This window comes from Coffea arabica, chromosome 3c (assembly GCF_036785885.1).
Source record: "Coffea arabica cultivar ET-39 chromosome 3c, Coffea Arabica ET-39 HiFi, whole genome shotgun sequence".
Classification (NCBI taxonomy): Eukaryota; Viridiplantae; Streptophyta; class Magnoliopsida; order Gentianales; family Rubiaceae; genus Coffea; species Coffea arabica.
This window is the reverse complement of record NC_092314.1, coordinates 3,222,580-3,345,473: the sequence shown is the minus strand read 5'-3', so window position 1 is coordinate 3,345,473 and position 122,894 is coordinate 3,222,580. Positions and strand designations below refer to the sequence as shown.

Genomic DNA, 122,894 nt, shown 5'->3' with positions numbered 1-122,894 from the left:
TAAATTTTTCTACTCTCTTTCTACCTCTTAAATCCCACACCTCTCCTGCAGGAATTTTTTTTTTTTTTAAACATGAATTTGTTCATATTGTGAGTTTATACATATAATGAACTCGTTCATCCACTTAATTTATACATACATGGAATTCGACAAAAATCACAACTTCTCAATCATGCAGATGAACATGCATTTGCTTCAAAAATTATTGAAAAACTCTAACATGTAGTTGAAAGATTGTACTTCTCTGTCAAGAATTTTTGGATATTAACAGAAAAAAAGTGGACGATCGGTCACCTTTATTGGCTTTGCAAACCCTACATGGGTCTCAGGTTCCAATAAGCCCGTATGAAATGCTTGTAACGGAAACAAAAGGCAACTTTAAAAACACACACCCCTACACACGAAAGGTGCCCTCTCGTCCGGAGCAAACTAGCTCAAAATGGAAGGAAAATAATGGCTAGGAAACAGCAGATTTTTGTGAGATGGAATTTGATCTTGGGCTTTGAGATACTTCGACCAGGACCATATCAGTCCTTTGTCTTTCCGCACATCCAAATTTGTCACTTCACTAAGCAGTTAGGTCAATCTGCATTATGTCTATATTTTTATTGGTTCAGAAAAGATGTTGGAAAGGATATAAGGAAAGAGAATTGTTATGGACCTATGGCTGTCTAAACAACACATGATCACGACAGCAGAGAGCCATTTCTTTGCTTTTGTTGACTGAACAAGGGTGCAAAAAAAGGTTCCTGCAAGACCAGTTTGCATCAATTATTTAAGACATAATGCTCAAAGTTAACGATATTTGGCAAGAAAAAGAATGTTCTGATTTATTTTGTCACACAATATAAATCTTGAAGTTCGAGAAATAGAGGCAAGAAGAAGTAACTGTAGCTTTTGACTAGGTGCATACCTTATGTTGTTAGCGAAGAAAGTTTGCCAGAAAATATATAATGGAAAAAAATGGAAAACCTTGTTTGGATTATGAATTTTGGTTAAAAAAAAATTGTTGGCTTAACATATTTCTCAATCAACTTTTTTTATTTTACATATATTATATTGCAATGATATTTTTTTTACAAAAAATTTTAAAAACTTGTAATCCAAACAGGATCACATCTAATTATACTAGGATTTTGCCAAAAAAAAACTAAATCATCTTTTTTTTTCCCGTTATTTTAATTTAAAGGGAGAAGGAGTCTAAAGAAACTAGATCAAATGAATGCTCTAGGACTTCTTTTGAATTTTTATTATTGCGCGTGAAGTTCAAATTTCCAATGTATAATCTAAATAGGAATTGAGTCCCTTTTAGTGGCCATTGAATCAAAGCTCAATAGTTAACTGGACCACCTATTTGCACAAGTTCAGCTCGTTTTGCTGGACAAATCCGGGATATGGGTTTGTGCCCTGTTTTGAGGACACTTTCGTTGGGCCAAGTATTACGCATGGACATGTTTTTTGTTTCATTTTGGGCGCAGGGCAAGGACAACAAGCCCGTTACGAGTTCCCTATCTTAACTTTATTATTATCGCTGCCAGTAATTGTAATGGAAAAATCATTTAAAATATTTATCACATTTCGTAAAACAAATTTTTTCATCTTTTACTTTTAAAATGTTATGTTTACATTTTTTATAAATTTAAGTTAGCAAAATTTGGTGTCTCAATTTAAGTTTCGGACTATTTTTTAGGTTAAAATAATCACGTGACCTACATGTAGTCATTTTATATACATAAATGTCACATACCACTATTTTAGTGGAAACAATAAATATGGATTGGGTTAGACCTCACATTTTTAATGAAAAGAGTGGATATGGTTCGGATTAGATTCTACTTTCGTAGGGGAAAAAGTGAATTAGATCGAATCATTTATTTAACTACAAATGGAATCTAATCTTCTTATTTTTTTTTAAAAAAAAGATCATGTGTGAATCATGCGATCAATTTAGAGTAAATAGTACTTGAAAAAGTAAGTTGGGACCAAATTTTACCTACTTCCATTTTGTAAGGGACGTGAATTTATTGTTTTAAAAGCGGAGGATAAAAAATTCATTTTGCGAAATATGAGCTGAATTAGAATTTGAACTTGAATATCTATATGAATTAATGAATCAAATAGAAGCAACATCATAATATATGAATAGCACCTAAATCGATTTGGCGTTCACCTAAACATCAACTATTTGATTCAATTTGGCTCGTTAAAGGCTCTATTTGCAAGTGAAAAACAGGGCAATTTATCAATGTCCAGTACGATGCAAAACTTAGAACACAACCTGGGCATCTTTTCAATTGCCTGAGTTTTTTAAAATCGGTCCTAAAGTAGCATAACGCAGAGTCCAGAAATGCCTGTTTCACAAAATCGAAACAAGTCCAGAAATGCCTGATTACTAGCAATATGGTACCATTGCACTTGCTTAAGAGGATATATTCCTAGAGCAAAAAAATATCCTGTATTTCCAGCTTCATAACTTCAATTTTCCAGGTAGTATTAAAGTCCGGATATGAGATGGCATCTACTGGTCTCTGATTACTGATTGTTTTGTAACAAAACACCAGTACTTCTACCCCAAACTTCAGTTAAGACACCTGATTTATTTCATGAAGTATCTTCTTCTTAGAACTTTTGCCACTTGACTCGATGGACTACAAGCATTCTCGAGTTATTCGCCAAGTTCTGACCGCAGGTTCTATGACAAAGTCATATACTTGGCCTAACAGTAGAGATATCCCATACATGCAGGAAGCAGCCATGACTGGTCCAGGACTAGCATTCAATAATACGATCCCAAAGCAAAGCGACTCAAGAGGACTGGACTGAACGAAAGCTAGTCAGCAAGCCCCATAAAATAAAGTGCTTTCATTTTCGTTTTTTCCTCACCAAAAACATTGAAGAGAAGGTTACAATCACCTAGATTTGCTCATCTTGATGCCAAACTCTCGTCACTATCTAACCATGCCTAACCAAAATCCAAAACACATGCAACCTGAATTTGCTACTTTCCCATCTCTGTGTGTGTGTGTGGGCGCGCGTGTTTTTTTTTTTTTTGGGTAAGCCATCCGTGCTTATTCTTCTTGTTTTACACATTAGTTTTTCTTGATTCTGAGTCATGCAGTTTGTATATATTCAGTGCTTATCTCCATCAATGGATTTAAGTTAGACACTTGCAGAAGAAAGATAAAATCACCATGTTTCTTGCACTTCCACGCAACAGATATCGCCTTATAATATTAAGGTATACCGCACAAGCACTTGGAAATATGGCTCGTAGTTTCTTCCCGTTCCAATGATTTCATCTAAGGTTATCTTCTTTAAGAAACGTGATAATGTCTACAGACAATTATTTGTGCGTGAGATAAGGGGAGAAAAGAGAGTGCAGCAGAATCTTTTATGTCCTTCACTTTCTGATGTTTTGTTTCCAATAAAGGTGAAACTTTATGTAGCGCTCTCGTTAGATTGTTGTCACATTGATATGCTGGTAAAAAGTCAACCAACATTAGGCATTTTCAATACACAGAGGAGATGGCTATGTAGATCTGTGAAATTAATTAGGCAAGACTTCTGAACTTTGAAAGACCAAAAGATTATACTATACTCGAGAATTTTGCTCGCAAGCTAGGACTGGGAATAAACCTTGGATTATCAGGTAAAATTCTGTTGATGATCTTGCTGAAGCATTGACCTCTTTCAACATCAATCTATTCATTATTCTTTATCACCATAGTCTACAGAATACAGACACCACAATCTTCCATAAAAGCAAAATGTTTTGCTGCTACTGCCAACTTTCTGTGGTTTTTGTGCTATCTCAGTCCTTTCACTTGGTCTTCTTTCATTTATGGATTAATATCACCTAATTATCAGCAGAAGCTCTGCTGAAACTTCATGTTGAAAGGGCCCCTGGGATAAGTTCCAGATTCCAACGATCGTATGCAACAGTACCTCCCACATCTGGAAGAAGAATATGGTTCACATGGTCTGTTTGTTATTCAACTTTCACGCTCCCATCTCGAGCTGTATTAGTACATCACCAACCTTCAATTATTGACCATAGTGGTGCCTTGTATGATTGCTACTTTTCCTTGTAAAACCTTTTTTTTTCTTCTAGTTTTTTCTTGGCGGATACAATGTACAGGAAAACTACTGGTTAATATAAGGGGCTCTGACATAGTCAGTTGTCAATTATTTCATTTGGCAAAATATACAGGCCAAAAAGTGAATCGATAATATCATGGTTCAAAGTCGTGGTTGCAGTTGCGGCATGGACCGTTCTATGTTGATTTTAACATATCGGTTACGGTTTCGAAAGATGCAAAGTTTTTAAAATATTTAATATTTTAAAAATTGTAAAAAAAAAAGATAAATAAAAATAATAAAAATTTGAGTTGACTCGAGATGATTCGGAATAACTCGAAGTGATTCGATTATTTCTATCCGTCTCAGAAACGTTTCAACGATCCATTATCTAAAAGTCATCTTGTCCCGGTATCGAAATGAAAAATCCCCTTCTGGTGACGATTCGGCCGAATCTTTGAACCATGATCATATGAAATACGGCATTTGATTGTGGATTACCCTGAGGAATGGACGGCCTAGTGGCAAAGAGCTACATGCATGGTTGCAGATATTTCGTGTTACCACCTTGTACACCTAAAATGTAAGGTACCATATATGGCATTGTGCATATCTAGACTATATACTTGCAGCTTGCAACTCAAATGACAGGGATCTGGTTATAAATTCGGTCAAACTCCATGCAACATTCTTCTCATCGAACAAGTGAAGCAATTCGCAAAAGCAAAAAACCAAAAAGACATGGAAAATGGCCTTATCTTGTCTTGTTTTTGAGGTGATTAACATTCGTTTCTTTCAATCACACGATTGTGGTGGTGTTGCCACCCCATGCTTGAATTAGGAATCTGGAAATGACCTCGACATTTCTCTTACCAGATGTTTCCACCCTGAGTACTACCCTCACCACATAAGCTGACATTGCTTTGGACATTTGCTTGATTCATATGATTTTGTCACAGTTAACATAACTCAAAATTTGTGGTCTATTAGACATGTAAGCATCTGTGGGGTTTCCTCATTCTTGCACCAATATTTTCTTTGGGAGGAGGACAAATTAATACCGTTCTTTAATTAGTAGTGATCGGTTTGCCTCGTAGTGCAGTCCATCGTCATCTAAGAGTGATCAGAATCGTTATCCAAATTATTACAGCAGCATCCAGTAAATAACTCCGTTAAACACTCTCAAGTACAATTACCCCGCGTGACAGCCATCGAACGCGAATTAGAAACCATTCTTGTGCAAAGTTTACCCCATCATTCTAGAGTTCTTTTTCCTTTTTATCTTGGAGCAATCATTCCAGAGTTGTTTTCGCAGAAAGTAATGTGGAATATGGCGATCTCTTTCCTTCATCCAATTATGGTATGGAAGAAAAAGGGATATTCCTCACTTCTTTATAAAAGTGAGAGTACTAACGATTGGATAATCTCTCCACCTCAAGAATTTGACCACCAATATCACAAGTTCATTAATGCTCGCATGAAACACATTTCACAGCCATTGATTAGTTCAAAATAACTCCAACTCGAGTAACATATATATAAGAATAAATCTTATATACACAGACAGACAGACAGTGTATACACTATTACCGTTTGATTCATGACGCGTGCAAAAGTTGAATTTCAAATTCAAATTTTGCATAGTTGTCATCAAAGATTAATCCAACTTATAAACCGTATTTTTGATCGGTATAAATTTCTTTTAATTAAGCAAAGCAAACTTGAAAACTGGAAAGGAAAATATGTATTGTTGACTTGGAAATATCATGTGGTTAATTTATCGTTCTAAAATTCGGTAATTTTTATAGAAGAATGTGTGGAATTTACTTTTTCTGGAACAAAAAAGGAAAAAAAAAAAAGAATTTTAATGCAAACTAAACTCGTTTGATCCCTCCACAGAATATCCAATGTTGTTAGGCTTTGCTTGGTACATGTCAACTTCAAAATGGTGAACAGCAGAATGGCCAAAAGTTGCTACAAGTGATGCCCCTTTTGCCTTTAAAAGGCCAAATGGCCATAATAATGCTAATTAAATATTAATTGTTAAAGTTACAAAAAAGTGCGAATCCTCTTATTTGGCAAATCTTCATAAAAGCTTTCTATCACATATTCCCTAGTCCTCCATTCACCACGTGTCCTGTTCCAGCCTTTTTTCACTCATTCCACGTTAAAAAAAAAGCCGTTTGCCTTTGCCCCCTAAACATAATATTTGCATCTTATTTTGTCGGAAAATTATTGACCTCTCAAACTAGTTAATGAACATTGGAGTCAGCAAATTGCATATGCAGTGAAAATTAGCAATTGGTATTGAAGAAAGGAAAACAAGATCATCACCGTCACACGGTCTGTGACTTCTGGGAAGTTACGGACACCTTATGGTAATTGCTGAAAAGACCACTTCATTCTTAGTGTCTTGAACAATATATGGGTCCTCTTCAATTCTCCTTATAAGAATGGCACTTAATTAATTCCTTTATCCACTATTAGTATTTAAACTATATTGATACCATATTATAAGTACGTCATCGACAGAAATTTAAAAAATTAAGAAAAAAACTTACAATGAGCAGGTTTTGATACTTTTTTGTATGGGTTTTTGTCTAAATTGTTTCAAAGATAATCACAATCTTGATTTGCTTTTTGTATTTCTTGCACTGGATTCGTGTTTAAATTTCTTGAACGACAGGATCGGCTCTGTTTGGATTGTAAATTATTTGTTAAAATTTATTTGCTTACATCGTCATTACAATTTCCAATACACATTTTTATCTTCTCAATTACCTTTTTATTTCACATATATCACATCACAAAAAGTACTACAGTAATCGCAAGTTTTTTTGACCGAATGAATCAGCAGGAAGTTTGTATAAAAGGTTGCTGTGGTTTTGTCGTTGTTTTGTTTTATATGTTGGAAGATGAATAGCCGTCAATAGCTAGTTTTAAGTTAATACTAATGATGGACTTTTTTACAAATTATAAAATTTTAGAAGGCTCTTATGAAAATATTTTAAAAAAAAAAGTAGCATTATCGATTATAGCAGCAGGCGTCTATAACTCTAAATTGGAGAGAGTTATAGATGTCTGTGATAGTGCTACCATTTCATATAGACTATGTGAGCTAGCAGGAATGTTGTTCCTTTATTGTGACTGATTCCATCAAGTATCTAAGTATGCTACAGTCACTTGCAGCAACGTGAGACGCAAGAACAATTGTGTATTTTCTCGAGCTTGGGCAGCCGGGGGTATTTTCTCGAGGATCGGTGGGCCCGCTCTCCTCGGGGTTAAGGAACTAGTCGGGTGTAGACCCGGATACCTTTAACTGAAAGAAAAAAAAAAAAAAACAATTATGTATTTGACCCCCAATCTTCCCTAACCTGCCCACCTCGGCCAATGCTACTTTGAAGTTGACCTTTTAGGCATGAAGATTTTCAAATAGATTCTTAAGAAAATTAGGATATGTCCTTTCAAGATCTTTCTCAAATTAAATATAGTCCTCCCAAGTTTAACATCACCCCGTAACAGAGTGCGAGACCTGACCTGCTAATTAACCATTGCCGTTCAAAAAGAGGACCTGCCATACCCAAAGCCGTTGACCATGTGGCACGTTTCCCGTCAATACACTCGGTCCCGCCGTCCACCACCGCGCGGTCCCATCCCACCAACAAGAATCGATCAAGACAAGAAGCCCACAAACACTCCCTCCATCCCTTGTATAGTAACTGACATGCTATGATCACTGCTATATAGCCTATATATACTGCCGTCCAGGAGACCACATCCAGCCACCTCCTCTCTTAGCTACAATTGTATGCTCATTTATTTCAAGAACTCCCGAATTCAGGATATCGATCAGTGTAGGGCTACTTTCTTCACTACAAAAACTGAAAAAGCCAAGTCACATTACTAAGATCCTTGCGCAGCTTCTGTGTTTTTGGTATATAAAGCCACCGTCAGCTAGGAATAGTTGTTGCACCATTAATGACAACTGCCCGTTACATTTCTTAGCTTTAATTCTTATGTGCCTTACTTGACTTGGACCCTCGACTTACACCTTCTCAAAATCTAAGTTAGGAAGAAAAACCATAGATTTTGTGCAATTTAATACAATGGGAAATGCTGATTTTGAATCCCAGCATCGTGTTCGTGTGGAATCACCTCCGTCAAAACCCTTTTTTCAGAATTTAGGAATGTCGGTGAAAGAGACGCTTTTCCCTGATGATCCTTTTAGGCAATTCAAGGGCCAGCCATTTTCAAAGAAATGTGTTCTCGGGTTACAGTATTTCGTCCCAATTCTTAAGTGGGCTCCTGGTTACACTTTTGATTTCTTCAAGGCTGATTTCATAGCTGGAATTACTATCGCTAGCCTCGCGATTCCTCAAGGAATAAGCTATGCGAGATTAGCAAATATTCCTCCAATTATGGGACTATGTAAGTTTTTCCTACTACATGCATGATTAACTAACATGCGTGAGACCTTCAAATTATTTCTTCTTTTGTTTTAGTAGCTACAGGAAAATAATACATACATTTTACAGGATAAGAGAGAATAATATTTGACTGTCGTTAATTTTTTTGGTATGCAGATTCAAGCTTTGTGCCACCGCTGATTTATGCCATGCTGGGAAGTTCAAGAGATTTGGCCATTGGAGCTATAGCTGTTCCATCACTTCTCATAGCTGCCATGCTAGGAAAAGAAGTCCATCCTGCTGAGGACTCCAAGCTCTATGTGCAGCTGGTTCTGACAGCAACTTTCTTTGCTGGAGTTTTTGAAGCTTCTCTAGGCCTGTTAAGGTCGGTTTCACCAAACTTTTTTATCTACTGATTAACAGAGCATTCAATCCTCTAGTACTGAAATTTTTTGGCTAACAAACTCCAAAAGAAATTAAAAAGAGTAAAAAGCCCGTCGTTAATTAAAGTACCTACTTGCTTTGTTTAGAGAAGCATCCTGATTTGTTTAAGCATTTATATATTGTCTTGTCTATAAGGCTTGGATTCATTGTGGACTTCCTATCCCATGCAACAATTGTGGGATTTATGGGAGGAGCAGCTACAGTTGTGTGTTTGCAGCAGTTGAAGGGAATTCTTGGGCTGGTTCATTTCACACATGAAACTGATATCACGGACGTCATGAAGTCCATCTTTAGCCAAACGCACCAGGTTCAATTCCCTTCTACTTCTTTATTAGATTATTAAATTGTTGTGCTGATTTAATATTGCTAATGGTGGTGTTTGTTATAGTGGAAATGGCAAAGCGGGATCCTGGGATGCTCTTTCCTCTTTTTCCTCTTCATCGCAAGATACTTCGTAAGTTCATAAAATTTCCATTTTGTTACTATTTCTATTGCGTTGAAATGGACAGGGAAATTAAGAATTTCTGTCATTAGACTCATGTCATTTTGTATGTTTTGCGGGTGAGGAGCAGAGCAAAAAGAAGCCAGCATTCTTTTGGGCAAATGCTATGGCACCTCTAATTTCTGTTATTTTGGGAAGTGTTCTGGTGTACTTCACCCATGCTGAAAATCATGGAGTACAAGTGGTAATCTCCCTATCTCCTTGAGAAGCTTTAGCATAATCATGCAAGTTATATTTTTATTTAAAAATAGTTTTAATACAAAATCTAAATTAGACTGAGTCTACTTCTAAGTATAATATTTTCCTCTTTTTTTTTTTGGAAAAATCGTTTGAAACGTTTCTCACATTTTACCAAAGGAATTTTTCATTTTTAGAATTTTAATTTTACGTCCTTTATAAATTCAAATAAATAAAATTTGGTGACAACCTACATTTTCGACCACTTTTTAGCTTGGAATTACTATATAACCCACATGCAATCAATTTTATGTCCAAAAAAGTCAAATTCTACTTTTTTTTTTGTGACAAAAATAAATATGAATTTAGTCCGATTTCACTTTTTTAGGAAAAAAATAAATATATTTTGGGACAAATTCTATTTTTGTAGGGGCAATAATGAATACAGATTGAGTTATTTATTTAGTTACAGATGGGATCTAATCTTTTTGCTCCTAAAAGAATAAGCATGTGTGGATCAATGACAAATTTAGGGTAAAAAGTCGTAAAAAACGTACGTTATGGCCAAATTTTACTCACTTAATTTTTTAAAGGATAAAAAGTTAGCATTTTAAATACGAAGGACAAAAAAAATTATTTAACAAATTATAAGTTACATTTTGAACAAATTTTTTTTTTTTTTGACATATGTAGTCTGCTTCTCAAGCGAGCACATGTATGCTTGTTTATGGTCATTTGCCAGACAAAGTTGATTCATGCATGTATAGTTGTACAGTTGTAGCACGACGTAATGACATATATATGTCCACCACCACATGCACAGCACTAGCTAGGACGAGCTCGTGAACAAAGGTTGCTAGGTAATCCCAAGGTTTTGATGATGTTTCTGAGCTGTTGTTGTTTCTGTTGGCATCTTGTAGATTGGGCACTTGAAGAAAGGGTTGAATCCACCATCTTTTTCAGAATTGTCATTTGATTCTCCATACCTCATGACAGTCATAAAGACTGGAATCATCACTGGTGTCATCGCTCTAGCTGTAAGTATTAAGTAATGAATTTAAAGCCTCCCATTTACCCAAAAAAAAAACTTTTTAAAAGATAAATTAATACTTTAAATATAAAATTCATCAATTGCACAATTAAATTTGCAACTGATCAAGGCAACAAAATATAGTCTATGTTAGCAATTTATTCTGACCTAAATGACAAAGCCGATCGTGACCCAACAACTATTTCATGCAATCACCAAAGGATGATATTGGCCTGCAGGAAGGAATAGCAGTTGGAAGAAGCTTTGCCGCATTCAAGAACTATCATATAGATGGAAACAAAGAGATGTTGGCTTTCGGATTGATGAACATTGCTGGCTCTTGCACCTCTTGCTACCTTACCGCAGGTACTTTTATAACAACAAGGCCCCCATTTAGGCCAGTGGCAATGAGTGCACTAAGCATGTTGTCCTACTAGGTACTAGTGAAAAAGATTATATTAAGACTCTTAAAGTTAAAAATGATTTGATTTCAGTTTCAAACGTAGAAACATGTGTTGCATATTAACTATATGCTAGTTCATGTCTCATTGTATAATAAGCCAACAAGTTTTTCTCATTGAACTTTTGGATTTGGAGACTCGAAGAATTCGTACAAATGTTACTATCTAATACAAGCATAGTTCAAAGTTGCGGTCACGGTTGCAGTTGTGGCCCGGACCGTTCTACATCGGTCTCAGCATATCGATCACGGTTTCGACAAGACGCAAATTTTGAAATATTTAATATTCTAAAAATTGTGAATAATATTCAAAAATATGCTAAACAAAAACAATAAAAAATTAGCAAAAGAAATTTTGAGAGCTGACTTGGGCTGATTCGGTCGAAATTATCTGTATCGGAGACTTCTCGGCCAATTTCTTGACGTGTTAAAGTATCCTGAAGTTATCTCGTCCCGATATCGTATTGGAAAAATCCGTTCCAGTGACGACTCGGCCGAGTTGTCTCGGTTTCGGCCGGAACCATGAATACAAGTTTCTTTTTTCCCCACTTTTTCTTTCTTATTTTTCACTTTCAAGTGGATTCTGATCTATTTTATTGTTTTCCAGGACCATTTTCAAGGACGGCAGTGAATTTCAATGCAGGCTGCAAAACTGCAGTGTCCAATATTGTGATGGCAACTGCAGTGATGATAACATTGTTGTTCCTCACGCCATTGTTCCACTACACTCCTCTAGTGGTTCTTTCCGCCATAATAATTGCGGCCATGCTCGGCCTCATAGACTATGAATCTGCCATCCACCTCTGGAAGATTGACAAATTCGACTTCACTGTCTGCCTCAGTGCATACGTTGGCGTGGTTTTTGGCAGTGTCGAAATCGGCCTAGTTATTGCTGTGTGTAACATAATCTCTTCACTAATCTTCTGCTGACTTGTACTAAAATCTGAGCTAGTTTTCGCCGACAAATCTGTCTCTCTAATCTGTCGAAGATCATGCATGATTTAGGTGGCACTGTCCCTTCTGCGGGTACTTTTGTTCGTCGCAAGGCCGAGGACTGTTGTTCTCGGAAACATTCCGAACAGTATGGCTTACAGAAGCATTGATCAATATCCCGGAGCTATCAATGTTCCTGGAATGTTAATCCTGCGTATCGACTCTCCCATATACTTTGCCAATGCAAGTTACTTGAGAGAAAGGTAACTCAAGTAACCTCGACTCAACTTGGAAGTCATCAGCTCTACTAATTGCTTGTAAACTTGGAAAGATATTTATTTTCATGGTCGTGTTCTTAAATTAGGATCTCAAGATGGATCGAGGAGGAGGAAGATAGGCTAAAATGCTCAAAAGATGTTGAACTACAGCACGTGATATTGGATATGAGTGGTAAGCAAGAAAAATTGAATCTTTCGAAAAATCACACCTTTACAGATCCTAAAATGTGATTTTCCTGGCTACCAGCTGTCGGAACGATTGATACAAGTGGAATTGGTATGCTAGAAGAAGTCAAGAAAAACATGGACAGAAGGTGTCTGCAGGTACAAACACTCATCATCTATTTTACTGCATAAAATTTTCTATTCCCCGCTGTGGATGATTTATATGCTGATTGTGATTGATAATTTTGTACTTTTCTTAATTTAGCTTGTATTAGCCAATCCTGGAAGTGAGGTTATGAAGAAGCTGGATAGGTCCAAGCTTATTGCCACAGTTGGTCGAGAATGGATCTTTCTAACAGTTGCAGAAGCAGTATGCGCTTGCACCTTCATGCTTCACTCTTTCAAGCAGAAAGCTAAGGCAACTGACGGTGAAGGATCAGATAACACTGTTTGATTAATGCCCTAAATAGGGGCTTAGGAAAGGCAGGCCATAAACTAAATGATGGCGTGATGCAAGGACTCAAATTTCTTGAAGTCAGGATAGGGTTCAATTCTTGAGAATAGTACAAGAAATTATTAAGCAAGGCTAATGATGCACATCAGGCCTTTTAATCTTCTGTTTGTGACCCATTAAAAAAAATGAATGAAGCATAGAGCTAGAACCCATCTGTACAACGTGTGCTCAAAATTCAAGCACAAGGATGGCAGAACCCATTAACAAATCCGAGATCTTAACACAAGCAATTAGAACAAAAAGGCGGTTAGATCATAGGACTCTTAAACTAACCACCAAGCATTCAGCATTTGGAAGAGTGAGGAACAGCAAGGTTGAAAACATGAGCAGCAAAATTGCAACATGAGGTGAACAGATGAATGCCAATAAATAACTTGCTGCCAATAAGTAACAATGCTATAAAAAGTTTATACATGCCACAGTTTTGAACCAAACCATGCTATAAATTTGTGTATACAAATTTTGGCTATATAATCACTACTTTCTGAATCTAATAGCCAAAAGCATAAAACAAAGAAAGTACTATGTCATCCCAAGACGTCCTAATCCAATTTGAAAAGAACAATACACGACATTGTAAAAACTTCAAAAGCAAAATTACAAAGCAGAAAAAGCTCAAATACAAGCCTGAAAGATGTTGACTAGCTGAACAGGAGACAGCAATATCGACAATGCACCCAAATGCAAGGATATGCACGACTGATCAATGTGATATCCAGCACGGACCTTTCCTGTGCCTCGAAGTTATGGACACTCTGTTTTGGCAATAAATCATTTTTTTCCCAGAGATGTCGTTCCAAAGAGAAGAAATCGCGGCTACATTAATTACACTTCCTTGAACAGACGAGGAAGAACCTCATGTACGCTAATGTCCAAAGCGACCGGATCCCTAAAGAGAAGAAATATTAATACTTCTTATGTGTTCAATAGAATAGCAGTCATGATTTCTGTTGGTGGGGGCAGTATGCATGTGCAGCTTAAACCTCCAGTTTTGAGCTGACGTTTCAAAGATAAATCTTGCTTAAGGTGAATGTTATTCATATGCTTGCATGCATATGCATGTATTGAGAGAGAGAGAGAACCTGCAAAAAGTCTGCCCCTTCTCAGTGGAACTAGGAAGAAACCATAACTTGCGAATGGAAGGAGTTTCAAATTGAACAAAGAAGCCATCAGTTTGTCCATGCTTCCATTTCCTAGATCCTTGTCCTTTCCAGACCTGAAACAAACAAATTTATGAATAGGTAGATCACCAAGATATCATAGACAGTGGTTTAACTGGAAGTGAAATATGAAAATTAGACATAGAAATCAGATTCACAATTTGAAAATGTGAAAAATTCTTGGGAGAACAAAAATCTTGTCTTCTGCATTCTTTCAGCAGTCCTCATGCATGCTGAAATCCAAAGGATAAACTGATCTTGTTCTACATTTTACTGCTCGTGCAGAACAAAAATAGAATGCACTAAAGAAAACACCTTAACATGATGAAAGTGGAATTATCTGACAGCAAACCTTTTTGTTTTAAGTTGGAAAAAAATAAAAAAGCCAGAATCTGCTGAATCCTTTGAAACCGATTCATATTTGCACATGTCCATTATACTCATTGTTTTAGCAAGGACTACAGTTAGTCCAGCAGTTGAAAAATGAAACATGTAAGGTTTCAGAGGCAGGCACCCTTCTGCTGTCAATGATCATAGAGGACCCATCCACAAAAGCCTTTCCACCACCCCCCCCCCCCAAAAAAAAGGTGCTGCGATATGTTAAAGATTTCCTGATTTTACCTCCATATGGACCAAGATATATAAATATAAAGGACTTGGCATTTATGACTGCATACATGATATTTCTGTGCGCCCACCCCCTCCCCCCCCCCCCATCCCACAAAAAGAAAGAAAAAGGAGAAAGGTTTTAAGTATACAACATATGCCAGAAATAAACTAACTATTTAGAGATTCATTTCCAGACACTTAACTACATCTAATCCTCAGAGTCTTTCTGAAACTGAAACATGTCACCTGTCAATACCATTCAACCACAAAATAAAGCACAAAGGATAGAGGTCAACCATACCTGTGGGTAAGATATAATACTCTTAGGTGTTACTAAGCAAGCTGCTCGAGAGAAAGAATCTTCAGCATATTGTCTAAGAAATGAAAAACAACTGCTGTGTGTATGGGGTGATTCAAATGCCTGGCATCATTAACATATACAGGATTCAAACTGGTCAAAATAATATACGGGCAAAAATGAGAATCACTACTAAGACTTTGGGAACAGGGAAAAAAAAGAATGAGAAACAGCTTATGTGGCTGTATTACCTTATCAATGTTAACGACGGGCGCATACTTCTGAGTGTCTGTTTTATCCTTGTCAAGAAGAAAATAAACTCTAGCATCAACCTTACAACTTTCATGCCATGATTTTACAGCCATCTCCATTGTTTCAACAAGGAAAGAGAAAATCTCTCCAGAAATCTCTTCAGCTCCATATTTTCCAGACTGCATAAAGACAGAGTAATTTAATTTCCATTACAAATCACTGCAGCAACCATTCAGTTTTAAATACTTTATATGAGAAAATTTATGTAAATCACTAATAGTAAGACAAGCAATTTGAGAAATAAAATTAATTAAACAGATCAACCAAACAGCTGTAAGCAGAACAAGTAAAGCAAACAAATTCTCTAACAATTATAAACTTTAGACAGATATACACAGACTTTGCCTCTTTGCTGAAAATCCACTCACCAGTTCAGATTTCAATGCATCCAGATGCTTTGCCATATCAACATTTGATCTCATGCTTTCCACTTCTTGAGCCCGCTTTTTTTCTTTCTCCAACTGTGAAAGCCTCTTGATTTTTCTTGACACCTCTGAACTCTGCGGATTGTACTTCAATGCCATCTCAAATGCCGACAAGGCCTATATCAATTAAAGTAAAATTATCTGCACATGAGTGTTTGTCTCAAAATGCTACAGGGAATAAAAGGGAGAAAATCTACACATACATCATCATATCTTTCCATTGCCTCTAAGACACATCCTTTCCTGAAGTAACCCTGCATTTTAAAATGCAATGTCATCTGACTCCCAAGCATTAACATCTTGAAAAACGATATATATGTAAAAGAGCATACTTTTTCCCAATCAGGTTTTAATGTGATAGTTGTCTCAGCATCAGCAAGAGCTTTATTGAGCTTGACCAAATGCAAGAATGCAGCAGCACGGTTGCTGGCAAGAAGGACAATAGGATGATCAAAATGAGGACCAAAAAGTTAAATTCTATTGTATTTAATGTACTGAAAATAGAAAAGAAGGGTTCAAGAACATAACCACTGCCACTACTCTACCCATGGAGACATGTGCCAGAGAAGCAGTATTGCAAAGTAACAGCTATTAGACTTCAAATTTTGCTTATCATGCCACAACCACAACCATAAGCATGAGGCTTCCACCATAGTTTTGACATTTTTTTGTTAAAGAAGAAAAATGCATAACTTTTTTCACATCCTAGATATAAATTCTAAACTGTTAAATCATATATCATGTATCCCACCTAATGGAAACATTCTCCATAGATATATACTTCTCATTCCTTTTCACTTAGATAGTTTTAGCAGCAGTTTGATTTGCTGGGCTCTCATCCATGATTCTATGATCTTTTACAGGACAGCCAACACCAATCCATTGAGTACCCTTAGCATTCATGGGCAAAGTTTTCAAACACATGTAAAAAATATGTCAGACGACAAAAGAATTAATACTAGTTATTTTGCATCATGTTTCCAACACAATCTAACACACTTTCTGTTGCTTCCAGGAAGCATGCATTCATGTTTCCAACACTACATCTCGCAGCTTGAAAAGAACAAAAACTTTTGTTAATTGCATTGCTACAACTAAAAAGCTTAAAACAATGCTCAATCCTCCACTTGGCTAGTTCATCAAAATAGCGAATCCAATAAAACTTCAAGTTTGTATAATGCACAAACAAACATCCGACCAACAACAGATTCTAGCTAACATGGTCCTGACGTTCAGAATTTCCCATAAACTTCAGCAACAAAAAATTTTTGCTCTCCATATTGGATTCAACTAATCAAAACTTCAATGAAGAATTCTAATCCACTGCATTCGTATAAACTCCACCAAAAAACAATCTTTTAGGCACTTAACCTGAACTCAAATCAACCCAACAATAAAGATTCCTCCTTTCTATGCCTAGGTCTCTACGCCTCCCCCCCAAAAAAAAATCTTAATTTCTCTTAGCAACCAAATATAAAACAAAAATTGAATCTTTTTTCCCTACATGTAGAAGCAAATCCCAAATGGGTTTCTCAGCATTCTTAATTTATCACAAAGTACACAAACTTGGAACTAATCAAACAGTAAAAACAAGAATTAAAAAAAAAACAATGATAAGTCCCATTTTTTAGAACTTAAGTTTCCAAGAATTGTTACTACTTCCAGAAAGAATTACGTACAATTAAGATGAAAATACCTATAAAGGGTTGCATTATTGGGGTCTTGCTTAATGGCCTGAGTGTAAAGAGCAGCTGCTTTGAGATAATTCCCAGATTTGAAAAATTCATTGCCTTGATCTTTCAGGGATTGCTCCATTTTTGCTTCTGATTCTCCCATTTTTCCTATCTGAATTTTATTAAGTATTTATTGTTGTGGGTTTATGAGGGGTTTTGGGCTATTGTGTAGGGTTTCTTTAATTTTGCTTGTCTGGGTTTGCAGCAATGCATCAGCATGATGAATCTGGTATTAGCATGACGGTGTCGGGTTAACGGGCGGACTTCCTGGATGGGGCCCATGCGGTACCTGTCTCTTGCTCCAGTTGGTTTTCGCTACGATGAACGTATAACGATACTGAACTAATACCTTCTCCAATTAGGCAAATTTACTGTCTGATGAGCAAACTTGGAATTTGGAGGTCGAACGAAGCTAATACTCCAATTTAATTCAATTTAAAATTGTTCTCTGAAATTACTTAAACCAAAATGAAACAAGATTTCACCTTGATAAGTTTAATTTTGGATATCTACATTGTAGATACACGTAGTCAAGCAGCCCAACTAAATTCGAGTTCAACTTGAGTTGGATGAATCAAATAGTTGATACTCGAATATGACTCAGTTCAGTAAATGTTTATTAAAATTTGATTCGCTAATTAATCAAATTAAATATTAATGAGATTTTGTGTTAGACTAAATTTTAAACTTGGCTCCAAAACTGACTCGTTCAACATAAAATTTGAATATATGTAAGAAATCTAAACTACTTAATCATAACTCAAACTCGACTCGATAAAAATTCATTTTAAATTTGCATGACAAACACATAAAATGATAACTCTTTTAACACAATATCAAGTTCGTTAAAATCAATTAACAAGTTTAAACGCTACAATGTTCGACTTTATTAACTTCATTTGAATTCCTAATTTGAAAATTATTCTAACTTTTAACCTGACGAAAAAAGAAAGAGAGAAACTTAAACACTACTATCACCTTGATTAGATTAATTTACAATCAAGGAATATTAGAGCTAGCATTAATGCATCAAAATTGAAATTTTTGCGTTCAATTATTATCTTTTAGAATTTTCTGTATATTATTGTTTCCGTAACAGTCGCAACTTAATTTAAATATTTTAGTAGATAAATTGTTCAGTTTGTCTTACTATCATTGCATTCAGACTTAATTACCACTTAATTAAGCACTCTTACTTCCTCTTATTATACATGAAAAGGGTAAAGTTCAATACTAAGATAAAGGTAAAGATCTTTAAACTTGAAGTACATTAAAACCTAAGGGTTAAAGGTTTTTGTCTTAAATTGAAGGTTCGACCTTTCATTCCTCATTCCTCTTTCTCGCTTGTTTTTCAATTTCAGTCTTTCTTGCCGCGACTAGAGAGGGGGAGGGTTGCCAGAAGGAAGAAGTAGAAGGAGAAAAAAGAGAAAGGAGGGAGTGGATGGTGATAACGGTAAAGGAGATGAAGGGGCGGTGGCGGATAGAAGAAGAAAGAGTTTTTCCATTTATTTTTTTATTTTTTGTTGTGTATTTGAAATTGTGTGTGTTTGAAGTGCTTTTAGAATATACATTGTAAACTTTGAAAACAAAAACTAGTTTTCCAAATACTCTTCAATCCAAGTTGAACCTCGATATTTCTTGTCAAACAAAACAAAAAGTATTGCAGTAGTAAAAAGAGATGAAAGCCAATTACACTACAACGGAAACCTCTGGATCAGGGGTGGGCAAAATTATCCGCTAATCCGAAAACCCATCATATTCGATCCGATCCGAAAATTAGGATATCCGGTTTTTATTATTTAATCGGGTCAAACGAGGGTCGGGTACCCGCCAACATGCGGGGCGAGTTAGGGTCACATAATTAAAAACTCGCGGGTACCCGGTCCGCCCCGCATATATATATATATATTATTTTTATTTTTATACACACACTATAAAATAATAAGAACTAAATAAGTAATTTTATTGAATAAATTGCATTACAAATATGAGACACTATAGTTTATTTACAAGATTAATTTGTAGAGGTCATGATCTTATATTTTATAGAAAAAAGTTTAATTAATGTGGAACATATATATTAAAAATTGTGCTACTTATTTCAAACTTTTATTGATTTCGAATTCTTTTAATTTTTTTCCTTTATCTTATATTTTCTTCACATGCTTGTTTCTTGGTGGAAAACCTTTTTTAGAAAAAAACATTTCTTAAATCTTAGATGAATATTTAAAATATAAAATTAAATTGGTATAAATCATTTTTTTAAATTAAATGATAAATGGAGCGGGGCGGGTACCCGTTGACCCGACCCTATCTCAGTGGGTACCCGATTATAAGGTACCCGCTAGTATGCGGGGTGGGTAAGGGTAAAAAAATGGGTGATTCGCAAGGTGCGGGTCGGATCAGCCAAATGGTGAATGGGACAGGTACCCGACCCGTGCCTACCCCTACTCTAGATTGTAAACGAATCGAATCGCTCGCGGGTCAAAACTCGAGTCGAACTTGATCAATATTGAGTTCGAATTGGCCAAATCGAACTCGAACTCAAGATCGAGTTCAAAAATATTAAACTCATTAGTTTGAGAGTTCGAGTATATATATATATATATATTTATTTATTATTCTTAATATTTTAATATTTATTAAGAAAAAATATTATTTGACTAGCTCAAGACAAGACTCAACTCGACTCATTTGTAACCTTACTCTAGATTAAAAAAAAAAAAAAGGAAATTAGGCTACAGGAAACACCCAGAGAAAAATCAAGAAATGTAAGCATGACGGGCCTACAAAAGATACCGTAAGTGTTGATTTGGGTCAGAGAGGCCCAATCATGAAGGGCTAAACAAATTTCATATATGACACGGTTTCTTACTCTTCTTTGTTAAATTATGGCCCTCTTGCCTCTTGGTCGAGTTCTAGCGGACGCAGTACTTCATCTTCTGTTAATTCGATTCAGCATCGCGTTTTGTAGGGGTAAAACCATGAGAACCACATCTTACCATATTTCTGGTATAATAGAATAGTTTTGGTAAAAATGTGTTTGGCTTAATTAGTAGGAAATTTTGATTTATATCTAAATTGAATTTCTTATTTAATTCTGTATTAGTAATTTTCGGAGGATATATTTTTCCTATTTCGGAAAATAATTTGGGTAGATCAATGAATTCAATCCGTTCCAAGCTTTAACTCTTTTTTATTTTTCCATGTTTGAAAGACAGAAAGGGCTGTCTTCCTTCCTTTTATGGTTGGCTGCAATAAAACGAACACCAAACCTCAAGTGGATATTTCATACATTATTTAATTATCATTTGGTTTCATAAATTTTTGTAGTACCAACCAGCCAGTATATATATTAGACACTCGACAGAAAAATCATTTTTGATTGTTGTGGCAAGCGATTCAACAAATTTGCATTTGAAAAGTGATAAACTTAGTGAAGTTTTGCATTTTCTAATAGATAGATGAAGCTTAAACAAATCGACTATACAGTCTGCATTGCAAATCCTGGTGGGCTCGGATCAAGATCAAAACATCCTCTGGAAATAGGGATAGATGTTGATTTTAGAGGTTGAGACTGGGAGAAGAGTTCTGTTCAGCAGCTGCCTTTTTCGTTGGTTTCCAGCTAGCTATAACCAATTTGGAATAAAACTCTAAACTCTTACATCATCAGCAGTCGTTCTGGGTCTTTACTTTCTAGCAGCAGGATCTCTGTGGAGGTTCTATCCCACATCGATTATGGGGGGTTTTGGGGGATAGTTTATAAGTCCCATGGATGCCTTCGACTTTTGAAGGTTGTTCGAGAATTTTGATTTATATGCTAAAAGTCTGAGTTCTCTCAGAAATTGACAAAAAAAAAAAAATACATCATCATCAGTCGTTATGTGTTGTAATTTCACAATTATCTCTTCTGCTAAGTTTAAAACAATGTTTATTTTTTATTTTTTACCCTCCCACTCCTCCTCACGCCCTTCCCGTTGTCAACTGCTTTTTTATCTTTTCACTCATCCCCACGTCCAAAGAGACCTCCTCCCGACCGTTGGATCGGTTCCAGTGTTTTAATAATAATAATAATAATAATATCGAAAGTAACTAAAATGACGTAAATTACATTTAATAAAATCTAAAATGCACTTAATTTTTCTGTATAGGATAGAGCACTCCGGAATTGACATTGGAGAACAGCCAGAAATTTGCAACGCCTACCAACCAAAAAATAGAAGCCCAAACAGAAAGGGTCAACATCTAAGGTTGAAAACTAGGAGGAGCTGGTCTTCCTAAAGGTAATGGAATTAATGAAAAAGAAAACTATGAGACAAACTATGATGTGAAATGCCTGTTTTCTTGAAGGGTTTCCAGAAGAACAAATAAATGGAGGTTAACAGGTTGACTTTGATTCCCCCCAAGTACCCATGAAAAAAAAAAAAAAAATCCGAAACAGGAATAAATCAATAAAAATTATACGAATTAGTAAAATAGAAAAATAATCGAGTTTTGTCCTTGGAGATGAAATCAATGCCTCGGAAGCATATTCATTTCTCCTAACCCATTCTATGCATGAAATTGACTGCACACCTAAAAAGATAAATGAAAAGATAACGGGCCATTTCAACTACCAAAAGTACATCTTTAATTTGCTTGAATGAGGGTGGAAAGTGGAATAGTTAAAGCAACAAATTGCTTTGTCCTTTGAGCAGTTAATTTTTGTTTTCAGACTTTTGAAGCCAGTGAATTAAACCTAATCTCAGATTTAATCACAAAAGACTTTTGCATTTCCATGGCGGCGTTTTCAGTTTCTAACTTGCCGCCAATAACTCCTGAAAACGATTTACAAAAATTTCACAACAAATGTATTCCAGTAACATATAGATTGTCGGTCGGTTTCTAGCTTTCTGCGTTGAGCTGGTCTTCTGTATTTGGTAGTAATTAATTGACTTTACAATTTTCAACGCATGAAACTACTATTTCCAGTTTTACCCCTTCAAAATCATTTACCAACGTGCAAACTAGGCTTGCGTATATATGAATTGAATGTAAGAAAATGCTAGTAGTTTATATAATATGTCTTTGTTACAAAATACTTCTTTAACAATTTAGCAAAATTGCGAGATCAATTTGTTGACGTTTTCAAATTGATGCATCTTTTCATTTCTTGGTTGAATTAAATTCCGGCCAACTTGATTGCTTGACCTCATGCAAGTGGGAATTCATTAAACACGTTTGACGTCATAACTAAGCAATTTGAACCCAAAAGAAGAGACTTTTCTTAAAACCAAGCTTGCTTCTTCTAGTAGGCTCAACTGCCTCACCCTGCGACTTTTGCTTCTTGTTCTTTAGTTTAGGCCTTTTCTGGATTGCCATTTTTTTTTTCTCAAAATCTTTTTATGTTTTTTTTTGTAAATATATTTTTTAATCAACTTTTTATCTCATATATATTAAATCAATCAGTGCAATATTTTTCTTTTTTCGAGAACTTTAAAAAATAGCAATCTAAACAGCTGGCTAGAATTCATTTCTCCTTTCCAAGAGGTTAAGGCTAAGACTAGGTCCCCCTCTTGTGTTACATCAGCTCAAAAGTTGAACCTAACTAATTAATTGGGAGTACAGACTAATGTAGCATAGTTAGATAGATCAAAGATTAACATACAAGCATGCAGCTGAGTTTTGCACTCGACATATATAGTTGTACAATAATAAATTAATTGTCTAGCTTGATCAAAAAAAAAAAATTTTTTTTTTTAAAGAAACAAGTTGGAGAAAGGATTGAATTCATGAACTCGTGTCCGGTGATTTATCTACAACTAAATCACCTTGATCACTATACTCTTTTTGTTAATTTTGTCACTAAACCAAGGTTTCAATCTCCGGGTCTTGGCCAAAGTTATTGATGAACATTCACTAAACAAAAGGGTCAAAGCTTCTGCTCTTCTCCTATTGGCCTAGCTTGTGAAGAATGCGAGAGATCGATAAAATATCCTTGTCAAGCAGATACTCCAAGATTTTGTTTTACCTCTCAAATACAATAGAAGTAGAAAATTATTTTCAATTGGCCAGCTGAATAGTTTGCATGTAAAAACTTTTCAAGCGGCCTTTCACAATTTAGATGGTTGTAGTAGGTGCTTCCCCTTTTTTTTTTTTTTTTTTTTTTCCCTCTCTCTTTCTCTCTTTTCTTATACTTTTCCCCTCTTTTCATTGAAGAGGTTTATATAGAGAAGCAGTGAAAGTGCAGACTCTAGCATTTGGTGATTTGGGGTTACTGGTTATGGTCTCCGCCCATGGTTCTTGCAGGTTTAGATTATCAAAACTTTTGGCCATTTTCAGCCCTTCAAACCCCAAAAAGAAAGCGTTTTACCTTGCGGTCCTGATTTAAGCTTGTGAGTTACGTGATTCAATTACTATTCATTAACTTAATCGACATCAAGTGATTATTCTGCCTCAGAAAAGGTTCAATTTCATTGACTTTCAAATGCATGCAAACATGCAATAAGAAATTGGATACTAAGGGTGCATTCAAGTCGAGATCACTACTTGAGCCGAGCTCAAGGTAAAATAACTAAGTTGGAACTTTTAGAAGTCAATTTACCTTACTCAAATTCAAACTCAAGTTTGAGTTAAATTAAATCTAATCGAGTTTAATCGAGGTTAATCGAGCCTATTCGAGTTTAATCAAACTCATGTAATAAAAATTAATATTTTACATATATTTTTAACTACAAGATATTATTGATATTTTACAATAATAAATATAAAAAAATTAAAATATATATTATAAAAAGTTTGATTAAGATTGATGAGTACCAAATATTAGAGCTCGACCTCGACTCGTGAAATCAAACGAGTAGCTCGAACTCGGTCGAAACAAGTTCGAGTCAAGTTACTTGGTTCAGCATCACTTCTATTGGATACTTAGCTAGCTATATACCTCGTACAAATTTAATTAATACTTATATAAGCATCTTATTGTTGGAGGGATGGCTCCTTACACATTCGGTTGTTTCATGTAAACTTGGTACAGCGGAGACAGCCCACCTGAAGTATCAAATTTGTTGGTATTAGTTTAGGAAGATCGCTTCTTCGAGAATACTTTTTCCTACTGCGTATTTGAGTATCTTAAGTTTCGCCAAAACCGTGTTTTTGGTGAGATCAGCAGCTAATCTTCATCAGTCGATTTGAAACGTCAGTTTTTTATTGTCAACTAATTTCGTGAATTATTTTGCGCATATTGCTCATAAGGCATAATTTAAAGAGGTAATTAGGGGGGCTTGCATTAAGATTAACATCCTTCGAAACACCTGACTAATTTGCAAGATTAATTTTGGCTTAACACAAGATCATGCATCTGAAAACTTCTTAGAGACTACAAGGCAAATATAACCAAAAAGTTTGTATAGGCTGGGTGGTGCTATTCGTGCTATCAATAATTATTATTTCAAAAACTGCGTGGAACCTGTCTTTCGTATGACAAAAGTACAAAACGTTAAAAAGAAAAGGCCGACTACAGAAGAAAGACAAAATGCGAAAGAAACTTCAGTGCTGCCTTCCTCTTAAGCCATCCAAGTCAAATTAGGATAACATCTGCCTTCGACCAACAGCCATACAAGTTTAATTAATTCTCTTAAAAAAAAACAGGAAGAAAAAGAGATTCAAGTAAGATAGAGTCAAATCTTCCATATGTTTGATTAAATACAATTAATATTCTCCTTAACCGGTGCACCCATAGGGCATTTAAATACATCAAACCCTTCTTTCCTTGAACATCACTAAACACCTTAAGGCTCCAACACCCCATCAATGGCCTTATGATGATCAAAATGAAGATGAAGCCATACATCAAAATAACCATTTGGGCCTTACTCTCCCTTTTATTCTTCTTCTCAAAACCTTCTCATCAACAATATAATGCCTCTCCTCCACCATTCCCAAATCCAAGACTCTCGAATGCTTACATAGCCTTGCAAGCTTGGAAACATGCAATCACATCAGACCCCAAAGGCTTCACTTCAAACTGGTATGGTCCAAATGTTTGCAGCTACAATGGAGTCTACTGTGCCCCAGCCCTAGATGATCCTCACATCATTACTGTTGCTGGGATTGACCTAAACCATGCTGACTTAGCTGGTTATTTACCTGAAGAGCTAGGCCTCCTCACTGACCTTGCCCTCTTCCACATAAATTCCAACAGATTCTGCGGTGCCGTCCCAAAAAGTTTTATCCATCTCCACCTCCTTTACGAGCTAGACATAAGCAACAATCTTTTCTCTGGTGAGTTTCCTTCAGTTGTACTTTGCCTTCCTTCACTCAAATTCCTTGATATAAGGTACAATCAGTTCCAAGGAAGCATACCATCTGCTCTTTTCGACCTAAAACTCGATGCTTTATTCATAAACAACAATAACTTCCAATCAACTCTGCCTAGAAACATTGGAAACTCAACAGTTTCAGTGCTGGTTTTGGCCAATAACAACCTTCAAGGTTGTTTGCCATCTAGCATAGGCAACATGGCCAACACCCTGAATGAGATTATACTCTTGAACGTTGGTTTAGGCGGTTGTTTGCCCCAAGAACTAGGGCTGTTGAAGGGAGTAACTGTTTTTGATGTGAGCTTTAACAATCTTGTTGGAACATTGCCTGATTCTATTGGGAATATGGTGAGTTTGGAGCAGCTAAATGTAGCACATAATAAGCTCTCTGGCGAGATTCCCGCGAGTATTTGCTCATTGCCGAGGCTGCAAAACTTCACCTACTCGTATAACTACTTCTGCACTGAACCATCCTTGTGCCTCAAGTTGCCTGATAAGGATGATGAGCAGAATTGCATTCCAGGCAGACCAGCACAAAGATCACCTCAGGAATGTCAGGCCTTTTATTCACATCCCGTGGATTGCAGTGCTTTTGGTTGTCAAGCTAGAAGAAGTCCACCTCCGCCAGTGAAGTATCCACCACCACCTCCACCTCCACCTCCACCTCCGCCATTATACTCTCCGCCTCCGCCTCCGCCTCCACTGGTATATCCTTCGCCTCCGCCACCATCTCCACCTCCACCTGAACAACATCCGCCTCCACCACCGCCACCTTCTCAACCACCAGAGGCTTGCACTCCTCCACCACCACCACCTGTTTACTATTACCATTACCCGTGATTGAGTCTGATCACACTATTTCTTTTTCCCCCTTTTTTTTTTTGGGTTGGTTAATTTGGTAATGATCAAGAGTCAATACAAGGTAGCTAGCTAATAGGTGCAAAAATCTATATATATCCAACAGAAAGATTTTCTCTACAATTTTTTAACCATTAGCATTGTATTGAATTGCCATGTACTTGACCCTGACTTGCCTTTATTAATAATTTCTTGAATTTCTTTTCGTGTTGGAAACAAGATGCTCTGGATTTCGTATTTGCATTGGGACATATATTTAGCATGGTGGTTAAGGTTGAGCTGTAAGCACAGTGATTTGGATTTCAGAGATTGTGATTGTAGCTACACTACACGTGTTTGCTTTCACTTATCAAAAGTGAAAAACATCTTTACTACAGACATTATCTACTAGTTTTGGATCACTGCAACAAATTGGACGCATAACGTAATTTCTTTATACCATAAAATTATGCACCTAGTTTTTTTTTTTTGGGGGTGACATAGAAATAGAAGGAATCTAGCTAGAGACAATTGGTTGTAAACATGGCAAAGAATTTTCATTTGAAATTGAATGAAGACACGACGGTAATTATCTAATCTACTCCTATTCTGTATACTGTGTTCATCATAAGCTGTAATTGCACTTGACACTTTGAAATGTTCTTAATTAATGGAATTCTGAACCCTCATACATTGTGTTACAAGCAAATTTGGTTGATGAAAATGATGCAGAAGAGAAAGCAAGTTGGCTTAATCAATCACCGCAATTAAGAAGAATTCAAAAGGGCATGTCCCATCCCATCTAAATATTTTGTTAGTTAGGCATAAATACGCTATAATTATTAGAGATTGGTTTCAATTCATCCTCTGAGTTCATGAAATAGACAAAATACCCCCCTGAAGTGCAATTCCTGTTTGTCATTTAACTGATTTAAAGTGAGTGACCACAAATTTTAATGGTTAGAACTTGGAGGACAGATTTAGCTTTATAAATAATGTTACCAAAAATTTTTGCTCCAGACAGAATTAATCCAAAAAAAAAAGTAAATTAATTACACCAAAAAGTACTTCACACCCAGAATTTTCCACCAATAGGAGGGCAAATTTGATATACTAATTTATCTGTTGGCATCAAAGCTCTAAAATCGTCAAACATTAAAAAATCTTAATGGTGTAATTATTTTTATATAATTGGAAAAGTAGGAATTTATCGTACGCCAAACAAAATTGTGTCTCAGGGGTATTCTTCCTAATTCTAGTCCGTGAATTGAAGCCAATCTCTAATTACAAAGGGAGGCAAGATATCATATATTTAAGCCAAAAAAAAGTGAAATGGACTTCAAAGAGGCCACCGCAAAAGGCACATTACCTATTTCTCCGCCAAATTATTAAAATTGTGTTTCAGGAATATTCCGTCTAGTCCGTGAACATGACCGTCGATTTACGGTTTTAAACTTTTAATGACTAATCCATCATTGTAGCTCATGGGGCCCGCGCAACACGCTAGCAAAAGACTTTGAGACCTTATTTGGCTTGCTATTTTTTTTTATTTTTTATAAAAAAAAATGGTGTAACGATTTGATATATAATATATATACGAGATAAAAATATGATTGAAAATGTGCTCAAAAAAGTGTACAAATTATTTGAAAAAAAATAACTTGTCAAACGATGCCTCAATTTTGCCTTGTTTGGATTGTTATTTTTTGAAGTTCTTATAGATTAATATACTGTAATGTAATGATTGAATGTATATGAAATAAAAAAATAATTTAATTTGTCCAAAAACGTACAAGTTTTTTGGAAAAAAAAATGACTTTTCAAATGAGGCCTTTTCGACTTTAAGATGTAAATTCATACTAGAGTTTCAAAAAAAAAAACACTCGATTAATTCTTTAAAAAAAAAAAAATAGCATGCACTCGATTAAAACATTTCCATAGCCTTGGAGGCCCAGTGAAGCCCAAATGTAAGAGAGCACTAAGAGACAACAACTTTGTCGAAACGCTTGAAAATAAAAAAAAAGATCACCCAACGAGGGTCCAGCATCTAGCCTAACAACTATCGGAAGGAGTCCAAATAATGTAAACAGCCCAATTCATAAAACTTCCATACCTATATAACAAACGCAGTTAAGAAAAGCTAGGGTTTTGTATATTTAGGGTTTCCTCCTGCGTAGCAGTCGTTGAGCTCTCACTCTACTTGTTCTCTGTAGTCGCCGCAGCTCCGGAGCTCCACCATGGCCGTTGGGTACTTTCTCTTCTCTTCTCCACTTATTAATCTGATTATGTAGAAAAATATGTGCTTTTATTCATATATTCATCTTTTAATTGCTGATTTATCCCGCATTTTATGGACTGAATGCAGTAAGAACAAGAGGATTTCCAAGGGGAAGAAGGGAGGAAAGAAGAAAGCGTGAGTTCTTTCTCTCTGTTTTTTTTTGGGTTTCTTGTTTGCCTTCTCATTTTTGGTCCTGGAAATTTAATTAGGAAAAGGTTTTGATATCTGATTTGGAATTTATATGTGGATGTGTAGAGCTGATCCATTTGCAAAGAAGGATTGGTATGATATCAAGGCTCCCTCTGTTTTTTCTGTCCGAAACGTTGGCAAAACCCTTGTGTCCCGTACCCAGGGTACAAAGGTAATCTCAATTTTCACGCAGTGTCTCACTCTTTTCCTCCCTGCGTATGTGTATTAGCGCTCAGAATTCAGTTCTTGTATTGTTCAGATATGTGGCTGTGTAGTCTGCAGATGCATGTGTAATTTTGCTGAGAAAAAAGTGTATTTTTTTTTTTTGTGTTCTTCCTTTTCGAGTATGGGATAATTCTAGACTTCTTTCAATCGGATCAAGTGTATCAAGTTGTCATAAATGAGTAGAAATGTACATTTAGGGTTCATCTGGTCATTGGGGAGATACAAATGTTTTACTTAGGCTGGACTAAAGTTGGCTAAATTAATGCGTAGGTCAATACTTTTTTGGGTGATTTTGGCAGTTCTGGATTTGGTATTAGTAGTGTTTGTAGAGACTCTATTTAAGTTCATTTTCCACTTTTTGTTCCTTGTCTTGTGATTTCAAGTAAGGGGGTTGTTCATGTTACCCTCTGAATGACTGTGCCTTTAACTGTCATGCTCGCCCTACCTTTTTTCCCCTTCTTGTGATTTACTTCGTCAATTGAGTTGGTTGTTCTTGTGTTACCTTCAAGTAATTTTGTGCTACCTTTCAAGCAATGATGCCTTCACGTACCAAACAAGACTCTCAAGTTATTGTCCCGATTGTTTTTTTATGTTCATAATTCTTGCAACAGCTTCTTAATGAACAACATGGACTGCTTGTTAACTGATTTTTTTTTACTGTTTCAGATTGCTTCTGAGGGACTCAAGCATCGTGTGTTTGAGGTATCCCTAGCTGATCTTCAGGGTGATGAGGAGCATGCCTTCAGAAAAATTAGATTGAGAGCTGAGGATGTTCAGGGCAAAAATGTCCTGACAAACTTCTGGGTATGAAGTGTATTATCTATTTTGTATACCTTACTATAATTGCCTGGATTTCTTTTTCATGCTTTGTGATTGGGGTAACATTTCAGGGAATGGATTTTACTACTGATAAGTTGAGGTCCCTTGTGAGGAAATGGCAATCCTTGATTGAGGCTCATGTTGATGTTAAGACAACTGATAACTATAGTCTGAGGTTATTCTGCATTGGCTTTACCAAGAAGCGTTTAAACCAGCAGAAGAGGACTTGTTATGCTCAATCAAGTCAGATCCGGCAGGTAAGTTTGCTATAATCATGTCTTTTCTTTTGCTACTGTCTTCTAAATTTTTCTCATTATCGAACTGTACAGGTTTACTTTAAATGTATGAAAATGCAGCACTTTTATGTTAAAGGAGCAAGAATTGAAAACAAATTTTCTTGTCTGATGTTTAAGTATGTGGCAGCATTAATTGACATAAGGCAGTATTATTCCTGTGTTAGTTCTTGCTGTCTTGTCTTTTTGTTTGCCTACCTCTTTTGGCGAGTGATGTGTTTGCTTTTCCTCTGTTAGATTCGTCGGAAGATGCGTGAAATCATGGTAAACCAGGCACAGTCTTGTGATTTGAAGGATTTGGTCCTGAAGTTTATTCCTGAATTAATTGGCAGAGAGATTGAGAAGGCAACCTCTAGCATTTACCCACTTCAGAATGTGTTTATTAGGAAAGCTAAGATCTTGAAAGCTCCTAAATTTGATCTCGGCAAGTTGATGGAGGTCTGTTCCTTCTATGTATTGTATTGTCATTCTGTATCAAGTAGCAATCTTAGGAAAAATAAACTGCAAATTTGGTGCTTTTCCTTTGACATGAATCCCTGCTCATGCCGGGGACAAATTAGCTGTTGCATTGTGAAGCTTACTTTGTCATAGAAAGGAAAACAGAAGCATGATTTGGAATACTGTTGTGTACCTAAAACTATCTGCCTGTCTTTGTAGGTACATGGTGATTATTCTGAGGATGTTGGTGTGAAGGTGGACAGGCCTGCTGAGGAACCAGTTGCTGAGGCAACTGAAGTTGTTGGGGCTTGAAAATCTTCTCGTGTCTGTTTTTACTGGTCATTTTGGTTCTGTTCTTTTTGGACAAGTATATGTTGTTCAGCCTCATATTTTGTTGTTGGATGAAGGATTAGGAAAGCAATTTTGCCTTGTTAGGTGAGGACATTGATGGTTTTGGCCTTAATTAAATGAAGTTTTGTTTCAATTAATTTCTCTCTCATATGTTATCGAATCGATTGGTGCTGCAAGTTTATTACGAATTAGTCGTTCACGTGCAATATCATGTTGAAGTTTTCTCACCAGCCATCAAACAAGGCCTGATTTCCCCGGGGGAGTGGGGTTTATGAAGGGCCTGACACGGAATGGGTTTCTTTCTTAAACTACAGCCTGCAGTACAAGCTAACAAACAGCATGCGAACTGAATTTCGGTACCGGGGTTGATGCGATAATTATTCGACCAACACTTGTTCATGAAGTATTTTTACCTTTTCAAGTGTCTGAACGTTAAAGGTACTGCTAACAAGTATAAGATGTCTGAAGGAATCGATAGGGGGCGGTACAATGTCATAGAATGTCACGCGTAAACCAATAGCGTTGGGAAACGGTTAGTTCCCAATTTTGCTATGTATTAGTACTTGCTAGTTGCTGCTAGGATAGAGTCCATCTCCAAATCCAATTAGGAGAAAAGATAGAAATTCTATAAACCTGCAGCGTTTGGAAAGTTCCAATTTAAGAGTAGTTTCCATCCAATTTTTCCATACATTAATACTTGATGGTGCTGGGGAGAGCGGATTAAAGCTCTCCTCCTAGGTTGGAGTTCAAATTCGACTTAGTGCAATATACAAAAAGCATAATTCCATTTGGTGCAACATGCAACACGGATAATACTTTTTGTTTTTAAAAAATTCAGGAAGGAGAGTAGGAAAAGGCTTTTCCCTCCCCCATAAAGTAAGAATAGGAGTAGATTAGATAATTACCGTTGTATCATTATACTCCCCTTCCGAAAGTAAGCAGTATTTTGATCAATTTCCACGGAGTATTCTAGTGGAAGTACAAAGAGCTACTATCAAGACAATGAATCATGAGTTTCGTGTACCACAACAAATAGCCTAACGTGGAGCTTAATGAATCTTTTGTATTGTTTAGTTCGCTTCCCCCAACCCCTCTTACCTAGTTGGCTAATTCCTTAAATTATACGTATAAAAAAAAATTATCCGTCAAATGCACGTCTGACTGAGGGGCTTTCTTATTCTATACGGGCCGTGCTGACTCAGCACGGCTGAATCACAAAAAAATCTACCCGGTCAACATCCAATTTGGGCTGAGCATTTGTGTCAGCGGACGTGCTGACTGGGCACGTCCGCACCTGACACAAAACAGGTGCGGACGTGCCCAGTCAGCACGTCTCGCTGCTGACACAAAGGTCTCTCGGACAACATTTAAAAAAAAAAAAAGTTTTAGGCTTTAGGATTTTTAGAGTTAGGGTACTTTAATTTTCAAATTAACCTGATTAAACTAAATTTTAACCATAATCCTAAATATACTTCATTTCATTAATATTTAAAATAAATACATTAACCTAACCTCATGATTCATGTCCCTAGATGCCTTTTCCACATGTATTATTATTAAATCATTATTAAATGCATAATAGTTGTTAATTAACGAACGATTCATGTATTCTAATGAACAGGAATTAATTATTATAATCACTTTGTGATTGTGATTGGCATACATAATAATACAATCAATTCGGATAATTATTTTTTCGAGACAACATTTTTGCATCTATATTTTTACTATATTTTGGATAATTATTTTAACTATATTTTTACCTTGCACGCAGCATATATGATATCTTACAAAAGTCCTACTACGTACATGAATTATTCATCTACATCAATATCAATCCAAAAATTTTTTTATTAATATTTGCAGATTACTTCATTTTTTTATGCAATCCAAAAATTTCTTATGTTTAGTTAATTAATATATTTTATGCATGTAAAAAGCAATAATTTTAATTAGATATTTCTAGTATTTCTATATGAATTATATTACATAGTAATTCGCCAAAAATTATACGATTAAACAATAAGTCATAGTCGACAACACTATATCACTATATACACTAGTTAACTCTTTTTTAACACTTCAATATTGTAAAATTATAAATAAATTATCACACTTTACATTAACTATTAATTAATAAACTATAACAAAATTATCCGTATTGGCTAATTCCTTAAAATATACGTTAAAAAAAATACATTTTTAACTATATTTTAACTATACAATAAGCCGTATTGGCTAATTTTTTTATACGTATATTTTAAGGAATTAGCCAATACGGATAATTTTGTTATAGTTTATTAATTAATAGTTAATGTAAAGTGTGATAATTTATTTATAATTTTACAATATTGAAGTGTTAAAAAAGAGTTAACTAGTGTATATAGTGATATAGTGTTGTCGACTACGACTTATTGTTTAATCGTATAATTTTTGGCGAATTACTATGTAATATAATTCATATAGAAATACTGGAAATATCTAATTAAAATTATTGCTTTTTACATGCATAAAATATATTAATTAACTAAACATAAGAAATTTTTGGATTGTATAAAAAAATGAAGTAATCTGTAAATATTAATAAAAAAATTTTTGGATTGATATTGATGTAGATGAATAATTCATGTACGTAGTAGGACTTTTGTAAGATATCATATATGCTGCGTGCAAGGTAAAAATATAGTTAAAATAATTATCCAAAATATAGTTAAAATATAGTAAAAATATAGATGCAAAAATGTTGTCTCGAAAAAATAATTATCCGAATTGATTGTATTATTATGTATGCCAATCACAATCACAAAGTGATTATAATAATTAATTCCTGTTTATTAGAATACATGAATCGTTCGTTAATTAACAACTATTATGCATTTAATAATGATTTAATAATAATACATGTGGAAAAGGCATCTAGGGACATGAATCATGAGGTTAGGTTAATGTATTTATTTTAAATATTAATGAAATGAAGTATATTTAAGATTATGGTTAAAATTTAGTTTAATCAGGTTAATTTGAAAATTAAAGTACCCTAACTCTAAAAATCCTAAAGCCTAAAACTTTTTTTTTTTTTAAATGTTGTCCGAGAGACCTTTGTGTCAGTGGACGTGCTGGGCACGTCCGCTGACACAAATGCTCAGCCCAAATTGGATGTTGATCGGGTAGATTTTTTTGTGATTCGGCCGTGCTGAGTCAGCACGGCCCGTATAGAATAAGAAAGCCCCTCAGTCAGACGTGCATTTGACGGATAATTTATTTTTATACGTATATTTTAAGGAATTAGCCTACCTAGTTGGATGATGATTTTAGGGGACTTCGTTTCCCTAGGCTCGTAAGTTGTAACGAAATCATTTCTTATTTTTAATGAAATTTCAAAGAAATGAATGTAAATCGTGGATTATTGTCGCGGACTCTGATAGTACAATGATGCCAAATTATCATCAAATAATCACGAACGTACTTTAGAAATTAGAATAGAGTATTGATTATGCATTTATTTGTAGATTTAGTCAAAATCATACCCAACAAAATTTATAAATAATAAGTAAATCAAAGAAAGATCCTTAGAACGTTTGCTAATTTAAAAAAAAAATAGTTTGAATATTTGCGTTATTGCTAGTGAAACCGATTAAATTAAATCCCAACCACCAGTCTTTGGGTTGGTGGCTACCACCAATGCATTAAAGTTTGAACCTTGCCTTCCACCAATTCGCCACATTAAAAACTAAAAAGCGGCTCTACTTAAAAAATTCAAACGGTTGCACTACGCACCCGTCTGATTCGGTGGTAGTTCAGTCTCTTCCGGATTATCCTTGGACCTCTTCAGGTCCTCCCCTCCTTCTAGTGTAGGAATTTATCGTATCAACAAAAGAATACTTAATTGCAGATGGTTACGGTGAAAAGAATACTTAATCAGATGGTTACGGTTGCTTTTAGCTGCATCATCAATTAATATGCATGTCTCCAAGATGACAATACACCATTCAGCTTGTGATTTGGCATGTGCAACAAAGTTGCTAAGATGTTCTAATTAAAGTCTAAACCAGACTAGTTTGTTCAATTAGTTAGTTAACAGTCATTGGCGATCAGTACTCAATCGTTTGGCTATTAAATTTGCTTAAAACTCAGAAGTGTTTCAAAATTGTGGCGACCATGAATCTATTACAGGGTTAATGTGTTGCAGGTTGTGTCTCAAGTGGTGCAAAGCTTATATGTTGTCATCCAAGTCAGTTCACACGTCTTAATGCACGAGTTTCTTTGTTATTAGTTTGCATCTCTACTTTCATATATGTATATATAAGAGTGAGAAAAAAATTGATACAGACTAATGAAAAGTATTTAAGAGCATATTTTTAGAAAATATTTTGGAATATTTAAGAGTAGTAGAGTTTTTAAAATATATTTTGGGATATTTTTTAAATATTAAAAAAAATTTAGACTACCTTTTAGAGTACTTTTAAAAAAAATTTATAATATTTAAAAAATTAGTTTTTGAAAAATTAGTGGATCCAAACAGAAAATATGCTTCCGCAGTGATTTTTTTAGCCTACATAATTGTTCATCCCAGAAAAAGCGATGATGAGACGTTCGATGAAAGCTTTAGAATACAATTTAGAGAAGACGGGTGCAAAGGATAAATTAAAGTATCCGAACTGAACAAAGAAAAATAATTGCCACGATTTACGACTCGGTTCTTGGAATGCATGCTGATCAGAAGGACCTTGCTCTCAGGACCAGAAATGGTACAGATAATCCTCTCTGTGCTCCTAACACGCTGTAGTATATCTTTGGTACAAGGCCGTCTGATTCTCCATGATTTCAGGAATTAAGGAGATCATTCATGCGGCGAAGTTGACCAAATGTGCATCATGCATGGAGAGGCATACAGTGAATCTCAGCAAATTTTCTGATGAATTACATAGCACTAATAGATACAGATAATAGATAGAGTAGAGGGCTGTTATCTGCCAGCATTATTTGAATTAGATCAAATCTAATTCTGCAGTTCCTCTATTCTAAGCAGATCAGATCAGTTTTCTAAAACTGCTTCTAGAAATAGTCCAGTCACATAATTTAAGGACCATTGCAGAGACTGATAAAGGAAAAAGGCAAAACAGTTATTAGCATTACATGCGGCGGATCGAATTACATCTAGGAGTACAAGGGGTTGAAGGCTTAAAACATCCGCAAAGGGGAGACTTCTTTCGCTGTCCACTGTTCTTCCTCCCGCTGTATATGAAGTCCCTGAGAATAATGGTTGTTTTGCTCTTGGAAAATCGGCTTTTCCCTCTGATTTTCTTTTCATCCTCCAGTTTAAGCAAGACGTACTGGAGTTTCTGCACTTCCAATTGCAACCTTCCAATCTTTTCAGACCCTTTGCGTGCCTGCTCGGAGACCACCTTTCTCCTGGCATCTTCATCCTCTTTCAACTCTGCTGAAGACTTTCCACCTGAACAAGAAGGATTCTCTTCAATATTTCTCATCAATTGGCCATTTAAATCCACCAGCTGAATGACCGTCTCCTGGACTTCTTGCAACTGTTCCTTGACTGTTTCCAGATCAACATCTTTAATCTTTTGGCTCTTTTTGTTTGTGTCCAATTTCCTCCTCAAGTTCTGCACCGTCAGATGAAGACTTGTCAACTTCTGTGCATCAGAAGCAAGTCTCTCAAGGATCATCCTGTTGTGGACGTCTTCATTTGAAATGGTAATGTTTGTTAACAACTCGAGTTTATCAACACCCAACTCCTTCTCCACTTCAGAACCAGTAGACGGGCATCCTGCCATCTGCCTTGTACTTTCAAACTGATCATATACTATGTCCCCCTCACTTGCTGCAAAGGCCAAATTTTGGGATACACTTCCAGTGCGATCCGGAATGTGCCACTCAGCAGTTTCCCACAGCTCAAGAACCTTATCGTCTGTTCTCTCTGTGCAAACATTTCCTTTCCTGCGGAATCCATGAAGTGAAGTACTTGAGACATGATCCAGCGGAATATCTTTCATTAAAGCTCCCTTCTTGATTTCAATGCCCTCCCCCTTATCTTCCTGCAACTTGAGATTCCTCCCAGGCACCTTCTTCTTTTCCTTCTTCTTGACTTTTTCCTGACCGAAGCTGAGTCGAGGTTTCAAGTCATTTGTCTCATTCATAACTCTTTCTTGCTTCGCCTGTGTGTTTAAGCTTTCCTGTAAAATAAGGTTCTCCATCTCTTCTACCATTACCTTCTCAACTGCCTTAATCCTACACTGCAGCTTCTGTAAATCTTGAATGCCAACTGGCATGGGTGATTGATGGTCCATTGGTTTATCATGGAAACTTTCATCAGGAAGTACTCCCAATCTGGTACACTGCAAAAAAGTGAATGTAATTAAAAGATTATGTTTCAGCAAAAGTATAATATAAATATTACTCAAAGGAAGTTACAAGATTCTTGAGGGAAACAGAAAAATCCGTTGCAGAACATGTACCATTAGAGTTCCAACTTCCTAGGTCAAAAAAGCTTCGTCTCCACACCCCCCACCCCAAAAACTCCTTTCCAAACCAAAAAAAAAAATTTGCAGTCAAAGACACTTCCAACAAACCCATAGTTCCCCTGTCATTGCTAAGAAAATCAAAAGCATTTCATTTACGTTTACTGAAATTTCCACCTGAAGCAGCCACATTGTAGTGGTAGGCTCCCAAATTAATTTTCCTAACAAGAAGCATATACCTTTTCAGAATCCCTTCCTCCCACCTTGCCCTAAACAAATAACAGCAGGAAAGCGTTCAGTGTCAGTACCTTTGGTTCCAAATGATCAGCTTTAGCGAGCTTTGTCTGATGCAAAACATTATATTCCAGAGATGCCACATCATCTCTCAGAGAAGCTATGACAGGGTCATATGCTGACAACTGTGCAGTTAGTTCGCCTATTGCATTCTCCATGGACCTGATATTTTCCTTCATTTCTTCAATTTCTAGAGTTTTTGAAGTAGAATGATCCTCGAGACTTTCACAAACCTCAGCAAGCTCCTGCACTTTGTTCTCATATAGAGCTCCCCTAATGGATGAGATTTGAAGGTCAAAGTAAAATGCTGCAGCCTCAGCCTCCCAAAGTTCATACTCGTCATTTTTAACTTTCAGCTCTGAGCTCAACTTCTCTTCTCTGAGCCTTTGCTCTTCGCATTTTTCATGCAGTTTACACAGTTCAGATGTCAAGTTCTCATTCACTTCACGGAGGCCTTCAATTTCCTTGCCCTGCATGCTGTTGTCTTCAGATAATTTAAGCAGGTTCTTTTCCAGATTTTCTTTGATGTAAGATGATTCTTGACTCTCAGTCTTCAGTGTGTCCACGGTTTTGCACAATTCCAAATTTAGGCTTTCCGCTGCTTGAAGCTTCTGTTCTGCTTCCAAAATATCAGCTTCTTTCTGACTCAAGACTTCCTTAACACTTACAATTTCCTGCTTCAACTCATCATTTGACTGTCTCACTGTATGCAGTTCCATCTCCAACCTCTGAACTGAATCTCTCAGCAACATATTATTTGTTTCTTCCAACTCCAACTTCCCTCGCAATAGCCTGACCTCCTTATTAAGGCCATCCATAACCCCACTGAGATTTTCCGCATCTTCTGACAGTAATTTTAATTCTAAAGATTTCTCAATTCCATAGCTTTCCAAAACTATAGAAAAGTTTGAAAAAGCCAATGATTCCTGAAGAAGAACATCACTTTCCTGCTCCAACACGCATTTCTCCATCTTAAGTTCTGAAAATTTTCTTGACAGATATCTGTTTTCTTCAAGCACAACAGAGAATCTCTCCTGTAAATTCATGTAGGCATTCACCATTTCACTTTGCTTAACACCAAGATTCTCCAATTCCTCCTCAAGTAACATAACTTGTTTGTTTTGTTCACTTACCTCTGATTTAAACAGCCTGTTCATCTCAAGAAGTCCATGCTTCTCATTTTGAGTGATAAGAAGCTTATCTTTGGTTGCAGCCAGCTCCTGCTCTAAGAATTCCTTCTTTGACTCAATTTCTGTGCCTTCTGCATTCAGCTGCCTTAGTAGAGTGAGAAGAACAGAGTTTTCAACCAATAGCGACAGCTCGCTATTGTTGGACTGCAAGAGAGATTGCTTCATATCCTCAATATTTCCTAAGATGTGATGTACAAAGACTTGCTCATTTTCAACCTTGTCTTCAAAGAGAGTATCTGAACTAGCTCCAAGTGCCTTGAACACACGATATATCCCTAACCTTAGTTTTTCAATTTCATCAAGCAAAAGTTCTGCTTCCACCTGTTGCTCAAGATTTTCACTCTCCAGTTCTGAAATCAGCTTCTCAGCCAATTTGGATGCTTCAACATGTTTCTGACACTCTATCAATAGAGAGTAATTTTTCTGCTCCATATCCTGTACAAATTTTTGCAAGACGAAAATCTCAAATTGGGCTTTTACTGCTTTATCAATTTCATCTTCAAAATCTTTCTTCCTCCACCTACTTTCTTCTTGCAACAAATGAATGTGGTGTTCCAGGCTAACTAACCGAGTCTCACTTTGAAGTGTAGAGCTTGTTCTTTCATGCTTCTCAACACCTAGAGAGATCCTTAGTTCTTCCACTTCAGAGTGCATGGATTCTTTCTCCTTCTCCAGATAAGCACACTTCTCTTCCAATCCTGAGAATCTTTTCTCCAGGTACTCTAGTCGGCGTTCAACATTTGCCAACTGAAGAACAAGGGTACCTCTTTCATTCAGAAGATGGGACTTTTCATCCTTGAGTAATTGGCAGATCTCTTCCAAGCCCTTTGACTTTTCTCTCAAGCCTTCAAGCTCAATTTTTGCACCAGACAGAGAGTTCTCGAGAACAGCATTTTTCTCCAGGATCTTCTGCATATTCTCAGTCAAGCCTTGCAATTGAGATAGAAGAACAGCCTTTTCAGAAATAAGAATGGATTTTTCTCCAAGGAGAAATTGACAAGTCTCTTGCACTTCCCTGACTTTTTCACGTGATGTTTCAAGCTCTCCATTTAGCTCTGACAAGGAGCACTCAAAAAAATCTTTCTTCTTTGTAAGTTCCTCCATGTTCTCCAACTTCTTGGAAAGAGCACCTTTCTCATTGCGCTCCATTTCACAGATTTGTCTCAGGCTTGAGTTTTCATCCTGCAAGTTCCTTACTGAAGACCCAATGCAAGATGGATCTAAACCCACTGCCTGCAATTGGTTCACTAAGGCTTCATATCGATTGTTCAGACCCTTAATTTCCTCTTTCAGAGATGATATTTCTTTCTGAAGGTTATTGCTTTGACCAATTTGTTGTGCAACATTCTCTTCAAGTTTCTCCTTCATCTTTCTCAAGCAAAGGATTTCATTTTGCAGATTCTCGATTGAAATGTCTGAGGACAATTTCTGTTCACTTAAGCTACAGTTTTCATCCTTAACTTGCTCAAGTTCATGTTCCAAATCATGCTTGCGTACCTCCAAGTCTTTCAACATCTGAAGGCTAGTTTTGAGTTCTTGTGCAAGAGCTTTATGCTCTTCTCGAGACTGAAACTGAATAGTCTGCAAACTCTGAAGCATGGCTTCTATCTGGGCATACCGCAGGTGCTCGTCTTGTACACAAACCTGGAGCTTCTCCAACTCCGCTTTCTTCTCGGAAAGCTCTTGATCTTTCCTTGCAATCTTCTTTATCAAGTTTTCTGCCTCTAGACGTAACGAGTGATTTGACAGCTCTAACAGATTGCACTTCTCCTCGGAATGCTTGAGTTTCATAGTGCCTGTCAGCATCTCAGTGTTAAGACGCTTAATATCCTCTTGGGCAGAAGATAATTCATTTTCAAGTTCAGATATTCTCTTTAGGTACTGTTGGTACTTTAGAGCTGAAGATTCCTTCTCTTCATTCAGTTCAGCAAGAGCTTTTTTCAGTCTTTTGACTTCAATATCAGCTTGTTCAGCCTGGTCTTTTAACAGCCTGGCATCCTCCTCTGCCAATGAGATTTTGTTTTCCAAATGAGAAATCTTTTCCAAACAGTCATTGTATTTCCGAAAGCCAGCTTCCTTTTCAGATTCCAATCTTGAAATTTCACAATTCAGATGTTGAGCTTCATTTTCTGCTTTGGTGGCTCTCTTGTTGAGTCGTTCTAGATCCTCTTGAGCATGAGATACCATTCCTTCCAGATTAGAAATCATTTCGATAGACTTCTTGTGCTTCATTAGCGCAGCTTCCTTATCAATTTCTACCCTGCAAAGGGCTTCCTTCAATGTCCGAACTTCAGTTTCTGCCTGGATTGCCTGGTCACTGAACCTTTGGGAGTCTTTCTGTGCATGAAGGAGCGCTGCTTCAAGATTAGTTAACCTCTCCTGACTGAGTTGATACTGAACAAAGACAGAATCCTTTTCAGTTCTCATATCAGCAAGGGCCCACTGCAAACTTTCAACTTCGCTTTCTGCCTTAAGTGCACGTTCAGACTCAGAATGAGCCTTGGCTTTGAGATTCTCGTTCTCACTTGATAATTGCAATACTTCAGCATGGAAACTTTGACTTTCTGCTTCATGGTTCAGAGTGTTGCTCAACCTTCCTTTGGCTGTTTCCTCAGCCCCATCATATAGCTGTTTCAATCCCCTTTTGCTAGTACCAGCACTAGACACCCCAGAATTTGGTTCACTCATCTTGCCAGTCAATGCACGAAGGGGATGTAGGATATCTGGTGTATGAGGCTCCCTCTCATGTTCCAAAGATCTTGAAGGTGATTCTTCATCCAGTACAAAAGGCAATTGATTTGGAAAGGCTTCCGCCATGGTTCGATGAGCATGCCGCAGCTCCCCAGTCAAGTGATCATATCTTTCTGCTAAAGCACGGTATGCTCTGTAGAACTCCTCAACCAATTTCATCAGCTCAGGCCTTTTCTTGTAGTACATTTCAGCCCTTCTTGCAAATGAATCTGCATCTTCTTCGATGAGCTTGATCATTGCTTTTACTTTAGCATCCATGTCTGTTCACAGGAGAGTTTATCCTTGTTAGTACAGATGTAGAATCAGAAAGTGAAAAATTGACATAAAAAACTACAGTGGAAAAAGACCTATGATTTGTGACAAGAAATAGCTATGTAACAGTGCCTTCATTCTTTTTCCTTCTTTTTAAAGAAAGAAAAAAAAGAAAAGAAAAGAAAAGAAAGCTTGCAATTACATATTAAAGCAAAACTAGTTTATCGTGCCTTAGGGTCATTGTTTGTAACAGGCATCATTGTTAGGGTCATTGTTTGTAACAGGTCTTCTCTAACAGGCTTCATTCAATAGTCTTCATTGGCTATGAAGGCTCAATACTCAGAGTTTCCTTTCTTGGGTAGAAAAGTGCACTTAAATGTTTAACCATTTTATCATGATCACGTCACTATCGAGGACAGCTAATTTGAATGCTATTATCACCCTAGTATGCCCCCAGGTGTGAGAAACCTAGGTCCTCTAGGACCATTTTTCACTCCTGTCCAACAAGTTTCAGTCTGATTTAAACAGTTGTCTTCTTTCTCCCAAAGGAAAGTACAAGTTCTGCACTCCAGGATAAGTACAAGACCTGGATGTAGGATTTCTAAGCTATATGTCTTAAACAACCATGAACAAATCCCACATTGATTTATAACTTTATTAGACATAAGTCGTCCACTAAACAAGCACACACTCATTCAGAGGTGCAAGCAGGTGTAGCCTATTCAAGCCTAGATGGATACTACAGCATGTGTGTGTGTATTTAGTAGCAACCTGCAATTGCTGATAAAGTTCTAATAATGTTATCCTGCAGGCTGTTAATTTGAGAAGCAACAGCAAAAGCAATCAGATTCAAGCAATGCTTTCGGTAGTGAACGATGCAAAGTTTTCATTTTTTTCCCGCAGTGCCACAAATGGGAGATCAAACATTGGCACATGGAGTAAAGAAATGCAAATAATACTAACAACAGCCGAAGTTATCACCTTGAAAACATGTTATGCAACTCTTGTAGAATACATTGAGTATCAATGTCAGAAAACTAAGGTCAAGGAATGTATCCACAATCCATCTCTTGGGAATATGTCCGAAAAGACAAAAAAATACTAAGCAGGATGACACAACTTGCGCATTTTATACGGCATGGTTGTTCACGATAAGTTAGACACTAACTTTGAATGTAAAAGAATATGACAGATTGTTAACAATATATACAATTGTCTCAGAACTTTGAAAAATTAAAATCAATCAAAATGTTTCTCTCATCTGCAAGCACAAGTAACATAGCTTACTGACAACGGGCATTAGCCAAATTACATTAAATCTTGCTCAGAGAACAATTCACCTGTAAGATTTTCTTGAAGCCATTTTGAGTTCTTTGGGCTGATGTGGCTGTCCCACCACCAAGAATATAAGCGCCTGGACTCAGAAGAGAGCAAAGTTGCCATGATTCCAGCAACAAGCAACAATGCAATAGGCTTTGACCTTGCAAAAGACAGGTCCTTGTACCAGTAAGCAAAATGGTTCCAGGCCAGTATCAGGTTCAACTGTTGAGACTAGACAGCCTAATCCCAAGGTGCTTGGATAGGTTTATTTTTGCTCACACCTAATCATCACAATCATCAAGGAAACATGAATTGAGAAGTAAGAAGATGTATATTTTGACTAAGCCTTACACTATACATGAGTCATACAACAGGGAAAAAAAAGAGAATCCATACCTGCAATGTAAAAACACGATGAGAGATTAGAAGCAATGATCCTTCACTTTGGTAACCACACTGATAAAAACGAAGAAGTTCTGGACCATTGAAATGAAGAGATACAAATGAAATCAGATCTCATTTACATTTTAGATCAGTGAATAAGAGCAAGGTCAAAATATGTCAAAACTAAGGCTATCAATTTGAAGAAAACATGTCAGTAGATATTTAGACTCCAATTATGGAATGATTCTTGAAATCACAAATATCAACACAGATGGTACAAAATGCCCTTATAAGTATAGAGTGCCAAAACTTAACAGCCCTCATCGGTCCAATTACATGAAGAAGAAGAGATGTCAGATTAACTCTCTGGTACCCAAGTTAAGCTAAAAGCATCCTCAAACATGCATTCTTAGTTACAAAAACTGACAGAAGGAAATCCAACCAAAGATCAGAAACATCCACAATTAGATCAGCTTAGGTAATAGCGCCACATTGCAAGATTAACACAATTCAAGACAACAAAATGAGCACACATGCAGACGGACCATGGCGCCAATTGTTGATTAAACGTTCTTAACCTCTCCATTGACAAAACTGACTAATCAAAATTAAACCTTGTTACAGAACTCTACAACATCAAAACGTAATCACAGAGCAATACAAGAACATTACAAGAAATTTGCACAAAATTTTCCTGTATTGGATGACAACATAAAGCACGAAACTTGAGCTAAATGGCCCCATAAAATCTATTAAAAAAGATTGAATCTTTATGCTGAAAACCAACGTCAGAATCTTACCAGAAACAGCAAAAAAAGTGAAATCTAGTAACAGAATCTTGATCAGCAGCTGTGAATATGAAGAACCCACGAGCTGCTTGTGCTTCTTCTTACCCCATTTTCTTTCTAGCAATCATACATTCTCCAACTCTTCTCTCTCTTCCCTAAAGGGCCATCTTCATTTTATTCCCTGGTTTGGTTGTTGGTACTGTGTCAGTGTGACAAACTGTAAAAGCGTGAAATACTTTTACATGTACCCTCAAACTTTTCACTACATTAAGATACTACTAAATGCCATAGAAAAATACACGCCTGCTACTCTGCAGCATTTATGCGTCTAACATGTGTATATACAGATATACAAACGTATCAAAATCTGAAAGAGATGAGAAATTTGAATATTTTAATGGTAAAAAAGCGTAACGGAAGATTGTAGTTATGATGTCATTAATTGGGATTCTGAAAACGACTATATAATTTTTTAAAACTTTTGTTGTTACTTTGTCGTTACTTTATAGGGTAATGCAATGTGCCACTTACTTCTGACTAAGGGTTCGTTTGGGAGTGAAAGATTTGGATAGAAAAGAAAGGAAAAGAAGAGAAAGTTTACTTTTGCTTCATTTGTTAGTTTCAAGTTGGAAAGAAAAGAAAAGAAATGGAAAGATGAATAGTTAAAAAAAAGCTTCCTCCCAAATCGGAAAGAAATGGGAAGAAAGTTTGGAGAAAGCTTGATATTTTTTTTTAAATGCCTATTTTGTCCTTAAAAAGGTTTTGAACAAATATTTAATGACTTCTATGTCCAAAATCATTCCACTAATTCTCAAAACTCCCAAACAACATAACAATCTCTTCCCTTCTCTTCTCTTCTTTCATAACTTAAGCTTTCCCTTCTTTTCTTTTCTATCCTAAACTCCCAAACTAAGCCTAAGAGTAGAAAGGAAATTGGCTGATTTACCCTTGCTTGGGATTTCAACAATGTTCTTTCTTGGATTCCTAATCTTTTACTGAATTTTTTTTTTTTTAAAACTATTAAGAGAACCTACTTCACTTGTCTGTCTCTAGGTATTCTATTCTATGGATTTAGTCATGGTGAATTTTCTTGATATGATTTGCTTGAGGATATCAAAATCTTGGTAGTCATATAAGGTAAAATTTTCAAGTCATAGTTATCATGTCTATTTGACTTAATAGCTAGTCCACATTCCCAAAATTTAAATTTGATGGTGGGTAGGAGCTCATATTGTCCATTTTGCAAAATGTAGCGGAATATGGAGACCAGCTACCCTTCTACTTACTTCCTGAAAATCTTGGTTTTAATGCCGTGCTGCTCAGAGGGGGAAAAAGGACAGTTTCTTATTGTGGAATTCTTTTCCTAGTTTAAAAGGAGCCTCGCTAAGTTATGAAATGTAGTACTCCTCCGACGCACTTTGATAGTCCTGTTTTCCTTTTTCGTCTGTTCCAAATTGTAGTCCACTTTTCAATTGAAGAATGTAGTTATATTTTAATTTTCTTGAAATACCCTTATTCAATGTAAGTTATTGTTACTATAAACCTACCACATTTAATGAGAGTTTATTCTTTTTTTACTATCAATTCAAATTCCCATAAAGTTGTACTCTAATTAATGTGAGGATATTTTAGAAAAATAGTTACCTAAATTGATTTTTCCAACAAAGTTAACTATTTTTTCTTAAACTGTGTGAAAAAAGAATCAGGACTATCAAAGTGGAACGGAGGGAGTAACATTTAAGCATGTGTAACAGAACATACATGAAGTTGTGGCTCAGGTTATGGTTAGATGGAAAAAAAAAGAGTAAATCTTATATATACTGACAGAGTATATATTATTACTATTTGATTTATAACATGTGTGCAAAAGTTGAATTTCAAAATCAAATTTTACATAGTTATCATTCATCTAACGCTGCTGATCGTATATACACCGTCAGTGTACGAAAGATTAATCTAAGAAAAAAAACATTCCATAACTTTCTTTTTTTTTTCCATAACTTTCTTGATTTTGCCTTCTACTTTATTGTTATTATTATTTTTTACGGTACATGTGTTGTACTATGATTCACCATTAGAAAAAATCAACAGCGTAATGATGCCAGAAAGGGAAAGGCCTCTCGGCGCACTACTAAGTGGGAGAAAGGGGTTATGCTTTATATCCTTTATTTACCATGAGAAAAAAATTATTGAACTTTCACGAAATAAAGTAGATGAAGAATAGCACATGGGTAAGTATAGTTCTTTATATTTGTATGACTGACAAATCTATCTCTATCCTGTCTACTAGTAGAATACATATATATATATACACTACTCTTTGGCATTAAGGAGGTGTATCATGTATCTAGTAGTAGTAGTATTTTGTATGGTTGAAAAGAAACTTTTCATTTCTTTAGTAAAACGTTTGAAAAGATTGCTGCCTTATGAAACCCTTCAATTTCAAGAAGCGTGCGTGACTATTGGCATCATCTCCTCAGCATCTACTGAAATTTCCTCTACATCAAGACCAGTAAGCAAAGAAATGTTTACGGATTTCCCATAGAATTAATTTGCTTTAATATTATCGTGTTAAAGAGCTTTTATGTTTTTTTTTTATCGCAACGATAATATTTGTATAACTTATTCTAACTTAGTCTGAAGGAAGAAGGAGCTGACGAAATTTTTCTATTGGAGAAAGTCACAATTAAGTGATAAGGTGGGAGGCCAAGACTTATATGTCTTGGCGGGGCTCTCTAAAGCCACAATTAAAGAGCTTTTATGTTGCATTATCTCTCTAAAACAAACAACTATGGCTGCACAATATGTTGGCCGCCCCACCAATGACAAGTTCTGAGTTCTGACATTACCAACTTTGGCAGCTTCTTACGGATAGAAATTAAAGGGATTTTGGTTGCTAAACTCTTGTTTATCTTGCAATAATCAGCGCCGAGACTTGCATTACCAAGGATGGGGCTTTTTATTTGCTCTTAGGAAAGATTTAAGGACAAAAAAGGATTTGGCTTTTGGAGTCCTATCATTCATCTCTAAAGTAGTCAACAAAATTCAGCTGATGAAGTTTACAGGGGGTTAGAAAATGTGCAACTGATCCATCACGAAAAATTTTCTTGATCTTAACGTCATCAGCCCTTGAAAATCTTGAACCTCTTTTCTTTAAACTATGCATGAAAGAAGAAGTAATGGCACCAGTAGTAGGACTTAGTAAATGGTCATTGACTTCTTGCCCCTATGGAAGATCACAGTTGTCAGCAATTATTGAGTTATATGGTGGAGGTTGATTGTAATTTGAAGCTCTTGCAATTGCTGTTTATTAAAAGTAGCTGAACTTCAGATTTGTCTCTAGCAAGCAAGCAAGCAAGCATCTCTGTGATGTAAAAGATTTAATAATGACTGCAACTAATAGCCATGTATATACATTATTCATTTTTAGAAGCTTGAATGGGAAAAAAAAATGTCATCATCATATGATGAAGTTTTCTTCTTCTTTTTTTTTTTTTTTCTAACACTTCTTGCTTTCAAATGGTTTTTGGATTGGTGTAAATGCAGCTCATGCAATCAATGTAATTGTATAATGGTTTTTTTTTTTTTTTTTTCTAATTGATCTTCTTTTGCTGATAATGTGTGTGTAGCAGTAGAAAAAACTGAAAGATAACTATAACCAGGAGGAACATTTATTTTGTGGATGGTGACATATGATCATAATCTAATATAGTAATAGGGGCAAATTATTAGAGAATTAAACTTTGGAATCATATTAAAAAACTTTTTTTTTAAATTTGGATCTGGTTTATATCTTAAGACAATATATATTATTAGCACCGGATTCTTGATGTTGTCTCTCGAAGTCCAACCAAAACCAAAGTTGGGAGGGACATAAATCACACAAATGAATTTTGATAAGGAATTTTGAAATGACTAATCAATCGGTGGAAAGGTGGTGGGGTATAGAAATTGGACTTTTCTCCAGACTGACTTCAGTCTTAAATAATTCGGAGAACAATTAAGGAATTTAAGTTTAAAACAAATAATTTTCTTTTGATGATCTGAAGAAGGAATGACTAATCTGCTGAGTGTACGTGCGACTCATGAGTGAGACAAGAAAATTTTCATTCACTCATGAACGTTCTTATAGGATGCATACCATCTAAATTCAGTTGCATAATGTTTCTTTTTTATTTCCAGCTCAGTCTGGAACCAGAATTTAGTAAAAAAGTTATTGAAAAGGTTAGAAGAAGGTGCAAGGAAATCTATTAATCAAAGTATTTTTTTCGATTGTGTACTTCTTGAGTAGCACAAACCATTAGTTTCTTTGCTAAACTTTTTATTTCTTTTCCTGGCTAGAATATAGTATAAATTCATAATGGGCTTAAGGGCCTAAAAATTGCTATTGTGTTTTCTGTGAACACATTTGTCAATCACCTTTTTACCTTACATATATCAAATCGCTGCAGTAATTTTTCTACAAAAAAATCTAGAAAAATGCAATCCAAACAAGATATTTTGCTCGAGTAGGATAAAAATCGTTTTTAGGCTAACTAATTCTCTATGAGATAAGGCATTTTCCAAAAGTTATTTGTTTTCCAAATTAGATTGCAAAAGTGGAGCAATCGTAAAATGAAGCTTGACCAGCAAAAGAAGGATAATGTCAGTATCCTAGGCGATTAAGAAACATATTATATTGTTTGAGAGTTATTTTCCTTTCTGTTGCACTAACCACATATGTTTTTTAACTAATGCTAATTGAGGGAGCTATCTAATCAACCAAAATGGTTAGGTAGGTTTATGTCCTTCAAGATCGATCTAATGTCTTCCATTTCAGCAGAGATTAGAGGGCTAGCCATCCCATCACTTGGGACAATATGTGAAGAAACAAAAGTTTGAGATTATTAAAGAAAATGCCTCTCTAATTTGCATCTATACTGTACATATATTCGATCCAAGAAAATGTCTAGTGTGAAAGAAAAAAAAAACAGACATGTTAGATTAGCATGCGATAAGCTATCTAGCACCTGAATTCTCTCACTCTTGTTCTTGTCAAAAAGAAAAAGGGATCAAATATTGCAGGCAATTAATACAGCTAACAAATAATAATATTTGTAATCTTCTGCTATTTCTGGGACAAGTTATCAATCTGTGAATACTGATTTTTTTTTTTTTTGACCTCAATGTACAAATAGACTACATTAATATTACACATTTTTCTGAGCCTGCATTCATGTGCCAGATAATTTCCAGCCAACTATTTGGTAATTATGGGACCATTAGATTGAAGAGGGGGACTTAATAGTCACATGGTTTTAGGAATTCATGGACCGCAAACCATAAATTCAAGCTGCTCTGCAGAATTACAAAAGAGGCATAGCAACTTATTACAGACAACAACGTAGAATTTAATCATGAGTGTGTTTGGATTGTAAGTTATTTGAGATATTTTTACTGTAGCACTTTTTTAATAATACCAAGAGAGACTTTTTAATAATACCAAGAGAGATGCTATGGATTGATTTTTATTCTTTTTTACCCCCACTAGACTTTGTGTTTCAGCAAGTGCCTAAATCTCTTGCTACATTTATTTTCCAACTAAAAGTTGTATAATCTAGACACACCATGAGGGGTGGCTCCAATATATTTTGTTTGGTTCATAAGCTAATCCGAATGTAGTACAATGTAAGTAGCACATCCAACCTAAATCAGGCCACAAATGATTGGACTTATGAATGAACGATATTAGGATAATACATGTGTTTGTATCATGTTACATCAATCCACAACGGATAAAGACAATTTGGTTCAGCTAAAATTTCCATATTGTTCTTCATCCCTCCAAAGAAACATATTGATGTTACTTGCCACCAATTTGTACCATGCTTTGAATTAACTCTTGCTTGCTTGCTGGCCTTCACCGACAAACTTGCTCTGGTCTCTTCTCTCTTCTCTTTCTCTTTCTCTCTCCGATATTATTAGGGCTATGGAAAAAAAGTAGATGAGGGGCAGTTCAAAAGTCTAAATACCCTTTCTATCATCCACGAAGGCTAACTCATCAAGCATCCTCCATTCCTGCTACCAACTAATATGAACACGAAACCTGAAAAGCATATTAGAGGCCAAAAAAAAAGTAAGGTGATGGGGTCTCACGAAAAAGAAAGAATCCAAATGTTGTTTTTGTTTTCTTGTGCAATGGACAGCAATTGCGCCCATGTTCCCCCACTAAAGATTCTGATGAAAGGTGTAAAACTGTAAACTGGTATGATAATTTAGCTGTCTTTTCGGCTATCAAAGGAAAAAAGAATGATCACCCCCTAGCCCACAGCTTTGCTCTTCCGTGTAAGTTGAAAATTCATGGTCCCCAAGTCCATTTCCATGTTCCCTGCCTGTAGCTCAATGGTCAAATGGTACAACTAGGAAATATGGACAAGAACACAACTATGATTTTGAGTTCCATCCATCACTACAGAAGGTGGAGTTTGGCTGAAATAGTTTAAAGGTCATGGTCTTCTAGCTTAGTCCTAGTTCTTGATTGCCAAAAAAGCAAATAATTATATGATTCTCTTTTGGTTGAAATAGTTGATTATCCTAGGGCGCAACACTTGACACAATCATTCTTTTTATTAGGATCGTGAAATGATGTGCTCAAAAAGATCAGAAGTTCAATTCCTTCTAATAAGCCACGGTGAAATCATTCAATTCTTCTCGTTTTTGCCTTTTGGTAGAAAAAATTTTTTGATTGAATTCGACTTTAATCACCATCAAAAGTCAGAACATGCTCCCGAAATCATACCTTTTTACGAGGACGCGGTCCGTTCTTGCCAATTCTCTATGTTTGCATTACTACATTTTTTATTTCTTGTTCTTGCCAATTCTCTATGTTTGCATAACTACATTTTTTATTTCTTGTGGTTGGATGCAGTCCCATAATTTATGATCCATGTGAAGAAGTTTGGCGTACCAAACTCGCACACAAAAATGAGGGGAAATATAAGATTGTGTATATAGAACTGAATCGGGTTGGAATCTTAATGGGCTAGGCTTCAGTAATTCAAGCTGCCCTTACTCTGACATTAGGACTGGGGCAATTCAGAATGCGCTGGAGTAACACGTACTCGGGCCATACATTAACGGGCCAGGAGTCTAAGTTTGATGGGCAAAACAAAACTAACGCCTCCAAGTTTGGTGATTCTACAGACCCAAGAATAATCCAATTATGACCTTTTACTCTACAACGCCTTAATTTTTTTTTTTTTTTTTGGGTCTGGGTCATATATATATATACTAGGTTGTTTTTCCCGCGCGAGGCGCGGGTGGTGCCTGGGGGTGGTGCCTGGGGGTTGGCCTGTTTTGTTTTAGGTATTAGGAAAATGCTTGTGTGGAAAGATTGGTAGTAAAACATGGGAAAGTTACTTGGGTTAAATTTTCTGAAGTAAAACATGGGAAAATGTTGTTTATTTATGTAGCTAATTGTGAGTTGCAGAAATTATTTTATGTAAAAGATGTCTGTGAAGCTGCAGCTTTTTGTTGTTGTTGTTTTTTTTTTTTTTTGTATGGTTGGAATCTTTGTTCACATGTGTATAGTATTGTTTTGTTTTGAACTGAGCATTGAGTTTTATAAGTTAGTTTGGTCAAACGTAATTTATTAGTGGATGGTAAAAGTTTATTATAAATTTAAGATTAGTGTTTTGCGCAGACGGAACGTAATCGTGTTCAGGTGCGTAATAATGTGCGGGATCATTATCCAGATTTGGTGGAACAAAAATGAGGAAATATATTATAAAATATAAAACAGAAGGAAGTAAAAGGATGAATACCAGCAGCGGCAATGCAAAGGAAGCAAAGCAGTGGGAGATGAAAGCAAATAGAACAAAGCAAATTGACGGAGATCAGGACATATGCGCATGACTAATCTGTATACCATTGTGCTTAATATGGCATTGGGAACAGCAGATTCATGCAAGTGGGGGCATAAAATTTACTTTCCAATGATGACCTCAAGCTAAAATCTTATAATCCACGAGAAAGGCATCTTTAGGGAGGAAAGTGTAAATTGGAGGCTGAAATTACTGTTTATTGATGTAATCCAGCAATCTTGTCAAAGGAATTGACAAAAAAGCCCAATTTCATAACACTCACAGCACCATAAAAAAAAGAATTTATTGAGGGTAAACAAAGGAATAATAAGTAGATCAAGGGCAAAAACATAATATGAAGGTAAAAAATCTCCACTTCTTACACACAAAATTGTCCTGCGTAAGAGGAGGAGAAAATATATAAGCAATACCGGATGGAGGGCAAAATGACGGGTAAGGGCTTGGAAGAGTAGATGAAACTGGCCTTGAACAGTAAGGCAAAAGTACCTCTTATATATTGTAAGGAATACTAGGTTGTTTTTCCCGCGCAAGGCGCGGGTGGTGCCTGGGGGTTGGCCTGTTTTGTTTTAGGTATTAGGAAAATGCTTGTGTGGAAAGATTGGTAATAAAACATGGGAAAGTTACTTGGGTTAAATTTTCTGAAGTAAAACATGGGAAAATGTTGTTTATTTATGTAGCTAATTGTGAGTTGCAGAAATTATTTTATGTAAAAGATGTCTGTGAAGCTGCAGCTTTTTGTTGTTGTTTTTTTTTTTGTATGGTTGGAATTTTTGTTCACATGTGTATAGTATTGTTTTGTTTTGAACTGAGCATTGAGTTTTATAAGTTAGTTTGGTCGAACGTAATTTGTTAGTGGATGGTAAAAGTTTATTACTCCCTCCGTCCCGTTTTATTAGTCTTGATTTTTTTTTTCACACAAATTAAGAAAGTGTAATTAATTTGGTTGGAAACATAAATTTAAATTAATAATTTCCTAAAATACCCTTATGCTAATCACGAAGAGTGCCAATTAATATCAGTTACAACTAATGGGTTAGTATTGAAAAAGCTCAATGTATTCAATGTAGTGGGTTAATATTTAATAACAATGTATTAATAACAAGATATTTAATAAGGGTATTTTAGACAATTTGAAAGATTACTACATTTCTTAATGGGAAAGTGGACTACAATTTGGGACAGACGAAAAAGGAAAACAAAACTATTAAAGTGGGACGGAGGGAGTATAAGTTTAAACTTAGTGTTTTGCGTAGACGGAGCGTAATCGTGTTCAGGTGCGTAATAATGTGCGGGATCATTATCCAGATTTGGTGGAACAAAAATGAGGAAATATAATATAAAATATAAAACAGAAGGAAGTAAAAGGACGAGTACCAGCAGCGGCAATGCAAAGGAAGCAATGCAATGGGAGATGAAAGCAAATAGAACAAAGCAAATTGACGGAGATCAGGACATATGCGCATGACTAATCTGTATACCATTGTGCTTAATATGGGCATTGGGAACAGCAGATTCATGCAAGTGGGGGCATAAAATTTACTTTCCAATGATAACCTCAAGCTAAAATCTTATAATCCACAAGAAAGACATCTTTAAGGAGGAAAGTGTAAATTGGAGGCTGAGATTACTGTTTATTGATGTAACCCAGCAATCTTGTCAAAGGAATTGACAAAAAAAGCCCAATTTTATAACACTCACAGCACCATAAAAAAAAGAATTTATTGAGGGTAAACAAAGGAATAATAAGTAGACCAAGGGCAAAAGCGTAATATGAAGGTAAAAAATCTCCACTTCTTACACACAAAATTGTCCTGCGTAAGAGGAGGAGAAAATATATAAGCAACACCGGATGGAGGGCAAAATGACAGGTAAGGGCTTGGAAGAGCAGATGAAACTGGCCTTGAACAGTAAGGCAAAAGTACCTCTTATATATTGTAAGGATATATATATAATGGTCATCAATGATTCAGTTACTTTTTGGCAAAATCTTGTTTTAGAAAATTTGTGAATTTGTTGTTAAAGATGTAAACTAGACAATGTATTATTAAGGATGGTTCTCCATGTTCGAGGGACTAAAAGCCGAGCTGTTAATACATCTTTCCTTTGGCTTCTTAGCATAATCCAATCTTTTTATTTTTCTGTCTTCTGATATCAGTTCTTTTCTTCATTTCCTCTTTTCAAGCAGAAAATTTTGTAGCTCCAGGACAATAGAAGTTGTCAAACAAGATCAGTGTTACTTCCTTGTAAGCCAAGGTAAGTGTATCAGAACATCAATCACAGGATTAATCCTTGTAGAAAGGGGAAAAGAAACCATCCTTTCTTGATTAAAAGTTGATAACTATTACAACAACCAGACCATTTTACAGCAACAAAAGGGGCAAGCTCGGAGTCAAATGAGCCAAGAAATACTGAAGAATGCCCCTGCCAGGATGCAGAATCAACTTCTGCTGTTTCTTCGATCAGGCCAGGGACATCCGAATAGTCGCGACGAGGAAGAGAAACTCTTTTAACTGTTTGGACTTGCAGACTTGATGCCACTAAAACAGATGAACTAATTGTCAGGGCATTGATCCAAGAAAGAACAATCAATACAGGGAAAGAAGAAAGTTAATCTGTTGAAGATTGTCCAGGTACACAAGCAACAAATGGTGATTGAGATTGTGCATGGCCCCTTGATCCACCACCGACTGCTTGAACCAATGCAAACCACGGAGTTTTAAGCACTTTTAGCTAAGGAAGTCCATTGCAGGCAGCATTCTTAACTGACAGAAATTTCCGGATAGTAATCAAAAGTTTCTGTGGCACTGGTTAGGCATTGAAGTATCGCGGCATCCTTGAGCAACCAATACCTTCTTCTCCGGGGATGCAACAGGGCTTGTTATCCCCAATTTGGTGTCCAACGTACCATAAAAGAGCAGGACACAAGCACCCAAAAGAGGCACCATTTTGAAGCTGTTTACAGATGAACTGGTAGTTTGCCTGTGACTTAGCATGATTTTATTTATTTATTGTGAATTTGTGCAAGCATGAATAGTTTAAATAAAACAATTAACAATGATCCTACATGTTAATTCTTATTAATTTTAGAAAATTGATGTATTTTAAATGTTTAACTATTATAGTATTTTTAAAACTTCTTTGTATAGTTTTGTTATAATATAATAATATTCATCAAATATTATCATGAATGTCAAACAATCGATAAATATTTTTTTTAGATAATTAAAATTTTTATAATGACCATAAAATACCTAGAATGACGTGTTCGTAGTTAATAAAGTACAAAAGATCTAGCAATTTATTTTCTTCATCAACAAATGTTTGGTTTTTGACAACATTAATAAATCTATTGGTGTAATAGTTAATTTTTTCTTACACCGTGTTAATCTATATGGATAAAAAAATTATACAAATTTATCAAAAGAGATTACATTATTACAAGAGAGGGGAACCATAAGAACAAATAATTCAAATTTATTTAAAAAGATAAAGTTGTTAGAAGAGAAAGATACCATAAGAAAAACTAATTATAAAATAGTTGGATACAAATATTATGGATGCTAAGGATGTGTTTCGATTGCCATTTTCCAAAGAAAAATTGTTACGTTGTCCGTGAACACATTTTCCAATCACTTTTTTACTTCACATATATCAAATCACTATAGTAATTTTTTTACAAAAAAAATGCAATCCAAACAAGGCCTAATTATTTAAAAAGATAATGTTGTTAGAAGAGAAAGATACTATCAGAAAAACTAATTATAAAAGTGTGGATACAAATATGGTAAAACCCAAGTGTCCAAATAACTAGTTAATTCTCTTCAATTAAGCTTGTCACGTAAGAGAGAATATGGACAATTAAAATAATTAACACATATACACACACACAAAAACATTATTGATTTTTTCATAATACCTTCTTCTTTTCTTTTTTGTGATTTTAAGAATGTGCATATATAAATTAGGATTACGCATACGGAGGAATCCACCCTTCTTAAATTGTAGCACTCTTCAAAAAATTAAGGATACACATTAAGCAACTGGTTCAGTATAAAGACCATAGAATTTTTCCTAACATGCTGCTTTTTAAACATGTTTTTTTTACACGCAGAAGCCCAAATTCTGAAATAGATAGTCCCAACTATCATGAATCGTTCCTTTTTAAACAAATAAAGGTTCCGTTTGGATTAGCTGTTTTTGAGATTATTTTTCAAAAACAGCACTGTAACATTTCGTTTTAAAAATACAAGTCCGATTGAATTAGTTATTTTTGGAGTTGTTTTTCGAAAACTATATAAAAAATTTTTATTGTAGATGTTTTTTGGATTATTTTTAAACAAAAGAAAAGGAATATTACCCTATAACTACTTGCTAGTGAGACCAAAAGAGTGGCGTTCTTCTTTTTCAATTTTTTGCCTTGGTCATCTTTTCCTACAAGTCACACTGAGAAAATGCAGCAAGGCGCATCGGAATCTAGACAAGCAAACTTACCATCAGCTTCCACCTTCCTACTTATTAGCCATCAGCTTTGTATCAATACTTCCTAAAGCTTATATATCATAATCACGGATTGAAAGTCTCTCTACAAAGGATGATAAACACTATACGGTACACAGTTGTGATTAAAAACAAGACAGATATTTTACAGGGACAAAGGGGGCAAGCTCAGAGTGCAACATGACTGAATATCATGACTAAAAGCTACAATAACTATTTAAAATTTTCCTTTATTCACCCAACAGAATGATATCTCAATGCTTAGGAGTGAGTGAAGGAAATGCAGGAATAGACTGCAAAATCAACTTCCTGCTGCTTCTGCGACCTGGAGACATCTCAAAGTCACAATGAGGTGGAGAAACTCTCTTACTATTAGGAGAAGCCAACTTGATGCCACCAATGGGAGATCCATTGCCTTGAAGAATCTCTGGCAGTTCGTCTTCCTGAACCGTTTGGAAGTGCTTATCAAACTTGGGCTGAGGATGTAAAAGGTTTGGCTTTGCTAGCCCTTGGATAGGATATAAACCCGATGAGGAGCCAATAGAAGGCAATGAAGATCGCGGTGGCTTTTTCTTTGAGGAAAAAGGAAGCTGGACAGATGGTCTAAGCAACAGAGTTGAACAATTATTAATAATACTGATGATTGCTAGAGCTTCCAATCAAAATACAGGATGTGTTTGTTATACCTTCCAAACCGTAAAGGTGTTGCAGGTGGAGCAGATTCAGGGTTCTGCTGCTCTACATCTACCTGGATTGCAGTTTTATGTGGCTTCCTGTCCTTTACAGTCTTCTCCAGCGCATCTGTTTCATCTTCTTCTAATTCAGCTTCTGTGCCTATGTATATAGAGCCTGAAGCAGGAGAGTATAAAACTTCAAACAGTCATTGAAATATACGCATGGAGTAACTAGATCAGACAAAGGGATTGGATAAGCCAGTCCTGCATTATCTCTTCCTTGTTCACAAAGAGGATTAGGGGGCTGGCTTAGATGGAACAGAATTGAAATATATTCAGAAGCTTAAACCAAACTCACCATCCTTTCTACCAAATGCATTCTTACACCCTTCACATCTACAGTTAATAGAGCATCCAACACCACCCTTCAAAGAAACAACCGGATTTTTATCAGAAGCAAGGAAAAATAGGAGGAAGACAGAAAGGTGGGGAAAAGACCTGATAGCATTCACAGTATTTTTTGAGGCAACCAGATTTCTTGCAGTTACACCCTCTCTTATGTCGAGCTGAGGCAGGAGTCTTACTGGAGTCATCCTACAGTGAAAAATTTTCACATATTACTTACTCTCAATCAGGCCAAAAAAGGAAAATGATAAGTCCAGATTCAACTGCCCATCCCAACCTCACCTCAGTCAAAGAATCGGAGCTCCTAATGACTTTGGGGGCAAAAGCAAGGGGGTTTCTGGACTCAATCTGCTTGCGAGTTGCAAGCACAGTATCCTCATGAATAGGCTTATTGAAACATTCCTGACAGGAACATGGCTCCACACAGTAGACACCAGCAGCAAAACATTCACAATAACTGCATGCAGAAGGAATTTTTAAGAACACAAAAAACAGGAGAAGACCTAAAATTCCAGACATTAGCCAACAGGAATTAATTAAAGCACAATGGTAATGAGAATCATAAGAAACGAACTTGCTGAGCACAAAGGATTTACTTACAGTTTCAAGCATTTAGATTTCTTACAATTACATCGCTTACAGCCCTCAGGTTCTCCAGAAACTTCCAATCTACGCCTGAGAATTAGGAAAAGGGTCAGACAGGACTATAGCAGAAAAAGAAACTTCAATATGATGATTAGTGCCGTAAACTAAAATTAGCATACCTCTTCTTCTTTGGACTAATCTGATTGAACTCTTCATTTGCTATTAGGGCAGAAAGCTGGTTAGCATCTTCCGTAAGTGGAGCTGCATTTTCAGTAGGATCCATGTCTGTCTCCGTAGACGTCAATGCCAAAGATTCATTAAATGATTCTTGACCAGCCATTATGGGCTGGAAATTAGCAGTTGAACTAGGTGCAATAACCAGTCTGCCAGCAACTGAGGCGTCCTGCTTCACAACCTTGAATTCCTTGGGAGTGGTTGCAAGTGCATTTAAATGCAAGCCAATTCCAGGTAAAATGCACCTGGATGAATCATTTCCAGACTTGAAAGGAACCAATTGCTTATCTGCGGAGGGTGTGTTTCCATCAGATTGAAGTAAAATGGAAGAAACAGAACCTGAGTTCTCCTCCAGGTGCTTTCTGCGAGCACCCGCCATCTCAAAAACAAGGCAACGTCTTCTCATTCCACGGTACAAATTTGAAACAGGCTACAAGAGAAGAAAAGAAACAAATTGAGAAAAGAAAAAGTAAAACATATTTGCTCCAAAAATTAGAAAATTGGCACTTTAAAGTTAACATAGCCATCCCTGGCAGTGAGTGCTTAGTAAAGAATACGTTATAGCTCAAAGCAAAATAAATCTGCTCAAACTCAATTGGATCTCATCTCAAGTTTCCGCAAAACACAACTGCAACTTGATGGAAGTTTCCAATCCATTTCTTTTGGCTCAGGACAGTATCATCACAAAATCTACTTAATCTACTTAAATCAATCAATCTAAAAGGATCCATAGGTGATATTGTGTGCTAAGATGTATCCAAACCATTTTTACATGCAGACACATTTCTTGAAAGGCAAAGATTTAAAGTGAAGTGCATCTTAGCAGCAAGTATGGGGATGCATTGCTGACCTCAGCATCCATTTTCTGACTGAGGCTCCCTTCCATGCACTCACTGTTCAAAGAAGAACTGGTAATAACTTCTTCAGGCTCAGCAAATTCCATCACACAACTTCCTTCTCCTGGTTGAGTTGAAGGGTTTTCGTTGTCCATTCCCTCGCCTTGGTGTTCAATACAACCAAATGTTTGCATATTCTGAATATTATTTGTGTTGTTGGTATAGAAGGCAGTTGTAGATCGCGGGGATTCATTAAAACTGTCAACGTCCTTTGGTGTATCAAAATTTAGCAGATCAGCAGCATCAGAAATTAGACTCTCCCAATCGCAACCTGTGCCATCTCTACTTTGATTAGTTTGGCCTAATCCCTCAATACTGGATTCATTTGTAAATAAACCTTTTCCAGATACTACTAGAGAAAATGGAACTAATGGTCCAGCATTGGCATCAAATTCAGACAGACCTTTATTGCTAGCAGCGCAACTAGCCTTTGGGCTGGAGATGGGACTCTTGCAATCATAATTTAAAGATCGCACAAATTCAACTGCCAGCTGTGAGCAATCATAAGATGGCTCTATAGATGTCTCTCCAAGAGAATTCCCTGGATCAAAATTTTCCTGCTCCTCAGAGGAGTTATGGGCATATTTTACAATCCCTCCATTCCCATCAATTTTCTTCTCACTGTCAGAAGAAAACTCAGGTCTTGATGGGTCTACAAGTTGATGCCTGAAAGCAAAAATAAATATAGATCAATGGGCAAGGAGGCTTGCCATACTATAAATTGTGGAAAAAAAGTGAAACTGCAGAAACTGATCAAGAAAGATTAATCTCTTACCTTCTAAGGAATCTGGACTCCTTAAGGGAACTGGCATGGGGTGACGTGAAAACAGATGGAAGGGATGAAAAACTGAGTGCATTTAGAGTTTGGGTAATGTGAACAGACTTAACCGGCTGGATAGGAGAAAGATTGTTCAGAAAGCTAAAGACTGGGGACTCCTGCACGATGGATGAAACAGAAAAACTCTCAGATGCAAGACAAGAAAAAGAAAGCACTGGAGACATCACGGGTTCATGGTAAAAACTTGAAACAATGAAGTACAAAGTACGCTAATGAGCCATCAGCATGACAAAAACATATTATTTTCAGCAAGGGAAGATGCAGGGAAAATGAGAAATAAAAATGGAGGGATATTGCATGATTAATAAGAATCCTTAAATTCATACAATTGGCCGCGGATGATTCTAAGCTCAAAATCAATACACATGAAAGTACTGTATCAGTAACACTTTGACATATAGAAAATCCAGTTAATCCACTAGAATAAAAAATATAGTATCAGCATTGCAGTCACCATTTCTGCCCATTCACCTAAAGAATAAAAATCTCCTAGCTAGAAAGACTAAAAGCTGATTCGCAACACCTAGAAGCACACTGCAGACAACTTGTACAAGATAGTAGCACTTTTATAAACACTAGCGTTGAAAGTATCCAAAACAAACTCAGATTACTTGTTCCCCAAATGAACTAACAATCAATTTCTGAGAAGCATGACAAAATTGCAGATAAATGACCAAGATGTTAGACAGCATATTGCAGAGAAACAAGAAAACCAGATTTTCAAAAACTTCCAGGTGACAAAATCAACAAATTACATACCGTTTCCGCATGTAACTTAAGACTACCAAGACTACTTAAAGGTTAGATACCAAAAATCTGACACAGCTATCTAAAAATTCCATATACAAATGATATAGAATAACCAAGTAACAAGAACCGTAGGCACGAGGCGAACTACCACTAACGAGCATTAAAGCAATGACACACAACTCCAATTTACTAACAAAATCACAGTCAGCTAATTCCAGAAGGAAAAAAAAAAGACTAATTACCAAAACCCAGAAGCCAAAAGACTTAAGAAAGAAGATCAAGTAAAATAGTTGAGAAACACTAGAAAATCGCACACTAAGAACTGAAGAAAATCAGAGTAGGGGCAAACAACAGCATCTTCAATCAAATTGAACAAATTCCACCTTAAGTGAAGCATAATCTGAAACAAACAACACTAACATATCAAACCTGTCAAAACCCATTTCTCACCAGTTCAGAAGCTGAAAAAAACAAGATAATGCATTAAAATAAATTAACAGAGCATGAGGTCAACTAACAAAAAGACCAATAAGCTCTAATTCATACATCAAAGCAGCCCAAACCATTTTCCAAAAAACTTTTTCCCTTAGAAATCACAGATCAAATCCCTGACCTCAAATGCCAACCATAACCAAATTATTATCGCCAAAAAAAAAAGACAAAAGTTTACCAATTTAGCAAAAACCCATTTCGCAAAACAATTCTGCTCCCCCATTTCCCCAAAACATTTTTCACTTAAAAAACCTGAAAATCGAATCTCCCATAGCATTACTGACTTACCACTCCCAAAAAGACAATAATTCATGAATTGAGCCAAATACTCATCTCAAAAACACTGCTAATCTCCAAATACCAGAAATCCAGCCCCCCTTTCCAAAATCCACATCTTAAAACCAAAAAAATACAGCTTTATTTTCTTTGCATGATCACCAAAAAAAAAAAAAAAACCCGCATAAAAAACTGACAAAATGCAAATTTAAAGTTAATTGAACTCAAAAATCAAACCTCAAATTTAGAAATTGGTGTATTGATCTGATTCTTGCTCCTCTCTGGAGTATCCATCACTACAACTTCTTTCTTTTTCCCCACTTCTTCTACTTCCTTCCTCTCTCCTTCTTCCCCCATATTGCCTTTCCTCCTGTCACTCTTTATATACAAATTATCTTAAATCTAATCTATTGTCTGCAGCTTCTATCAGATATGTATGGACATCTTACTGCAATTAGTCGCTCTCAAGTAAAACTCACACACAAACACACGCTGGAAAACACACAGTTTCCCTCTTGGAGTGAAGAAAGAGACGAATTTTAAGAAGAAGCGGGAAGGGGCCCTCTCCCCTCTAACCCATCTCCCCTGTTTACTAGACTATTGATTTTCTCGTGCTTGCTGGTAAAAGAGACCGACCCTACCCACCCAACTCACACTACACACAGTCACACAGTATAATAATGCAGAGGCGACGCCACCAGAGAGATAAAAAGAGGGAAAAAAGGGCATTTCAAAAGTAACGTAAACTACTATTGAATTGGATCCGGTAAAAATGAATTAATGCGTAACCTCTGGAAGTATTTGGACCAGGTTTGTCCCTTGGAAATACTCCATTTCCATCTTCGTCCTTTTTCTTTTTCATGTTTTTTAAGGTTGTTTATTCCAGTTGGGATATTTTTTTATTATTGACTTTGTCCAAAGAAGTTATTGGAAATCCATGCTGGATTTGTGCAAAACTGATTTGGTTTTAAATTTCAGTTACGGTTGACCCCCTAAATAAAAATAATTGGTATTAAGTAGGTCAATGATTTTCAATTGTAATTCTTATTGATCTCTAATGCTAGAGACTAGAGTTAATGGGTGTATAAATACCTTGTGGTATTTTAGATTGAATAAAAAATAAGTATAGTACGAAAAGCAATTTGTAGAAATAAATTTTCTTCTTATTTCATTGGTAGCTACTTTTTAGAAATTATATTCAGCAACTTTTTTTTAAATCTTTTTCGTATTTAAAGTAAGTTAATTACACATAAAAAATTTAATGAAATAGTTAGAAAAAACTTAGAGATTCCATGTAAACAACTTATTATTAATTGTCCCGTGTTCAACAATTTGCTAAAAACAATAGAGTTTTAAATATATCTAATTTTATTTATTTGTCAAAAGAAATGAGGAAAAACAAAAAGAAAAAGACTAAGGTTGCGTTTGGATTGCATTTTCCATGGATTTTTCGTTGAAAAAATACTGTAGCGATTTGATGTATGTGAGGTAAAAAGATAATTGAAGAATGTGTTCACGGAAAACAAGACCATTTTTCAGTGAAAAATGGCTATCCAAGCAAGGCCTAAACTCTTATCGTTCGTGTATTTTCTCACACCATCTTCGATCTTAGTTTTGGTCAACATAATGGACCTTTTTTCTTTTTTCATGAGACCTAACGAAGGACTCACTTACTTGTGAAAAAATATTATTGTTATTAGCAGTCAATCCCTTCAAGCTCTATTTAAGTGAAATAAAAAAAATAATATCTCCAAGGATAAATATCTTTGGATTAAACTTTCGCTCAAAAATTTTTTACGAGTACATCTTTTAATCACCATTTTACTTCATGTACATTAAATCATTACAGTACATTTTTCTACTATTTATTATCTGAATTGTGCCCTTTTTTATATATTTTAAAGAATCTTCTACTATTCATTTATTTCTTAGATAGTTCCACAAGAGTTTTTAATTTCTGGGGGCCGGACAGTGATATAACCTTAAATTTCCCCTATTATTGGGAAAATGCGTGACTCGTGAATTGCATTAAATATCAATTGTGACGGAGTAGTGAACACGAGGACACCCACCGTTATTAATACATATATAGTATATCGATCCAGCCCCAAAGCCCAATTTGTTTTGGCGCGCTGCCGATTTCAAACAGCGGGTCGCCGGTCGCCTCGACGCTCCGTTACGTGCCATGGTCCCCAACCGCGCCAGCTAATAGGGGTTTCCCATTTCCGACATTAAATATATGATTATATACTACTACTACTACTATTGCTCCGACGGCACTCACTAGATTGAATTTTGGAGTACACGTCATTGGACCTTAAAATTCTCAGTCCCACCCCAGCTTAGAATATCGGGTTGAGTTTTCACCTTACATTATCAGAGGGGGAAAAATCAAATATTAGCCTTTTTTTTTTTTTCATGAGAAGAAGAGTATGCATATAACTGAAACACTCTTCTTCTTGCATTTCTAGTTTAAAAATAATGCTTCATTTGGACAAGCTGTTTTTGAAGTGTTTTTAAAAAATTTTACTGTAGCAGTATATGTGAAAAACTTCTACTATAAATATTTTTTGAAATCTTTGATATATTGCATGAATGAGATGCTTTTTAAATTATTTTTATTTGTGTATTACTGTAGTATTGTATTTGAAAAAAAAGTTGTTTTTTAAAAAAAAAATAGCCTCATTTCCACTTCAGAATTACCAAGATTGATGTTGAATTTCAAATATGAAGTTCTGTTCACCTTAAAATTTTTTCTTTTTTCTTTTTTGGGGGTCAAAAGAATTCGCAACAATGGAGTTATTTTCTTTAAACATATATTTGTCCTTGTGTGGCTAACAGGACCGAGTTCATCAGCACATGTCCTGTGTTTCTTCTAGTCTTCTGGGTTCTGGTTTCTTCTGCATGTTTTCTACACAGAAGACAAACCTCAAGAATTGAATATAATTAATTTGGCATTTTTCCTGCGTCTTCCATCCCACATTTAGATCCAATCTAAAGGTGGTCCACTGGAATTTCACACTGGACACTAAACATACTACTAGTCAGGTATTTTTTTTTTCACTGTAGTCTTATGTTGACCTGAAGAAACCAAGTCTGAAGGGATCTTTGTACACATGCACATGGTAGTATTTCAACAAGCTCTCCTTCCATTAAAAAGAAAAAAAAAAAAAAAAAAGGGACAAGCTTATGTAAATTAATAAATTTCTTTTACCGTCCTTGTGTAACATATTTTTACTTTTTCACTTTTATCATCATCAGCTCATCAACTTGGGAGTATGTTAATCAGAAACAAACAAGAATATTTCAAGAAACATGGGAAATCTATAGCAATCAGGCGATCTATGATTTTTTATCTTTAGCTTTTCACTTTGTCAAATTAAATCTTGACATATTGGTTGGTGGTTCCCTTCCCTTTTATAACAAGGTGGCCCTCTCCATATAAAGTCCTTCTGTTCTGTCACGTGATGCCTCCATTTCCAACACTACTGAAAGCTCCAAAAGCCAAGCAAGTTTCAGACTTTTACCATAAAACTACCGTCCATCGTTTAGTAGTACCATAACATTCGTACTTTCTCAACCTCCCACATTCTCTGGAACAAGTGCTTACCATGCAAAAGAGCAGAGCACCAACCAAACTAGTAGTGTTTATCATCATAGTGTCAAGGCCATGCGTTGTCTCTGGCACGTGACACCTGGTCTGATCATTAGAAAACTCTTTGATCAGCCTTCAGCGGTAGAAGTACTGACTGTGCTGACCCAAAGTTGAAATGAAAAAGATTACTACTGTTCTTGAAAGCTAGATGATAAACATGCAATTTTATGATAAAATCCAACGAGGGCAGTCTCATTAAGTGTTGATCAATTGTCTTCACTCTTGAAGACTTTTCAGGTTAGAGCTCAGATTCTACCTCTCATGGGAATATTAAATTAAGGCTTGTAGTTGACTAGGTGCATCAGCTACAAGTTTTGGCCGGGATCACGAACTTTAATATAGATTGATGCGATCACCACTTGCCAGGGACAAGAGAATAAGTCAAGTACAAGTTAAAAATTTAATTACTAGTAAGATAATATGGGGTTTGGTCATTGTTAAATCTACTAGTCTAATGTTCACTAGCTCCAAAGCTTGCATGCCCAAACATGGTTGATGGTATTGTATATTCTTGCTCTTTGGCGAAGCAAAGGGAAAAGAGGGTTTTGTCTGACTTTGTTTACATTCATTGGCTTTAGCGCCAATTTGTTTCAACTGAAATACTGCAGATCGAGGACTCAGTAGTGTCATCACCTAATTTTGTCTGTCACCCCAACTGTTACATTTGTCAAGTAGGATTCGTGGACTTTCAACTCTAGTATTTGGTTTTATTTTACATTCCGCTGCAAGATTTGAGTTGAGCCAACGAACCAAGTATAAATACTTCGGAATTAATGTTGTTGACCCGGGTTAGATTAGTCGATCATGCTCTAACAGTTTGTTAGGGTAATCATCAATTAATTGCAGCATCAAAAAACTTGTCCTACAAACATAATATACGTTTGACCTGATCAAATTGTATTGGACGATTTCCAATAATTCGTTAATGAAATTTACTTTTTATACATATTAAAAAAAGGACCATCATAAGTAGTGACACTAGTCTAGTCTATGCTCCTAATCAAGATTAGGATGTCAAAATATTGACGTATTTTTTTCTCAATCAAGCTTAATTAGATGCCAAAGCATTTTCCAATAGTTAATCTCGTAGCATCGTATTCCATTTAAATTTCTTCATCCATATGCTTTTGGGTTATGCTTTTTCTTTCAGTAAAGCTCACTTTGGCTCTCAGATGCAAGAAAATAACATATCAGCCGTACTATACGGTGAATTCAGTGACAATGGCCCCCCCAAAAGGTTTGTGTAGTTGGTGAAAGTTGATCAATTTTCAGGATCCACTAGATGGTCCCATAAACCTAAATGGTTGAACAACTATTTTACAACCTAAATTTGATAAGTTACGCAAGCTTTTACTTTGTTCGTTCTCATTAATTTCATGTGCATATTCATCGATGTGCACACACTTGTTGTCCAACATTGCATGCTTGGTACAGTATTGCTTACTAACACCATGCCTCCTGGGACCAAAGTATAATTGCTGTGGACATATTTAATTGAATTGGATTCAATAAATGGAGAGAATACGGTGCTCTCATTTGATCAATGGCAGACTGCAGTGGATTTTCAAAATCAAAACTGTGTTTTAACGTAAAAAGTTGTTATGATGAATTAAGGAGTGCCTAAGTAACGGCTGGAATAAAATCCTTGCACATTTGAAAGGATGGCTGCATTTCAAGTTTGGATCATCATTCTGCTAAGGAACTTGTAATCGACAAAGGAAATGGAACTTGAGCAAAACTGCTTATCAAACTGGAGAACAGGTTGAGATTATCGTAGACATGCGATGATAGATATTGGTTCCTGCGGTCCTGCCATGCCAAGTGCAATGTGAGGTACTGCTTTAATTTGGTGGTTTGATCTTTGGCACATGAAATTGTCAACGCAGTTGATCACAAAACATGGACAAAATGGTCTTACATATCTGCTGTAAGCGTAGATGTTGACTTGCATTTTCGATCGATGGCATAAAATTTGTAAGGAGATGCATAAAATAGCAATCATATATCAATACAATGATTGGAAAACCATCGATGGTTATAAAGAAAGTTATAGTGTTTGCTAGACCAAAGATGATACAAATTCGAGTTGATATGCATATTTTTATGGTTCAATAGGCACATAAAGTACATAATCTTGGAGTTTTTGGTTGAAGTAATCTACTTCTTAGAACATAATTTCAAAGTAATACTCCTTCAAATTTTATTCTCTTGTTAATCCACTTATTGCCATGCAGGCTCCCATCAAAATAAAAGAATCAATTGTAATTATGTTCTTTTTTATATTATATGGTTTTTTTTTATTATATATTTGGTGCTCTATAGGCAAACTAAGAAAGGAAAACAAATCTATATTAATTAATGCTTTAAAATGATCAATTATCCCTTGAATTGCAATAATTTTGCAAAAAAAAAAAAATTTTATCCTTTCACGAAAACAATAACATCATGTCTACTATTGTGTACTTTTATGGCATAAAATAGCAAACTCATATTACACATATATCTCATCTTTTGACAATGTTGTTTTTGTTTCTTGCCTGTCATTGTTCCTCTCCAACATTACTCTTGATTGTTATATCACAAGTTTCTTTCTTTATTTGTTTGTATATGCAATAACATATATAAATGATGAACTATTGACTTTATACGTTTCAAGAAGTTTGGAAAAATTCAGATAGTATGACACATTAATTAGTAAGTATTTCAATATAATGATCATAATTTGATGTGAACTATAAAAGTTCCATTTTAAAGGAAAAGTGAAATAACAAAAAAAAAATTCTTGCACTTTGGAACCAATTGCAGATAATCTAAGCAAGTCATAATTAGTACTAGATTTAACACCGAGATTAGTTAATAATTGACATTCGAAAGAGTTATTATCGTGCGTTTGAAGAGTGAAAAATCATGAATTAATACAATAGATCTGCAAAGATTTTCAGTTTATCTATATGGCATTTCATCATACAAATGGCAAGAGAATTTTTAGTTATTATGACCATTTAAGAAATTTCCAAATATATTAAGAATTTCCTTGAAGTAGACAATCAATAATAAATAAAGAAGAACTTTTATTCACTTTGGAGATTGTAGACAAGTAGTAAAATTTGAACCAACTACAATAATTGTGGATTCATCTAATGTGAATTAGCAACTAAGCTCCTAATAGGAACTATTAACATTTTAATGGGGACTGTACCTCTCAAAAAAAAAAGAAATGAAATGAAAAGAAAGAAGATAAGAGGAAAAGTTTTGAAATCCACGTGGCAACAAGTAGATTAACAAGGAAATAAATTTGAATCTGCATTAGTTTAGAAATATTTTTTTAAGAAGAAGATTATTGTGGCAATAAACTTGCTTATGCACATCCTCAAATTGCCCCGTCTTAGCATGACAATAAGTACAACCCTTAGGGTCCGTTTGTTTCGGGTGAAAGTGTTTTCCAGGAAAATATTTTCCTAATTTCCCGTATTTGGTTGCACAAAAGTTACTGAAAATATTTTCCTATGTAAAATATTTTCACTCATCTTATGGAAAACAACTTCCCTTCCAAACTTATTGAAGTTGTTTTCCGAAATGCATGCATCCCGCCTGTAGTATGTTCCCAAACTTATTGAAAACATCTTGTAGTATGTTCTTTTTTTTTTTTTTTAGTATAAACAGGAGGACTCGAACCCAAGACCTCTTCCTTACACTCCCTCCCCCGTACCACCCAACCCAACCCAACCCTCCCCCTAATATATTCAAATTAAAAAAAAACCTCATCCTGCTCATCTTATGCTAGTAATTAATTATGTATAATAGGAACATTCTTTTTAGAGAAACTTTCAGCAGTGAGAGTGCAAGATATATGTCACAATAAGCATTGCATGTGATTGATATTTGACACTAAATGGCCAGCAATTTGTTTATTGCTTAAGGAGATATTTTTTATTCATATATACATTTCTCCAAGATTTTTTAAAGTTAAACAATGAGATAAATTTTCTTATTTTGCATGGGAAGAAGTATGTAGTTATAATGTGTAGAAAATAAAGATAGAGATAAAAGTGAAAATATTTCAAAAGTTAAACAAACACCAGAAAAATGAAGTAAGAAAATATTTTCAATAAGCTAACCAAACACCTGAAAATGATGAAAGGGAAATGATTTTCATGGAAAATTACTTCCACGAAAAATATTTTCCCAAGGAAAACATTTTACTTCCAACCAAACAGACCATTAGTGGCTATGGTAATACTAAAAGATATTGACTTCAACTATTCACACCGGACTAAGCACCCATACGGTGTATTTTATTTACCATTTTGATATCAAACAATTTCAACACTATAGCTTGAAAAGTCCCGAACATATAGATATAGTAAACAAAAAGGGGTTAATTCAAATTAAAAAGTCCAAAATAATTCTATGTACGAATTGAATCTCTAAACTTTTGTTAATCTGGCCCTCCAAATTAATAAATCAATAATATATCCACTAAGCTTTATACATTGAATTTTTTAAATATTCCCACTTGAAACTCTAAGCTATGTCATTATAGTCCCTTAATTTACAAATTTTGGTCATCTGACCCTCAATGATAAGAATCGATGAGGGACCAAACTCTTTGGTCTTCAGGCGCTTAGGTGACTGCAGTACAATATCTTCTTGTCGTAAGAAAAATTGATAAAAGTTGAATTTCTCATTAGCATATACACGTATTTTGAGGACTTAATTACAAATAACCAGCTAGAGATTTTTTTTATTTTTATTTTTTAAAAAAAAAGCCTAGTCAATAAGAGGAAAGCCCACTCGCCGGGGATTAACGTCAAAATCGGATTGAGCGGGTATATAACCCGACCCACGACCGCAACCACTAATATTTAAGTAACCAACTCAAAAAACCTGCCACTCCCCACTCTCAAGTCACCAGTCACCATTACTATTATTTCTGTTTTTAGGGTTTATTTATTCACCATTTTTTGAGCTTTTCATTTTTTAAACTCCTTTTGTACCATTAATACTTTTCAGTGCTCGTTCTTGAGTTGTGTGTAGAATGTGGAAACATCGATCTAATTAAAACGGCTAGTTTTAATGCTTTGCCCATAAGAGGTAGCAGTGGATGTATCAGGCTTGATTTCTGAGGCAAACCAACAGCAAAAAGATAGCCCAAATGAATTACAACAATGATGAGTGAGTTCTGTAACAAGTTTCACTTTTTTGCTCTTACCATCCAAATCTTGATTAGTGGACTCATTTTAGTTTCACTGATTTTTTGCTTTTTTTTTTTTTTTTCCTTGGTCAGTCCTTCCAAAGAATCATAAAATTTTGTGGGACAGTGATGACTTTGTAATGGCTTCTTTGGGTTTTATTGTGGAAGTGATGGAAATGTGAGATGGGTTTTGCTTACTTTTGGTCAATCTTTAGTGGCTTCCTTTTGTTCTTGCTTAGTTTTTGATGGTTTGATTGTAGGAAGGGAAGAGGGTGGATTGTGGCTAATGTTTCCTGGGCTCTTATTGCTTTTATGAAATTTATTTTGATTTTCTTTTGTGGGTTTTGTAAGTTATCAAGACTTACAGAGAAAGAGTTTTGTTAATCCTACGTTTTGACTGGAAAAGTGCTACTCTACTTTGATTCATTGCTGAAGTGCATGTCATTGTGATTGTTTTCATTTCTGTTGATTTTGGAATTGGTTGGATTATTTTGTCGTTTACCTTGTTCTAAGTAGATCCACTGCTTTTGAGGGACCCATTTTGTTGTTCATGGTACTCATTTATAATGTGGATCTGAAGTAACAGCACCTATACTGGAGAAATTGTGCATAATATGTCCTCATGTTCCATATTACAGTAGCTTAAGTGGATTCTTCAGATCTTTTTTCCCCCTTATGTAATCACAAATGGATTCTGGCAATAGTGTACAACCTCATGTTCTGTTGATTTTTTAATTTGAGCTCTAAGTTTCGCTTGACTTTTGTTCTGTTGCTAGTCTGTAGTTTTAGTGTGTTAGTACTTAGTAACAATCCTATCCTGTTTGTTTTGATAGATACATGTGGGATTGGCGATGTGATGAGTATTGTCTTGAAGATAACGCTGACCTTGGTAAGTCATGCTTGTTTTTATGTTTTTGGTTCATGTGATACCTGAAAGAAGCATTGTCTTCTAATATTTTGGTTGTTTGAGCAGATATATCAAATTGCCTGTTGAGTGGAGATGGCCAAAATGAACATTTTCCGTATATTTTTAATGATGAAACTACTCCAATTAAAGCATGTGGAGATTTAGCTTACCATGTTAATGTCGACGGTAAGATGACTTTCTCTGCTGGTTTCTACTCTTTTTTTTAATTGCATTTCCTCAGGGCAGAACTATCTGTTGAAGAAAATGTAGTGTTCAGTTAATTTGTAAGTGCACTTTAATTTCACATGGATGGCTCTATTTGAGAGTCTGAGATCAAATTCCCTACAAGAAAGTAATACTGTCAATGTAATTCCTTTCACTTAAAAAATGATTCTGCACATCGTCTCACAGACACCAATTGCAGTGTTGGTTTTGAGCACAATGCAGCACATATTGTATCTAAGTTTGGAGGCTGAATTGCAGAAAACTCAAGCAAGGAATTAAATCAGTGCAAGGAGGCTTCTCTACAAGCAAAAAGGCGACGAACTCTACAGTTTGAGTCTGAAGATCTGGTAGCATCCTTCTGCAATGAGGGTATTTCATCCACGTATTTAAAATCAAAGGTTGGTGCTGGCTTGTTTGTTTCTTGGGCAATATCCATTGAGATCACTGTATTAGGTGACTATTGTTGATCATAATGTTCGTGTCAAACATTATCTACAAATATAAGATTCCCTTTGACATGAATATGGTAGTTCTTAGTTTCTGGTTGATATGTCAATTTATGTTGTAATGTATTTGCTTTGGTTTCCTGTGTAGGAGACAGAGGATTCTGTGGAAGAGGCTATATCTGAAATGTCAAAGTGGGTTTCCGGATTTGCAGGTTAATGCAATTTCATTTTATTTTTAAGATGGATAACCATCAATTATATTTAGGTTATCCTGAGATGATTTTAGTGCTTTTCAGAAGGTACATCTGCATCTGGTGATGACATACTTGATCAGTCATCTGAAGGATGGCTTGCTGATTGCATCAATGATGCTGATATTCAGTTCAGCTCCGAGGATATGTATGTTACTTGTTACTTCTAGCTTTTAAAATAGCACCAGCATTTTAAACCTCTTTTAATGAGAAAATATGTATCTAGACTAATCTCTCTTCTTGGCAACAGTAATTCTTCTGGTGCATCTGATGTCCAGATTGATGTTGCAGGTATATAAACATGTCCTTAGGCGATACCCTTGTGTGTTTTGTCTTCTTGTTCTTCTTTTTCTTTTTCTTTTTCTTTTTATTTTTTTCACGTCCATATTCACAAATCTTTTCTAGCATATTCTTGTATGCTGTATTATGGTTTTAGTTCTTTTGACCCCTTCTTAAACAATAAGCATTCTGTGGTAGAACTTTGCGGCACACCACCTGAATATGAAGTTAATGCTATTCAAGAGCGACCTGTTCGGACCTGTAGAAATGTTGTTTTCAAAGGTTGTTCTCTTTTTCCTTGATTCTTGTCTCTAGTTTTCATGCATATCCCATATGAGGTGGCAATAGCCCTTGATCCTGCTATTCATTCTTCATATAGAGATGCTGCTGTTTTATGTTGAACTAAATCTATCCAACTTTTTGTTAATACTCAGGTAGAAAATCATATATGCGGCCTCCTCCTAAGTTGGCTTCTTCAGTCGTCTACCCATTTGCATTTATTAAACCATGTGGCGTTCATGGTGATGTGACACTAAAGGATATAAACCAAAGGTTACGTGATCCACCATCAAAGCTGAAGCAAAACCAGGAAGACCCTTCTGTTTCTTATCCCACATCAGCCTTCTCTGGGAAACCTGTTGTTGGGAAAACTAAGATAAGGACTGAAGGAGGAAAAGGAAGCATTACAATTATGAGAACAAAAGGTTAATCACATTAAAGCTGGTTTAGCTTTTGTGGGTGTGGTGCTTGTTCCATCACTCTGTGGCAATCTTCATGTCTTATCCTGACATTATCAAATTGTACAAGCTAACTTCTTGGAGTTCATGAAAGAATTGTTTATGCTGGGAAACGGTTTTCATTATAAAGATATCTAGTATGGAGTTCATGCTGGTAGTATGACATTATAGAGGTTTCCTTTTCCATTGGAAACCTCTATTCATATTTTCTAGTCTCAGTCATGTGCAGAGCTTATTCTCGGTGTATCTTCTGTTGCATTAGATCTGGTAATCTTCTAGATCTGTCTCATGTTTTAGTGATTGATTGCATAATTGTGACTAAAGTAATGTTTTCTGGCTCGTGGTTAATCATCCATAGGAACTTGCATGTTTTGAGTCCTTTATGACAGGGAAACAAGTTGGCTGAAGATTGATAGTAACATTTAAGCCGCCAGTTGAGATAAACGTCTGCTACTTTTATAACATTTGAGATCTCATTTGCATGGTACAGTTATCTGCTTTGACTAATGTGGACCAGTGACCATTGCAGCAGTTATATATTTGTAAAATTTAGGATATGTATGTAACTTAGTTATTCTGATAAATATGCAGTATTCCTCATTCTTTGGCAGTATCCAAAATGTCTAGCATCCAAGTTGCTTTTTCTTTGTCTGCCTTGGTTGATGTCGTGCTTTTGAAACTGAGGAGTTATTTTTCCTCTTAACGTTCATTCCTGCAACTTTGTCACTTCTGAGATGGATTTGCATGAACTAATCATGAATAGATATTTGCTGAAATTTTCTGAGAGGATGACTATGGAATTGTCAATAGCGCTGCAAGAATATCATTTCCCATGTGATGCTTGGGAGGTTTTGCTTGTATTTATGTTTACTCTCCAAATACTGCGGCACAAAGTAGCTTCAGGTCCATCTCTTGCAATAGGATAGAGTGCTAGACATGTTTAATCAACAACATTGTCCAAAATTTGGCTTGTTCAGCTGCCCTTTGTTTGATGGATCCAATTAACCTATTGAGAAGTTGGAGGGAACTGAACTACCTCCGAAAATATTTTAACAAATTATGGATGAAAAATACATGCAAGAGTTTCATACCCATTACCTACACCCAAGCTGGTTTCAATGCAGCTTGACCTGAGAGCATTCTCCCTATCTTTTGCATCATTATTGGCTGTGAGAAGTGATGCATACATTTGCCACATGCATAAATAAAACTAATTTTCCCAAAAATAGAGAAAAAATCACTCAACCAACTTTCTTCGAGACTCTTGTGTACACTAAATTAATGCATATGACGAGAATACTTTATAATCGATTTGAGGTGATTCTTATTTCTAGAAACGATTTTGGGTTAGATTGGATATACCTAAGCATTTTCTTTTCCTAGTTCTTGACGGAATCCTTGTTCCTAAGCAGCATCCAAGCCAATGATTCCACGTTATGATATGTTTATTTCACTCTTTAATTAACAAAAAAAAAAATGAAGAATGTAGAATATATATTCTCTCCCTTTATCTTCAGCTATATATTTTTACACTTTTTAATGTGTTCAAACATAGTTATTAAATCTGACCAGACCCGACGGTTCGACCAGTCAATCCGATGATTCGGCCATTGAACTGAACCAGTTCTGTAATCAGATCGTTTCTGCAAGTGACCCATTGACTTTTCAAGGGACCGGCAGTTCAATAGAAAATCCGGGCGATTTTGTGGACAAACTGGTTTTGAGGAAAAAAATTCTTTTCAAACCTTTGCTTAGATTCGAACCCTAAACCATTGTATATGTTAAGATATAATATTTAAATATATTTAGTGATCCATTGGTTCAACCACTCATTCATTGATTGAACCAATAACCCGTTAACCCACCTCTTTCGTCGATCTCCTCTCCGGGCTAAGTTTAATAACTATGGTTCAAATATTTATCCTCAGCTATAACTGATCCCACTGCTTTTGGAGCATTGTGAAATTTTGCTTTAAACATCAAAGGGAAAGAAGAAAAAAGGCAATGTTCCTCCACGAGAATAATCCTAGGGAGATTCTTAGAACGAGAATCCAATATTTTGGATGCACGATTAAAGGGGGTCTCAACTGGAATCTCTCACGATTTGGTACCATTTCCACTATTGCTAGCCCTCCACACGCTGGTGACCACGTATCTCGTTGATGTTGTTGCATCTCAAGTCACAACACAAACTGCTTCCGTGGAATTTGCAGATTAGGTCCTCAATTTATTGTTGGCGTCACTTGCGTTTCAAAACTAGCACATGAAATTCTATATTCTATATTCGGCATATTACCAAATACCAAGCCATATTCTAGTTGAGCTGTTGAGAATGGACAAAAAGCAATTTATTACTGTGTGCTTGCTGATCAAATATTACAATCAAACCAAAGAAGTTTCTTTTTTGCTACCTGAAATTGTATTTTGATGCTGAAAAATATGCTCGAATTGTGCTCTGGAACAGTTTACGTTTTAGTATAAGATTTTCTTTGCTTTATTTGGAAATCTTATTTGTTCTTCATGGATACACACGCAAGATAGAATTGTTCTTCCTATTTTTTGCTAAGAAAATTATTATATTTTGTGCATTTTTCTCTAAGTGACGATTTATAACGAGCCCAATAAATACGTAACTAATCACCTTTGATTTTAATCTCTCAATTAGGTTTGAAAATAATATAGCCTCTAAAATGGAAGATTAGGATAATGCGCCACTTTCGTGTGATTGAAGATTTAACAAGAATAGTATTAAAAGACAAAATATCCAAATATCCCTTATTTAAAAAAAAATTAAAAAACAAGAGAAGTTACTTATCCTTCAAGGCGTTTTTAACTTAACATAATTGTTTGATCTATGGATTACTAAATATTACTAAACCCAATTTGCTATATCGATTACTAAAACTGCATGATAAAGTGATTTTCAAATTTACGAGGGTGGATAAAAAATACCTATCCCTAAAAAATTGAAAAATTGAAATAATGAGATTTCTTGGAAGGGGCAGACACTTTTGACTATTACTAAATCTATTATCCATTTGTTCCCTTACATATAAACATTTTTTCAGTTTAACCTTGCTTCAAACTGACATCTACGTTGATCGCCACTTGGACAGATCGAACAAGAAAAACCAAGAACAACATTAAAATAATACTAACAATTGAAGAAGATTGTGATCGAGCCGTCCTAAGCATTTTCCTATGAAGCCAAGCGACCAAGCCACCAACCGAGGACAAAATAGTCCATCCAGTTGTACCTAGTTGCAGGTAAATTGGTTGTAAGGACATGCACGGAATAGTACATTTGTTCTTTTCCTCTTTTTTTGGCATACTGTTCAGAAAGCCGTCGGTCACACATCAGAAAAAAAAAAAAAAATCTCATTCCAACAGAAAACACCTAAAACCCAAAAAAGAAGAAAAAAGAAAAAGAAAAAGAACGGAGTACCTTTTTCAAAAGCAGCCCCCGCGCTTCTCTCTCTTTCTCTCGTAGAATCCTCTATTCCCTGCTTTCTTCAACTCCACACATATTCACTGATTCATAATCTCCCTTAATATATGCCATACAAACTGATTTCTGAATTTTCTTTTAGTTTCCAAAGGAATAATCAGAACTTGGGCAAGTTTTTCGTGTCTCTCTAGCAGATGGGGCTTTTTTGTTGAAAAGATTTGATTTTTCTTGATGGGTTTTATTTTTTGGTTTCTGGGTTGCCTACATTCTCTTGTTTAAGATTTTGTTTTGGGTTTTTTTTTTCTTTTTTAAAATTTGGATGTGAATATTTATTTATTTGTGTATTTGGTGGGTCATTTTTCGTTTGTCTTTGCAAGTTGTGAACTGGGTCGTTTTCTTTGGTGGTTTACCTTTTCTATTTAATTGTATTTTATTGTTATCATCATGTATGAAAAAGAAATGATGAATGGTGCCGGCAACCTTAGGGTTTTGCATAGCTGAAAGTCAAATTTCTTTTTATCCCTATAGCTTTAGGTAGCGTTGAATTTGTGTAAAGTATTACATTTCAGGTCAATTTTGGAGAAATTATTATATTTATTGAAAAAAGAATTGTTTTTTTGATGGTATAAGAATGTTTTGGCAATTGTAGTCTAAATTTGAAGGAGGGCTTGCCTTTTTTTTTTTTTTTGGCTTACTGCAATATCTTGCTCTACTTCTTGAGTTTCTTCTATTTATTTAGGCTCAATTGATGATGGCGAAAAGAGTTTAGATACATTTTTATCATTCTTTTAGAATATTGGCATAAAAATCTCAACTTTCATTATTTTTGTTGGTTGAATTCATTGATAGTTGTGTGGTTTTTGAGTGATCAATCAAGGCGAGATTATATTTGGTGTTGAGAGTTACTGATTTTGATCTTTAAAAATGGATCTGAAAACAAGCTCTGGTGGTGTGGAGGTCCCAGAAACTGAGAATTTAGAGAATCAGAATGGAAATTTGGATTCCAAATTGAAGGGAACAGGAGGTGTTAGTGAGAAAAATATATCAGCCACCGGGATTGGAAGCATTAGTAGCAAAGATATGATCTTTCGTGCAGATAAAGTTGATCTGAAAAGTTTGGATGTTCAATTGGAGAAGCATCTGAGCCGTGTTTGGTCAAGAAATGTAGAGAACAATCAAAAGCCTAAAGAGGCATGGGAAATTGATCCATCTAAGCTGGAAATAAGATATCTTGTAGCTCAGGGCACTTATGGGACCGTTTATCGTGGTACCTATGATAATCGAGATGTTGCAGGTAAACATTTACTCTATGCATGATTATGGTTTATAATTTAATTTTTATAATTGTCTCGTTGTCGATTATATAAAGCTATAGTTTTTTTTTTTTCTTTTTCTGAGTCATTTAGGACTCTTCTTAATGGGTGTGAGGAGTATGTTATAGTTCTGTTATTTGATCCTTTTCAATGTACACCCGACAAGTTCTTTGTTGAGCACGCGAGTGTGTCTTAGATGTTGATCACTGGGAAATGTGATGATTATTCATCCGATTGCTGTTGATACTTCTCTGAAGTCATTGAAAACTTTGGTTTAATACATTCTGATGACAGATTTTTTAATTTTATCATTTGTGAGGTAATTTGAAGTGCTGAGTTTGGTTTCTGACAATGTTGGACTAATTGTCGCATCTTCTGATGATGATTGGGTCTTTCTGAATTCTGATAGGGATGGAAAGATTTAAAGCAAAAAAGCAAAAAATCTGCATTCTGTGCTTTGCAGTAGTATTAAATCTTGTTTGCCATGGACTTTGAACTCATACTGTGAATTAGAGGTGCTTCTAGTACCATTTGAATCCAGTTGAGAATGATTCTATTTCTTGGACATGTTTCTCATATCAAGCAATCTATAATTATTTGTTACATAGTCAAGCTATTGGACTGGGGAGAGGACGGCATGGCCACTGTCGCTGAAACTGCTGCTTTGAGGGCATCATTTCGGCAGGAGGTTGCTGTCTGGCACAAACTTGACCATCCAAATGTGACAAAAGTACAAACTTGCTTCCTTCATATTATACTTTGTTATTTAAGATCAACGTCCTGAGCTTTAATAAGGATTTGTGATTGACCAATCTAGTAAAAAAAGTTGATTTTGCGCTTCAAATTTTGATGTTCATACTCACTTATATGCAGTTTGTTGGTGCATCAATGGGGACTTCCAATTTGAAGATACCTTCAAAAAACCCTTCTGAAGGTTATACAAACCTTCCATCGAGGGCATGTTGTGTTCTGGTGGAATTTCTCGCTGGAGGAACATTAAAGAATTTCTTATTCAAAAATAGGAAAAAGAAACTTGCCTTTAGAGTCGTGATTCAACTTGCATTGGATCTATCTAGAGGGTGAGTTCCTGTTTGAGGGATATGCCAATGAACTATAGACAGCTCTAACTTAACTTTGTTCAACTTTTCCAGATTGAGCTATCTGCACTCTAAGAAGATTGTACACCGTGATGTCAAAGCTGAAAATATGCTTCTTGATACATATCGAACATTAAAGATTGCGGATTTTGGTGTTGCTCGTGTGGAAGCGCAGAATCCCCAGGACATGACTGGTGAAACTGGAACCCTTGGATACATGGCCCCAGAGGTACTCGTTCTCCCTGTTAAGAAGTTCTGTTTTGAACAAAAACATCAAAGGCAACGATCTTAAAAATACAGATACAAAATCCTTCAAATTTAAGCATCAGACACTTTCATTTTTGCTCCCCATTCTCTATTCATTAGTAAACCCACTTCACTTGTTACTGGGAACAAGCTTACATAACGTTTTCCTCTCTTTACTTCTGTACTTTGCTTGTTTTAGGAAAGCACAAGCTAGTTTACCAGCCCAAGATATTGTCTCTTTTCCTTTTCCCATCTTGCCCCTTCCACTCCACCCATGATATTCCGCTCAGACCAAGGTATTCTTACTAGCAATATGAGCCTGTTGGTTTCTTATTGAGCTCCAGAGGGCACATCAGAATGTATAGTACTTGCAGGTATTACTTAGTGGCGGTAAAACCTTGTATGGGCTGGTAGGAGTGCAACCTACTCTTGTCCCTGGTAATATTGAATGGAATGGTTAGTCCAATGTGCTAAAGAAGTTGGATGTAGACTTAGTTTGTCTACTGCATTCATTTCATTGCATTTTATTCTTCATGTATGTAGGAGCTGATTTACTTGAATCTCTCTCTCTCTTTTTCTTACAAAGACACATGGTTGCATGTCCATGCACTCACAACAAACACATATCCTCTCATACTCACAGACCCGTACCACAGAGCAAGTAATCTGGATAATGTAAATATTGTTTTTATGCTTAAATTATAAAACTAGAAACCAATTTGGATTATACAACTTTATTTTCCAGTTCCTTCAAGATGGGCTTTTGTGTAGGTTCTTGATGGCAAGCCTTATAACAGAAAATGTGATGTCTATAGCTTCGGCATTTGCTTGTGGGAAATTTATTGCTGTGATTTGCCCTATACTGATCTTAGCTTTGCCGAGGTTTCTTCTGCAGTTGTCAGACAGGTATGTTTGACTGAGACCTTCCTTGTGTCATTAATGATCTCGTTGTGCCTGTTTTCCCTTGTTGTCACTTGAGCTGCTAAAAGAAATCCCAATTAGCTACATTGTACAGTCTTCCAGTTGAACATGGAAGTTTTTGAAAATGAGCATCTGCCATCTATTGGAGTTTGAATGTATGTTTCATGTCACCTGATGCTTGAACATGAATGAATGAATATTCATGAAATATTTGGCGTCTGTGGTGACAAATGCTTGAAGCGTTCATCTCAATGGTTTTCTTCCTTCATGTTTTGTTGACTTCAACACAAAGTGACTCGTACCTTTATGTTGTGGCATTTCCAGAACCTGAGGCCTGAAATCCCAAGATGTTGTCCGAGTCCTCTGGCAAACATCATGAAAAGATGCTGGGATGCGAATCCGGAAAAACGACCTGATATGGATGAAGTGGTGAGGATGTTAGAAGGTATTGACACAAGTAGAGGAGGAGGAATGATACCAGAAGACCAGGCGGGTGGGTGTTTCTGCTTTGCTCCAGCTCGGGGACCATAAAATTTCGCACTTTTTTCATAGGAGTCTCTGTAGAATTGGACGACAATTTTATGGTACCATTTTAATTGGGTTGGTCGGGAAGTTTTGGTTCCATTGGGTGTTTCAAATTCAATTCCGTTGTTCATAAATGAAAAACTGCTTAAACGTTGATGGTGATTTGAGTGTAAATTTGATCGGTAGCAAGATTGATTGTTACCTTAGAATCTTATTCTAGGGAATTATCGAACGTGTAACATACTGGATTGGATTCATCAAAGTGAGAACAAAAAAGGCAATCAAGATGCTTGTGAATTGAAGTAGTAATACAAATGGCAGCTAATTAACGAGAACAAAACCCGAAAAGAAAAGAAAAGTAAAAATTTGGTCTTAGCATTCTCGATCAGGTTCTCAGTACACTATAATCTGTTCTCAAATTTCATGACTTCGTCCGAGATTGCAATTTTTGGTGCTATTATAAATCTAACATTTTCAATCAAGTTCTTCTGACCCACGGATGCTTACAACCCCCCCCCCCCCCCCCCCCCCCCCCCCCCCCCCACCCCTCTTGTTCATTCATTTGAGTTGAGGCACAGCCAGCCATAAAAATTGGCACAGAAACTTGGACGGAATCGTAGTCGTAGGACAAATAAATACCCATATAACGAATTTGAACCTAAACGGTTTTCATAATCAACAAAAAGAAATCAAAAGACTTCTCCCAGATAAGTGCTGGATGGATCAAGATAAGGTTGATTATATAATGTCCAACCCACTATCTTTGAACTATTGAAAAACCAATTCATCATCTTCGTCTTGCACTCAAACCATCATATCATATTAATTGGTCCCTTTCTCCGCAATGCAAACGGGTTCTTGTGATTGAAATTTGAAAACGAACGATCAGATGGAACAAGCAAAGGTTTGGGGCTGCTGTGTGTGTTCATAATTGCGCACGAAGAAGACAGCATAACACGGACGCGGACATGATGTGATAAGTTATTAAAAAGACTAACAATCAAATGAATCCCAATCTTAAATGTTTTTTTTTCCTACCTGTGCACTCAATCAGTTTGTGGCAGACCGGAATTGATGACATTTTTTTGGCAGTTTGTCATTCTGAGTTTGTGGGTGATAATTACTAATGTTATGCACTTATCTTTGAACTGGTGTTTTCTACTCAAGTGGGCTCTTAGTCAAATCATCATGAAAATGCCCCTTCCAAGCAGCTTGTTTGGAATTCCACCAATTGGTTGGTTTTCTTGTGGAAAACTTTTTCTTTGCCTTTTTTTTTTTTTTTTTTTGCAATTTCACTGTCAATTTTTTGATGACACTAGTTTTTTTAATTATAATTGTCTTTAAATCAGCTGTTTTGGTTTTGGAGTAAAATTGACCTAGGTGTAGAAATAGCACTAGCCAATGTTTATTTCTTTTTAAACCATCAAGATCGGAATATCCTTTAAACTACGGTAATCAACAAATTACGAATCTATCGAAGCATCAAAAAATGGTGGAAAAATGAATAAAAAGGCTATATGATATACTATTTCTATAACTAGATCAATATATATATATATATATATACTGTCAGTATATATAAGATCTATTCATTTATTAGGGTATTTGAATAATAAAGCCATGCGATGACATATGATATAAATTTAATACTCCTTATTTTCTTTTTTGGTCAAAATTTAATACTCGTTATTTGACAGCGATAGGCTCCTGTAAATGTTAAATACTCATCTAGTAAATATTAACTTCTACAGAAAAAGTAAAATATAAAAAAGTCCAGTATTGTGATTTTAATATAGGAACAATCGGGTGACTTCACGTTTTGGTGTTCCTACAAGTGTGGCAAATAGAATGCTGTGAAGCAGACAGGACACGCTACTTCTCATGTCGTTTCATTCAATTGCTCTCTCTCTCTCTCTCTCTCTCTCTTTAATGCTTCTATGAACTACTGAAAATTCTGCCACCTTTGCTTGCTGAACCACTTCCAAATTCCAAGAAGAGCAGAAAAGAAAAGAAAGAAAACCAAAAGGTAATCAAATTTACATAGCAGTAGTATCATGTTTAGTTGAAAGGAGGAATCAGTAGTATAACCTGGTCACCCTCATGTCTTTAACGTACTGAATTCTTGATAGGGGAAGAGGAGAAATGGTTGAATCATCAGCAGCAATAACTGATTTGCTCCGCCAGTGTGGTGGTTATGCAGTCATAGATGGTGGTCTTGCTACAGAACTTGAACGTCATGGTGCTGACCTCAATGATCCTCTATGGAGTGCCAAATGTCTCGTGACTTCCCCTCACCTCATCAGAAGAGTACTCTCTCTGCCTCCCTGTTAACTGCGTGTGGGTGTATGTGTTGTTTTTGGGGTGCTTTTTTTTTCCCCTTCTCTGTTAAATAGGCAATACTTTTCGGAAAAATTGATCATTGGGAAGTGAAATGTACTCAATTACAGTGTACGGGTCATTTGATTTCTGGTTGAATTGGTAAGAACAACTTGTTTTCACTGAACTCTATTGCCAATATATTCACATTTATATGTGTCGTGAGCGTGGTGGGATAACTCGTTTAGGATGCTTTAATGCTTGACCTTGTTATTTGTTAAGGTTGGCAAGTTTAGGATTCAAAGTAGGTCCACGGGTCCCAGCTGCTTCTGCACTTGGAACTCGTATTCTGTTTTATCAAGAATTATCTTTTCTACAAGAGATAAGACTCTACTGGCTCTTAGTTACAGTGCGGAACTGAATTGCTACCAGTGATGACAAAGAAACTATTCAGCACGTCTGCTAATTTTAATGATGGCCATAAGTAGCCAGCTTAAAAAGTTGTATGAATTCGGCCTTATTCTTTCAACTGCGATTAAATATCAGCAACTTGGCCATGTGGTTTTCTTGTTTTATTCTTTATTGTTTGCTTCACGTGACAGGTACACCTTGATTACCTTGAAGCTGGTGCTAATATCGTAATATCTGCATCATATCAGGTTATGTGCCTGTCTTTTTTTTATTTTTCCCTCTTTCGGGCCTTCCTAAAGATATCGTTTAATTATTGTTGAAAGAAGTTATCATGAAGTTTGGGACTTTTGAATTGTCTTGTTTGGGAGACAGGCTACTCTTCAGGGATTTGTAGCTAAGGGGATATCAAGAGAAGAAGGTGAAGCTTTACTGAGGAAAAGTGTTGAAATAGCACGCGAGGCACGGGATATATATTGTGATAGAGCCAGCAAAGGTTCTTGGGATGTTATTGGTGATCCAAAAGCTTTAAAACGTCCACTCCTTGTTGCTGCTTCTGTTGGAAGCTATGGAGCTTATCTTGCTGATGGCTCTGAGTATAGGTGAATCTTTTAATTCTCTTCTTACATTGGAAGCAGAGTAGTATTTCAGTGCCCAAATACTGAATTGAAATGTTTGAACTTGTGCTAGAAACTTTTCCTCTTGAACACTTGTGACCTTCTCATGCATTGCAGTGGCATATATGGGGATGCGGTGACTCTGGAGACTTTGAAAGATTTCCATAGAAGAAGAGTTCAGGTTCTTGCTGACTCTGGTGCTGATCTGATTGCATTTGAGACAATTCCAAACAAATTGGAAGCTATGGTATTGTTTTTTGAGTTGTGACTATCTCAGTGTACCTCAAACATTTCTTTTGCTGGAGCAATTTAGATGTTTTGCTGTCTATTTTGTCTGATTGCTTCTTGATATAGGCCTATGCTGAGATTCTCGAGGAAGAGAACATAAAAATTCCGGCCTGGTTTTCTTTCAATTCTAAGGATGGGATCAATGTAGTTTGTGGGGATCCTATATCAGATTGTGCTGCAATTGCTGATTCATGTGATCGAGTTGTTGCTGTTGGAATCAACTGCACTGCTCCTAGATATATTGATGGACTTGTCCGATCAATCAAGAAGGTATAACCAATTCTAGGATGCATTTGAAATGAATGAAATTGAATTTGATAATAAAATTTAATTAGGAACATTGGCTTTAATTCTCTTGGGAAATCCAGGTAGCTTTGTTGTCTTGTCTTAGTTCTAATTGCAGTCTTTTAATCACAACATCTTTTTTTTTTCAGGTTTCTAAGAATTCTCATTAGAGAAACCAATTCCGGATTATGATTATTAGACATATCGTATCTCCATTGCATCAATAAATTAGAAATCGAAAAATCTTGGATGTCCATTTATGTATTGGGAACTTATTGCTTTACTTGCTAATATTTCTGCAGGTCACTACTAAACCGATCCTGATATATCCGAACAGTGGTGAAACTTATGATCCTGACAGAAAGGAATGGGTGGTGAGTAGCTTGGTCTGTAGAAGAGCTCTTTCATGTTTTCTCGATAGGTGAAACTTTTGTCATGTGACTGCAAGCAATTAGCACAACAGGCTTTCGTATCTCTAAACCAATTTTTCAGTTTCATGGGCATTGTTTTATCTGTGTCGGTTCTACACATCAAACCTGGTTACTGAATGTGTGAAGTTTATGGGGATAGTTCGACTGTATGTCATATAATTTCTTCATAACACCTCTGAGACATCCGAATTTGTCAAATTACTGAATCTTATAGCTGCAACTGGAAGCTAAAATTCATTGTTTCTTCTTCCTGTAGCCTACAACAGGGGTTGCAGAAGGAGATTTTGTATCCTACGTTGGGAAATGGCGCGACTCGGGGGCCTCTCTCATCGGAGGTTGTTGCAGGACCACTCCGAACACCATCAGAGCAATCTCTAAATCTCTATCTAGCCAACAAGACTCCTTAAATTTTGTAGCGCCCTGAAATTCCAAGTCTTATTTTCATAACCAGCAAGACTAGGCAAGGCCCAGTCCTGTCTCCATGTGTATGCTTCACGCCTAAATAAATGTTAGTTAACTCTCGGGTTGTTGTTTTTTTTTTCTTACTTTGATCACTTGGTATTCCTACCTTCAGTAAGACTAATCTGAATTCGGTCCGGAGAGCGTCCGTAGAATTTGATTCTTATTCGAGGGTGAAGGGCTAACTCAAATCTCTTATTCGGAAGTAAAGAGTTAAGCCCAAAACTTTTCAAGGCGTCACATGCATGCAGAGGAGTCGAACTCGCGATCTCTTTTTGTTGTTTTGGTTCCATGGTTGTATGCGTAGCGATACTTAACATTGCAAAGAATGGAAAGGATATATTATGCAGTTCGGACGCATATGATCCAAACTTTTTGGCCTGTGCGGAGACATATGATGCAACAGTTTTGAAATAATAAAAGCTTTTCCTTAAGTATGATTAAAATTTCCGAACAGCACTTCTGAGAAATAGAAGTCCGGGCTGGGGCCCAACTTAATTAAACGGACCACCTCCGACTCCTGTTCTGATAATCTTTAAGCAAGTGCAAAGATAATTAATTCGACAGGTGCTCATCTTAATTGGGTAGTATTGTATCACTTTATTAGCTTAACATGTTCTGTATTTTTTGTAGGGGTGGCAATTTTCGACACGACCTGAAAATACGACACGAACCTAACACGAAATTAATGGGTTTGGGTTGAGGTTTCGGGAATTCGGGTCAGAATCGGGTTGGACCCGATGAACCCGAAAAGAAAACAGGTCGATTTCGGGTCAATCCGTGGTGACCTGATATGACCCGATATGACCCGTTTACGAATTAAAAATAATTTAATAAACATAAAAATAATTTTATCTAACTAAACTAAGTTATTCTTTTTTTCAAAGGCATTAATTACTTAATCCTAAATGAATTTATTTAATTTGTGTGAAGTTGAAATTATTATATTTGGACAAATAATATATTATATTATTTTTTACTTTATACTGTTTTAATTTATTTATATTTTGTTTGGGATAAAACACTTTTATTGTGTTTAATTTATTTTAGATTTGGTTTGGAATTATTTATTTAAATTTTTATTACTTGATTATGTAATTAATTTTGTGAGAAATTAATTTTATTAGAAATTACAGTGATAAATTAATAAATTAAAATTAAGTTTCGGGTCATTTCGGGTCGACCCGCCAACCCGTCAACCTGAAATTTTCGGGTTCGGGTCAACATACCTGACCCGTCACGGGTTGGCGGGTCGGGTTCGGGTCAACAGATTTTCTGACGGGTTGACCCGAACCCGACCCGCCAACCTGATTTGGACCCGAATTGCCACCCCTAATTTTTTGTACGATACAGAAAAGGGCTTTTGACAAATTAGTTATATGGAAATTAAACAACAAATAAATCTTACGTACTTTATAACTATATATTTTTTCAATTATCAAAAAAAAAAGGAGCATAATTAGACTATTTCCTGTTCAAGTAATGGATTTAGAATTAGTTATTATAAAACGTCACAAAAAATAATCATTAGTATTAAACCGTTTTCCATCAAATATCACACAACACTTATGTTTCGCAACCCAAAAAAAAAACTAAAAAACTGATGATAATTAACATAGTAATAATAATAATAATAATAAACTAAAAAATAAAAAGAAATAACTATTCATACTTCACTGGTAAACGCTAAACCCTGCCAAAACTGGGGGACCAAAGGGCCAAACCCCAAAACGTATTTTATTTTAGGGTTAATTATATTTACCTCCCCTGAGGTTTGACCAAATAACGAATCGATCCCTGAGATTTGACCAAATAACAAAAAGGTCCCTCAACCGTTAGTCTTTGCCGTTGACTGTTAGGGTTAATTACATTTACCCCCTTGAGATTTGACCAAATAACGAATCGATCCCTAAAATTTGACCAAATAACAGATTCCTCCCCCACACTAATTTTTGTCACTTATATGTAATGGAAATAGCCAAAAATCTAAATAACCCTTATTGATTTCCATCAAATTTTTAAGGATTAATTACATCCATCTCCCTTGTGGTTTGACCAAACTACTTTTAAATCCCTGTGGTATGGTAATATTACATGTACCTCCTTTTTAAGTAATCTCGTCAAAGACACTTAAATAGAAGTAGTAAAATATCATATTTACCCTCTTTGTAAAACTTGTAGTTAGAGAAAACTTACCGTTAAAAAATTGAAGGTGGTTTCAATAATAACGAATTAAACTAAGAGTTTATTACTTAAACAAAACAGTTTTTAACCAGTATAAAAGAAAAAAACCAAGCATGTAATAATCAAACTTGATAAAATATGCGCATAAAGGAACAAAAGAAAGAAAATGAAGAAAGAAGAAAAGCTTAGAAAACAAAAAAGAAATTAAAATGTGAAAAGCAAAGAAAGGAATGGAAAAAAAAGTAGAGTGAAAAAAGGAAACAGACAATTGAGCGATGAAAGAAAAATTATAGAAGCAATGTAAAGGTTCACTCAATCCACCACAAAAATGAGACGGACATGATTTTAAAAAATGAGACCATTACCAGATTCTCAAATATCCTTTGACTACTTAATCGGCCATGACAAAGTGTTTTGTGTAGAAAAGCCTTCTGCTAGTTTGGTTTTACAATGAGTTACTAATAAATAGAGTAAAATGCCAATAGAAAGCTGGTACTTCATTTATATAATATAGGAAAAGTATAAGGAGTTGGTACATTATGGAAAGAAAAAATGCGTACTACATTTTCAACCCTCTTATTCGCTAGAAATTTTAATTTTACTTTATCTTTTAAATAAATTATTTTTTGAAAAAATAGGTACTTTGTTCATATAATTGGGAAAAGTCGTAAAGCACTGGTATTTTATGGGATAATGGGTATTACCCCATGTAATCCAAAATTTGTCACACTATTTCACCAAATTACAAAATACATGTATGGCAAATTTTGTATTACAAGGTCTATCAAAATTTACTCTGATTTTATCTGTTAAATAAATTAATAATTTGTTGGATTCAAAATTTTATCTGTTAACCAAAATTTTTTTCTGAAAACACAAAAATCGATAGGTCAAAAATTTGATGGAAATCAATAAGGGTTATTCAAACTTTTGGCTATTTCCGTTACATATAAGTGACAGAAGTTAATGTGGGGGAGGAATCTGTTATTTGGTCAAATTTTAGGGATCAATTCATTATTTGATCAAATCTCAGGGGGTAAATGTAATTAACCCTAACAGTCAACAATGACTAACGGTTGAGGGACCTTTTTGTTATTTGGTCAAATCTCAGGGATCGATTCGTTATTTGATCAAACCTCAGGGGAGGTAAATGTAATTAACCCTTTATTTTACCCACCTCGGTTCATTTTCAGTTTTCCCCTTGCTCCTTTTTTGCCTTGGGTGTCCTGCCTCTTTTCGTCTTCTTCGGGGTGATTACAAGCAAGGTGAAGCTCCACTGTCTCTCTTTTTACCTCTTTCTCAATTCTCACAATACTGTTATTTCATTATGGAGATTGTTTTTGCTATGTGCTGTCGTCATTTTTTGAGTCTCTGTACAAACCCATGTGATGCAAACGCATAAATAATCATCAAGCAACTCGAATTACTAAATTCCCTTTTAGTTTTTAGCGTTTGTATGCATAGATATATAGGTGTTTTGGCGGCAGGGAACCCAAAATAGAGTCATTTTTTACCTATGTCCTTTCCGCATTTCTATTTGCTTTTGCTGCCGGATTATGTAAGAAAAACATTTGCTCTTCTCTGATATGATCAATAGATAAACTTCAGGATGCTATAAAGAAGTACCCTTTTGCTCAATTGGTTGAATTGCTTGGTCATTGTTTTGTTTGGCTGTTTTTAGGTTACTGGAAAATGCCATCAAGATTGAGGCTTTTCCACTCTTTTTGGCATTTTAGAGCTCGAATAAGTTCTACTAGGTTTACTACAGACGTTAGATATGTATCTGATGGGAATCATTTCTTGTGGAATCCCTTTTGCACTGTGGCTGAGTCAGTTCAAGTTGAAGATTCGGTTGTTGTGACTGTTGAGTCTCCTGGACTTCCACATTGGGTTAAATCTTCAAACAATGAGGTGAATAATGTAGAAGATGAGGAATTTGTGCTCCCCTCAGTCTCAGATTGGATTGACAGTCACGAGCTTCATCGCCCAGGAGTTGATACTGAAAGCAAAGTAGGTGATTTGTCAGATAGTGAAGCTGATAAGATTAGTAAGATTCTGAAAAGTGAGTTTAAATCACAGGATGCTGTTCTAGAAGCATTAAATGGTTGTAGAGTTGATGTAACAGAGGATTTGGTTAAGCAAATTTTGGAAAGATTCAGTTTTGATTGGATTCCGTGTTTGGGGTTTTTTAGGTGGGCCAAATTACAGGGAGGTTTTAAGTTGTCACCTGAGTTGTATAATTTGATGATTGATAATTTGGGGAAATTGAGGAAATTTGATCTCATGTTTGATTTGGTGGAAGAAATGCGGCAGTTGGAAGGTTGCATTACATTGGTTACGATAAGTAAAGTCATAAGAAGACTTGCAAAGGCCGGGAGGTTCGTTGATGCTATAGATGTGTTTAGAAATTCGGACCAATATGGAGTGCCCAAGGATATTTATGCATTGAATATTTTGGTAGATGCTTTGATTAAGGATCGAGGAGTTGAGCATGCTGAAGAAGTCATCTTAGAATATAAGGATATTGTATCTCCAAATGCTTCTACTTTTAACATGTTAGTCCATGGCTGGTGCAGAGCTAGGAAACTAGGAGAAGCTAGGAAGACCGTGGGCAAGATGAAAAGACATGGTTTTAATCCTGATGTGGTCACATACACTTGCTTTATTGAATTATATTGTCGTGATAAAGATTTTCGGAAAGTTGACCGTAAGTTAAAGGCTATGCAGGAGCTAGGACTTATGCCTTCTGTGGTGACATACACCATTATAGTGACTGCACTTGGGAAGGCAAAGGAAATGAATAGAGCCTTAGAATATTATGAGATGATGAATCAGAATGGTTGTGTTCCTGATAGTTCATTTTATAGCACTTTGATTGAAAATTTAAGTAAATCCGGGAGACTGAAGGATGCTCGTGAACTATTTGAGGATATGGCTAAGCAAGGAGTTGATCCGGATACATTGACATATAACACAATGATTGCTGCTTCTGCACGGCACTCTGAAGAATTGGATGCCTTAATGCTGCTTAAACAAATGGAGGAGAGGCAATGCAAGCCTGATCTTCAAACTTATGCGCCATTGTTAAAGATGTGCTGTAGATTGAGAAGAATGAAGGTGCTTTCCTTTCTGTTGAGGCACATGTTTAAGAATAATATCAGCTTTGATCTGGGAACATATACACTTCTGGTGAGTGGGCTCTGTGCACATGGGAACCTAAATCGTGCTTGTTCATTTTTTGAGGAATCAGTGAAGAGAGGTTTTGTTCCTACAGATGCCATGTACAGAAAGCTTGTGAAGGGACTTCAGGAGAAGGGTATGGAGAAAGAAAAAGAAAGGATTGAAGAACTGATGCTACAGGCTAAAGTACAAGGATCTATTGATTCTTCTAAGAGCTTTATTCAGGTTCAGGAATGAATGCTTTGGCATCTGTAAGTGATTTGAAAAAAAAAAAAACCTGAATGGCAGTCTTTCTTTTCTTCATTTACCTGAGATGCAAAGTATCACCAGCTACAAACTTAGCAGCAAGTATTGCCAATCAGAACTGGAAAAGCCAACATGTGATCTGATCTAATTCCTCCTGTGCTCAACTCTTTAAGATCAAGGAGAATTCAGCTTCTGATCCATCTTCCTTTGAAAAAGACAATTGTGAAAATTAGAAAAGTGAGAGAACTCTATCGGCAAAAAGTTTAGAGCCAAAAAGTATCGATTTTGCAACCTGATATGTCCTGCTACTGAAAGTAGTTACTAATTATGTAGAATTTAAATGCAATGTTGCAATGTCATTTGTCAGAATGAAATAGCTTGAATATCTTCTTGTCTGTCACATAATATATTGTTTATGGAAGCCGCGTCCATTTTGCTGGCCGGGACCTTACACTATGAATAACCCCACAAGGAAAATGAATTGCGATGACTATCTTCTTGTCTGTTTTTCGCTCAAAAGGAACAGAAGTCTCTGTTGTGGACATATGTTTTCCTTGAGATCGTAGGTGTAAAATCAGTAAAATGATGAAAAGTTTCAACCGTGAGCATCTTCTTCTGTTTTGAAGACAGAAGCGAGGGGCCTCTGTTTTTTAGCTTATTAAAGTGTTTTTTCAAGAAACAAAAAACTTCCCCAGCTGACACCGTACAAGGCCTATCTTTTGGACGGCACTCTGTTTGATTCTTCAACCAAAGATGAGTGCATTGATAATCTGTTACTGTTACATATCAGTAGCATGATAAATGTCTATGCTTTATACCCTACGGGAACTACTTTAACCGAAATAAAACAAAATAAATACAAGAAAAAGCAACGAGTACTATGATGTCATGAATGTTCGGTGCTTTAGAAGAGGAGGGAATGGACTTTAAAGACGAGCAGAAGATGCAGTCTGGTGCTGAAGTCAACTTCTGTCATTTAAAAGACACACAAAAAGGCTCTAATACTACTGAACTTCGGCTAAAAATGTCACACTTTCAAACAGTTTGCTGCAGGCGAAAATGAAAACTCAATTTAACAACGAAAATGGCAATGAATCGTGGGCTGCAATGAGTTATATTCCAGGATGATCCCATGTTACATCTGACGAGCAGTTGGTGATACATCATTCAAACTTTGCTTCAAATGCTTTTGCAGGTCTACCTTTCCAAACTATTCTATAGCTATTTTGCGTGCAAGAATGCTGATGATACACATATACAATGAATAGGATAAAAGTATTAACAGCACATTATAACTAATTATGATACAACTGTGACTGCGTCCAGATTCCTCGCTTTGCCCTTTTTGAAGAACCACGGGTAGAACTCCAATCCAATCCAATGTAGTCAAAAAGGTTAGAAACGGAAAACCAACAGTATGAATAAGAGCAACATGAAGATACAGAATATTGCACGCCGGGAGGAGACTGGAGAGGGAGAAGTGTCAATTCTAATGACCCGAGATCTGCCTTTCCAGGAATTCTAAGAAAGCCTGAGCAGGATAATTAACTCCAGGGGCAAGGAAACTCAAAGATGCTGTCTCATTTCTGCAGATAATAAAGAATTGAAGGCACTATATCGAGATAACTTTCTGGACTTTGGCTTCTGCCACCCAAGTCTTTCCAAAAATTCCTCGATCAACCTAAAATGCAGCGAAAAGTGATATGCTAATGAACTACATGGAAGGCAAGTAGCGACAAAATTAGTTAACAATACTCACAAGCTGCAAATGCTCTTCTGTGAAGACGCCAGTTCACGATCTGGGAAGCTATCTTCGAGCCGAAAACTCAACCAAACATAGAGGTCTAAAACCTTCAGACATCCATGGAAACTAAACTTAGCATATGCAGTTGCTACAACATTGAAATGATGGCAAAGAGGCTGAGTACTTTTGTGCGGTATTGCAGGCACTATAGGATCTTCTACAGCTCTAAAAGTTTAATCTCTTCATGTTTATCTCTCAAACTTTAGAAAACCATACACCCTAACCTTGTGAATAGATTCCAACTCCTTAAGAGCAGTGTGGGTTTTTGGCACCTTCAATGTTCCTGGGGTAAATATCTCCTTAAGCCGGACAATGCCACGTTGAGAATAATTGTGAGCAAACTGTCAACCACAAAAGGGTTGAATAAGTTTTTCCATCAAAACAAGCAAGTTTAGCTATTCAATAACTAAAAAGAAAGTTACCTGTGTAAGGCCCTGAGATGAGATGTAATCATCCATGTCAACTGGGCTACAAAAGCACAACTCATTATTTTTACTGCATGATTTCATGAAACTAAACCAAATTACATGCAACTACTTTACTTTTCTTAATCAAAATCTAGCTTGTTCAAGATAAGGTTTCAGTTTCGAATTTGGGCAAAATGTATACAAACTAGAAGTAGAGTGGAACTCTGTAAAAGTAGCAACAAGAAACAAAAGGTTAAAAAGTTTTCAGAATTAAAATGGAACAAAATTTCTGGCTAAGGAAAGAAAGGCATTACCTCATACAAAAGAGATACTTATCATCCAGTTCAAGGGGTAGCTCATCAATAACAGCAGCAACTTTCTGTTTCAAGAAAGATATTTTCAGCAAATCAAAGTTTGAAGAAAACCAATCCAAAACACAACAAAAAAGTCAAAATGGACCTTGAACAACTACAAAAGGAAAGAGAAAGAAAATGAGAGAGAAATTACTTACCAACATTTCTTCACAATTTGCAATGAAGTAGTTTGCAGATAACTTGGCATTCTCTGCAAAATGTTCCTGCAAGGAAAGAGAAAACCAAAAAAATGAGGCAGAAGGAAATAAGGTGATCAATCATCTAAAGTGAATAACCTTTTTTTTACATTACTATCAACAATTTAGATAAAAGTACACTTTTTTAAGTAATAATTCACAAGCAAAAAACTTTTCAAGACATTCATAACCTACATGAGAGAGAGAAAGCTAGAGAAAGAGAGAGGAGGTGCCTACCAAAATCTGGTATAGGCTGTGCTTAGGATGAAGACGAGAATACATCAACAAAAGGTCAAAGCTTGGAAATAATCCTGCTCTCTGGATCACAAAGCACAATTAACTTAGTCATCTATACCATATTTAAATGTAGAGTGCTTAACAATAGCCAAAGATAAACAAAGACTGATGCATAGTTCAGAAACATTCCAACACCTCCAAAATTGGAGACGGAGAATTTAGGGATGAATGAAGGAGGGGCAGATCTTCTGCATCTAGACAAGTTACTTCACCAACTGGAAATTTGGATCCATACCTACCAGCTCTTCCTGCCAGAAACAGCAACAAGCAATAGATAAGTACAAGTTGCAATAACTATCCCCATGGACCTATCCTAATCTTATTACTGTTGAAGCAATCAACTGGTTACAACAAAAAAATTCTGAACTCTAGGTTCTTATTGCTCTCTCTCTCTCTCTCTCTCGTTCTTCTGCTCTTTCCCTCTGTCTACGTACTCATGCACTATGGATATTGGCTATGTATGAATGTATGCACGCATGCTTGCAGATAAATATGAATCCATATATCTGAAGTATTTGACAACAACAGTACAAATTTCCCTAGCCTCACCACTTGCACATGACAGACACACAGGGGTGATAATGTGCATGGTTATTTCTCCATTTAATCATAAAGCAAAAGCAAATGATTATTGCTGATTATTAAAACATGAACAGAAAGAACAATAACCAGCACATGAACAATCTTCCTCCAATTTCGGTTTGTTTTAATACGCCACCCTCAGAAAGATGCAAGACTAAAACTATTACTAAAATCCTGCGCATATATTAAGATTGACATTGATGGTAAAATAGAACATAAATCAGGCAGTTTGTGTCACATACCTGCAATTTGTTTGATCTCTGGAACAGTAAGTTCCCGTGTCTCCATACCATCAAATTTTTCCAACTTTGAAAATATGATTCTAGAGATGTTAAGATTAAGACCCATCCCAATAGCATCACTAGCTACAAGAACATCAAAGTCACTTTCAGCATCGTTGAACCTGGTTGCCTGCAATTCTGATAAATATATTAGCTCAGCTGATTGCTAATTTATTAGTAGCAGAAAAAAGAATGATCATCATCTAAAGAAGCATATTGATTTTGGCAAGAAAAGATGCTATCAAATAAAATATTGCAGTCCATATCATAGATTATTACACTGATATGCTCGTTTGATAAACCATAAACTTCAAACTTTGAAGGATAGTAAATTGTGTCCAGTATAGGAGAAATAAAAAAAAAGTAAATATTTCTATTGCAAAGGACTCCAGATAGGACAATAACTAGGTGACAGAAAATCCCTTTCAGCTAATAATTAAACAGAAAAAGAAATAAATAAAGTTGTGCAGATGACAACAATTGCAATTGCTAGTGATCAAGTTAGGCTTGTAGCAAGAGGATCAGAAATCCTATTCTAGTTAGACACTCAGAGGAGAGAAACTTAAACCTGTCTTGTTCGAGTCTCAGGCGGCAATGAACCATAAACTACAGAACAAAGATGCCTTTTCCCAGCTTCGATTTGTTTCTGTTACCATTGAAGAAGAAAAAGTATGATCGAGATAGTATAAGCAGAAGCAAAAGATGTAATTCAAGATGATACAGTTTTGCCACCACATGCAACTTAACAGGTATAGATGGCTATACAAAAGTACAATACCCACAACAAGCTAAACCAAGGTGGTTCTAAAATGATTATTGCATCATTTAAACCTGCCAGATCACACCAAAAAAAAAAAAAAGATGCAAACAAGCAACAAAACCTTTTTCGTGTATCACAAAACATCCACCAAAATCAACTTCTAATATTAGTACTTACTAAAAACTCATACACTAGGCTACTAAGCCAGTAAGAGGCTCATTACATGCATAGATCATTGCACTTAAGCAACTTTCTGCTAGATTCAAAAATAGGTTATACGAAACACATATTTTACTGTTGTTCAAATCAAGCTCATAAATCCCATATTGTGGGCATATAGTTATGGAATTGAAAGGGAATCTCTGGGCTAGCACAAAGCATGTTAAAAACTTATTACCAACCTTCAATCTGTATATCTCCTGCCTTGAAAACGTCACAATGCAGTCACCTGTGCGAATATTGGAGAAAGATCCAAGAGGGACCTTCAGAGGAATGAGAGGTGAAAGCCTGTCATAATGTTGAACCTAAAGAAGAAAGAAAATAAAGAAAAGAACTAAGCAAAAGTATAGGAACTGGCATTTAGATGACAAATCATGTAATATATGGATCAGATGAAAACATATTCAACGGCACTTATCCCTATTAAGAGATTGAGAAAGCAAAATGTTGAACAAAGCAGATTCCAGCATGGAGAAAAACCAAACATATCTTTAAAATGCCAAAAACTATGTATGCAGGAAATGAGCCTGACAGCAAGATACATAACAACAATCTTGGAAAGGTACTGCATTCTCAATGTCATAGTTTTCCATCACAATCACACGATACCCATTTTAAACTAACTTCTCCTATTACATAATAATATTTTCCAAGAAATAGAAAAACAGATATACTTTGTTTTATAACTTTGGGATCAACATTACTTGAACAGCAAGAAGTGATATTCATATTTGAAAGATCAATCCTCAAGCGGCTATACCAAACTCATATGAAAGAGACATGCCTTAGTCATCAAATAGATATGCACTTGTAATACCTTGACATCATCATCAGTAACTTTAAGTATTTCTTCAATTAAAGGAACAGCAGCAGGATCTCCACAAAGGTGTAGCTCATTTGCAGAAATTCCTAGTAAAGCACGAGTGAATGAGAATCCCCTTGTCTTGCACCCTAACATCTGCAGCAAGGATGGAGTTCATGAGAATGACAAGCTGGCAACTATTATGATATCAATATAGAAAGAGAAGAGGGAACTTAATTTTGTAGCTGAATACCCAAAAAAAGGGTAAAGTTTTGCACCAAAATATATGTCAGAGTTTAGGAGGCACCATGATCATAATGTTTGTCTTGGATAACATAGACGATAACATGAAGTATTCTTACAGCATACTTTTCTTCAGATTGATGCTAATAACAAAATGAAACATATAAAGAGTTTCTCAAAATGCATAAAGAGATAAGGAGTCCTGCCATCAAAATCTACATTGTAATGTCAGTTAGATGTTCATGATTACCAATTATATGCGTCCCAAAATATTTGTCATTGTTTAAAAGGTCAAAGAAATTAAAAAAAACTTCCCATGTTGTCCATCTTGTAAAATTTCCAATGAAAAACAATATTTGGTGTTGTTTAGCCATAATGGTCATAATGATATCAGTCCATCTAAATTGATCATAATGATCACAATGATCATAATGTCCATCTAAATTGATGAACATAAAGATTTTAGCCATAATGATATCAGTCCAAGCTGCTAGCTGACCTGAATTTCATCAATAACAGCACAATCATAGTTGTATGTAACATCAGCCATCTCCACTGTAACAGCTTTATGTTTCGCACCATCTACCTCCTCCCTTTCTTGTCCGGTAATCAGATTGCAAGGAACATTTGCCTTGTTCAATCTTTTTGCCACCTCCCATGCCAAAAGTCTCAATGGCCCACAATAAATACCTGAAGCATATTTTGCATCAAATTCCTAATTCAGCTGGCAACTCCTAATTTAAGACAGTAAATATGAAGATACTGCTGAATTTCAATACCAGAAGAACTCGACTCCAATTGTTTCAAAGCCTGATGTGTTTTACCACTATTTGTTGGACCAACATGTAAAAAGATCTTCCGCTTTTTCCTTCGAGCATTTGGGTACCAAGTATGAGGATGGCTAAAGTTCAAGAGAGAAAATGATGTAAAAAAGTGCACCCAACAATATGGGGACAATAGCAAACTCAAACAGCGTATGGGAAAAGTACATTACAATTCAAGAAATACATATAAAGTCCCTAAAAAATGAAAGTTTGCTATAAAATTAAACAGCATAGCAGTGACACCATGGCAAATGATGCTTACGTGAGGTCTGTGAAGTCAAATTTCTTTGCATCACCAGAACTACTGAGCTGCCTAAAGCAATTACAAATACCAAACGACACCACGATGTTTGATTTGAAAGGAAGCCCGTAGAGTTCAACTTTATCTGAATAGAAAATATAAATATATATGAGGGTGAAAGAATATCATGAATCGTGACAATCAAATTTAACAACGACACTTCAATGCAACTTTTCCTTATATCTCAGGGTAGGTATATAATCTGCTAAGATAAACCAGACTGCTAACGATAAGTGTATCAGGAATATAAAATGCTCAGAAGCAAATATTGAATGATCTTCCCAATCACAGTACAAATGCTACAGCATCGATCCAAAGATCACCTTACTGTAAGAATATGAACATTGATGCAATCACAAACAGCCAAGCCGGTATCAACTCTTAGCTTAAAGTATTTTCCAAAATATTCCCAGCAGATTAAGCCTGCTAAATGTAAGTCAAGTAAGATAGCAAGTCTTGCTAGTTCAAGCTTATATTACATAACCTAGTAATACCAGATTTCAAGTTAGTGAAAGGTTAATCAAGATTATTGCAATTTTAAAAAATTAAAAGTGAGGATGAATTCATTCGTTCTTCTATGAACTCCTGGAATGATTAAGGAGATAACAAGTTTCCCAAATTTTTTTGCCTTCTATTTCAACCTTTCAACCACTTCTTTTGTATCCCAATACTAGATCATTGTAAGGTGTATTCAAGCTTCATCATGTCCAAAATTTGTTCAGCTCAAAACTTGGTAATAAACCACATATTCTACCCTTTGGAAAGAAATCAAGACAATATAACATTACAAATACATCACCAACACCACAATGTTACTTATCTAGCATTTACGCCATTCAAGCACACGTACAAAGCTCAAATGGGCTATTAAGTGCATATACATACACCATTTACGTGACAAATCAGTTTCACTTCTTCTCTTTTTCTCTCTTTCATTGGTGTGTTTACCGGTGACACTGGTCAAGTGCTTTCCACTGCTTATATACAATGTAGGTGACAGGAAAATAGCCCAAAATGGTGCCATTTTTGCAAGTGCATCGCTGAATGGAAAAGAAACAAAACACATCATTTGCTCCCTAATTCATTGAAAACCAAAACTAGACAAGAAAAAATGAGCTAAAAAGTTAGAGTCTTCAGAACCATGGGTATTACTAACATGTAAAAGCTTTAACTTTTATCCAATTCTAGAGTGTTATCAGCCATTTATGAACCAATAGATCCTAAAACAGTCCCAAGAAAAGAACTAATATAACAGCTCTCTTTCATTCTCTGATCATTATACGAACGTAAATTGTATAAAGTTATTCTTTCTTAAATAAATTGTCAATCATTTCCAGTTAATCTACGCTATAAGCCCAAAAGAATTTTTTTTTTTTTTAAAAGAAGAAAAAACTTACCAGCAAAACAGGAAAAAACCAAAAATTGAAATTGAGAACAGTACAGAATAGATAACTAAAGTACCTCGTAGCAGGGTAGAAGGAGAAATGGAAGCTCGGAGTCGTCGCCGGAAGAGCAAAGACGCCATCGTTTGGTCTGATTATGACTCTTAGGGGAAAGTTTGGCTTTTGAAGATAGTTTAAGTCGATTATAATTGAAAAATGCAGTGGAAAGCGGAGAGTTTGTGGTGTGTGAGAATCATTTTCTCCGTTACCTTGTGACAGAAGGTGGTGGCGTGGCTCCCGCTTTCTCGGCGGAGATGCGGTGCGACACGGAGCAGAGGGTGACTTGACGGCGGGGATTGAGTATTATATTACTATGCAGAAATCGCTAGTTTAGTCCTTCAACTTTTTGTGCGCATGTCAATTTTGTCTCTCAATTTTGAACTTAGTGCTTACTCTTTGAATATTGTACTATCTAATTTTATAATTTTACGGCAACAACAACAACTATTTTTTTTTTTGTTGGCACAAAAATCTCCATCAAATCAAGGGCAATATAGAAGTTACAAGTCAAAATGTTAACCATTTTATATGATCCATTTATGGTAAGATTAAATTGTCCAACAAAAACCATGATTAGAACTCATAAGCTCAAAAACATCATTAACAACAAAAACAAAGAAATTCTTGGTGGATTTTAAATAATATAAAAACAAAAGGAAAGGACCTAAGATCTAATGTTTTGGTTAAATGAATGGTCCAACGTAGACAATTAAAACACATGATCTAAAATGAAAAAGAGAGGAGCAAAAATCTCTTTAGTCACTATCCAGCCTTCGTTGACCTCCCACCAAAAATTGTCACTATATGTGACAGTTTTTGTTGACCATCTTTGATGGAGTTTCTACTCACATCGAGTCTCTTCTTCCTTCCCCTATATTAGGCTAAATTAGATTATAAGAATCCTATCGTTGCGATAAAAAAAAAAAAAAGATAAAAAGTCATCAAATATCCATAAGTACTCGTACCATTCCTTTTTGGTTTCGAGCTAGTGTAGTATTGCATATAAGAAATGGCAAATTATATATTTCTGTGCTTGAAATTTGTGATAAAACGTTGCAAAAATGCAAAAAAAAAAAAAAGTAATAATAACTCTAATAATCATAAAATAAAATAAAAACTCTCACTGTTGTGCACAGCAAGATTTGGTTCAAAGAGGTGGACCCTCTTGGGTTATATTATTGGGCTACACCGCGGCCTACTTGGTTTTACAGGCCTAGACTTAAAAGTGTTCCAGACCGACGTATGAGAAGAAGCCGCAGGAAGTGGGAAGTATAGCAAAATTGCGATCACACCTCAACGCTGCTCAGGAATCGATGGGGTGTTTGGAACTTTGGATAGCTAAATTTTTTTAAACAAAATATTTCGCTCGGATAAACACATTTTCTAACTTATTTTTTAAATATATTTTAACCATTTTTTTTTATCTTATATATATTATACAATAATTATTTCAAACAATATTTCCAAACACATATGCAACTATCTGCTCCGTCGAACTTCTTGATGATTCCCTTTTGGAAAGCCGCCAATGAATTATTCGATGCATATGTGACCAGTTTCTTGTGATTTCTAATGTTCTTTGTGGCACCAGTTTCTTTCTTAGAAGTTCCAATTAACAGTCAAGAGTCCTTTTTAAAAAAAAAAAAAAAAATCAACAGTAAAAATTCATGAGGTAAATTTTGCTCTTTATTCACTAAAGAACTGTTATAAAGTGAATTAGAATGGAGCATCCCATCAGAATATGTCTGTTGAAAATAGCATAAATTAATATATATGATATCACTACGTTGAAAATGTACGAGCAAGATTAATTCCATAGTTTAGGGCCCAAGACTTGCATGCTCCGTGAATTGTCTGGCAAGATTCATGGCAAAGATGCACTACCATATTAATTCTTTTCGGCTAGTAGGATGCACTCATACTAGCCTAACAACTGTGATTATTTTGGTGGACGTGAGTGAATTTAGCTGATCAACAATCTAGCTATAACTATTCCTACCCTATACTCTATATTAGGAGGAGGGGGACCTAAAGAGGTTAAGAGAAATCCAATGAACCATTATCAGTCTAGATGAGTGCGTATGAATGGTGAAATATTTTCAGAATGGTCTGAATATTAGAATGCAAATTAAAGAATTTGATTCTTTGATCTATATCCAATAGAGTTTTAAAGCTCTTTTGGTGTTTAACCACCGTAGAAGAAGAAACAGATAAAGATACCAAAAAGAGGAAGTTGAGGAGAAATAATGGGTGGTTGTTGCAACAGGTAACCAATCATGCATGGCTGAGAGTGGATGTGGAGTAAATGCATGGATAGTTGGATGCATAGGCCAAGCTGGAAAGGTAGAGAGCAAGCCTACGACTGCCTAGTGCCTACAACTGAGAGTGATAGAGATAAAGATGTTGAAACAGGCAGCACAAGCGATATAAGGTCCCAGGCCTCTTCCCCTCTTTTGATTTTGACAGGCAAGGAGGGAGGTGATCATGGACATGGCCTAACAACAAGTGCTTAGAGAGAGCTAGCTAGGGAGAGCGGATGTCATACAACATCCAGAGGCAAGGGTCAAGTTAGCTCAGGCCAGTTTGGGTGGTGAAGGCTTCCTGCTCTGTCGCTGCTACTTTGAACCTACATCACCTTGTCACATTTATGTCTCCATTTAAAGCTTCCATCAATATCTGTACAATTTAATTAAGGTATGTAGATATACCTTAGATCCCTGTTTTCTACACATTTTTCTTACCAGGATTTTTTGAGGTTCTGTATGGAAAACCTTTGTTAATTAGCCCAAGAACACAAGATCAAGAAACATTTTAGAAAACATGTTGTACAAGCGCGAATTGAAGCTGCAATAGCTTCCTACTTCCAATGGTGGAAGCGTGCATGCATCTAGTCATACAGTAATTTATCCTTCTATATTGACCGTTCAAACAAAGAAAACACTCTTTTAACTGTCTCATGTAGTCTGCATGGAATCAAATAATGACGAGTACAATTATCAAACAGTAGAAAACATTGGTTTCACATAAGATCCTAGACAGATCTTCATTATTACAGGGGGGAGTCTAGAACTGTCAAGATCCTTGCAAGGACAAACAGATTCATCAGATTCAATTTGGAAGAGGCACATAATTGAAAGGACAAGCCATCTTAAATGAAGCTAAATTTTTGAAAGTGTTAAGGACCGATTCTTTACTGAATGCCATGCACAGGGCCCATAGGATAAGAAGTTCTGAATAACACGTACGGACGCTCAAGCAGTGTACAATGTGCAATAACTGATGAACATGGAAAGTTGGGAACATAATGAAGTTACATAGCTGGATAAATGCTGAGAGAGTAGATGAGATATGAAAAAAAAAAAGGGGTTGTTTGGGGGAGATATCGTTGTCTTGTGCTAACTCCTCTCTCATCATCTTTGTCTTTATGTGGGTAAGCCAAAAAAAAAAAAAAAAAATTCTCCTTACTGTACTCTCACGAATATAATGAAATTTGTGAAAGAATGGACTTCTCTAAATAGATTTGCCTGATGAAGTCATTTAATTTTAGGATGTATATGATAAAACTGAATTCTGAAAACTGAAGTTTGAAATATGAAATTTGAAATTTGAATCCATTAAATTATTGCATTGTTAAATATTGAATCTAATACATTTGAGTGTCTATCACATTCAGTGATAAGTGAATAGCTTATCACCTAATTTTGGGAGCAAATTTTGTCTAGAAAATTCAGTACCACTTAATTAATCCAAATGCTCAATTTTTGGTTATCAAACGGTGTGAATATGTTAAAATATGATTTTATTAAGTTTAAGCATTGAACTGGATTATCAAGCAGCGCCTTAGTAAGATTATGAGTAACGAAATGGTGACATCAATACAAGCGGATTACAATCGAAAGACATTACAGCTACCAAATCCCACAAAACAGTATGATGAATAAAACGTGAAGCTAAACAAAACTAATTGAACCTCAACGTTTGACCAGTGAATTAAGGCCTCATTTTTAAGTAACCATAGTTGCAAGAAAAATGACTAGTTACTTCAGTGTATAACTCTCAATGCTCCTAGTGTTTATCTAGTTAATTACGACAAACAAGTAATTGCCCTTTGCTTAATCACCTTAGTTAGTAACTTTTGGTTAAAAATTGGGATGATCTTTTGTAAGTTCACCAACTGCATGAACTCGTCCAGTGATTTATAAAACTACTTAACCAAGAAATTGTGAAGATGTCAGTCTTGAGATAATGATCGAGAGGTAGTGGATTTAAGTAATCATTAAGATAAGTGGAGAATCACCATTGATCCTCTTATTAAAAAAAAAAAAAAACCTTGAGATACTGAGACAAAATAGGGGCTAGACATGGAGTAATTCTAACATGGGCTGGTAATACACAGGTAATTTAGGATGAAATTACTTGATAATAGATAACTCCTCTATATATGCATGCAGGAAGGAATAGGATAAAGCAAGATGCAACAATATTAAACATGAAAGCTACTTCAATTTTCAGTTGCATAATTACTTGCTTGCCCAACTAGCGTATGCATGCATATTCCTGTCCAATGTCAGAGGAGATGGATCGATAATCCTATTCTTTGCTTTATCTGAGAATTTGCTTCATGCAAAGAAGATTGTAGCCAGCAGCCATAAGATACTACAGATAATGACATATGAATAAAAAAGTTAGAGGACTGCAACAACCACCCTTAACGGATAAAAACACTAAAAAAGCAAAAGGAAGATGAACTATTCCATGGGGCCGTCAGGCATGAAAAAAAACAAATACTATTCATCATAATAAAGCAATCAAACGAATCTAAAGTGAAGATCAAATGTTTTCCTACTTTGACTACCTCGTAATTGTAATTTCGTCTTTACATTCACCATTGAAGGGTAGTTTCGGAAACTAAAAAAAAAAGGGCGAGGTTGTGAGTTAGGGAGACCTTCTTTAATTACTGCTTTTTTAGTTGTACGTTTTTCTTTGACTGAACATTCTTATTGCTTGCGCGGGAGATATGCCAACTGTTTATCTCCCTAAACTGTTTAGGCCGCGACAGCTGAGCTGAGCTAATCTCTCCACTTTATTACCTAATAACTCGTTCTTTATCTTACTACAAAAGAAAATATTCTTCATCATCCGTTTTTACCTCTGCTGGATTTGGTGATAATAATATGTCTTTTATTCATTGTGATATCATAAATTATACATGTGGGAAATTAAAATAGAATTCTGGCTTTTCTTAGTTAGGACGTTAAAGAAAATGGAATAAATGTTTGATGCACTAAAAAGGTTGCATCATATCAGAACACAAACATTTTTATGACAATAAATTAATAAATTTTCAAATGATTTATGAAAAGGGTTGTGAATCTTTGGAACAAAGATAAATTGTGGGCGAATGGAAAGTAATTTAGATAATGTAAATAAACGTATCCTCTGTTAAAAAGTTATAGTAATTCCCTAGCTATGTAGTATAATCGTATTCTGTTAAAGTAACATTGGAAAATGCAAGGCGATTATGGTGCATGCCTTTAAGATAATTGTAACGTTTGTTTGTATTATCTTTGTCGGAAAGGGGAAAATGTCGCACTTTTTCTTGGGTCGACACTGGTTTCGAAAAATGTTAAAAGTATTATTTAGACAAATGATCACATGCTGGAGTACTATACCAGCAGCTTATTTTTTGCTCTTTTTTTTTTTTTTTTATGTATTAGCGGAATTATAGTTGCAAGTAGGAAAATTCTGTTCTGGATAGGTTGTGGCGAGAAAGCCTCAAAATTAGTAGTAATAATCATAAACTGATAATGATTGGAAAAGAATTGTACTACTCCCTCCGTCCCACTTTGATAGTCCTGTATTCATTTTTCATCTATCCCAAATTGTAGTCCACCTTCTAATTGAAGAATGTAGTTGTATTTTAATTTTTTTAAAATACCCTTATTCAATGTAAGTAGTTATTACTATAAACCTATCCCATTTAATGAGAGTCGATTCTTTTTTTGTACCATATTTAATGTCAGGGTATTTTAGAAAAAATAGCAATCTAAATTTACTTTTCCAACAAAGTTAACTATTTTTTCTTAAACTGTGTGGAAAAAAAAATAGGACTATCAAAATGGGACGAAGGAAATAGTATTCGTAAGTTGTCCTGTGAATTTAAGACAACGTCAACTTTATTATAGATCTTGGCCTAGTTAGTTGTTACCAAGAAACGACACGGCCAAACTAAAGAGAATGTTTTGAACCTTTTGGTTCGTTTCATTTGAATTTGATTTCCTCCTGGGAATCATTTAAGAGGGTGATATGTAGCCTGGTGTCCAGGCAAAGACATTTATTTGCTTTACAAGAACCTCCTCTCTAAGGAGCAGAAACTGAAAATCTTGAATGTCTGTTGCCCAGTTTTAAGTTCAGATCATACTGCTAGAATTTGAACTCCAACGTCCACATATTTGAACAAACACAAATATTCCAAAGAATCCACTAATTTTATTTTCGGTTTTTTGTGGTAATATAAACATATAGCGACTTAATTAATTGGAAAAAGTGACTTAAACGATGGTGATTTTTTTTATTTATACTACAGAAAAGTCATTAATTCATTAAGCGAATGAACATGATCACTGGTAAAAAGTCTAGTATATGTATGGGAATTTCTTCAATGAAAAGAAAATTCCCAAAACCACTTTTTTGGTTTTCTTTTTTATTTGTTAAATCCTCCTTGAAATGGTGGATGTATTTGACAATTTTTTTTTTCTTTTTTGGTGGCTAGTCGATATCATGGAACATTTCAAATTTCATGGAAATGAATTCAACACGTGAATAAATCTTTCCACTAAGCTCAAAGATTGAAGAAGATGAGACGTTTATATGCGCAAGAGGGAGGAGTATCATATTCCGGTCAACAGCATGATTTTCATTTGAAATTCTAGATGCTGAAATGGTATGCATTAAGTATGCATGCATGATTCCGATCTTGATTATTTGGAAATGCCGTTTGTCAATAATGATTCTAAGTTTGAATGCGTTACTATTGGAATGTGAATATCAAAAGAATATGCCAAGCACGTCTAGGCTTAGAAATTGAAACTTATGGAGGACAATGAAATAATATCACTTGACTTGTGGTAAACTAAATCTAGATATTAACAAAAAAAAACTCCACTTTGCACTCCTAAACTTGTATTACTTTTCCACTTTAATTTATACCCTAAATTTTAATTTAGGGATTTTGGACATTTATCATCCTAAACTCTCTCGTCAGTCAATGATAGCTTTAGCAAAATTAACGGCAACTCAACAGATCAATGATAATGTGCCAAAAGTAGTCAAAAGATTCCAAAGTATCATAGCAAAAACAAAATAATACAGTATCATTAATTTGCATCATTTTTATTTTGTTAATTTTGCTAATAATATCAGTGATTGATACCGTATCAATTAATGATAATATACCAAAAGTGATCCAAAAAGTTAAGGGATCACATTTAGAAACAAAACAGTACATTATCATTAATTTTCACGGCCCTTTAACTCGTAAAGTTTGCTAACATATTCATTCATTAGATTTAAATGAGATAAACTTGAAAATTAAATTGAAGTTTAGGGTCTAAAGTGAAAAGGTGATATAAATTTAGAGGCGCGAAATGGAGATAGTCCCACTTAAAAATAAATAATTAGCACCCATGTCTAATATATCATGTAAACTGAAATTCTCATTCAAATTTAACCACGGAAAAATAATTTTATCCCAAAGGTTGATCTATTATGAGAGAAAATGCGGTGAAAAAAATTTATTGTTCTTCTGTTTCGGTTTGAAAATCAATAATGCAATTTAGGCCCTGCTGCTATTAAAATTCAATGAAACAATTAATGACTTTCTTTTAGAGCATGGGGCTTTCCTTCTTGCTTCCGTGGTTGGATGCAATCAATCGAGTAATGTCCCAAAACGCTGTAATCTATTACTGCTTTAATTCTTTTCTCTTTTTCTTCTTTTGTTTAGATTCTTTTTCCTCCTTACAATGAGGCTAAAAAGGAATATGCACTTGAGCATCATCTTTTAATCATGTCGCGTTGAATATAATATTTGATGTCTCTTAGATACCATTCCATTTCATACAAAATGTTGCATCAAAGTTGCCAAATTTTATGTAGGGTCACATCTTGGGTCCCTTAGACATTCATTTACTAATTATGGCCCATTGCTCTTAGTTTTTGACAATTTTTAACTTTATGAGTTTCTTTGCATTGTTCAAGTGCCCTTTCGATCTCTCATGTGATTCAAAGACACACATCCAAAGAATTAGAAATCCAAGAGTTCTTATGTATTCACTTCGTCCCATTTTGATAGTTTTATTTTCCTTTTTCTAATTATTGTGAAAATATTTTAAAAAAATAGCTACCTAAATTGATTGTTTTAATAAAATTAACTACTTTTTTTTTTTAAATTGTATGAAAAAAAAATCAGAAATATATAAGTGGGACGGAAGGTGTATTAGAATTTCTATCGAAAAGCAAAGCATACTACCAACCACTTCATGGAGTCATTATTGATTTCATGCTGATTAGATAACCTTGATTTGATCAAATGGAAGTCCACTCATTCTAATTGTTTACAACTTGACAAATCAAAGATTGGAAGTCATTCTTACATCACGGTGGTGTTCTTTATCCCCTCAACAAATACGTGGAAGTGATTATTGAAAATAACATTTCTCCACCCCACCCAACACAAAAAAAAAAAAAAAAAAAAACTACATCATCTATTTTGAACGAGTTACCTTTTACTATATTTGGCTCTATCTTAAGTTTGAATTTTTAGTAACTTTTTTTTTTATTCTACAAAGTACGAATCAGTATACTGTGGTGATTGAAGAGAGCGAGTCTTTTCTCTTCCTCTTCTCTTTTCCAATTTCTTTCTATTTCTTCTCATTTTTTTAAAGGTATTCCCTTGGAAAGGGGGATCACACTATGGTCTCCCTCCCATGAATCTCGTTTCATTTTATTTATTTTTTCTAATAAAGTTTCTTCTAAATATTCCAAGTAAGAGTTTTCTATTTCTCCTAAGGATTCTTAAGTGAGTTTTCTATTTTTCCTGAGAATTCCTAATGAGAGTAAGCAGAATTTTGTGTTTTTTCATGATGTTAACAAGGTTAAGAAAAGCAAGTTAGCTGAACAGTAATGAAGAAGATAATAAATCCAAGAAACGAATTATACTGTCCTTGATCCAGCTACCACAAACAAATGTCATATTTTCATTCCACAGTCTGGCTTTTAATTGGACTACAAAGACATGAATGAAGGAGAAAGCTACTCGACGATGAGGACAACCAGACGACTTTATCCAAACCTTAATCATCACTAATTCGGGTCCCAAATGGCTTCAATATGGTCGTAGTGGAAACTACCACTAGTTTAGTTAGTGGGAGGGCTTTATGAGGTTCGTATAGGCATAACATTCCATTTGTGCACGACCAAGGATGATGGGACCGAAACCACCTGGCTCTTCCGCCGTCTCCCTAGTTAAACAATAATATTGCTAAATGAGATGCATAATCTCAGCTAATCAATTACTTCGCCCCAAATAATTATGATACGACCCTCTTTATTTTTTTCTTTTTTCCTTTCTGAATTTCTTCTCCAATTCTTTTGGTTCCCCCCCCCCCCCCCCCAAAAAAAAAAAACTCCAAACTTTTATTTCTTGTAATTGCTGAACTTTGTGCAGGATTTGCAAAGAAAAAGTATTTGATATTGACAAGTGTTGCTCAGCTGGTGGAGACTTCAGTTAAATATTTGCATAATGTCAATTTTTTTCGTGCACGATAATATTTGTATAATCTAATATTTGCGTAATGCCAATTTCTTGAACTATTTGTACAGCACAAGCCGAATGGATGCACACATGCACACGTCTTATTAGTAGTTGGATTGCATGCATGCACTCCTATTTTCCTCCTTTTTTTTTTGTTTTTGTTTTGGTCTCAGTAAACAACTTTCAAAAGCACCATAATTTTGATACAACACCCCACCCCCCCAAAAAAAAATTTAAAAAAAAGAAGAGGAAAGAAAACAAAAGCATGAAATGGTTTCCAACTGTCTCTCCTTCTGTTTCCATAAGACTGGTCAACCAAAGTTTCAAACTTGCAAAAGCTATAAGCAGCAGGTGCTTTTCTTGGTCTTCAAATAAGAAGATGCTATAGAGCCACGAGCATGCCGGATTTATAAGAGAAAGGAGCGGAGGACGGAAGGAGGCCGGCGCCGGCAGGCACGTTGTTCTAACAATAAAAGCGCATTTTCTAATTAAGGAAGCATTGGCTTTCCCTAGATTATGATCGGTCAATGTTATATGGCTCCATGCATCCCCACAAAATTGGCAGCTCCTACCAAGAATTCGCCATTAATAATGGAGGACCACAATGCCTTAATTCGGGACAATTGCCTTACCCTCCAAGGTCACATGCCCATATTCAGCCTCAATTTCTTGACGAACATTCCCCACATTCTTTAACTGTTTTCCGACTGCAAGAATATGTATATTCTGTTTTGAGTAGCGCTACTACAATTTGTAACACCAGATTTGTATAGACATTGATGGTTTTATTAAGCATCACAAACCAACCATCCCAAAGAAAAAAAAAAAGAAAAAAGAAGAAGAAGAAGAAGAAGAAGAAGAGGAGGAGGAGGAATATACAACACCTACTATATAGCACAATTCCTTTTTTATGACTACAACTAATCCTTGAGGCCTTGGACTTGGGAGTCCCATCTGCAAAGTCATGATCTTAATATGGAAATGCAGGCAAAGTTATTAACTGAAATGTGCTAACAGTAACACAGACAAACAAAATCGAGAAACTGTTAATGATTACAAGAGGTTACAATAATAGTAACACAGACAATCCAAGAGAACGCATGACTTGGTTTGCACACAATTGAGAATTCCTTAACAGAACATTCCTTGAAAACCACAGCACAGCCCAAGGAAAGAGAACAGCAAGTAATTAGTAGCAAGTAATTGGAGGGGCTAAACTCACTAGTATTTTTTTTCCCCACAAATTTCAACATTGATGGTGCACATTATCAATACATCAAATGTGTGAATCTAGTATGAACTAGGGAGGGATGTAAACATAATCTCACTACTCATTTTTGGACGATGTAATGTTTTTTCAGAATTACACGTCTGGATGGAGAGATTATAATCACTTTTACTAATCCATAGAAACGCAGTACCGCTTTTTTTTTTTTTTTTTTTTTTTGTTCTAGTTTTATTCAGTACCACTTCCAATTACTTGGAAAACACGAGAAGATTCCCACAAACTTCAGTAATAAAACTATTTTTACGTCTCGAAGAACTTCATGGCACTTGTGTTCTGGTTCAAGTTTAAAAGTTCTAGAAAAATGATCACGTACACATGCCACAAATCCCAGCTTAATTTGCAACAGAAAGATTCACCCACCATGCCAATAGTAATACTTCAAATTACTATTACTAGGCAGAAGTATTACTATTACTAGGGAATAACAACAACAGCAATACATGCCCTTTATCTTTATTTTGCCTTCTTTTAAGTTTTAACTGCTTTAACTTTGTTTGAAGACCAAATGACAGAGAAAATATGCAGCTAAAGAAGGGGTAGCATCAGTCCTACAAGATCTCAAACCTTCCCACTTTGCTGACCACTTGGGCAGCTGACCAAGTCGTTTTACCCTTTACTCTCCTATCAAACGACTTGCCCGTTGCCCATTTTGCTGGGCCGGCATTGGTTCCGGGTTGGAAAAGGAGTAAAAACCAGTCCACTGTGTGTGCGAGAGAGGTAGAGGGAGATTTATGCGCACTTTATTCTGTTCAAATTCGATACTTTGCTGTTAGTACTGCTCAGAAGAACGAGGCTGCTGAATCAAGAAAGCAAAGCAACGAAGGCCCCCACTAAAAAATAACCACACTCTCTGTCTCTCTTTCTTTATATTGTCTTGTTCTATACAAGAAAGTGTTTATTGTCTCTCACTTGGTCGTTGTGTTTTCTGGGCTTTCAGTCTTTTCCTTCAATACTAAAGAACTACTAGTATATAGTACCGAGTGTGTATGTGCTAAGACGCACAAACACAGAGTGCTAAAGAGAGGGATTCAAGAAAAGAAGGCAGTTAGTCTTGTTAGAAGCCTGCATTGTGGGGTGGACTAATCTTGTTGGTTGAACTGAGGATATAAGAGAAGCCCTTTTGAGGATTTTGGCATTTAGGACTAATTGGAGTTGGATTGGATTGGAAGTAGTGAGCTTTGATAAGAAAGTTTAGGACTTGGGGAAGAATTGCTCATCTGTAATTCTGCTGGATTCATCATCTTGAATTTTGTGATATTCTTGGTGGAAGTTGAGAATTTGAGGATTTGGAGGGAAGGGGAATACAGCAAGGAAAGCTGCATGAGGACATAGTGAAACGATGAGAGATGAAAATTCCAAGAAAAGCAAGGTCTTCATTTTATTTCATAATTTCTGGTTAATGGAAATTGTAATTTGGATGTTTTTCCCCCCTCAAAGATCAGTTTTTGCTAACTTCGCGGTTTGGTATTTTGTTGTAGCTCTCATGGTCAAAGAAATTGGTTAGAAAATGGTTCAATATCAAGGGAAAGGCAGAGGAATTTCAGGCTCATGAAGTTGTCTATGGCGGTGGGCATCTAATTCTTGTTTGCTTCTGTTTGTAGTATTCTCCTTCTTGAATTCGCCATTTCCTTGTTTTGACTAAAAGTGCTTCTTGATGAGTTTATCATTTTTGGAATTAGACGAATACTTTCGTGTTCTGAATTTTCTAGTTGATTTGTCTCTTCCTTTCTTTTTGACTGTTTTAACTTTCAAAATTGACGATTTAACTTTTTTTTTTGTCTCCATTAATATGTAATATTACTTGGAAGTTAATTGTCTTGCTATTGAACGATTGATTTGCTGACAAAAGAAGACAGTTCTCAATAGCGTAAATTAGGTTATTTTGTTTTCTCTTTGTTTTTCAAGCATTTATTGATTCATATGGCTTCATTGCAATTTACTTGGGAATTGAAATTGATTGCAACAAATTTTTTTATCTAGGAGGTGATGTGGAGTGGAGGAACAGCTTTTCCGAAAGGGAACCGCCTACAATTAAGAAAAGTAGAACAGGTTAGCCGCACTTCGTTATAGGGACATTAATTCATGATCCTCTTATAGAAATATTGATCCTCTTAGGAAAATATTAATCCTAACTTTCCGTCCATTGTTATGTTGCAGAGAGATCAAGCAGGAATTTGGAGCGTTCGCGCAGGAGTAGAGTTGATCTGGATCATCCTCAGATTATAAATGTCCACAATTACAGGTTTTCCATTTGAAATTTGTGTACCCTGTACCAGTTAGCATAATGTTTTTGTTCTTGATTTGCAGTTTCTTTATCATAATGCATTTTATCGTGGATTTGGCAGTATGTTTGTAGCCACATGGAATGTGGGTGGAAAATCACCACCAAATAACTTGAACCTAGATGATTGGCTACATTCAGCACCTCCTGCAGATATCTATGTCCTTGGGTATGTTTATTTAAGCTCTACACTGTGTATATTCTATTACCAAATACACTGATTCGGTTTCTAGTAGAAGTAAACCTTTTGGTTTAAATTCTCGTTTCCTCTGTAAAACAGGTTTCAGGAGATAGTTCCTTTGAATGCTGGTAACATTTTGGGTGCTGAGGACAATGGACCTGCCAAAAAGTGGATTTCTCTGATCCGGAAGACACTTAACAATGGCCCTGGTACAAGTGGAGGTAGTGGATGTTACACACCATCTCCTGTTCCTGAACCAATTGTCGAGTGGAATGCAGATTTTGAGGGGTCAACCAGGCAAAAGGCCTCCAAGTTTCTTCCTCGTCGATCCTTTCAGACACCCCAATGCTGGAGAATGGATAATGACATGTCCATTCCACATCCTCGCCTTGATCGGCGGTTCAGTGTTTGTGACCGTGTAATTTTTGGCCACAGGGCTAGTGACTTCGATCCTAATGCTAGATGGGGTCATCGACCCAGTGATTGTTCATCTAGTCAGAGGCCAAGTGACTATTCTTCTGGCTACAGGCCGAGTGATTATTCCTCCGGGTGCAGGCCCAGTGATTATTCCTCCGGTCGCAGGCCGAGTGACTATTCCTCTGGCCGCAGGCCGAGTGACTATTCTTGGGGTCAGAGGCCTAGTGACTTTTCTAGGTGGGGTTCATCTGATGATGATTATGGCGCTGGCGATTCACCTAGTACTGTGCTGTTTTCACCAATGTCGTGCAGTGGATATGCACCAATGGAAGATGGATATGGAATGCCAGCGCATTCAAGGTACTGTTTAGTTTCAAGCAAGCAGATGGTGGGGCTTTTTCTTACTGTCTGGGTGCGCAGTGAGTTAAGGGAATCCGTTCGTAACTTGAAGGTATCCTGTGTGGGTAGAGGATTGATGGGCTATCTCGGGAATAAGGTACTCTTTCAAACTTGATGATTCTAAATGTTTAGTTTCATTTTGACTAGAATCAATAAACTAAGGAAGAAGGAAATTTTTTCATGCTTGGTTTTGCAGGGATCCATTTCAGTCAGCATGTTGTTGCATCAGACAAGCTTTTGTTTTGTATGCAGTCATTTGACCTCAGGGCAGAAGGAGGGTGACGAATTGCGACGCAATTCTGATGTGATGGAGATCCTTAAGAAGACTAGGTTTCCACGGGTTCAAGGCATAGGAGATGAGAAGTCTCCAGAAACAATTCTCGGACATGAGTGAGTCGCTTTTCAAAATAGCCCACAAATGGCTTGCACATCACCTCTCTCCCTTATTCTCCTCCCCCAAGTAAAAATGGAATGGTGACACTCGAATTAGTCTTAGGAAAAGAGTAACTCAACGTGGTTAGTGGCGAATATAAATGATTCCATTGTTCCTGCTGCAAAAATGAATCATAACTGGATCCTCCCTTCTTGTCATATTCATTGCTTGGTTTTGTATCTTTCCTCATTTGCCTTGTACTGTAGTAGTTAATATACCTTTTTATCAATTTACCCATGTCATCTGTTGTCTATATTCTGATCCTTTTGCTTTTGATCCAGTCGGGTTGTCTGGCTTGGGGATCTCAATTACCGAGTGGCCCTTTCATATCGGACTGTTAAAGCTCTTGTAGAAATGCAAAACTGGAGAGCATTGTTAGAAAATGACCAGGTATTGTACTTATATCTTCATTTACTGAGCTATCATCAACTTTACATATTTTTGTAATTAGATTATTATCAGCTAAATGTTTGGTAATTATCTTGGCAGTTGCGGATAGAACAGAGACATGGTCGTGTGTTTGACGGCTGGAAAGAAGGGAAGATATATTTTCCACCAACATACAAGTATTCACATAATTCAGACAGATATGCAGGAGATGACTTGCACCCGAAGGAGAAAAGACGAACACCAGCGTGGTATGAACCTATTCTTATTTGTTAAGAAAATTGAGCATAGGTCCTATTTGATTACAACAGATTAAAAGAGGACAAATTTTAAGCGTTCTTTACTCAGAGTTCCTGCTGATGGTAAAGAGGGAGTCACTATATTTCAACCTTATTAAGCAAAAGAACTGATCTATGCACTTTCTCGTCTGAAGGTGTGATCGCATTCTATGGTATGGAAGGGGTCTTCAGCAATTATCATATGTCCGTGGTGAATCTAGATTTTCAGATCATAGACCAGTGTCAAGCGTATTTTGGGCTGAAGTTGAGTCAGTACCTAATAGATTAAGGAAAAGCATGAGTTGTTCAAGCTCCAAGATACAGGTGGAGGAATTGTTGCCATACTCGCATGGCTACACGGAACTCTGCTTTTTTTAATGACAGAGGAGATTGTAAATAGTAGGATTTGGTACTCTCTCTCTCTCTCTCTCTATGGATGAGTGCGTTTTTTTTGTCTGCATTACCGGTCTTTCCCTTCAACCGTCCTTTTCATTGCTTCTCATTTTCACACTAGTCCTCATTGAAGTAGCTAAAACAAGTGGCAAAATGATCAGATTAGCAGCCATTTCCAAAATTCCAATATGCCTAAGCTTCCAGAAGGAAAAAACCTGTCTTTTTGGCAAGCATCTGTTAACAGCAAACTATCCTCTAACATGTTATTTACTCTGAACTCTGTTGCTAAAATGATACATCCACTTGGCAAGTTTACTTTTATGATGATTTGCTCCTGATTGTCTTCTGAGAGTTCTTCTAACCAAACATATCAATTTGGCCTCCATTTGCAGGCGGGAATTGCTTTCAACATACTCAAAACCTGAAGTGTGATGGGGACCTTCCTTCCCACTAACCAAAAAAGGTAACACATGCTCTTTCTTTTTTACGCTTTTCTTGGTTTTGCTGCAGTTTTTTATCCTATTCTACAATTTTTCTTCATTGTTTCTTTCATCAGGTGTAGATACGTTGATTCTAACTGCATACAACCCGAGCTTGATGTTCCTCTAACCACCATTTGTTCAAAGCAAATAACATTAAACCATATTGAAGCACAGTTTCATTCAATTAACAGATTGATAAAATCCCACTTCGGAGGTGTCTTGAAATCTCCAGAGCAGCATCTGTTATCCTGCATTTTGATCAGGTATCAATCACTTTTAGTTTTATGATCAGGTATCTATTATCCCGTGTTATAATCATGCAAGAACTAACCAATCCTCCATTCTTTCAGAGATCGACAATTGAAGACTGCCTTCCAAGTGGGAAAATGATGATTGCTATTTTCATTGAAGATTCTTTATTTGTTGGGTTAGAGATTCGATGTCTGCAAGAGAATGATGCATGGTCAAAATAATCATTTGGGCTTTTTTTTGCCTTTTTGTTTCAAATGAAGAGAGGAAGTAAAGATCTGACGTATACTCATTGCTAACGTGATAGAAGAGAAAAGGACTAATGAGTTTCTTGTAGGCATTTTGGTCACTGTTGATGCCAATGATTTTACTGAAAAGTGGTTTTCTTGGTTATCTCCTCCTGCCTTGTTCTCTATTGTCTACTTTTCTTTACCCTGCAAAAGCTAACCAGAAGCCACAAAAGTAGGAGACAAGTTTACAGATATGGCAGGTGAATTGGTAGAGAGAAGGCATGATTCAGAACTTCTCTCCCTTCAAAGTTGTGGAGTAATAAAGAGATGCCATTCACATTTGTCTTTACTGTTTACGCCTGTGTGAATTATTCTTCTTCGCATGACACTTGGCCTCTTGGAAGTCCCCAAATTATAGGGTTGTGTTTCCTTTCCTGAACTTTTCGCGAGACCTATGAACCTAGAAGAACATGAGAATATTACAAGCCTTCTTTTTTTGGTAATAATCTAGCTAGCCTTCACGAACTCACGCATTTAAATCGAAGCAAAATGCAGCAGGGCTGCAATCCCTGAACAAACATCTAGAGGATCCTTTTATCTTCATTTTTTCCTTTTCTAACTCATATTGGAATTGATGACTAGCATTCTCGCTAGTTCTAAGTATTTTCTTGATGATTTTTAGAAGAATTCGAGCAGGGGCATACACTAAAAGCTGACTAATTTAACATTTCTCTCTATTTGACCCTTTTTCGGGTGAAATTGGGACTGTGTTTGTCCTTGTCAATGAACCAGGCCCACAGGGTTTATTTAGATCACAAACTAAGCTTAGCAGAAAATCCCATGCTTATAGTGGAACATGATTTAGTCCCCCATGCTTCCATGCACGCACGCTGAAATTAAAATGTCAGAAGCGCCGCAGCCATTGGAAGGCTTAACCTGCAAAACAAGAGGAATAATCAAATAATTGGAAGAAACAAGAGGAATATTCACAGATTTGTAATCCATTATAATTTACCTCGGTAGCATTCAAACTGGAAAAGATTACACCTTTCAAAATGGTCCCGTTTTGATGCCCCCTTGACCAAAAGGATTTGCGAAAACGAATGAAAGAAACCAAAACATGAAGAAACCTGCTCAGACACCCTATGGTGTCTATTCTTTGTGGTGGGACACTGAGGACATTAAAGACTCTGCGCATGTTACAGTAGAAACTGTTTTGAGTTGCTGATGATCTAAATCTTTCGTGTAATTCTGCTATTTGAAAAAATTGTAAAATGATTATTAACAAAATGACACATTAAAATCTTCCAACTTAATTTGTTACAGGCTCATGGACTTAACGTCTTCTGTGGAGTTTATAAATCACAAAGGAAATGCAGAATGAAAAGATAGAATTGAGGATGGATTCAGGAGGGCAAAAGCCAAAATGCATATGCCAGTACATATCTAGATTCTTGACCTGTTCTGGTCCCAAACTCAGATGGAAGGAAGAAGTTGACCTCCAAATGTATGCCATTAAAACAGCTTCTGTCCTTGTTATGAAAAGGAGGGATCCGACATTAGTGGCCTTCAAAGATGATGGTTCATTTCTTTATAAAGAACATGATGGTTTCCTTCTCGATCGCACTATTGTCTGACTTGTCTTCATGACATTACAAAGTGAAGAAGATTGAATCCTCTTTAAACTGAAAAAAGATGGCCGTTGAATCATGCATCCGCATAAATCTGCAAAAATCTGCATGTTGTCCTTTCCCTTTTTGTACAAACTGTATACCACGCACACTCGAGGATAAATATAGAGGCAGTGAGATCATGATCAAGGAACAACTTTTGACAGTATGCCGAGTAGCTAGCAGCAAACAGCGACATAGAAAAAAGAAATACTAGCAGATTTTTATCGTAAGCTTTAGAGTATGGTCATGCATGCTAGGACCCATGGATCGGTATAGTTTGGAAGGAGGAAAGGCAGAGGATGTAGGAAGTTTTACGTAAATTGGTGACCCAATCGTCCATTCAACCTTTGCAGATTGTTGAGTTTCCTGCTCGGGTGCCTTCCAAGCTGAACACTTTCGTGAAATGTTTCAGCCATTATTCCCTCCTCCTAAGCCCATGCAGCTATACGCGATACTCAAACAGCGTTTGTAAAGTTTACGAATCGTTAGCCAGATCATCGGCTGCTTGATGATGAACAGCACAATATCATTTTTTTTAATTGTTATTTATTATTCACTAAACAAAATTACTTCAACAACAGAAAAATATTTTATCTGGGGCTGAACGTTTCCAGACTAAAACCTAAAACTTAGAAAAGAGTTATGTAGGTTGATGGTACAGATGCATGTATTCTCCATTTACAGCTAATAAAGCATAATTAAGGTTGAAAAAACTATACATAGAGCAATTCGTAAAAGTACAACAGACTCTAAGTAAACTTTTGGTATCCTATTCAGCCTTGTTCGTCAATCAGCAGCGTCTACACTATTCTATTTTAGAGAAGAGGGGGAACCCAACTAGGTTGTATCAGGGGCTAAAAAGAATAGAGATCTATCTTAACGACGAAACGGGTGCTCTGAAACACTCTTTGAATTTTTTTTTTTTAATTGTAGGATGTGAGATTTAAACCTCTTCAAAGAGGGTATTGATTGTGATTCTCTGATGCAATTTTTGGTACTCTTCATATGCATCAACATTTTGTTCCCCTAAACACCTTTAGCATAATCGTACTAATTCTCTCCCTGCATAATCAACATTTAGCCACTGCAACTTTTGGTCATATGTATCTGTAAGATCAATAATTAATATAACATCACTGATCACTCCACCTTTTCATATTATTTTTCTTCCAATACTTCAATTAATAAAAGAATAATCCAAAAAAAAAAAAATTCTCTCCCTAATGAGAATGTGAACCTCCAAACGCCATTAAAACAGCTTCAGTTCTGTTCTTGTCATAAAAAGCAGAGATCCAACATAAGTGGCCTTAAAACATACTGATGGTTTATTCTTTAGAAGGACAAATATGGTATCCCACTTCCCCTATTGTCTGATTTGCATTCATGAAATTACAAGGCGAGGAAGGTACATGAGAAAAAAAAAAAAAAAAAAAAAAGTGAGTTAGATCATGGCATTCCCATAAATCTGCAAAAACTGCATACATATCATCGTCCTTTATTCCTTTGATATACAGTCTGCTTCGCATATCAAAAGAAGAAGCAGTGAGATCATCAAGGAGACAGCTTTTGCCAGAATTACAATTACCAGAAAACAGTGGCATAGAAGGGGGGGAAAAGAAGAAGAGAAAATAGTAGCCCAGGCAATAATTCATCAAAATTAATAAGCTAGAATAAATATACACTTAATCTGCCAATGCATCTAAATGTCCCTAAAGATTGATTTTGCCAACTGTTTCTGCTGTAAACGCTGGTTGTACCACTGATTTACTACTCCTGGTTCCTTTGCGTCTCGGCAGCAGGAGGCTTTAGATTTCTCGTCTAGATCAATCTGTTTATTTCGGCACTCATCGGAGCAATGTGCTTGAAGGTAACTGCATAAGATCATTTGGTTTTCAAATAAACAAAATCATTGCGTGCTTGATTTGATGATGCTTTTTTATTCAAATAAGATCATTTTGCTGGCATCATATATAATTTTTTTAATTATTTTTTATACTCTCAACTACCTTTTATCTCATATATATATATATATATATTACAATACAAAAAAATACGGGAGTAAATAATATTTTTTATTAATATTCCATCCAAACACACTCACCAATATCTTGAAATCTTAACACATCAATTACTTTATTCAAAAACATGCAAACCAGACTCAATAGAGATCAAATTATGGTCATTTTTGCTGTTATAATTTTATATTTCAAGCGAATAAAAATGTTACAGGAAGCTGTCATGAAATTTGAGAGATTACACTAGACTTGGAAAAAGGGGGAAAAAAATATTTCCTCATCATCCATTTTTGATACCGGTAAAAAAGTTGTGAATGATCATGCCATGCGCCTTCAATTTTGGACTTCGTCGGCTTTATCTAGGCTGTAAAACTTGGTGCTATGAAGCATGTAAATTATTACTAAGAAACACGCAATTGCTTGTGTGCGTTTTTTTTTTTTTGGTGGAATATTCACTAGACTAAATCTTCCCTCTGTTTCCTTCTAGCAGTGAAAAGATTACCACCAGGACATAGTTAATGCATTCATATTTTCCAGGCTAAATCAGAATTAAAATCACAAAACCGTAAAAGAGAAAAAAAAAAAAAAAACTGTCATTACAATTATCATCCTATTTAAAATGGCCAAGGCTGCATTTGTTCTCGTTTTTCCTTGTGGCTACTTTAGGTCAGTCAGTCTACTTCTTTCTTCATTTCCTTTCTTTTCGTGTTGTTTTATTACCTTATTTTCTTCGAAGAAGAACTGCTAAAAAAATTTTCTCTGACAACAAATAAGAAGGTTGTTCAAGTAAAAGGTGTTTAGTTAGCATACAAAAATTTAGACAACATGAAGAGATCAGACAAGATCATCTCAAATCTTTTCTCCCTTTGATTTTATTGACAACCGAACCAGAGACCCAAAAAAAAAAAAAAAAATTTAACTCCTCCAATCTCACTTTCTTTTTCTCACGAAATTCGAGTTCAAGAAAACTATCTTGGTATTATTTCTATTGCTCAAATTAACTTCATCTGCATGCAGTTTAATGATTATGTTCAGAACTTGGATAAGAAGTGCAGGTAAATTCTTGGATGAAAAAGTGGATGCTTGCTACTTGGAAACCATAGGAGGAGGTTGCCCTGATGTAAACGCATGCATGGAAACCTGTAGGCCGTGCTACCGAGGCATCGGCGTTGTTCTCCCCTATTGTGTAGCTCCTGGAGGAGGTGCCGCTGCGATTTCCGAAAGGGAGCACCTTGTCCACCTCCAGGCCCACCAACTTGTCCGGCGCCGCCACCACCCCCCGGCCGTGAATCCCACCACCGCAAGATTGGACTGGACCGACAAAACCGGCCGATTTTCAACCATCATGACCAAAATGTTACTGAAAATGTGATATATCACCAATGTTGAGATATCCCTGAGAAATATAATTAAGGATGCTGAATCTATACTTGGTTCCATCCACATGAAGTTGATGAATGGATTATAATTTTCCGATATTTATTTCTGAGTTGTTGTTTGGTATTATTGAGGAAATTGTTAAGTACCCTTTTGTTCTAATACTTTGCAAATTGGAGATATATATTTTCTTTGGTTAAAAATTGGAAAACATCAATTTACAAAACTAAAATCGTTGGTTGAATAAGTGTTATAGTTCCACAAACAATCCTATATATCATCAATGAACAACTAATAAATCACGAAAATATCAACTTCATTTGTTTGTGTTAAAAATGTGATGCTTTTTATTTTGGCTTTTGCTGTCCATATCATCATCCTTTTAGATTTACAAAAGGGAAAGGCGGTATCTTGTGCCCAAAATGGAGTCTTTGAACCTTGTCAATTTTTCTTTTTTTTTTTTTTTCAGAGAATTTGTTCGCAATCTTGTTCTTCTAGACATATTTTGTAACCACACCAAGTAACAAATAATTAAAATAAGAAAAAAAAAACTTGTGTAAGTTTCAACTCTTTCAATAAAATTATTTTTTTCCTAAGCCCCTTTAGACTTCAA

General features: G+C 35.8%; 12 protein-coding genes across 18 annotated transcripts; 8 read left to right on the top strand and 4 right to left on the bottom strand.

The window, feature by feature from the left end:
* The first annotated feature begins 7,861 nt into the window (after window positions 1–7,861).
* Window positions 7,862–13,089, top strand: LOC113734165 (sulfate transporter 3.1). The gene is made up of 12 exons (XM_027260534.2): window positions 7,862–8,505; window positions 8,661–8,868; window positions 9,063–9,234; window positions 9,316–9,381; window positions 9,500–9,613; window positions 10,527–10,643; window positions 10,876–11,002; window positions 11,704–11,990; window positions 12,102–12,292; window positions 12,394–12,479; window positions 12,555–12,631; window positions 12,738–13,089. The coding sequence occupies exons 1-12, from the start codon at window positions 8,184–8,186 to the stop codon at window positions 12,924–12,926; spliced, it is 1,956 nt and encodes a 651-aa protein (XP_027116335.1). The 5' UTR covers window positions 7,862–8,183; the 3' UTR covers window positions 12,927–13,089.
* A 240-nt stretch (window positions 13,090–13,329) lies between these two features.
* On the bottom strand, window positions 13,330–17,838 carry LOC113734164 (uncharacterized). Its single transcript, XM_027260533.2, has 8 exons — window positions 17,487–17,838; window positions 16,123–16,216; window positions 15,994–16,044; window positions 15,734–15,907; window positions 15,305–15,484; window positions 15,057–15,176; window positions 14,069–14,202; window positions 13,330–13,875 (listed from the first exon to the last, which is right to left on the bottom strand). The coding sequence occupies exons 1-8, from the start codon at window positions 17,624–17,626 to the stop codon at window positions 13,812–13,814; spliced, it is 957 nt and encodes a 318-aa protein (XP_027116334.1). The 5' UTR covers window positions 17,627–17,838; the 3' UTR covers window positions 13,330–13,811.
* Window positions 17,839–25,218: 7,380 nt separating this feature from the next.
* On the top strand, window positions 25,219–26,886 carry LOC113734806 (leucine-rich repeat extensin-like protein 4). Its single transcript, XM_027261519.2, has one exon. It carries the CDS (start codon window positions 25,323–25,325, stop codon window positions 26,661–26,663), a length of 1,341 nt encoding a protein of 446 aa, XP_027117320.2. The 5' UTR covers window positions 25,219–25,322; the 3' UTR covers window positions 26,664–26,886.
* A 1,881-nt stretch (window positions 26,887–28,767) lies between these two features.
* LOC113734163 (small ribosomal subunit protein eS1) lies at window positions 28,768–31,390 on the top strand. Its single transcript, XM_027260532.2, has 7 exons — window positions 28,768–28,908; window positions 29,026–29,073; window positions 29,194–29,299; window positions 30,019–30,156; window positions 30,243–30,428; window positions 30,702–30,902; window positions 31,122–31,390. Exons 1-7 carry the CDS (start codon window positions 28,898–28,900, stop codon window positions 31,212–31,214), a joined length of 783 nt encoding a protein of 260 aa, XP_027116333.1. The 5' UTR covers window positions 28,768–28,897; the 3' UTR covers window positions 31,215–31,390.
* A 4,757-nt stretch (window positions 31,391–36,147) lies between these two features.
* On the bottom strand, window positions 36,148–45,021 carry LOC113734162 (protein NETWORKED 1A). Its single transcript, XM_027260529.2, has 5 exons — window positions 44,721–45,021; window positions 43,933–44,012; window positions 43,557–43,817; window positions 38,038–42,224; window positions 36,148–37,606 (listed from the first exon to the last, which is right to left on the bottom strand). Exons 3-5 carry the CDS (start codon window positions 43,657–43,659, stop codon window positions 36,386–36,388), a joined length of 5,511 nt encoding a protein of 1,836 aa, XP_027116330.1. The 5' UTR covers window positions 43,660–43,817; window positions 43,933–44,012; window positions 44,721–45,021; the 3' UTR covers window positions 36,148–36,385.
* Window positions 45,022–57,097: 12,076 nt separating this feature from the next.
* On the bottom strand, window positions 57,098–62,840 carry LOC140003791 (protein tesmin/TSO1-like CXC 2). Of its 2 annotated transcripts, XM_072081862.1 has the most exons (11): window positions 62,455–62,840; window positions 60,637–60,797; window positions 60,265–60,527; window positions 59,816–60,132; window positions 58,911–59,395; window positions 58,747–58,821; window positions 58,429–58,603; window positions 58,240–58,335; window positions 58,100–58,166; window positions 57,754–57,916; window positions 57,098–57,670 (listed from the first exon to the last, which is right to left on the bottom strand). In XM_072081862.1, the coding sequence occupies exons 1-11, from the start codon at window positions 62,572–62,574 to the stop codon at window positions 57,322–57,324; spliced, it is 2,271 nt and encodes a 756-aa protein (XP_071937963.1). In that variant the 5' UTR covers window positions 62,575–62,840; the 3' UTR covers window positions 57,098–57,321. The 2 variants fall into 2 exon arrangements, with proteins under 2 accessions (XP_071937963.1, XP_071937962.1); XM_072081861.1 differs by having other exon boundaries at window positions 59,816–60,527; window positions 62,455–62,797.
* Window positions 62,841–70,764: 7,924 nt separating this feature from the next.
* LOC113734159 (protein XRI1-like) lies at window positions 70,765–74,060 on the top strand. The gene is made up of 9 exons (XM_027260526.2): window positions 70,765–71,047; window positions 71,900–71,955; window positions 72,040–72,159; window positions 72,457–72,596; window positions 72,793–72,856; window positions 72,941–73,043; window positions 73,146–73,186; window positions 73,373–73,456; window positions 73,609–74,060. Exons 1-9 carry the CDS (start codon window positions 71,028–71,030, stop codon window positions 73,881–73,883), a joined length of 903 nt encoding a protein of 300 aa, XP_027116327.1. The 5' UTR covers window positions 70,765–71,027; the 3' UTR covers window positions 73,884–74,060.
* Window positions 74,061–78,055: 3,995 nt separating this feature from the next.
* Window positions 78,056–81,623, top strand: LOC113734158 (serine/threonine-protein kinase 52). Its single transcript, XM_027260525.2, has 6 exons — window positions 78,056–78,653; window positions 79,281–79,402; window positions 79,546–79,751; window positions 79,824–79,998; window positions 80,787–80,921; window positions 81,261–81,623. Exons 1-6 carry the CDS (start codon window positions 78,284–78,286, stop codon window positions 81,465–81,467), a joined length of 1,215 nt encoding a protein of 404 aa, XP_027116326.1. The 5' UTR covers window positions 78,056–78,283; the 3' UTR covers window positions 81,468–81,623.
* Window positions 81,624–83,332: 1,709 nt separating this feature from the next.
* Window positions 83,333–86,327, top strand: LOC113734157 (homocysteine S-methyltransferase 2-like). Of its 2 annotated transcripts, none has more exons than XM_027260523.2 (8): window positions 83,333–83,487; window positions 83,591–83,768; window positions 84,380–84,436; window positions 84,561–84,787; window positions 84,920–85,049; window positions 85,157–85,360; window positions 85,678–85,749; window positions 86,063–86,327. In XM_027260523.2, the coding sequence occupies exons 2-8, from the start codon at window positions 83,604–83,606 to the stop codon at window positions 86,228–86,230; spliced, it is 1,023 nt and encodes a 340-aa protein (XP_027116324.2). In that variant the 5' UTR covers window positions 83,333–83,487; window positions 83,591–83,603; the 3' UTR covers window positions 86,231–86,327. The 2 variants fall into 2 exon arrangements, with proteins under 2 accessions (XP_027116324.2, XP_027116323.2); XM_027260522.2 differs by having other exon boundaries at window positions 85,678–85,796.
* Window positions 86,328–89,633: 3,306 nt separating this feature from the next.
* On the top strand, window positions 89,634–92,352 carry LOC113734383 (uncharacterized). Its single transcript, XM_027260909.2, has 2 exons — window positions 89,634–89,714; window positions 90,131–92,352. The coding sequence occupies exon 2, from the start codon at window positions 90,142–90,144 to the stop codon at window positions 91,864–91,866; it is 1,725 nt and encodes a 574-aa protein (XP_027116710.1). The 5' UTR covers window positions 89,634–89,714; window positions 90,131–90,141; the 3' UTR covers window positions 91,867–92,352.
* A 608-nt stretch (window positions 92,353–92,960) lies between these two features.
* On the bottom strand, window positions 92,961–100,748 carry LOC113734156 (ATP-dependent RNA helicase SUV3, mitochondrial). 4 transcript variants are annotated; one of them, XM_072081859.1, is made up of 17 exons: window positions 100,407–100,747; window positions 99,831–99,985; window positions 98,907–99,030; window positions 98,600–98,721; window positions 98,320–98,510; window positions 97,593–97,733; window positions 96,958–97,038; window positions 96,365–96,442; window positions 95,758–95,926; window positions 95,069–95,181; window positions 94,874–94,954; window positions 94,598–94,663; window positions 94,401–94,465; window positions 94,102–94,147; window positions 93,904–94,020; window positions 93,635–93,726; window positions 92,961–93,556 (listed from the first exon to the last, which is right to left on the bottom strand). In XM_072081859.1, the coding sequence occupies exons 2-17, from the start codon at window positions 99,967–99,969 to the stop codon at window positions 93,442–93,444; spliced, it is 1,740 nt and encodes a 579-aa protein (XP_071937960.1). In that variant the 5' UTR covers window positions 99,970–99,985; window positions 100,407–100,747; the 3' UTR covers window positions 92,961–93,441. The 4 variants fall into 4 exon arrangements, with proteins under 4 accessions (XP_071937960.1, XP_071937959.1, XP_027116322.1 ...); XM_072081858.1 differs by having other exon boundaries at window positions 96,958–97,080; window positions 100,407–100,745; XM_027260521.2 differs by lacking the exon at window positions 99,831–99,985 and having other exon boundaries at window positions 96,958–97,080; window positions 100,407–100,741.
* Window positions 100,749–112,126: 11,378 nt separating this feature from the next.
* Window positions 112,127–117,379, top strand: LOC140037525 (type IV inositol polyphosphate 5-phosphatase 7-like). 2 transcript variants are annotated; one of them, XM_072081857.1, is made up of 13 exons: window positions 112,127–112,855; window positions 112,965–113,052; window positions 113,467–113,535; window positions 113,644–113,728; window positions 113,832–113,936; window positions 114,048–114,861; window positions 114,961–115,154; window positions 115,479–115,587; window positions 115,687–115,835; window positions 116,018–116,271; window positions 116,648–116,718; window positions 116,929–117,000; window positions 117,088–117,379. In XM_072081857.1, the coding sequence occupies exons 1-10, from the start codon at window positions 112,826–112,828 to the stop codon at window positions 116,238–116,240; spliced, it is 1,866 nt and encodes a 621-aa protein (XP_071937958.1). In that variant the 5' UTR covers window positions 112,127–112,825; the 3' UTR covers window positions 116,241–116,271; window positions 116,648–116,718; window positions 116,929–117,000; window positions 117,088–117,379. The 2 variants fall into 2 exon arrangements, with proteins under 2 accessions (XP_071937958.1, XP_071937957.1); XM_072081856.1 differs by having other exon boundaries at window positions 116,812–117,000.
* The last annotated feature ends 5,515 nt before the right edge of the window (window positions 117,380–122,894 follow it).

Excerpts from the sequence above, each read along its gene's own strand:
- LOC113734165 (XM_027260534.2), top strand. The coding sequence starts at position 8,184 with ATGGGAAATGCTGATTTTGAATCCCAGCATCGTGTTCGTGTGGAATCA. Across the intron at positions 9,382-9,499 it reads TCTTCATCGCAAGATACTTC|AGCAAAAAGAAGCCAGCATT; the intron begins GTAAGTTCATAA and ends GGTGAGGAGCAG. Across the intron at positions 11,991-12,101 it reads AAATCGGCCTAGTTATTGCT|GTGGCACTGTCCCTTCTGCG; the intron begins GTGTGTAACATA and ends TGCATGATTTAG.
- LOC140003791 (XM_072081861.1), bottom strand. The coding sequence starts at position 62,574 with ATGGGGGAAGAAGGAGAGAGGAAGGAAGTAGAAGAAGTGGGGAAAAAG. Across the intron at positions 58,604-58,746 it reads AAATCTAAATGCTTGAAACT|TTATTGTGAATGTTTTGCTG; the intron begins GTAAGTAAATCC and ends TTCTGCATGCAG. Across the intron at positions 57,671-57,753 it reads ACACCTTTACGGTTTGGAAG|ACCATCTGTCCAGCTTCCTT; the intron begins GTATAACAAACA and ends TCTGTTGCTTAG.
- LOC113734157 (XM_027260522.2), top strand. The coding sequence starts at position 83,604 with ATGGTTGAATCATCAGCAGCAATAACTGATTTGCTCCGCCAGTGTGGT. Across the intron at positions 83,769-84,379 it reads CCCCTCACCTCATCAGAAGA|GTACACCTTGATTACCTTGA; the intron begins GTACTCTCTCTG and ends TTCACGTGACAG. Across the intron at positions 85,797-86,062 it reads CTTTCATGTTTTCTCGATAG|CCTACAACAGGGGTTGCAGA; the intron begins GTGAAACTTTTG and ends TTCTTCCTGTAG.
- LOC113734164 (XM_027260533.2), bottom strand. The coding sequence starts at position 17,626 with ATGGGAGAATCAGAAGCAAAAATGGAGCAATCCCTGAAAGATCAAGGC. Across the intron at positions 14,203-15,056 it reads GTATTATATCTTACCCACAG|GTCTGGAAAGGACAAGGATC; the intron begins GTATGGTTGACC and ends TGTTTGTTTCAG. Across the intron at positions 13,876-14,068 it reads AAGGGGCAGACTTTTTGCAG|GGATCCGGTCGCTTTGGACA; the intron begins GTTCTCTCTCTC and ends TCTTCTCTTTAG.
- LOC140037525 (XM_072081857.1), top strand. The coding sequence starts at position 112,826 with ATGAGAGATGAAAATTCCAAGAAAAGCAAG. Across the intron at positions 113,729-113,831 it reads ATAAATGTCCACAATTACAG|TATGTTTGTAGCCACATGGA; the intron begins GTTTTCCATTTG and ends TGGATTTGGCAG. Across the intron at positions 115,155-115,478 it reads GAAACAATTCTCGGACATGA|TCGGGTTGTCTGGCTTGGGG; the intron begins GTGAGTCGCTTT and ends CTTTTGATCCAG.
- LOC113734806 (XM_027261519.2), top strand. The coding sequence starts at position 25,323 with ATGATGATCAAAATGAAGATGAAGCCATACATCAAAATAACCATTTGG.
- LOC113734156 (XM_072081858.1), bottom strand. The coding sequence starts at position 99,969 with ATGGCACCATTTTGGGCTATTTTCCTGTCACCTACATTGTATATAAGC. Across the intron at positions 99,031-99,830 it reads TGATTTGTCACGTAAATGGT|ATAAAGTTGAACTCTACGGG; the intron begins GTATGTATATGC and ends TTTTCTATTCAG. Across the intron at positions 97,081-97,592 it reads TTACTGATGATGATGTCAAG|GTTCAACATTATGACAGGCT; the intron begins GTATTACAAGTG and ends TTTCTTCTTTAG.
- LOC113734162 (XM_027260529.2), bottom strand. The coding sequence starts at position 43,659 with ATGGCAACTTTGCTCTCTTCTGAGTCCAGGCGCTTATATTCTTGGTGG. Across the intron at positions 42,225-43,556 it reads GCTTCAAGAAAATCTTACAG|ACATGGATGCTAAAGTAAAA; the intron begins GTGAATTGTTCT and ends TCCTGTGAACAG. Across the intron at positions 37,607-38,037 it reads CTGATCATTTGGAACCAAAG|TGTACCAGATTGGGAGTACT; the intron begins GTACTGACACTG and ends ACTTTTTTGCAG.
- LOC113734383 (XM_027260909.2), top strand. The coding sequence starts at position 90,142 with ATGCCATCAAGATTGAGGCTTTTCCACTCTTTTTGGCATTTTAGAGCT.
- LOC113734163 (XM_027260532.2), top strand. Across the intron at positions 29,300-30,018 it reads CCCGTACCCAGGGTACAAAG|ATTGCTTCTGAGGGACTCAA; the intron begins GTAATCTCAATT and ends TTACTGTTTCAG. Across the intron at positions 30,157-30,242 it reads ATGTCCTGACAAACTTCTGG|GGAATGGATTTTACTACTGA; the intron begins GTATGAAGTGTA and ends GTAACATTTCAG.
- LOC113734159 (XM_027260526.2), top strand. The coding sequence starts at position 71,028 with ATGAATTACAACAATGATGA. Across the intron at positions 71,048-71,899 it reads ATGAATTACAACAATGATGA|ATACATGTGGGATTGGCGAT; the intron begins GTGAGTTCTGTA and ends TTGTTTTGATAG. Across the intron at positions 72,160-72,456 it reads TTACCATGTTAATGTCGACG|AAAACTCAAGCAAGGAATTA; the intron begins GTAAGATGACTT and ends GCTGAATTGCAG.
- LOC113734158 (XM_027260525.2), top strand. The coding sequence starts at position 78,284 with ATGGATCTGAAAACAAGCTCTGGTGGTGTGGAGGTCCCAGAAACTGAG. Across the intron at positions 78,654-79,280 it reads TGATAATCGAGATGTTGCAG|TCAAGCTATTGGACTGGGGA; the intron begins GTAAACATTTAC and ends TTTGTTACATAG. Across the intron at positions 79,752-79,823 it reads GCATTGGATCTATCTAGAGG|ATTGAGCTATCTGCACTCTA; the intron begins GTGAGTTCCTGT and ends CAACTTTTCCAG.